This window comes from Oncorhynchus tshawytscha, linkage group LG01, assembly GCF_018296145.1.
Source record: "Oncorhynchus tshawytscha isolate Ot180627B linkage group LG01, Otsh_v2.0, whole genome shotgun sequence".
In the NCBI taxonomy this organism is placed as follows: Eukaryota; Metazoa; Chordata; class Actinopteri; order Salmoniformes; family Salmonidae; genus Oncorhynchus; species Oncorhynchus tshawytscha.
In genome coordinates, this window is record NC_056429.1 from 39,389,645 (window position 1) to 39,533,823 (window position 144,179).

The 144,179-nt window shown below is 44.2% G+C and overlaps 1 protein-coding gene and 1 long non-coding RNA gene across 4 annotated transcripts; both read right to left on the reverse strand.

Moving 5' to 3' along the window:
- Positions 1-13,344: 13,344 nt before the first annotated feature.
- LOC112250607 (cAMP-specific 3',5'-cyclic phosphodiesterase 4B-like) lies at positions 13,345-95,472 on the reverse strand. Of its 3 annotated transcripts, XM_024420897.2 has the most exons (13): positions 95,119-95,472; positions 83,697-83,891; positions 82,817-82,853; positions 82,592-82,662; positions 69,347-69,396; positions 33,764-33,876; positions 22,972-23,065; positions 19,161-19,450; positions 18,842-19,006; positions 18,042-18,141; positions 17,635-17,912; positions 16,718-16,900; positions 13,345-16,620 (listed from the first exon to the last, which is right to left on the reverse strand). In XM_024420897.2, exons 1-13 carry the CDS (start codon positions 95,241-95,243, stop codon positions 16,204-16,206), a joined length of 2,118 nt encoding a protein of 705 aa, XP_024276665.2. In that variant the 5' UTR covers positions 95,244-95,472; the 3' UTR covers positions 13,345-16,203. The 3 variants fall into 3 exon arrangements, with proteins under 3 accessions (XP_024276665.2, XP_042177195.1, XP_042177198.1); XM_042321261.1 differs by lacking the exons at positions 33,764-33,876; positions 69,347-69,396; positions 82,592-82,662; ... (1 more) ...; positions 83,697-83,891; positions 95,119-95,472 and adding an exon at positions 29,249-29,448; XM_042321264.1 differs by lacking the exons at positions 33,764-33,876; positions 69,347-69,396; positions 82,592-82,662; ... (1 more) ...; positions 83,697-83,891; positions 95,119-95,472 and adding an exon at positions 23,773-24,290.
- Positions 95,473-106,383: 10,911 nt separating this feature from the next.
- On the reverse strand, positions 106,384-108,083 carry LOC112250613. The gene is made up of 3 exons (XR_002953547.2): positions 107,629-108,083; positions 107,376-107,460; positions 106,384-106,939 (listed from the first exon to the last, which is right to left on the reverse strand). It is a non-coding gene; the product is annotated as an uncharacterized LOC112250613 (long non-coding RNA).
- Between the last annotated feature and the right edge of the window lie 36,096 nt (positions 108,084-144,179).

Here is a 144,179-nt window from a genome sequence, read left to right on the forward strand (position 1 = left end):
CCTAGAGAGGAACCAGGCTATGTGGGGTGGCCAGTCCTCTTCTGGCTGTGCCGGGTGGAGATTATAACAGAACATGGCCAAGATGTTCAAATGTTCATAAATGACCAGCATGGTCGAATAATAATAAGGCAGAACAGTTGAAACTGGAGCAGCAGCACGGCCAGGTGGACTGGGGACAGCAAGGAGTCATCATGTCAGGTAGTCCTGAGGCATGGTCCTAGGGCTCAGGTCCTCCGAGAGAGAGAAAGAGAGAAAGAGAGAATTAGAGAGAGCACGCTTAAATTCACACAGGACACCGAATAGGACAGGAGAAGTACTCCAGATATAACAAACTGACCCTAGCCCCCCGACACATAAACTACTGCAGCATAAATACTGGAGGCTGAGACAGGAGGGGTCAGGAGACACTGTGGCCCCATCCGAGGACACCCCCAGACAGGGCCAAACAGGAAGGATATAACCCCACCCACTTTGCCAAAGCATAGCCCCCACACCACTAGAGGGATATCTTCAACCACCAACTTACCATCCTGAGACAAGGCTGAGTATAGCCCACAAAGATCTCCGCCACGGCACAACCCAAGGGGGGGGCGCCAACCCAGACAGGATGACCACATCAGTGAATCAACCCACTCAGGTGATGCACCCCCTCCAGGGACGGTATGAGAGAGCCCCAGTAAGCCAGTGACTCAGCCCCTGTAATAGGGTTAGAGGCAGAGAATCCCAGTGGAAAGAGGGGAACCGGCCAGGCAGAGACAGCAAGGGCGGTTCGTTGCTCCAGAGCCTTTCCGTTCACCTTCCCACTCCTGGGCCAGACTACACTCAATCATATGACCCACTGAAGAGATGAGTCTTCAGTAAGGACTTAAAGGTTGAGCCTGAGTTTGCGTCTCTGACATGGGTAGGCAGACCGTTCCATAAAACTGGAGCTCTATAGGAGAAAGCCCTGCCTCCAGCTGTTTGCTTAGAAATTCTAGGGACAATTAGGAGGCCTGCGTCTTGTGACCGTAGTGTATGTGTAGGTATGTACGGCAGGACCAAATCAGAGCGATAGGTAGGCGCAAGCCCATGTAATGCTTTGTAGGTTAGCAGTAAAACCTTGAAATCAGCCCTTGCTTTGACAGGAAGCCAGTGTAGGGAGGCTAGCACTGGAGTAATATGATAAATTCTTTGGGTTCTAGTCAGGATTCTAGCAGCCGTATTTAGCACTAACTGAAGTTTATTTAGTGCTTTATCCGGGTAGCCGGAAAGTAGAGCATTGCAGTAGTCTAACCTAGAAGTGACAAAAGCATGGATAAATTTTTCTGCATCATTTTTGGACATAAAGTCTCTGACTTTTGCAATGTTACGTAGATGGAAAAAAGCGGTCCTTGAAATGGTCTTGATATGTTCTTCAAAAGAGAGATCAGGGTCCAGAGTAACGCCGAGGTCCTTCACAGTTTTATTTGAGACGACTGTACAACAATTAAGATTAATTGTCAGATTCAACAGAAGATCTCTTTATTTCTTGGGACCTAGAACAAGCATCTCTGTTTTGTCCGAGTTTAAAAGTAGAATGTTTGCAGCCATCCACTTCCTTATGTCTGAAACACATGCTTCTAGCGAGGGCAATTTTGGGGCTTCACCATGTTTCATTGAAATGTACAGCTGTGTGTCATCCGCATAGCAGTGAAAGTTAACATTATGTTTTCGAATTACATCCCCAAGAGGTAAAATATATAGTGAAAACAATAGTGGTCCTAAAACGGAACCTTGAGGAACACCGAAATTTACAGTTCATTTGTCAGAGGACAAACCATTCACAGAGTCAAACTGATATCTTTCCGACAGATAAGATCTAAACCAGGCCAGAACTTGTCCGTGTAGACCAATTTGGGTTTCCAATCTCTCCAAAAGAATGGAGTTAAACACTGTTTCCCATGCTTGTGCAATGAACCATAAACAATTAATGAACATGCACCTGTGGAACGGTCGTTAAGACGCTAACAGCTTACAGACGGCAATTAAGGTCACAGTTATGAAAACTTAGGACACTAAAGAGGCCTTTCTACTGACTCTGAAAAACACCAAAAGAAAGATGCCAGGGTCCCTGCTCATCTGCGTGAACGTGCCTTAGGCATGCTGCAAGGAGGCATGAGGACTGCAGATGTGGCCAGGGCAATAAATTGCAATGTCCATACTGTGAGATGCCGAAGACAGCGCTACAGGGAGACAGGACGGACAGCTGATCGTCCTTGCAGTGGCAGACCACATGTAACAACACATGCACAGGATCGGTACATCCGAACATCACACCTGTGGAACAGGTACAGGATGGCAACAACAACTGCCCGAGTTACACCAGGAACGCACAATCCCTCCATCAGTGCTGTCTGTCCGCAATAGGCTGAGAGAGGCTGGACTGAGGGCTCGTAGGCCTGTTGTAAGGCAGGTCCTTACCAGACATCACTGGCAACAACGTCACCTATGGGCACAAACCCACCGTTGCTGGACCAGACAGGACCGGCAAAAAGTGCCCTTCATTGATGAGTCACGGTTTTGTTTCATCAGGGGTGATTCGCATTTATCGTCAAAGGATTGAGCGTTACACAGAGGCCTGCACTCTGGAGCGGGATCGATTTGGAGGTGGAGGGTCTGTCATGGTCTGGGGTGGTGTGTCACAGCATCATCGGACTGAGCTTGTTGTCATTGCAGGAAATCTCAATGCTGTGCATAACAGGGAAGATTTCCTCCTCCCTCATGTGGTACCCTTCCTGCAGGCTCATACTGTCCTGACCCTCCAGCATGACAATGCCACCAGCCATACTGCTTGTTCTGTGCGTGATTTCCTGCAAGACAGGAATGTCAGTGTTCTGCCATGGCCAGCGAAGAGCCCGGATCTCAATCCCATTGAGCACGTCTGGGACCTGTTGGATCGGAGGGTGAGGGCTAGGGTCATTCCCCCCAGAAATGTCCAGGAACTTGCAGGTGGCTTGGTGGAAGAGTGGGGTAACATCTCACAGCAAGAACTGGCTATTCTGGTGCAGTCCATGAGGAGGAGATTCACTGAAGTACTTAATGCAGCTGGTGGCCACCCCAGATACTGACTGTTACTGTTACTTTTGACCCCCCCCCCCCTTTGTTCAGGGACATATTATTACATTTCTGTAAGTCATATGTCTGTGGAACTTGTTTAGTTTATGTCTGTTGTTGAATCTTATGTTCATACAAATATTTACACATGTTAAGTTTGCTGAAAATAAACGCAGTTGACAGTGAGAAGACGTTTTTTGTTGTTGCTGAGTTTATGTATAACTTTATGAGCCGGATTGCCTGTCTTTGCAATTTGTTCATTTTCGTCTAAGCTCGTTAGCATATTTAGCGAGCAGTTTCCATAGAAATTCACTGTTACTTGTGCTAATTTTGTTAGCATTCTGGAAATGGATGCCCAATGGGATTTATTTGTGTTTTTTGGCGCCCCTTTGTGTACTAAGCCGGTAATACCGGGACGAGAGAAGGACAGTATGACGATATGAAAATCTGGATACCGCTCAACCCTAGCTCGCACGTTCAAATATAGAGCTCTGTGAAGGGCTCTGCTTATAACTCCAGAGAGAGTGGGACTTTGGGAGAGGGGTGGGTGTGTGAGAGAGAGAGAGCCCCCTCACTGAGGCAGAAGAATGCTCCCTCTGTGTCGCAGACCTGTTTTATTTCGGAGGGGTGCGTGACACCAGGCAATGATTTCTGAAGTCTGTAGTAAAACAATCAATCCATCCAATGACCTCAACACACACGAAAGGAGAAAAAAAGAAGAAAGGAATGACCATCAAATTGGTCACGCTATGAAGATGAAAAAAATCCCTCAGTACCCCCTTGTCCCCATTCCCAGAATTGGGATTTTTTTTCCCCCCCCCCCACTTTTCCCTACAACGAGTAATCAAGGGAAACAAGTGGTTGTTTATGTCTGTTCGGTTCGCCAAGCCCAAGAAAGGGGCTGTTAATTCAGTGGAGTGGGCCAGAGCAGGCCAGGGAAGCGCTAGACTAGAGCGTTTCACAGCTCTGGGTGATTGGGTTTGAATGCTGTTGCTTTCTGGGGTCTGCTGATCATACTACTCATAGCACGCGAGATGAAAGAGACAATGAGTAATGTAACTGCAATGGACGAGAGAGAGAGAGTGTTGAGGGAGAGAGCGTTGAGGGATTCATTCCTGGTTGAAAGCAGGCTAGTTCTAGCCTGGTCACAGATATCATTGTGCTGTCTTGCCAACACTTAAATGACAGCAATGGAGTTGGCAAGACCGCAGAAACAGATCTGGGACCCGGGTAGGCTAGTTCCAGACACACTGTGCAGTTTTTCTTTGGCCTGTACTGTAGTTAGTCTGGTTTGGTCCAGGCATGGCTGTGTTCCTATGGGCTGCACCCACTTGGCACACACTGGTTGAATCAACGTTGTTTCTAATGTGGAATAGACGTTGAATTGGCGTCTATGTCCAGTGGGTAGCTTTGTCTGGCCGGGCATCCTTCTCCACTCCTCCTGGAAGCCGAGAGAGGTTTCTTTACGGTCACTGAATACCACAGCCACAGCACTCAGACATGACTCAGCTAGCGCTCACGTCCCAGACACACATATGGCCCTTCCATCACATCACACATGCCAGGGCTGGAGACAGTCTCACTGCCTTAGGCCATTCAAGCTAGGGCTCAGGGCAGGCCACCACTCACGAACAGCGTAGGGGCATTCACTGGAGAAATAGGATTCAAATGGATTTTTTTCTACTGTAGCCCAGAGCTATTGATATACAGTACATGGTTCTATATGGCTCTGCTGTTGCCTATACTGTATATTTATACATTTATTACATTACATGTAATGTCTTATAGCAGACATTATTTATATAGCCGGCAAGTAAAGTGTCTCTGACGTAACATATCTTACTGATCTCATAATAAACTTTCATAGCAGACCTTGACTTGCTCAATCTCAGGCCATGGTCACCATTTGAAAGTCTGATGACAGTCACAGATACTCTGAGTGCTTTCCTCCAGTCTTCTGTTGGAGGCTGGGGGTTGGTAGGAGAAGGCAGGAGAAAACTAGTACTCTGTCTCAAATGGCACCCTATCCCCTATTTAGTGCACTACTTTTGTCAAAGGCTCATCTGGAATAGGGTACCATTTGGGAGGCATCCTAGACCCCAGGACCCTCAGGGTCTCCCTCCACCCTGAGACACATACAGTGTTGTGGAAAAGTATTTGCCCCCTTTCTGACTTTCTCTGTTTTTGCATATTTTTGATACTGAATGTTAAAATAATCTTCAACCAAAACCTAATATTAGATAAAGAGAACCTGAATTTACAAATCTAAAAAAAATAGATACTTATTTGATTTATTTAATTGAAGTTATGCAACACTCAATTCCCCTGTGTGAAAAAAATAATTGCCCACTTACACTCAATAACTGTCTGTGCCACTTTTACCTGTAATGACAGAAACCAAATGAATTAAGGCAAGTCATCCATGGACCTGGGGCAGCAAAGCATCCCCAAACCATCACACTACCACCACCATACTTGACCGCTGGTATGATGTTCTTGCTGTGGAATGCAGTGTTTGAATTTCGCCAGACATAATGGGACCCATGTCGTTGACTCAAGTTTGCCAAAAAAATAACCTGGAAGCACCTGGATGATCATCAAGACTCTTGGAAGAATGTTCTATGGACAGATGATTCAAAAGTATAACTTTTTTGGACAACATGGGTCCCATTATGCCTGGCGAAACCCAAACACTGCATTCCACAGCAGGAACCTCATACCAACGGTCAAGCATGGTGGTGGTAGTGTGATGGTTTGGGGATGCTTTGCTGCCTCAGGAACTGGACGACTTGCCTTAATAGAAGGAACCATGAATTCTGCTCTGTATCAGAGAATTCTACAGGAGAATGTAAGGCCATCCGTCTGTGAGCTGAAGCGTATTTGGATCATGCAGAAAAACAATGATCCAAAACACACAAGTCTACATGAAAATGGCTAAAAAGCAACAAGTTAGAAATCCAGACCTAATCCCACTTGAAGGGTTGCGGCAAGACTTTGAAACTAGCAGTTCATGTTTGAAAACCCACAAATGTCGCTGAGTTACAGCAGTTCTACATGGAAAAGTGGGCCAAAATTCCTCCACAGTGATATGAGAGGCTGATCAACAACTGCAGGAAGCGTTTGGTTGGAGTCATTGCAGGTAAAGGTGGCACAACATGTTATTGCGTGTAGGGGGGCAATTACTTTTTCGCACATGGGCATTGGGTGTTGCGTAACTTTGTTTATGAAAATAAATGAAATGAAGTATGCCATTGTTGTGTTATTTGTTCACGGAGATTCCCTTGATCTAATATTAGGTTTTGGTTGAAGATCAAAAGTAGAGAAAATGAGAAAGGGGGCAAATACTTATTCACTGCACTGTACGTCACCTAGCTCTCCTCCTAATTGGCCTCAGGGATACAAATGAATCATCTAGCCACACACACAGATGGATAGTGTCAGCTCAACTGGCTGATTTACAGCCTTCATTTACAAGGTTCATACTCCATCAGGGGTCTAGGAGGCTGGGACGAGGAGGAAGAGGAGGAGGAGGAGGATGAGGAGCATCAGCATCACTTTGCCCTTCACCAGAAAAACAATGTGTGAAAGCAGCATTTGATCCTGGAGGCCCCCGAGCCACACTAATGTCTTTACAACATGGCCATAAAGCTATGATGGAGGGCTCTATTTTTAGCAAATCTAACACGTTGGTCAATCTAAGTGCAGGCGTTAGTCTAATAGGTTCAGTGGTGTGCCAAAAATGTTTTAGCTATTTTCACTATCACAGTTATTGGCGCACTTGTTGGCGTGAAAGGGGTGGGTTCTGATGAATAAACTAGTTGTGGGTGTGTTGAGGCTTGGCCCCTCACTGGCCAATCAGAACATGCCCTATGGTGAAAATATTTGGTTTCTTCAAGTTATGTGTTTACGGTCTTTTATGTATTGCCTTGGAATCAACTCCAATTCCATTGTTAGTCCGTTATAGTTTGTTAAATGGCTTACAGCAACAAAATAACTAAATGTAGACCTATCTTTGCTAAATACGTTAACTTCAAACCATTTGCAGTCCACATTGCTCTACGTAATTGCACGGCTTCAATAGCATTCACACTGATATAGGGTCTAGACCTACTGGAAATTGCATTATGGCTGAGCATGGGCATGCCAAACGTTGTCAATAAGCACAATTCATTATTGATAAGGCCTAAAAAGACAGAAAAATGTGAATTAAATTCTAAACAAAACTTATCTTGTTTTAAATAGGCTATTTCACACTTACAGGCACCATCATTTCTCCCCGTGGGCATATAATGTTAAAACAACGCAGACAGACTATGGAGGGTTTTTGCGCACATCCAAATGTTTCACTGGAACTGGAGAGAGAAAGAGAAAGGGGAGAATATCCACTCATCGTTGTACTGCTCCCAAATAGGCGTATGTTTTATGAACATAATCGCACGACTTGGTTCATGCTTGAAACCATAAAGCCAGGAAGGCGAATCATTCTGATAAGTTTTGTTGTAATAAAAATGTATGAAACCCAAGCAATCTTTGGTTTTTAAATGACAACAACAATAAAGAAATGTAAAAATCTAATGATATCCTAAAACGGCCATGATAAATAAAAAAAAGGCAGGCATCGCAGTTGAACCCAACCTTTGTTCCAGTAGGCCTAAGAGAGGGCTTGGGTTTTGAACAAATGAAACGGAAAACAAGACATTTTTACAGGTTACAGATCACTTCTAAATACGAGGTTCACCGGCATTCACCAAAGGTTTCATGATGGGCATGGACACGTAGCCCACATCATGGAGGGGGATTTATGCACGTCCAAAAAGAGACCTGCGTGGCTAAAACAATGTGGACCTGCCTACAATGCATAGGTGAAAAGTGAATGTCAGTTCACTGTTTTACTCCTCTCAAACTTTGTATTTATATTTGTTGATTTGTCCCAAGTGTACTCAGGAGCCAAACGCTTTATTGACAAATTTGACTACTTTGCGTTTGCATTGGGCAGACAAGAAAATGCCTTAATTGAGAGGTGGGGAGTCTATGCTTGCTTTTTAATCAAATACGAAGACATTTTAGTGTTTCTAAATATGAAGTATACAGGTACCAAAAGCACATTAGGCTACTCTTGTTCCGTGCACATATGGGCAATGTGCGTTACGGCTGGATAGGCTGCGTTTCCAATGTCAAAATTCATGCCATAACCAACTGCATAACTGCTAAATTAGCACTTTGGACATAGCTGCAGGAAGTAGAGGTGCTGAGGGTGCTGCAGCACCACCTGAAAAATACAAATATATATATAATAGAATAATATATATACACTATATATACAAAAGTATGTGGACACCCCTTCAAATCAGTGGAATTGGCTATTTCAGCCACACCCGTTGCTGGTAGATGTATAAAATCGAGCACATACCCATGCGATCTCCATAGACAAATATTGGCATGAGAATGGCCTTACTGAAGAGCTCAGTGACTTTCAACTGTCATAGGATGCCACCTCTCCAACAGGTCAGTTTGTCATATTTCTGCCTTGCTAGAGCTGCCCTGGTCCACTGCAAGTGCTATGCTATTATTGTGAAGTGGAAACGTCTAGGAGAAACAACGGCTCAGCCCCGAAGTGGTAGGCCACACAAGCTCACAGAACGGGAATGCCAAGTGCTGAAGCGCGTACCGTGTAAAAATCATCTGTCCTCGGTTGCAACACTCACGACCACATTCCAAATTGCCTCTGGAGCAACGTCAGCACAAGAACTGTAAATCAGCAGCTTCATGAAATGGGTTTGCATGAACGAGCTGCAGCATACAAGCTTAAGATCACCATGCGCAATGCCAAGAGTTGGCTGGAGTGGTGTATAGCTTGCTGCCATTGGACTCTGGAGCAGGGGAACATGTTTTTTGGAGTGATGAATCGCGGACTAATCTGGATTTGGCGGATGCCAGGAGAACGCTACCTGCCCGAATGCATAGTGCCAACTGTAAAGTTTGGTGGAGGAGTTGTGCTGGAAATGTTTCATGTTTGTGCTTTTCTAATCACTCATTTCTGTGTTCTATTCATGTGCTTTTCTAATAACCGTTTTCTGTGTTCATGCAAATGACTGACAGAACAAATCCTCACTATCAGTCACTGCAATTTGGCAGTACGGCCAGACCTTTGTTTTGATAATGAAAGATATCTCAGTTTCAATGTCTCATCTTAGAGAGAAGAAGCATCATGATGTATTGTTCTGTCACATGTTATGAACCAGCATTGGTCAGTCACATGAATGAAACAAAATGGCAATGATTAATTAATGATGCTAAATCCTGCAAATATAACTTGTCTGTGTATAGCAGTACATAAGACAACTGCTGGGACTGCCCCAGCAGAGCTCCTGATTGAACATATGTACTATGGTGTATTGAGTTGGTTGGGACCTCTCCAGCGCACTGATAATAAAGGATGATTCATTTAAGATTAACTTTGAGTGTACCTGGTGGTAATTTCCACGACGTGGTGATGAATTTCCACGACAGAGGAATATTCGTCTGGGGCTGTTTTTCATGGTTCGGGCTAGGCCCCTTAGTTTCTGTGACGGGAAATCCAAACGCTACAGCATACAGTGGCATTCTAGATGATTCTGTGCTTCCACATTTGTGGCAATAGTTTGGGGAAGGACTTTTCCTGTTTCAGCATGACAATGCCCCCATGCACAAAGCAAGTTCCATACAGAAATGGTTTGTCAAGATCGGTGTGGAAAAACTTGACTGACCTGCACAGAACCCTGACCTCAACCCCATCGAACACATTTAGGATGAATTGGAATGCCGACTGCGAGCCAGACCTAATCGCCCAACATCAGTGCCCGACCTCACTAATGCTCTTGTGGCTGAATGGAAGCAAGTCCCTGCACAAAGTTCCAACATCCAGCGGAAAGCCTTCCCAGAAGAGTGGAGGCTGTTATAGCAGCAAAGGGGGGACCAACTCCATATATTCATGCCCATGATTTTGGAATGAGATGTTAGATGAGCATACTTTTGGCCAAGTAGTGTACTCTTTAGAATATTCTTTCTTCCACCCCCAAACCTCTTCCTGCGGTTATGACTTTGGATCATGTTTTTAAGGACACACCTCAAATATTTCCTACCCACCCATCGGAGCGCAATCGAGCTGATATAAAACAGGTAACTTGCCGAACCTGGCGTTAGGGCTGGAAAATGCCAGTGTGCCAGTTTTTACATTGTGAAATTACAAACTAACTTGTGTTTGATACTAGCGCCGCCTTAACACCAGCCGACAATAGAGCCCTGAGAGTGGAGGAAGAAGGGGATAGAGTGAAATGGCGGGGCAAAGGTTACCTCCTTCCCTGCTGCTTGAGGCGAGCGACCCCCTGACACTTCAGCTGAGGTGTCTCTCTCTCCCCACCTGTTTATGATTTTGCACATGACCCATTACGACAACCAGGTTTAATTTGAGCCTCTCATGGCTGCATTGACGTCAGAGGCCCCGTGGATCAGACACACACACACTCGCAAGTGCGCCGTGCACACACACTGTAAAAAAACGAGGCTAAGTCATTTTCTGCACTCATCATCCACACATTTGTGGAGCTGGCCAGAAAGATCCTCACAGAGAGAAATATCTGTTTCTGTTTGTTTTTGGTTCATAGCCATCTGAAAGAAGGGGAGGGTAAGATACTTTATTTTAATTTCCCCCTGCTCATCAAAATGTGACTCATTATGCTAGCTAGCTATTCCCAGAAGGCAATATTTGTCTTAACAATAAGGATATTTTATAGAATAGAAAATAATAGAATTGTTTATTTTTCTCAGAATTAACTTTTTATGGTTGTAAACTGGCTTTCTGGTAATGCGGAAGAGGATACCACCCGACTCAGCGACAGGCTGAGGAGGATTGAGCCCAGACCAGGGCCAGCCTCCTGGAGCTGGAGAGAATCAGCAGAGGTGGCTGCTCGTTGAGAAAAGGCAGGAGATCGATGCCCCGGAGAAGTCCAGAAGCACAGATCTGAAGGAGTTGTCCCAGTTGACGTTCGAGGTAAAGATACTGTGTGTTCCATGGTTATTTTGGTGAACGACCTGTGTCTCTGTTGAAATCTCTGCTTTGCAGTTTTGATTTAGACACACCAAAGTCATTTATCGGGTAAATAGTTCACCGAATTGTGCGGGAGCCAGTGTGTAATTTTATACTCTCTTTTAGAGAACAAGATCAAGATCTCCTCTTAGTCTCCCCTTCTTATAGGGTCAGTGATGAAAGTTATTTTGCTGTTGAACCATAAAGAAATGGGATGAAGCAATGTGTCGTTAATTTTTTTCAGTCAAGTCTTGGTGACCATAGATATACTTGTGTTCTTAAATTGCAAAAAGTTCAGTAGTAGCTGAATTAGATATGTTCATCTCTGATCAGTTACATCAGAGTCCCTTATTGTTTTATGAGAGAAGAAGATCAAGCCATTGTCAGTTAGGAAATGCTAACCTCTGGGTCATCTAGATCAGTGGTATTCAAAGTCTGGGTCGTGACCCCGAGTGGGATCGCTGGGGAACTGCAGTGGGGTAATATTTTTGGTGGGTATTTTTTCTTACAATAATCTGTAATCGTAATATTTTGTATGAGACAATATACAAACGTTTTCAAGAAAGATAATTAGAAAAACACTATTTTATTGAGTAAATGTATTGGTTTCTTTTCATTTTGATAAGGGATTTAAAAAAGAGATGCAATAAATTGAAGATGATTTGTTTATGTAAAAATAGAAACCGATTTTAGGTTGTGTCAGTAGATATGGGGTGGGGTCGCAAAAAAATCTTTGGAAGAAAATGGGGTTCCCAGAAATTCTGCCAGAAAAAATGAGGTCCCTGCTCAAAAAGTTTGAATACCCCTAATCTAGATTGAACACTGTTGACGTCACCGACTGCAGGACCGTGGTTTCAGATTCTCATTTAGAATTTATCAGTGTGGCTGGCTGGGCTATGTAACGTTGGCCCTTAGATTAGAAGAGATGAATCAAAAACATTTTAAAGGATCAGGAGGATTGCAATAAACTATAATTCTCTCACTCACACACACACACACACACACACACACACACACACACACACACACACACACACACACACACACACACACACACACACACACACACACACACACACACACACACACACACACACACACACACACACACACACACACACACACACACACACACACACACACAGAAAGAGAAAGTGGAGAAATCTTAGCCTGATCCTCTTCATCATGTCCTTGCTGGAAATATCTCACATTTTCTCCCCTGGCCACTGGGGAGAGGCTAATGGTCTCTTATATGTCAATATGCTGCTGGGAATCATACTTATTATTATATAAAACTTAAGGGTTTCAAAAAGGTTCTTTGGCTGTCCCCATAGCAGAACCCTTTTTGGTTCCAGGTAGAACGCTTTTGGTTTCCATGTAGAACCCTTTTTCCAGATACGGTTCTACATGGAAACTAAAGAATTCTACCAGCAACCAAAAAGGGCTATTGAAAGGGTTCTCCTGTGGGGACAGTCAAAGAATCCTTTAAGGTTCTCGATAGCACCTCCCCCCCCCCCCTAAGAGTATAGATAACTTATCACTGTAAACTTCTTCTCTCTCTGTGTGAAGAGAGAAATCTGGCCTTTTATAACAGTCTCACTGTCATCCATGTGCGTAGGTAGCTTTATCTAATGAGTTATCAGTGTCTGTATGTCGGTGTTCTTTGAGGCCATGGTGCAGTGTAAGGGGGCAGGCAAGGCCACGGGAGAGTGAGATGAGAGAATGAGTTGTGTTGTAAAAACACTCCTCTTTGAAGATTCACCCAAAGAGCGAGGTCAGGAGAGGTTGCAAAGTGTGTGTGTGTGTGTGTGTGTGTGTGTGTGCACGCGCACTGAAGTGCTCTGTATGTCCCTGTGTTGTCTATAAGGTCAAACCAAGAGGTGCACATCACAACTTGAGGACAGGCTGAGGCTCATTAGGTGAACCCACAGGTGGATCTTCTGCTTTCAAGGACTGAAACAGCCTCTCCCCCTGAGGCAACCTTTACCAATAACACTCAAAAAGTCTCTGAACCATGGAATATGAAGAGAACTCCTGACTGGTTTCCCACAGCGAGCGTGTCACTGTGGGCCTTATGTCATGTAAGGACCAGACTGTCTGTCAGGAGGAAATGTCGCGGCATGTGCCTGTCTCGCCAAGTTAAAACACATCTCATGTGATGACTGAGCTGGTGTTACTGCTGTGAAATAAGGACAAAGGTAGATATGTCATGCTTTGTTTTTGTTTTTATTAGAAAAAGTATTTCAGATTTTCAGATACTTGAACACAATATACAATATTATACCATACATTGTGTGAAACATTTAATATGTCCGCCTGCAACTGCAACGCAGTAGGTAGGTATTCAACAGACATATAAAAACCACCTCTCATGCAGATAGTGCTAAGTCTGGCTAGTCACTTGGAAACGACCAAAAGCTTGAACATGGATTAACAATGTTATACTGATGACAAGTTTTGGTCGGATAAAACTAGTTCACATTAGCACGCTCAATTACAAGAAGATCACATTTTTGTAACGATTCATCACGCGGGTGCTCAGAGATATTGTAGCATGCCACCAATAATCCCCTTGAACGACTTCACATATAAGTAAGTACGTGCGAGGTGTGAAGACGAAGACACTTGGTTCTATGTGCGTCTGTCTTCCTGTTGTTTCTGTCTGCTGCCGTTGAACCAGTAGATCTGAACCCCAAAATCAGCCATCTGCATTCAAAATGTTATATACAGAGGAGTCTGGTTACTAGCTTCCTACAAGCTGCTCAGAGAGTCTTGGTTTGTAGGTCTGATATTGATACCGAGCCTAAGTGAAAGGCTACAGTATAAAAGCCACAGTGGGCTTGTGTTTTTTTTAAACTCTTCCCAGGTCTCTGTCGTTTAACATATCCTCTATGCATTGTCAACCTACAGGTTGTGTATATGTCTCGTTAGCTGTTGCTCAGGGCACTCAAACATTTGTGTGAATATATTTACTTAGGATATAATATATATATAAAAAAAGGAAACAATATTATAATAAAGAATCTAAAAAAAGACTCCGACGCAGAGCCTTGAACACGCTAGACACCACCAACTTCCAGGTAATGCAAGTGCATATACATTTAAATAGATTTACACTGACTGAAACAGTATTCTTATGTACAGCTGAAAGTAATAAATACACTGTTATAAACAGCAAAGGACCAACTTGAGCTCTAGTGACAAACAGGAATAGGAGTGTGGAGTCCGGTCAGGCCAGGTGGTAAAGGCTACACGGACGCGCACACACTCACTCTCACAAACACACTTTCTGATACTCGTACACGCACACACACACACACTCACTGACACACACGATTGCCATGTAAGTCTGCTGGAGTGAGGGTATAGTCAATAAGGCAGTTGAAGTACCTTTGAGTATGTCAGTAAACCTAAGGGAACAATGTAGGGAGGATTGGTGATATCTGAAAACCAGTCATGGAGACCTATAAGGGAAGATCTACCTAGCAGATTTTCAGGCGTGGATGGTTTTAATGCTGACCCAAAGATACAGTGAATTACACTGTCCGGGGGCCTTTTGGTTTGGTATCTCTGTCACGTAAATCTCTAGATACCCTTCTGTGGGTTATCATCCTATTGTTCTCAAAATAAGCACAAACTCTACAGTTTGTAAGTGCCAAATCTATTCTAAAGATTACATCTAACGGATCAAATCCTGATAAACTCCCCGGGCCGGCCAGGAAATATGATACAGTTAGCGGGAAGGGAAGAGAGAAAAAAAAAGAATGTTTCGATTGACGTCAATGGGCAGACGCAGCACCTCCTTCAGTTATTCCCTTTTTTGGTGGAGGAAGAAATAGCTGACCTGATTGTTTTAGGGGTCAGATTCACAGAGTCAGGAGTTTGTAAAAAAAAAAAAAACGTGAATAATATTCACAGCTAACCAAGGTGTGACTGGGCTTCTACACAGGCAGCCACCTAGCCACCTTTCATCATCTGGCCGGGTCCTTGATTTGTTACAGCATCAGAACCAGGTGGGTTCTGGAATCATTTGGTCGAATATGATTAATACACAATAGCAGGATACCTTGAGATGGAGCTAGAAATATCCTTCTAACTTGAAGTCTGAGTATTATCAGGATTTGATTTGGGGGGTCCTTCAAGGAGAATGAGGGGAAGCAGATTAGATGGGGAGAAATGGGTCTAATTGTTTTTTTTGTTGAGTTATAGTGATCTATCTGCCTACCGTTCATCTACAGTGAGGTCAGACACACAAAGCAACAATCTAGCAACAATGTAACATGTAACGTGAATCGTGATTTCCATAGAGAAACATATATGTTGTGCTCGGATTGAAATGGTATCTTATTATGAGATGTCATGTTTTAAGTATTTGATGAGTTTGTCCAAGAACTGTTTGTCTAAGTTAGTTTGATTTCTTCTATTGCCCAATACTAGTAAGGAAGACTGTTCTCTTTGTCTGAGATATAAAAAGGATTTTGCTCTTGAGCTTTCGGATAACTCTTTAGAAAAAAACAAAACATTTCACGTACATACTAAAGTGTGTTCAATAAATTAAAAAAAGGATTAAAAAGACAATAGTAAAAAAGACACAGAAAAGTATTTTGACAAATGGTACAGGAAAAAAGTAAACAGTTTTCTCTCTCTATACAAACACACGTCCATCCGTCAGTAGTTCAAACGCTACCTCTTGACATCCCATTTTCGTAAAAAAGTCACAAGGTACAAAACTTCTCTCAGTAGTAGTGTCAACATTTCAGATGCCAGTCTGGATGGAAAAACAACCGTTTCCCAGATTGGCCCAAGTCCTTCATTTCCTTGAGGCCTGTCCGTTCCGTCAGGTCCAAAATGTTTGCAGCATTTTTCCTGAGAACTTTGTAGCCGCCCCACTGAAACTGTCCCTCTGTCGCCGGCTCCTAACGCAAGTGCAAGGATAGGGTGGGGTTAAACTGACGCCCCATCCGGGCTCAAACTAAGCCCATCGTGGGCTTGTTAAAAAGCACAGCTGCAGGATTTCTCCTGTTTAAAACATGAAACCAACCACCTTCGCGGTGCAGCAGAGCCCATTATGTGTCTGTGGGTGATGCATCGTGGGTAATGATCTCTATGGACGACGTGGGCACCATGGATTCCTCGGGGTCCTGACAGTCCGAGTAGTCTACCGGAGACCGAGACGCCTCCCCCAGACTATCCTCTTCCTCCTCCTCCTCATCCCCCTGGCTCTGTTCATCTTTCTCTGTACCCTCAGAGTCCTCCTCCTCCAGGGTGAGTTCAAACTGGAACTTGTCTCCCCCCTGGCCCCCTTCGCCTCCCTCCTGATCCCCCTGCTCTGTGGCCCAAGGAGGAGAGGGGCTCTGGGGGATCATGCTCTGGTACCAGTTCCTGTTGTCCTCCAGAGTGTCCAGGATGTCCTGGGCGTCAGGGTGAACCAGGTCAGCCCAAGTCTCCCACAGAGGGTGGACAATGTAATCTATGAAGCCCACCTGGAGAGAGGTGAGTAGGAAAAAAAGGGGTGAGTCAGGAATCAGTGTGTGTGTATGCTTGAATGCTATGTGTGTGTGTGTGTGTCTAATATCATACCTGGCTTTTCTCTACTGAAGCGGTGTGTTTGTCACACATGGGGCTGATTTCCATGCCTCTCTCCCTCTCCCTGTCTCCCTGGTGGAAGAACTCCTCCATGATGCGGTCGGTCCACTGACGGTACAGCTCCAGGGACTTGGTCGGGTTACTCAGGTCAGCACAGTGAACCATGTTCCTCAGCACCTGATGGAGAGATGGACGGAGAGAAGAACCGTTAGAGAGGGAGAAGTAGAAGGAGGGAGTGATATGGGGTGATAGGGGAGAAAGAGAGGGGAAGAAAGATTGAGGCAGTGAACAGGGTTGGAGAGAGGGGAGGAGGCAGAGGAAGATGAAGTGAAGAAACAGAGGTCATCCCAGTGGGAGGCCATCTTTCAAAACAAAAAAATAGATATATCCCTTTTTCCTTCCCAATTTCGTGGTATCCAATTGGTAGTTACAGTCTTTCCTCAAACTCCCGTACGGACTCGGGGGAGGCGAAGGCCGAGGGCCGTGCGTCCTCCGACACACGACCCAGCCAAGCCGCACTGCTTCTTGACACAACGCCCCCTTAACCCGGAAGCCAGCCGCACTAATCTGCCGGAGGAAACATCTTACACTTGGTGTCCTTTTCAGTGTGCATTGAGCCCGGGCCCGCCACAGAAGTCGCTAGTGCGCAATGGGACAAGAACATCCCTGCTGTCAAAACTCTCCCCTAACCCAGACGACACTGGGCCAATTATGCGCCGCCCCATGGGTCTGGACTTGAACCAGGATCTGTAGTGGCACAGCTAGCACTATGATGTAGTGCATTAGACCACCGCGCCACTCGGGAGGCCAGTGGGAGGCCACCTTAATGACACTAATTAGAGCTATTACAATACAAATAGGGAGAGGAGAAGGGTCTGGAAGAGACCGAACGACGACCAGGATAAACCCACCTGTATTCTGTCGGTGTAGTTGTCCAGCAGCAGGACCCCAGAGCTGGTCACCTTCTTGGTCTCCACCATGGTCTTCAGGTCCGCTAACAGACTCATGTGCTTGGACATGTCAGTGGCCAGGACCATGTCGATGACCATCTTCCTCAGGCTCTGCCTCTGCTTCTTGGTCAGGTTCTGGAAGATGTCACAGTTGTCCCCCTGGAGCAGCTTGAAGCCCACAGCCAGGTGGTGGTTCTCTAAGACGGACTCATCGTTGTACATCAGGGCCAGCTCAGAGTCTGGGGAAGACAGAGGAGAGTGAGTCACTTGGTCAGCACTACGTTGATGAATATGGATATGGCTATACATTATCGATATATTATTCCCAGTGGAGGTACGCAGTAAACAGGTGTAGTGGAGAGACTCACTGGTATTGATGAGGAACTGGTTGGACACCCCCGGGTGGTCGACATCGTGGATGGCTGCAGCAAAGATGGCCGCCAAGATCTCCAGATCGCTGAAGACCGCCTGCGTTGAAAGGGAGAGGATCCGGGGTTTAGAATGTCTCAAGCGAAGAAAAAAAACTCAAAGCAACAGGCACAGAGAACAGCTCATCTCAGCGCAGCCCACTCTCATTGATTCCCATGGCCCGGTGTGCGCTATCGCTAACAGCCAACGTCGCAGAAAAAAAAACACTGCGCTGGCCTACATTAGCGAGGTGGCTAGCTTATGTTAACATTGTCCCTGTCTCTCTATAGGCACTCAGCCATAGTGGTTTGACACTGGGTGTGCTGGCTATAAGAGCGGGGCCATAAACAGGATGGATGGAGGGATGGGGTGAATGTATAAAAAGAAGAGAGTGGCTTGTGACGCGTTGAGGGCTGGGTCGTGCTGTTAAGACTGCGTCATGGATGAGGTTCCACTATATTTATAGAACCACGGAGGGAAAGGAGCTGTGAGAACGAACAGATTGTGTGGCGGGAGTGAGAGAGAGAGTGAAGGAGGGGGGGGGGGCAAGGAGAGAGGGAGAAAAGGAGGAAAACGAATGGTTTATGTCTACAGGTTGAGGGAAGATGACTTTGGGAGCATGCTCGGGAAGGTGCTCAAGTTTGAACTTAAAAACCCGGGGAAGATTTACGATAGGACTCATAGGTTGGGGCGGGAGTACGGCGAGCGCACACTAAGGCCGGAGTTCAATGAGCTCAGATGGGTGTGGGATGGTGCTTACGTCGAGGGCAGGGGTGGAGAGCAGGATGTGTGTGGACTGGGCCACGTCTGCCGCGTGGAGGCTGTTGTGGTAGGCCACGTCTCCATGGTAGTGGTCCTCCAGGGTCATCATGTACGCCACAAACGTCTCCGTCGGGATCTTAAACGTCTTCAGCAGGTCTCTCTCCTGCAGGGGACACGAGGATATGAGTCAGTACTGTTTTTCGGTACAAAACGTACAGCTGTAACATATTGTGTGTGTGTGCGTGTGCCCGCCTGCCATGCATATGTGTGCATGTGGGGGTGTGAGTGCGCGTGTGTAGGAGCCAGTTATAACGTACCTGGAAGATGGCGTACATGATACAGGTGAGCGGTCTATGTTCGGAGTACTCGGACACGGTGAAGATGTTCAGCCCCCACTTATTCAGATCCTCCAGCTCCTTGGAGAGCATGTCCTCCTTGTCCGTCTTGACCCCGAAACGTGAGATGGAGGAGCTGGAGAGGGAGGGTCCGTGAGAGACCTTCTTCACTCCACTGATCTGAGTCATCATCAGCTGCTGCTTCTTCTTCTTCTCCCGGCCGGCCTTCTCCTTGGGCGTCACCGACGGCATGTCCATGTCGTTCTGTTTGTCTGGAGAGAAGAGAGAGAGAGAAAACAGGGGGGGGGAGGTTAGGATACTCCGTGTCATTCTGTACATGTTTGTGCGTGCGTGTGTGTGTGTGAGCACAGGGAGAAGGACAAAAGAGGAGAGGAGGGAAAGGGGAGTGAGATGACCCGTTCACTTTCACTTCCCCCGCCCGAGAACATTCGGTTTAGTGAGGTCATTGCAATGAACTCTGCCTGTGAACCGGGTCCCAGGTGCACTGGTCTGGATGCACCTGTACAGTCTAAAAGGAAAGAATAGACTCATTCATCCATCCATCTCGTTCTCCTTCCCCTGCTTGTCCGTCTGGATCTCCTGCTACGTCCCCTCGGTAACGCATTCTCTCTGTGGTCCTTTCTCTCCCCTGCTTGGCTCCTGCTCCCTTGACTCAAAAAGGCCATACGTTGATAATACCACCGAGACAAATCCCATTGAGAAGTAAAGGGGTAAAGAAGGTCCCGAATGTTCCACATGGACATTCGGGACATTCGGGACCACCCAGTGGTCTTAACCCCACATGTTTGAGATATCACAGTGGTGTGGTATATAGCTCTTTACAGTATACTCCTCTGCAGTCGACCCTCTCACAGCTGAACTATCCTGCCCTCCCTCCGCTGAGAGTTATTCAATTACCACTGCTGTAATTCAAATAATCACTGTCACTCGACCCCCCCCCCCTCTCTCTCCCTCTTTCCTCCTTCAGTCATTATAGAGACTGGGCGATTAAGCATTCTGTAAAGTGACGCGTGGGGAAACAGGGGGAAGAGCAACACACTGGGTCCTGTAGTTCATTATCACCGTCATTATCACCAGTGAAGCGATGTCTACGAGCTGCTCAGACACGCCACTGAGCCCACTTTCCTATTCCCATACCCACAGAATGGGCCAGAACTCTGTGAATGGAAGGGGAAGTAGGTTGTTGTCGTAGACATAGAATGTCGTTCTATTTTTCAATGGGTTTTGTATGGACCCTCACATAATGGCCTCTGTCTGTCTGTCTGTCTGTCTGTCTGTCTGTCTGTCTGTCTGTCTGTCTGTCTGTCTGTCGGTCGGAAGTGGTTTTGCTAATTCACCGTTTTCCATGCAGGTGGAGTGTTGACATGACCTCTTTCCTCTGAGGCCCAGACTAGACTGTCACGTCTCTCTCTCCCATCTCTCGCTTCCCCCTCTCTCTCTCTTTCTCACACATTTATTCTTCTTTCTCACACATTTATTCTTCTGAAATGCTGAATCCCCTCCAGCCCGTTCCATATTATGCTCCCATTGAATGTCAGATGCCAGAGAGAGAGAGAGAGAGAGAGAGAGAGCACATGTGTGTGGGTGGATTTGGGCTTTTAAATCCCCTTAATGAGTTCTGCCTGGCTGTTACTGTGGTAGCGAGCTGGACAGAGCCCTGTCCGCCAGGTTGTTACGGGATGAGTGGAGTGGACAGCTGTGGAGGAGAGGAGCCAGTGCACGTGAATGGCCCTACCACACACACCATCATCTCCAACCCACAGTCCCTCAGGGATAAGCTGCCCAATATGATGCACTCACTTAAAGGGATCAACCAGAGGATTAACAAGGTGTCCCGGGATAACTTGACAATATGAACAACAACGTGGGTGGAACATGATGTCTGTGTGTGTTGTAGAGAGGGAGACTTGAATAAGACAGCCGTAAACCATTTTATCCCCTTGCCTTTGTTTTTTCTATAGATTTTTTTACGACCCCCTTTCCCCCCCCAATTACGTGGTGTCCAATTGGTGGTTACAGTCTTGTCTCATCGCTGCAACTCTCGTATGGACTCGGGAGAGGCGAAGGTCGAGAGCCGTGCCTCTCGAAACACAACCAAACCAAGCCGCACTGCTTCTTGACACAATGCCCACTTAACTCGGAAGCCAGCCGCACCAATGTGTCGGAGGGAACACCGTACACCTGGCGATCGTGTCAGTGTGCCCTGCGCCGCCACAGGAGTCACTAGTGCGCCAAGGGACGACGCTTGGCCAATTGTGCGCCGCCCCACGGGTCTCCCGGTACCGACAGAGCCTGGACTCGAACCCAGCATCTCTAGTGGCACAGCTTGCGCTGCGATGCAGTGCCTTAGACCACTGCGCCACTCGGGAGGCCCTGCCTTTGTCTTCTAAAGAAACAATGAACTGTAACATAATTAGAAATATCATCCCAGTCAGTGGTGAGCTCAGGACAAACTACCAGCTGTCTGTCTCCCAGTGCTTTCCTCTGCTTCTCTTTCTCATATTAGCATGGAGCCAACCAGCTCCAGCTGTAACCCACTCCCACTGCTCCGTCCCACAGGGAACTATGGAGTGGTAGAAAGGTAGAAACTCCCATCTCCCATCTGCGTCTGATCTACGCACTCACTTCCTCAGGCATGGAGAGATGGGGGGGAGCGAGGGGGGATGGGGGAAAAGAAAGCGAGAGACACATTAACATGGGGATGAGTCACTGAATGGGCTGCTCAGTTTTCATGAGGGGGTTCCACCGTGCCCCCGCCGCACCTCTACTGCGGAACACCGGTCCCTCCATCTCTCCCCATTTCCCCCCTCCCAATCTCTCCCCCATCTTCTCTCGCTTAAGACGCTGCAGTGGGAGAATCCCATCCACTTTCGACTAAATAGGACTGGATTCGGATGGCGTACATGGTACAGGACATACGCAGATAGCTAGCACGCCACGGACGACCGTATTGTCCTTTCTCTTCAATCACACTGTGTCCCAAAAGGCACCCTATTGCGTATGTAGCGCACTATATAATGAACAGGGTGCATTTTGTGAGGCATCCACAGAGTCACGACTGGAACCTCCAACTACCCCTCTCTCTCTCTCTCTCTCGCAATCTGTCTATCCACCGGCTCTGATGTTGCCTGGAAATCTCAGCTGTCAATCAACCAGCAGCAGAGGCACCTCACTATGAAGTGCGTCGCCAGCGAACCATCTCAAAGCTTCAAGCTTTTCCTCTCTGATTTCGTTTGGATAGGCATTTAGAGGGGCAGGACGTGTCATAAACAGATCAACCAGAGTCGATGCAGTGTTTTGCAGTACACGCCAGCAACAAGCAGACAGCCAGCCTCAGCCAGACAAAATGGAGGGAGAACCCCACAGACACACTGCGGTATACTGCACACATATATGCATCTGTGTGGGTGTATTAAAATGTGTTTTAAGAAGGCTATAAGAAGTGGGTGGGAACAGTCAGGCATCAGAAGCAAATGAATTGACCTAATGCAGCGTTTCACAAACTCGGTCCTTGGGGCTCCCGCTGGGTGCACGTTTTGGTTTTTACCCTAGCACTACACAGCTGATTCAAATAACCAACTCATCATCAAGCGTTGATCATTTGAATCAGCTGTGTAGTGCTAGGGCAAAAACCAAAATGTGCACCCAGCGGGGGCCCAGGACCGAGTTTGTGAAACGCTGACCAAATGAGAGCGTGTGTGTGTGTGTGTGTGTGTGTGTGTGTGTGTGTGTGTGTGTGTGTGTGTGTGTGTGTGTGTGATCAGGGCTTTACCTAGGAAGGTGTTGGAGATGAACTCGGACACCTGGTTGCCGGAGCGACTCATCTCTGATAGGTGTGTCAGCTCCCGATTCAACATTCTCTTGAACTGGGGATAAAAAGAGGGGGAAAAGGTCAGGATCCTGGAAACTACCGGAAAACCTGGAAGAAATGATGGTGCTGGAAGATTCCATGGAAAAAACACTACTGTATGCTCAGTCAAGCTTTATACAAACATTAAACAAAATCTCGAAACAAATCTCGAGACGTTACACAGAATCAGTACAAAAGGGAGTTGGAAAATAACAATTTGATTGTTTTTATATAACAACTAAAACCCCCTGAGCATCGTATTATACAGTGCAGATTCATCTGGTTTCACGTTCATGCTTTATGGTTCATATTGCAAGGGGAGATTCTGCTAATCTGCAATGTATAAAACACTGTATTATTATACAGTCTATGAGGAAAACCGTGCGACACAGGATCTGCATGGGAATGTGGGGAAGCACCCCCACTGCAGCAGCATCTGTCTGTGTGTGTTTTTCAGAGAGAGAGAGATCTCTAGCCCCATCCACAGCAACGCTATTCTGTTCTGAAGAGCTGCAGGCAAGATGGAGACGCAGCCCAGCTAAATAACACCAGTTCTGTTCTATCAGACCGCACGGCCATCACACTGGATAGAACACGACCACAAACCAACTACACAGCTCTAGAACACAGAGACCACCAAAATACTACAACAGCTCAAACACCAAAACAGAGTAATGTCATGTTATCCCAAGCAGCAATGTGAGCTAATGGCACAAAACACACCTTAATGTAACCCCAAGACACAGACAACAGGTAGTTCACTTCAGGCATTTTGGACCCCGTTTTTCCCTCCTACAGGACAGAGAGCCAGCAGCAGCAACGGCAGTAGCAGCACTGTAATCCACCGCGGTAAAATAGAGCGAGGCAGATGAACGGGATTCCTTTAGTGCTAAAAAAAACAAAAAAATCCCCCTCTTCTCTCCTCTCCTCTGCTCCCTTGGTGTTGTGGATCAACGGCTAATAGAACAGCTAGATAAAGATGACTGGTCGCTCTCTCTCTCAGCAGACGTCTCAGTGAGGGTCTCCATGTCTAGGTAAGAAGAGAGGGGAGCAGGCTAGGTGTTGTAGCCAGGGCTCCGTCTTGGGCTAGGAGATCCACAGAGCTGGGCGGCAGCTGGAGCTATGGAGTTATGAGCTAGATCTGAGCTAGGGGGGGGCTCTGAGCACTGCTGAATAATAGACTAGGGGAGGAGGGAAAAAACACTGGGATGGAGAGAGGACTAGGAGAAGAACTGCGATGCTCATCTGACTGGGGGGGGCTTCCTCTGCTGTATTCATCTAACTCCACTCTCACTGCTGCAGCTCTCTCCCTCCCTCCATTTCTCTCTCTCTCGGTCCCCCTGCTTTTAGTCTACCATCCCCAGCAACATGCTGCACACAGCGCACATGATTTGACAGGAAGCGGAGCAAAGCAGAGCGAAGGGGGGGGGGAGCCCCAGCAGCACAGCCCGGCAGTGGGGAGGGGTAGGAATGGGAGCCAGGGATACAGGAGCTCTCTTCTTCTCTATCCTCCTCTCCTCTCTTCCCCCTCCTCTCCTCTGCAGCCCTGCCACTGCAGATAACCCACTTCCCTCCTCCCTGACATAAGCAAGGATGAGGAAAGCCTCTATTTCTTATCTGTCTGCCAGAGGACCACCGACTAGTGCTGCCATTCAGCCATTTTTAATACAGTATTTGAGGGAGGCATGGGGGATTGCATGTATAAATGTACCTTACGCAGTAGTGGGGGAAATGAGAAGGAAGGGCACAGTTTCTCTCTTTCTATTGCCTGACATGTGTCAGCAGGACCACAGTGGCTGTTCATTATCCACAGCCCATAATAACATGAGAGGTTGTCAGGGTATCCATGGCAGGCTATTTTTACACAACCGTGGAGCGAGAGAAAAGCGAGAGAAAACACCAAAGAGAGAGAATGGTAGATAATTGCATCCTTCACCAATTTGGGTTGACATCAGATCAGCCCCCAACTCTCTCTCTCTCTCTCTCCCTCTTTCCTCCACTCTGTCTGTGTACGCCAATTACCAGAACATCCCAACGCCATGGCAACAGTGTCACGTGACCAGAGAGAGTGGTGCGGCTGGCTGCTGTTTCAGCGAGAGGTTTCCCCCTCCGAACACTAGTGAGGCAGCCCCGCCGTCACGAGGACACACCAGTGGTTCAACTGCTGAGTGAAAAGCACTAGTTCCTCCCCTCTTTCATTCCACCTCTCCCTCACTCTCAGCCACTTACATGTCAATTTCTCTCCCTGCTGCCACTTCCCAACAGTGTCATTAATCTTGGTCTCCCTCTCTCCCTCTCTCCCCCTCTCCCTCCCTCCCTCGATCAATGGGGTTGGCTGCCCTTGGAGGAGCAGATGTAAACAAGCAAACAGACAGGCAAAGGCCGGAGGCCATCCGCAAAAAGCTATCATTTCAACTGGCTGTGTAATTGGGATGCGTGTTATTTGAAATGGAACCAGGCGTATTCAGGAAGAGCTCAATATAGTTTCAGTTCTCTTTCCTCCTCGGCAAGGCTTCTCATTGCTTGTTGTGAAACAATCTCCCAGTACGGCGAGAGGGCTATCCACGATTGTGAAACTGAGTGTTCTCATGTAAGTGCTCGTCTGTAGGAAACGGCAGGCAAAACCTTCCCAGGAGTCTCTGATGAGCGAGCGGAGCACTGCGCTGGGAATGACGGGGCGAGAGACCAAAGCGTCCAGATGATCCTCCTGTTGCAGAGATGGGCGAACCAGAGAAAGGGAGGAGGGTGGCGGAAAGGGAGACAAAAAATATATAAAAAATGAGAAGAAGCCCTCGTTATATAACACACTGCATACGACATAATATGAGGACTATAACAGCGGGGGATGTCTCTGCGAGGTGGTGGAGAAAGGAACAACCACAGCTAAAACAACGACACTCCGCTCATCAGGACTCAACAACAGCTCTGCTGAACACACAGCACTTGTCACATCCCTGTACCATGCACACACCCCAGCCCATATACACACCCTAGCCCATATACACACCCCAGCCCATATACACACCCTAGCCCATATACACACCCCAGCCCATATACACACCCCAGCCCATATACACACCCCAGCCCATATACACACCCTAGCCCATATACACACCCCAGCCCATATACACACCCCAGCCCATTTACACACCCCAGCCCATATACACACCCCAGCCCATATACACACCCCAGGCCATATACACACCCCAGCCCATATACACACCCTAGCCCATATACACACCCCAGCCCATATACACACCCCAGCCCATATACACACCCCAGCCCATACAGCCCTCTGTGTGTGCTGCATCTCTACTGCATCTCTCCCCCTCCTCCCCTCTCTCTCAGTGTGGATCTGTTTAGGTATCCACCACCCAAGGTTGTCTCTATGAATCTCTATGAGCTGACTGTAAATGAGAATGAGAGTTGATGTTAATATTTGATGAGCTGAGTGTTGACGCTTCATTCAGATATGCTGTGGCCTCTGACACAGAGAATGGGCTCAGAGAGGTCTGTCGGAAGCTCTCTCTCTCTACTCTAATCTTCGGTCTCTCACCCCCCTGCCTCCCTCCCCTCTAGCCGCAAGGGGTGGGGGAGATCCAGCAGGGAGCTGCTGGGTTTCCCAGAAGCCTTTGCAGCAGAGCCAGTATAGAACTGAATGGTGATGGCATTTCGTTGTGAAAAAAAAGTCCCTCCATTCAGATTTGATCCTATAGGACAGGACACAGTAGATAGCAGTCAGGCATACAGACAGGCAGGCATACAGACAGGCAGGCATACAGGCAGACAGACAGGCAGGCAGACAGACAGACCGACAGGCAGGCAGGCAGACGAGAAGACCGGCAGATAGGGATGTACAGGACAGTGCATGTCTTGTGGCATCTTTTGAAATGACTTGAGTTTATAACACCACTGATGGCCACAGAGGATCTCCAAACTCAAAATGTAATTTCATGTCCTCTTTCTGCCACTAGTGGACACTGTGTCCTCATATTGTCAGCTGAACAGACTAACAGTTAGTCCACTGCTTAACTTCTCAGCTAAGTTAACATTGTTGAATTTGACACTACTTCCATAGAAGTGAAAATATGACTCCTGCTCAAGATGGGGAATTTGCAGAGTAAAATAGCACGGTTTTATCAAACGTCACGCAATAGTATGATTTTAAATCGCACACGACTTCAGTTCCGGGTAATCTTATTAAGTTGCGCTTGATTCCCCCGGCCTTGGCAAACATATGGCGCACAGGGATTACACAGTGGTTATGATGGGGTAACATAGACAGTGACATGTGTTTCCTCAGGGACGAGGGCAGTAAGCTTAGAGACCAACCCCACAGAGCCTCAATCCACACTACCTCTGACGACTCACAAGCGACTGGCTCTGGCTGCGATGGCAACGTGTGTCTGTTTGTGTGTGTGCGCGCGCGTGCGTAAGCGTGTCTGCACGTGTGCACATAGGCATGCCGTCATTAGCCCACAAACAAGATCATCAGAGGAATTGGCGAACTGCATGATACAAGAGAAAGGGGGAAATAGATGATTAAAGAGAAAAAGAGAGGCGGAACAAATAAAGAAACAACAAGGCATATCACTCAAATCTGACACCGGGTTGAATGTCGCATCAGTGCCGGCTGTCAGAGAGCTCCGGGTGGTTTTCACTTGTGTTTGGCAGACCCATCTCAACCTACAGAGAGATCCGGGTGGTTTACACTTGTGTTTGGCAGCCCCATCTCAACCTACAGAGAGATCCGGGTGGTTTACACTTGTGTTTGGCAGCCCCATCTCAACCTACAGAGAGATCCGGGTGGTTTACACTTGTGTTTGGCAGCCCCATCTCAACCTACAGAGAGATCCGGGTGGTTTACACTTGTGTTTGGCAGCCCCATCTCAACCTACAGAGAGATCCGGGTGGTTTACACTTGTGTTTGGCAGCCCCATCTCAACCTACAGAGAGATCCGTTCGATACGCTGCACTAAACCCACTCATCGTGGCCTTTAGACGTAGGAGTTCAACACCGCCGCCTCACCGTATTCAATGGCAGATGTTGACTCTTTCACAAATCTGACAAGAAACCACCTCATGGCTCATGGGGTCATTGGCAGGTGGTATTAGCAAGGGATGGAAGCACCACGTATCGAGCAGGCCACTTTCCTTGTTCACTCAACAACTTGGTTTGGAGACATGCAGATTCTCCGGATAAACGGAATGATGGAGGACATTTCAGAGAACAACAACAATGTCCTTGATGCTAGAATCCATGTTACGTCCATTTTCTTTTTCTAGTTCAAACTGTTGTACCCAATCAGAACCCAAAATAGAAGCCTGTCATACTTCAATTTTTGTATACAAAGTAAATGCAAGCAAACACTGTATAGCCTCAAAACATAGTTCAAACGACCACTTTGATATCATGGATGATCAGTGATTGGTAGCGTAACTCTTGCTTTGAATTATTTGAGAATGGGTACATTCCTCCACAACCATCCCTAATCTTTTTTATTTTAAATTATGTTTTACCTAAACAAAAAGGTGGGGTGACAGCTTTGTTATTCTATCAATTAAGGAATTCTGATTGAAATATATTCCATGAACATTGAAAAGCTGAAGTGAACTTTAAGCATCTCCAGCAAAGAGCTGTCTCACAACTCTCAAAAGGACTCAAAGAGTCTACGTTAATATTTCACTGATAAAAATGTATCAGTGAACACTGAAAGCCATAGCACAGAAACTCAACTGACAGAGCCACAAAGACTCTATCTGCAGGGCACTGGCAGCCCAATTCAGACAAAGCATCCACGACTGCAGCTTTGACCAGTGGTGCGCTCTGCTGTCGTCAGTCCAGTCATGACAAAGGACCAGCATTACATCCATTTATATTGGTGTACTTCTCAAAATCTTACCAAATAGCCCAAGTGTACACAAAATATAATTATAAAGACTTGCAGGCAGAGAAATAACTTTCCCCAAGACTTGGTTAAAAGCAGCATAAAATAAAACTCAACTCGGTATAGGCCTACCATACAGCAATGGCAAAACCCTAAAGCAACCGCATATGATGCGAAAAATAACTTAAGTCTTCAGTATGAATACGCCAATAGATTTCCACCCCAAAATAGATCAGAAAAGTCCATTTAAAAGCTTCAAAATAGGAAAAAGCTTCAACAAGTAAGCAATTCCAAAAGAATTCGAACTTTACCTTTCTCCAACCGTTCAGTTTCCCCAACGTTCTCTCTTTCTTTTCCAGGCAGCAGGCTCCCATCTTGTGTGTATGAGGAGCTTGGTTGGGTTTAGTCCTGCAGAGTGCCGGGGCTCGCGGAAGCAGCGTCTGTATGTACTGAAACTATGAGTAAGGGCCAAGCCTCAGACTCTGACGTGGGGAGGGTGAGGAAACGCGATAGCTCTACTGACTCACTTTGAGTTGGGTGCTCGGGCTTGCCTACTCTTATCGCGAGGGAGCTGGGTGTGTGAGTGCGTGTGTGACTTCTGCTCAACGCACACACACACACACACACACACACACACACACTCGGGTAGTTCTGCCTCTCTCCCCCTGACAGTCTACTGCCTGTTCTCTAACCCAGAGTTGCAGCAGCCAGCATCAGGGTAGCATTGTTTACACTGTCAGTAACACTGCTAACAATATCATGATCATTCTGATATTCCTGTTGTCAGTCCAAACAGTGCGTTTCCTTGAAAAGCAGATTCAAAATAAATAAAATGATAACTTACCTCTCCTGATTTGACCTGTTGAAACTAATAGAGGTGAGAGTTTGAAACCCTGACTCGGGGGGAAGGAACAGTCAAACTTCTAATTGTTCTTGACTCCTACACGGAAGATGCAAGTCTGAGCAAGAGCACATCACTTACAGGCAATCCGATACAGTCATAGAGCCAGACAGACAGACACGGACAAAGTTCGATGCACTTTACCTTGGGTGTTTTACCGGAATCAGTCTAAATGTCATAACTGAAGACTTTCACCGCCCTTTACTTAGGTTTCAAATGCTGTCAGATCTTCAAGAATGTTGTCTCCAACGTCATCTGAAACCGTATTCTAAGACACATTTGTAGTCTCTTCATGAATGCAGCTGGCATCATGCTCAATGCTACTCTGTGAAAGTTGTCTACATTAAAAAATACACTTCAGTGTACAGTACAAGCAAGGCAAAGGAGACGGTCATGATCAAGTGTCTCGACCACGCACTAAGACAGTTCAATGGGGTCAGTGGGGTATCTAACGGTACAGAAACAATGGATTTTAAGATAACCTCTACCCCTACCATGTGTTGGACTACGGGTCTGGCCTATGAGTGTCTTATGTTATCTTATCTCTCATCACAATGGCCCAAATAATGGCCAAAGCAGAACCATGTGTTGGACTATAGGTCTGGCCCTCAGGGCAGCACAGGGAGATTCCTCTGAAGACAGGGAACTGAATCAAGACAGGGAGATTCCTCTGAAGACAGGGAACTGAATCAAGACAGGGAGATTCCTCTGAAGACAGGGAACTGAATCAACACAGGGAGATTCCTCTGAAGACAGGGAACTGAATCAACACAAAGAGATTCCTCTGAAGACAGGGAACTGAATCAACACAGGGAGATTCCTCTGAAGACAGGGAACTGAATCAACACAGGGAGATTCCTATGAAGACAGGGAACTGAATCAACACAGGGAGGTTCCTCTGAAGACAGGGAACTGAATCAACACAAGGAGATTCATCTGAAGACAGGGAACTGAATCAACACAGGGAGATTCCTCTGGAGACAGGGAACTGAATCAACACAAGGAGATTCCTCTGAAGACAGGGAACTGAATCAATACAAGGAGATTCCTCTGAAGACAGGGAATTGAATCAACACAGGAAGATACACTATATGAAAGATTCAGGGATATTCTGAAACAGAATAGTTTGAATCAGCATCCATCAGTGACTCCTCCCTCAGTCTGTCTGGCGCCCAGTCATTCAGTCTGTCCATGTGACTGTTTTAGGCTGGGACGGCTTCTCAGTCTGGCTCGTGTGTTTCTTGTTTTTGGCTTTTTTTCAACCAAGGTGAATGAGTTTGAATCAATAATCTGTCAGTTGTTCAGTGTCTGTTGAGTGACTAAACCTCATTTGCCCAGCGACAATAACTTTCTAAGTCTGTATTGTCTGTCAGTCAGTCAGTCCCTATGAAATGTGTGTGTGTGTGCGCATGCAAGCTCCTCCATTGTCTTTAGTAAAAGTCCCTTCTGTCCTGCGTGTGTCCTGATGACGTCAGCAATGGGCCAAATAAACAGGGCCATTAACCCTGCCCCAAGGCATTCTGGGAGCTCTATTGTAGTCTGGTCTGAGCGGGTACCAGGAAGGAGACAGGAAGACAGTCACACAGTCCAAGGGTCCTAGGCATCTCTTTTATTTTCGGGACATTTCTGGACTTTTTGGGGAGTAAAAATGTTTGACCATAAAAGAAAAATCATAGTTTCTCTAACCCTAAACATAACACTAACCCTACTCCTTAACCTTAACCCCCAAAACCCTAACCCTAACCTTAACCCCAAAACCCTAACCTAACTGCTAGGACATTTGGGTCCTGATAAGGTAGGAAGACAAGTACACACACACACACACACACACACACACACACACACACACACACACACACACACACACACACACACACACACACACACACACACACACACACACACTCTCCATTTACCCAAAGACGCAGTACTCCACAAACACTCTCTTGCTATGAAATTGCAAACATGAAATTGCATTGAATTGAGCAGGACATATTTGTATGGAAATTTGCACATTGTTTCTGTGAGATGCAGTGGTTAACTAACTTGCAAACAAATATGCAGCTGATTTGCACATGAGCATGTAACAATCAAAGGACAGTCTGAAAACAACTTTTACAGCCTCTCTTCTTTCAATGTCCACTTATCTTCTTCCACCTAACAGAAATATCACTAAAACATGCACAGAGCTTTGGTGTTACTGTTGTCACATTACTGTATGCCCTTGAAAAAAAAAACATGAACAAGTGAATTTGGGAACAAGTAATGTCAACTAGGGCTGTCAAACGATTCAAAATGTAAATCGGGTTTATCGCAGGATTTGCTGTGAATAATCGCAAATTCATAATTGGCTCAAATTGAGCTGTCATTTAAGATATTTAACACAAAAAGCGTGACAAGAATATTGCCGTTTTGATTTTGTCCAAAGTAAACCGTGAGCAAAAATCTGGTAAATTGATAAGCACTCTTTTTCTTTAACAAAAAAAGTCAACTTCCTTTTGACGTCACATTGTTGTTTTGATTTAAATAAAAATATGTATTTTGGACGTTTTCAGTGTATTTTGAAAGCTTCCAGACAAATGTGATACAAAAAAGTTGCACCAAACTAACTGACAGCGCTCATTTTTAACGTGTTCAAAAGGATCAATAAGGAGACACGGAGCGCTAGCTACCCTGTTTTTTTCTCTGGGCTTCCTCCAACATTCACTGACCAACGTATGAAGAAGGGAGGCGTGTGCCTGCAGCAGTTACAGCTCAGAAATACAATTTTAAAATCATTATTTTTAACACACTTGAATAATTCTACTCTGTTTGGCTAAGGTACCTTTTCACAGAATGGCATTGCAGAATTTGCAATTCCACACGTGGAAACATTACTACTGATACGTGTTAACCTTTTTCACACGTGAGAAGAACAACATTTCACCACCACATGTGAACTTGCAATTCCACATGTGAAAGTGAGATTTTCACATGTGAAGTTCTCTTACATGTGAAACTGCAAATGTGATTTTTACACGTGTTTGTTTATATTACCTGTGAAAGTGCAACTCCACATGCGAAAGGGAGATTTTCACATGTGAAGTTCTCTGACATGTGAAACTGCAAATGAGATTTTCACGTGATCGATTTTCAAATGTGAAACAGCACATTTCACATGTGCAACTGAGGTGGAAACATGGTTTTTCTTCTCACGTGAAAAAGTGGTGTTAACATGTAAACACTATATTTAAAAACGTGAAAATATGGTTTCACCTGAAATTTGCAGTGTTTTCTTTCGTAAGGCTGCGTACACAACTTGTCCTTTAGCAAAAAAAAACTACATAATATCACATGGTGAACTGCAGACCCAAGTGCACTACAGACATGAAGAGACCTGCAAGTCCATAACACCTACTGTCCACTATTCACAAGCACATACTGTAAAAACACAAGCATGAAAGGGACCATGCAGGGTCCTCGTACGTATTGTAGAAGCACACCGCTGACCTATCCCCCCTGGCTGGCACTGTTGTCAAGAAATAGCAATACACTTTCAAAACCACCCAGCAACTTCATTTCCCGTTCGTGGTTCCAACGGGGGGGGGGAACAAAAACAAGTCACAATCTAAATCCACTGTTTGATTTAGGATCCTGAAGGTACATTATATACGGCATCTAGTTGCCAGCTCCTTCAAGCCAATGCAACAGCGTTTGAAAGCAAGCTTGAAGGTTTATATACTGTAGGTCTACAGGGGGTTTCAAAATGAAGATATCCGTCAAAATGCTCTTGTAAGGTGCAGGGGTGCCCTTGCAAACTAACTTTTTGCAGCACATACAGATTCACAGACGGCTGCTCTTCAAAACCAGCTTAGCAGTGGCTGTCGACTTGAAGGGCAGAGGTACAGAGGCTGTGTATCGTTTATACAGGGAGTTTGAGTCTTACCTTATTGGAGGCCATGTCACTGACAGAGCGGTAGGTCTGGATGGTCTCCAGCTGGTCCAGGCACCAGTCCAGCTCCTCCATGGTCTCCATGGCCAGCTTCTGGTACGACTCATCTGTCAACAGGCACACAGACATAGGGCAGTAGTCAGCAGGGTATGGAGGGGAAGGGCGAGGTGAGAGAGGCTGGCAGAGCGGCTGCTGCGTGGCGGCCGGGCCCGGTGGTGGCAGAGGCAGAGGGGGCACACGGCCACAATGCTCTTTCATCATGAGCAAGGCTAACACTGAGGCTAACAGCTAATGGCCAAAAGGCTAGCGCTAACAGCTAGTGGTGAACTCTAGAGAGAGCAGAGTGGGACGCCACAGTTCCTGCACTCTCTCTCTCTCTCAAACTCTGTTACTGGCTCGCTCACTGGCTGACTGGCTGACTGAGGTTGTTTGTTTCTTTCAGCTACTCTCGCTCAGATGCACTGCACAGTCTCCCCCCCCCACCCCACCCACCCCAACCAACTCATTTACATAAACCATCTTTTAGAGCAGGAAACCGGACCCCTCTCAGGAGAACAGACACCTCCAGACTCATACTCGGTCCCATCATAAACTATCTCGCACTTTGCACACCAAAGGACATGTGATACATCTCCGCATAACAGATACAAATACAACAGAAACGTCAAACACTTTATATAGAGCGCCACACGTTCGTAAAAGCAGAACCACAGATTAATTCAGGGAGTCTCCAAGTTAGACACAGTCAGTGCTGGGAGACATTGGGCCAGAGAGGAGGAGAGGAGGGGGTGTTGGGGTGAGCTGGGGTGGTGGGGGGAGGGTGATGTGTTGCCCTCTCTCAGACACACACAGGGTAGCCTTGTGCTCAGTGCTCGACTGTGTGGTTCGACTGTGTGTTCTGGGTCTCCTAGCTGCCGCGGCACAACATAGCGCACTGCAGCAGACCCGCGGTAGGACCGACCTTAGCGTGGCCGCGTAGAATGTTACCCCCGCTCTGATCTCCCAGCCTTCAAAGGGGAGCGAATGTTTGCTCACCAAAACATGAGAGATACAGGGGCATTATAGCATTCTCCCGGCCTGCTGCAGAGAGAGGAGACGAGAGAGACTGAGGCCGCCGGCTGTTTGCAAACTCAATCAATCCTTTCCTCTGTAAGGCTGGAGGCTTGGCTGGGGTAAACCCTGGAGTGGAGTACTGGAAGGTTGGAGAAGTATGGGGGACTCTGGTACTGTATGTCAATATTATCCCACACAGCACTGCTCTCAATACACGTGATGCACTATGTTAATATACTGGATGCCACTATATTAGATGTCACTATTTTTCTCTCATGGGTCTGTCTAGCTTGCAGTGTGTATACAGGCTACAGTGTCTTGTCCATGTAAGACGTTAGCATACGTAATGTGGCTGTGGATATGACTTTGTACAGTCGTGGTCAGTCCCCCAAATCTGCATCTCCACCCAGTCCCACTTCTTTGCCTTATATAAGACCCCGTTTTGGCCGCAAACCAAGGTCAGGCCAGGTCAGCCTCAATCAGTCAGTTCATCTGTTGTGGGGAAGCCATGATGGGATAAAATGTCACAAATATACACAGAGATTTGATCATTTGTAAACATGCTTACTGTAAATGAGCTCACCAGAAAGCCGACAACTGGGTCAAAAGGTGAGCTATGAAAGTGTACACAGGAGCTTAACACAAACAATAAAGCCTGACGTGTATCCAAAGTCCCTTCTATAACTGACCAGATTTTATTGGTTGCTTTCAGTTGTGTAACTACAAACGGTGACGTCGGTTACTCAAGTACAGTTATGTGTGTTGCTATACTGATAAAACAGCATTTGAGTTGTTTTGCAGTTACATGGGTGACATTTTGATTTGGCCTTCCATATTCCATAAGGTAAATTGGACAGTTCCGTGAGAGTTTGGTGGTATTTTCCCTCCACTGAGGTTAGTGTGATGTTTTTGAGCGCTATAAAATCCTTTCCCTGACTGGCTGGTCTAGTCTGGGCTAGGGATGAGCTGGCACAGCCTATAGGCTGGTCTGGTCTGACATCAGTGGGTCTGGGCTGGGGAAGCAGCTGTGAAAAGGCCCAGTAAGTCTAACTTACCACATACACATAAGAGTTGGGGGTTTTCACCACCTCTCCTCCTCACACACTCTCTCACACAGTCACAAGGAACACTCTGATCACAATCCCAGACACATCTGGCCTGCAGGGGCCAACAGCCAGGAAACACACACACTCGCAGAACCAACTCATACACGCGCGCGCGCACACGCACACACACACACACACACACACACACACACACACACACACACAGTACCAGTCTGTAAGTTTGGACACATCTACTTATTCAAGGGCTTTTCTTTCTTTCTTTTTACAATTTTCCACATTGTATAATGATGTAAAATATATCACTAGCCACTTTAAACAATGCTACCTAATATAATGTTACATACCCTACATTATTCATCTCATATGCATACGTATATACTGTACTCTATATCATCTACTGCATCCTTATGTAATACATGTATCACTAGCCACTTTAACTATGCCACTTTGTTTACATACTCATCTCATATGTATATACTGTACTCGATACCATCTACTGTATCTTGCCTATGCTGCTCTGTACCATCACTCATTCATATATCTTTATGTACATATTCTTTATCCCCTTACACTGTGTATAAGACAGTAGTTTTGAAATTGTTAGTTAGATTACTTGTTGGTTATTACTGCATTGTCGGAACTAGAAGCACAAGCATTTCGCTACACTCGCATTAACATCTGCTAACCATGTGTATGTGACAAATAACATTTGATTTGATTTGATTTATAATAATAGAGAAGACATCAATTCTATGAAATAAGACATATGGAATTATGTAGTCCCCCAAAAAGTGTTAAACACATCAAAATATATTTAAAAAAAAATTGTAGCCAGAAGGCCAGCATCCCGGAGTCGCCTCTTCACTGTTGACGATGAGACTGGTGTTTTGCGGATGCTATTTAATGAAGCTGCCAGTTGAGGACTTGTGAGACGTCTGTTTCTCAAACCAGACACTCTAATGTACTTGTCCTCTTGCTCAGTTGTGCACCGGGGCCTCCCACTCCTCTTTCTATTCTGGTTAGGGACAGTTTGTACTGTTCTGTGAAAGGAGAAGTGCACATTGTTTTACGAGATCTTCAGTTTCTTGGAAATTTCTCACATGGAATAGCCTTCACTTCTCAGAACAAGAATAGACTGACGAGTTTCAGAAGAAAGTTATTTGTTTCTGGCCATTTTGAGCCTGTAATCGAACCCACAAATGCTGATGCTCCAGATACTCAACTAGTGAAAAGAAGGCCAGTTTTATTGCTTCTTTAATCAGAACAACAGTTTTCAGCTGTGCTAACATAATTGCAAAAGGGTTTTCTAATGATCAATTAGCCTTTTAAAATGATAAACTTGGATTAGCTAACACAACGTTCCATTGGAACACAGGAGTGATGGTTGATAATGGGCCTCTGTACACCGAAGTAGATTTTCCATAAAAAATCAGTTTCCAGCTACAATAGTAATTTACAACATTGACAATGTCTACACTGTATTTCTGATCAATTTGATGTTATTTTAATGGACAGAAAATGTGCTTTTCTTTCAAAAACAAGGACATTTTTAAGTGACCCCAAACTTTTGAACGGTAGTATACATACAGAGACACACACTCACCAACAGTTGATTAAGACTCAAATAATGTACATACTGTATATACTTAGGCACAAAAACTTGAGTGCAAACATAAAACCTCGTCCTAACAAGCAGTTGACCATCCAAGCAGACAGAGAGGATAGATCTAGATGTCGGTAAGGAAACTACGTCAGGTGAGCTAGGAAAGATCTCTCGCGCTCATCTTTCCTCTCTCATCATTCTCAAAATGGAACTTCCAGCCACATATCCTGTTCTCCCAGAATCTCTCTCTCTCTGTGTGTGTGTGTGTGTGTATTCAGACCGTTTGACTTCTTCCACATTTTGTTGTGTTACAGACTGGGCTGAAAGTAAAGTGGTAAGGTCTGGTACGCCGTACCGGTAAAACGTGAGCCTAACACAATTAATATATGTCCAAAAACGATAGGCTATTACACCATAATTTAACATTACTGCATGTCAGCCACATGAAAAAAATGAACGAATGGACTGAAAACCGGGTGTTGTATGCTCCAAATTGCGTTATGGTTTGAGGGGAACACTTACATCTTGTTAAGGCGGAGATGAGAGACGCTCAAGGACAAGGCGGAGATGAGTGGACGAGACTGAGGCGCGAGTGGACAACAGTGGATGCCTCAGTTCAGGCTACAAGTGTAAGCTTAATGACACTAGTAGCAGTTCATTACACTACACTTCGGTGTTTGTAACGGATGTCTCTTTCCATTCATCAAATTGCGGTTGCACAGTGCACTGTTGGGGTGTGGATGCTTAAATTATTTTGTGAGTGAACGAATGTAGCCAGCTGGAGCGCCTTTGTTAAGTGATTGTTTGACAATCAGATGAAAACATCATCATGCGCTGCGTTAAAAGTCATAGGCGGCATGTCCATAAGGCTAGAGGAAGCTATACTTTCCCTGAAGTAAATTGAATTTCCAAAATGATATAGCCTAATTAGCTTACTCCCGTCTATACAGAAATAAATACAATTCATTCAAAATAGGTTACTACACCAGAAAGCATGATTTGACCACAGAGGATCATTAGCGGTAGATTATTTGAAATCGCATAGCCAACAGTCGGAAGGGCCCGCAATTTGGGCAGCGTGTGCTGCAAATACCAAATAGATGATTGTTATGTTGCGACTGTCAGTGAAAAACATGGGCCATATCCCAGAGCGTGCATATTCACTGTCTTTATCATTCGGTCAGTGCCAATTCTGTTTTGTTTTTGGACAATCATTTCCTCATCCAGGTTAGATGGACGTCATATTGTATTTGTGTCTCCCCTTTTCGTTGGCCGATTATACGGATCAGACAACATCGTTTTTATGTCGGTGTCGGCAGCGTAGGCTACCCTGTCATTTTCGTAGTATTAAAAAAAACATGTGTGGGCGCACTTCGGTGCCTGTACCAGTAAGAAATTAGATCTATATACTTTCACCGCTGGTTACAGCCTGATTTTAAAATATATATTAAATTGAGGTTTTGTGTCATTGGCTTACACAAAATAAATACCCCATAATGTCAAAGTGGAATTATGTTTTGGGAAATTTTTACAAATTAATTAAAAATGAAAAGCTGAAATGTCTTTAGTCAATAGGTATTCAACCCCTTTGTTATGGCAAGCCTAAATATGTTCATGGGTAAAAATGGGCTTAACAAGTCACATAATAAGTTGCATGGACTCACTCTGTGTGCAATAATAGTGTTTAAAATGATTTTTGAATGACAACCTCATCTCTGTACCCCACACATACAATTATCTGTAAGGTCCCTCAGTCTAGCAGTGAATTTCAAACACAGTCTCAACCATGAAAACCAGGGAGGGTTTCCAATGCCCCGGAAAGAAGGGTGACTATTGAATATCCCTTTGAGCACGATGAAGTTATTTATTACACTTTGGATGATGTATCAACACACCCAGTTACTAAAAGATACAGGTGTCCTTCCTAACTAAGTTACCGGAGAGGAAGGAAACCGCTCCGGGATTTCAACTTGAGGCCAATAGTGACTTTATTTGTATACACGTTTTTGTTGTATTTTACCCACCTTTTCTCCCCAATTTCAATCTTCTCTCACCGCTGCAACTCCCCTAAGGGCTCTGGAGGTGAAGGTCAAGTCCTGCATCATCGGAAACATGACCCGCCAACCCACGCTTCTTAACACTCACCCACTTTACCCGGAAGCCAGCCGCACCAATGTGTCGGAGGAAATACTGTTCAACTGACGACCGAGAGTTGCTTACCAACACGACACTGAATGTTCACTGAATGTTCCTGAGTGTCCTACAGTAGTTACATTTTTGACTTACAGTAAATTGGCTTGAAAATCTATGGCAAGACTTGGCAACCAACTTGACAGAGTTTGAAAATAAAAATAAACTAATATCATGCAAATATTGTAAAATCTAGGTGTGCAAAGCTCTTAGAGACTTACCCAGACTCACAGCTGTAATCACTGCCAAAGGTGTTTCTAACATGTATTGACTCCGGGGTGTGAGTACTTATGTAAATGAGATATTTCTATATTTCATTTAAAATGATTTAGCAAAGATTTATACAAACCTGTTATCACTTTGTCATTATAGGGTATTGTGTGTAGATGGGAGGCAAGTTTTTTTATTTTTAATCCAACAGCAAAATGTGGAAAAAGTCAAGGGGTGTGAACACTTTCTGAAGGCACTGTACTTCTGAAGGCACTGTACTTCTGAAGGCATTGTACTTTCTGAAGACACTGTACTTCTGAAGGCACTGTACTTCTGAAGGCACTGCACTTTCTGAAGACACTGCACTTTCTGAAGACACTACTTCTGAAGGTACTGCACGTTCTGAAGGCACTGCACTTTCTGAAGGCACTGCACTTTCTGAAGGCACTGCACTTTCTGAAGGCACTGCACTTTCTGAAGGCACTGTACTTCTGAAGGCACTGCACTTTCTGAAGACACTGCACTTTCTGAAGACACTACTTCTGAAGGTACTGCACGTTCTGAAGGCACTGCACTTTCTGAAGGCACTGCACTTTCTGAAGGCACTGCACTTTCTGAAGGCACTTTATGAAGGCACTGCACCTTCTGAAGGCACTGTACTTCTGAAGGCACTGTACTTCTGAAGGCACTGTACTTTCTGTCAGGTCGTTTCAGAACAAGTGTGTGTCAGATGCATGGAGTTGGGCTATGGTTTGTGTGTGTGTGTGTGTGTGACAGCTGTGATTGAGACACTCATCACTCAGTTTCCTGTCGAGGATGGGAGGTGAGGGGGCAGGGGGCTGGCTCAGTTTCACTATGAACCATTAAAACTACTGAAGCATCACATCACTAACGTCCAGCTTTCACATCACTGATAACCTAGGCCTACAACACACAGGATGGATGTTGTGGTCACATTTGTTAGAAACCCCCTATACTCCCTGAGGAGAGAGACAGGAACAGGACACTGGTCCTCCAGGGCCCATTGCTCTCTCTCTCTCACACACACACACATGAGCACAGGCACGCATGCGCACGCACTCACACACGCACACACACACACACACACACTTGCATTCTATTCTTTATCACTCTGTTGAACTCTTCCGGCATCTTTCTCTCTCTATTCCCACCAGAGAGATCCTACCACTGCTCTGAGGAACTCTGTTTTTCTCATTAGTACTGCAACAGCACTTTCTCTGCAGCACCATATCGTCTGCAAATAAGGGTACTGTTTACAATGGATCTGATGTTCTACATACCCACATCAAAAGCCCACACAAACAGTGACGTAGGTTGATACACAGCTGTGCCAAGGGGGATCTGACCTGTTTCATGTATAACAGCCATAATAAAACAGAGCTAGTCTTCAGGACCGTGAGGTGTTGAGCAACTCTTCCTGAAAAAGACTAGTGACTGGATGTGAGGAGAGGGAAGGCGCCTGCCTGGCTTCTCTCTGGTTGTGTTCCACATGGCACCCTATTCCCTATTTAGTGCACTACTTTTGACAAGGGACCATCAGCCTCTGGTCAAAAGTAGTGCACTGCATAGGGAATAGGGTGCCATTTCAAATCAAATCAAATTGTAATGGTCACATACATGTGTTAAGCAGATGTTATTGCGGGTGTTTCTAGCTTCATCAGTGCAGTAATATCTAACAAGTAATGTCTAACAATTTCACAACAACACACACAAATCTAAAGTCAAGGAATGGAATTAAGAATATATAAATATTTGGACGAGCAATGTCGGAGCGGCATAGACTTAGATACATTAGAATAGGCTGGAATACAGTATATACATATGAGATGAGTAATGCAAGATATGTAAACATTATTAAAGTGACTAGTTTTCCATTATTAAAGTGGCCAGTGATTTCAAGTCTATGTATATAGGGCAGCAGCCTCTATATGTGCTAGTGTGATGGCTATTTAACAGTCTGATGGTCTTGAGATTGAAGCTGTTTTTCAGCCTCTCGGACCCAGCTTTGAAGCACCTATGCTGACCTTGTCTTCTGGATGATAGCGGGGTGAACAGGCAGTAGCTCGGGTGGTTGTTGTCCTTGATGATCTTTTTGGCCTTCCTGTGACATCGGGTGCTGTAGGTGTCCTGGAAGGCAGGTAGTTTGCCCCAGTGATGTGTTGGGAAGACCGCACCACCCTCTGGAGAGCCCTGCAGTTGTGGGAGGTGCAGTTGCCGTACCAGGTGGTGATACAGCCCGACAGGATGCTCTCATTTGTGCATCTGTAAAGGTTTGTGAGGGTTTTCTGTGCCAAGCCAAATATCTTCAGCCTCCTGAGACTGAAGAGGCGCTGTTGTGCCTTCTTCACCACACTCTGTGTGGGTGGACCATTTCAGTTTGTCAGTGATGTGTACGCTGAGGAACTTGAAGCTTTCCACCTTTCCACTACGGTCCCGGCGATGTGGAGAGGGCGGTGCTCCCTCTGCAGTTTCCTGAAGTCCACGATCAGCACCTTTGTTTTGTTTACATTGGGTGAGAGGTTATTTTCCTGGCACCACACTCCCAGGGCCCTCACCTGCTCCCTGTAGGCTGGCTTGTCATCATTGGTAATCAAGCCTACTACTGTTGTGTCGTCTGCAAACTTGATGATTGAGTTGGAGTCGTGCGTGGCCACACAGTCATGGGTGAACAGGGAGTACAAGAGGGGGCTGAGCACGCATCCTTATGGCACCCCCGTGTTGAGGATCAGCGAAGTGGAGGTGTTGTTTCCTACCTTCACCACCTAGGGGCGGCCCATCAGGAAGTCCAGGACCCAGTTGCACAGGGTGGGGTTGAGACCCAGGGCCTCAAGCTTAATGATGAGCTTGGAGGGTACTATGGTGTTGAATACTGAGATATAGTCCAGATGGGATAGGGCAGTGTGCAGTGCGATGGCGATTGCATCGTCTGTGGATCTATTGGGGCGGCAAGCAAATTAAAGTGGGTCTAGGGTGTCAGGTAAGGTGGAGGTGATATGATCAAAGCACTTCATGATGACAGAGGTGAGTGCTACGGGGTGATAGTCATTAGTTCAGTTACCATTGCTTTCTTGGGTACAGGAACAATGGTGAACATCTTGAAGCATGTGGGGACAGCAGACTGGGATAGGGAGAGATTGAATATGTCCGTAAACACTCCAGCCAGCTGGTCTATGCATGCTCTGAGGACACGGCTAGGGATGCTGTCTGGACCGGCAGCCTTGCAAGGGTTAACACGCTTAAATGTCTTACTCAGTTTGGCCACAGAGAAGGATAGCCCACAGTTCTTGGTAGCAGGCCGCGTCTGTGGCACTGTGTTATCTTCAAAGTGCGCGAAAAAGGTGTTTAGCTTGTCCGGAAGCAAAACATCGGTGTCCGCAACGTGGCTGGTTTTCCCTTTGTGGTCTGTGATTGTCTGTAGACCCTGCCACATACGTCTCATATCTGAGCCGTTGAATTGGGACACAACCTCTGTTTATTTTATTTATCAATGAGATTATGAGTTATGACTTAGTGCACACACTCTGCCCACATTTCCAAATCCCCCAAACCGCACACACCTACATAGATGACCCCTCGCTGAAGCCTGTTGGTAGAGGTCAGCTGGGTTTGCAGTGATATGGTCCTCAGATGTCTACAGGGACACTGATCCACACAGCGTCACAGATCTGAAGGCTTTCAAACGTCCTTCTCACCTTCTCTTCACCCCTTTCCTCATCCCACTCATCATAGCTATGCCCTGCTGGCTCCAAAGGACAACTAACTGAGACTAGGGTTTACCATTAAAGCTTAGCTCACCACATGGCTCTGTGGAGTTTGACTAGAGCCACACTATCAACGTCTAGCGATCAGACCAATGTCTATATCACTCTGATGTTTATTGTGTTAACAGAGTTTGGGGTCATCTTTGGAGGCATCTGACAGTCACCCAACATGACTCCTACTGGTCTGGCTTATAACCAAAAGATGACACAATCTTCACTATCAAAGGACACACAGAGAGAACTCTGAACCAAGCAACCCCAGGTCCCTTCTGGCTCTATGACAGTGATGTTACACGAACGTCATGTAGCATTTGGGAAAAACGACAACAACTGGGTAGAAGTGTGGTAATTGGGTTATGAATCTTTGTGATCCGTGTTAATATGGTGATTTGGAGGGCTTAACTCCAGTCATCGTCCGTCCCACCAGTCACAATGGACCCTATTGAGGTCTGCCAACAGTCTTTCGCGGCTTCACTGCAAGTATATTGTATGTTTTAAACATTCAATAAATAAATAAAATATTTACAGTCTTTCTATCAGTGTGGAAGTTCATGTCAGATGAACAGGCAAAGCTTGGTCTGTGTGTGTGTGTGTGTGTGTGTGTGAGAGAGCATTAAGAGTAAGTCCTTACTGCTGGGTTTAGTTAGATGAGTTTCTTCAACTCATTGTTAACAGTACAAATTGTTCCTAAATGGCTGAAATGTTCTATTTCAACTGCAAGAATTGACACTTGTTGACTAATTGAAACTTTTTGAAGTTTGAAGGAATTTAATTACAGCCCATTCTGCCCAGATATGACTAACAGGGACATAGATAACACAATGGTTCTGATAGTAAATAAAGCAGAACACAGTAATGCATTGACTGATTCAAACAGACTCCGTGTGTGTGTGTGTGTGTATGTGTGTGTGTGTGTGTGTGTGAGCATCCATGATCGCAGCTCCCTGTCTCTGTACATTCGTTTCCAGCCGTTCTGTAACACTGCTCTCCCTGTCCCTCTCTCCCTCCCCTCGGCCCCTGTAGCCCGCCAGACATTTCTGTAAACAGGCCAGGCGAAATGACTAGGGAACACCTCAGACACGGAATGACCAACCGAGGGAAACCAGCAGGGAACGCTGTAAATTGGTCATGCAACCAGGTAATCAAATCAAGAAAATCACCCCACCATGCATGCCCACATCCCTCTCTCTATCTCTCTCTCTCTCTCTCTCTCTCTCTCCGTCGCTCCCCCTTTCAGCCCTCAGGATGGTTGGCCAACCTTGACTCCCCTCTCTTTACACGCTCACTCACCCTTACCCGCATCTCCTAAATCAGAAAGACCCTGGGAAAGATAGACAGTTTGGCACGTGTGAGGTTTGCGTGAGAAGTTGCTTGAGAGTTTTCGGAGCGAATGCTCACCGCTCAAACGCAAGGCTGACATCATTCACTGGGGGCATAGGCATCTGTGTGAGGCGATGAAATGCACACGCACACACACACACACACACGGACAAACACACAGACCGAGCTTTGTCTGTTCACCTGACGTGAACTTTCACACTGATAGGAAGACAGTTGGCAGACCTCAATAGGGCCCATTGTGACTGGTGGGACGGACGATGACTGGAGTTAAGCCCTCCAAGTCACCATATTAACACGGATCACAAAGATTCATAACCCAATTACCACACTTCTACCCAGTTGTTGTCGTTTTTCCCAAATGCTACATGACGTTCGTGTAACATCACTGTCATAGAGCCAGAAGGGACCTGGGGTTGCTTGGTTCAGAGTTCTCTCTGTGTGTCCTTTGATAGTGAAGATTGTGTCATCTGTTGGTTATAAGCCAGACCAGTAGGAGTCATGTTGGGTGACTGTCAGATGCCTCCAAAGATGACCCCAAACTCTGTTAACACAATAAACATCAGAGTGAGTTAGACATTGGTCTGATCGCTAGACGTTGATAGTGTGGCTCTAGTCAAACTCCACAAAGCCCAGTGGTGAGCTAAGCCTTAATGGTTAACCCTAGTCTCAGTTAGTTGTCCTTTGGAGCCAGCAGGGCATAGCTATGATGAGTGGGATGAGGAAAGGGGTGAAGAGAAGGTGAGAAGGACGTTTGGAAGCCTTTATAGATCAGATCTGTGACGCAGTGTGGATCAGTGTCCCTGTAGACATCTGAGGACCATATCACTGCAAACCCAGCTGACCTCTACCAACAGGCTTCAGCGAGGGGTCACCTGTGTGTGTGTGTGTGTGTGTGTGTGTGTGTGTGTGTGTGTGTGTGTATCGTTTGTGTGTGTGCTTTTGTGTTGCTGGGCAGTTAAGGACACTCACAAAGTGGATGCAAAATTTTAACTCTTGATCCTGATCCAATTAGGAGTTGATCAGTTTAGCAAATGTTGAGTTTGGTTTAAATCATTTCCTAGCTGCCTTCACTGACATGAAGACATTAGTTACATAAATTGGACATTCTGATTAAATAAAATGTAAATACTGTTACAATCAAAACAAATAAAACAGGTACTTAACTTCCTTAAGGCTTGCTAGTTTGAGAGGAAGTTATTTTGAAATTTGGAGGAAAAACACACGTTATATGAGTTCACTCCCATGTTTGGTTAGAGCTCCAGAGAAAAATGATATGAAGGTATATCATCATTCATTGTCTTTTTTTTTTAACGAGAGGGAGGAACTGAAAACTCGGAACCTCGCCAAACATTCTTTATCACACCATTGACAAACATCGGAAAAAGGAGATTTCTCTTTTATGCTTTACAAAAGAAAGGGGGCTGATGTATTCTCTCCCAAATTCCCAAAAGAAAAGCATCTGTCTGTGTGGCTGCTTGGTTGACTGTGAGGGTTTGAATGGATCTGTGCCGGGATAAATGTTCCCACTGATCAAAACCATGTCATTTCAACAAAGAAATTCAATGTGATAACGTTGAATCAATGCGGAAAACTGATTGGATCAACATAAAGGATTTTCTTTCGCCAAACGTTTAACCCAAATCCAATGACACGGTGATCCTTTTTTTTTTGTTGTTGTTGATTTTTTTTGGTGAATTCACATTGGTTGATTACTCAACCAAATGTACATCAAAAACTAGATGCTGAAAGTCCGTGCCCAGTGGGATAAGACGGAACCTATGGCTGAACAGGGCTGCTGCTGGCAGGGACTCGAGGGGAAGGGGAGCCATCTACTTTATGACTGTGCTGACGTCAATGGCATAACTCAAATACTTACTGGGTGCATGCTTCCAGCTTTCAGAACCTGTTCTAGGGCAGGGCACACACCAAAACCTGATATGGAGTTGAATGAAAAACTGTAGTGGAGTCAAGTTGTGGTTTTGTTATATTTTATGGTGACACAACTGTGTTTTTCTGGACAGTGGTTTAAGAACACAGTTTACTTTGGCAACAACAACTCAAAAAAACAAATTCAACACTGTAAGAGATGGATGGTTTGTGGGGTGAAGTGTAGATGCCATGGAACAAACATGACTGGATGAGACAACCGTGTGTGTGTGTGTGTGTGTGTGTTCTGAGCAGCTTGACCGCATAGACTTAATGTCATTAAAAGCATTGAAATGAAATATTGGTCTATTACAGTCCTCTGCATATGGTCTCAAAAACAGGCATCATGGTCATATACACTGCATTCGGAAAGTATTCAAACCCCTTGACATTTTTCACATTTTGTTACGTTACAGCCTTATTCTGAAATTGATTAAATTGTTTTTTTCCCCCTCAATCTACACAAAATACCCAATGATAATGATAAGAAAAAACAGGTTGAGAAATGTTTGCAAAAAACTGAAGTATCACATTTACATAAGTATTCAGACCCTTTACTCAGTTGAAACACCTTTGGCAGCAACTACAGCCTCGAGTCTTCTTGGGTATGACGCTACATTTTTAACATTTATTTAACTAGGCAAGTCAGTTAAGAACAAATTCTTATTTTCAATGACTGCCTAGACAGTGGGTTAACTGCCTTGTTCAGGGGCAGGATGACAGATTTTTACCTTATCAGCTAGGGGATTCGATCCTTCTGGTTACTAGTCCAACGCTCTAACCACTAGGCTACCTGCCACCCCATGCTTAGCATACCTGTATTTGGGGAGTTTCTCCCATTCTTCTCTGCAGATCCTCTCAAGCTCTGTCAGGTTGAATGGGGAGTGTCGCTGCTCAGCTATTTTGAGGTCTCTCCAGAGATGTTAGATCGGATTCAAGTCCGGGCTCTGGCTGGGCCACTCAAGGACATTCAGAGACTTGTCCCGATGCTACTCCTGCATTGTCTTGTCTGTGTGCTTCGGGTCATTGTCCTGTTGGAAGGTTGGCCAGCTCTAGGAAGAGTCTTAGTGGTTCAAAACTTCTTCAATTTAAGAATGATAGAGGCCAATGTGCTCTTGGGGACCTTCAATGCTGCATAAATGTTTTTGTACCCTTCCCCAGTTCTGTGTCTTGACACAATCCTGTCTCGGAGCTCTACGGACAATTCCTTTGACCTCATGGCTTGGTTTTTGCTCTGACATGCATTGTCAACTGTGGGACCGTATATAGATCTTCCAAATCATGTCCAGTCAATTGAATTTACCACAGGTGGTCTCCAATCAAGTTGTAAACATCTCAAGGATGATCAATGGAAACAGGATGCACCTGAGCAAAATTTCAAGTTTAATAGCAAAGGGTCTTTTTTTATTTGTAATACATTTGCAAAAAAAATGTTTTCACTTTGTCATTATGGGGTATTGTATGTATACTGATAAGAAAAAAAATCATACATTTTAGAAAAAGGCTGTAACGTAACAAAATGTGGAAAAAGTCAAGGGGTCTGAATACTTTCCGAATGCACAATATGTCCACCGTGTGTGTGTGTTTATTGTCACATCACGGAGTCACACACACTTTTTCCTCTGATGTTCTGAGGAACTGCTGTGACACTCTGTGGTTGTTAAGAACACATGTACCCACAGTCACACTAATACCACTGTCTGATGCAGCGGGCAAAGTCCTCATTCTAGATCTCTCCCCCTGATTCCAAGGCAGTGAGACAGTTTACCAGCTCTTCCACGAGAAGACCACAGTGTAAACCAGCCCTGTCTGAGGTCAGAGCTACAGTAATGTCATGCCATATCTGTTCCAGGCAGGCTAGTGGGTAAAGATAGCCCTTCTGTGAGGAGAGAAGAGTGCAGACACACTGCCTGACCAGTCGACCACCCCCTGACTGGAGGGCTCATGTTGGGGCTTGTTTGTGACACTGGAGACATGGAGGACCAAAGGTTAACGGGGTAAGAGGGTAGCGGTAAGAAGCAAAATATAAACGCTGCACAGCAAAGGCCTCTGAAATAAAAATATACACGCTGCAAAGGCCTCTGAACAGAACTCTACAGGCCAGGCCAGCGCCTGACTGATACCCGACACTCAGCTTAGAGGGAGTGAGAGAAGGCTGGGGGGCTATATGACCCGGATGCTGCATTAGCTAAGGGATTAACACTATACAAGACGAGTAGGTATCTGATGTCATCAGTCCAGCTGGTTTTAGGGGGGTATGTTTTATGAGACTGACTTACATCAAAACCAGCCAACCAACATGTGAGATGAATTGTAACGTATAGAAAGTACAGAACAGCTACATAGAAAACAACAGTAACAACTGGAAAAAAACTGGCATGTCTCCTGTCCTGATCAGATAGAATTGTTCAGGAATCCTGTTCGACGTTATGCACATGATGGTGTTAAAGAGTTCACCTGTTACCCAATCTACTTCACGCACACACACACACACACACACACGTGCGCAGGCACGCACTTGCTCGACACACTCACACGTAGGCACGTACGCACACACACACACACACACACACACACACACAACGGATTGAAGATGTGATACAGAACACAGGTGTTTTCTGTCTAAGAGGCATCCAGTATGGGCTGTATATCCTTGGCACAACCAGGACGAGGCCAAGCGAACGAACGCAGAGTTCAGAGGAGAAAACACTTTCAAAGAAAGCGTTATGCAATATTCTGGACTGTCAGGTGGGTACGTACAGGGTGAGCTACGCCAGTGCTTTAATGTCATAACAAATGGACTGCCGTCGCTTATTGACGAAACCAAATTCAGATGTTCTGCTGGTTTTCCTTGGCCGTTCAGTGGGCTCTCTCCATCACCATCACCAACCAGAGAGAACGTTTTTGAAAAGATCCCTGCAGCCAAAAACAGTTTCTGAAGTATGTGACACAAATAATAGTTTGATTCGGAAGATATTCAGATAACCTCCATAAGAGGACGAACAGGAAATAGATGAAGGTAGGGCTGGGCGATAAATCAATATCAATAATTATCGGAGGTAATTATTTACCCCAATAACGATATAAAAACCTTTAGATTCATTTTCGCTAATGTCGATATAGAATAATTAGGTCCAGCAGTCCATTTCACCTCAGACGCAGCAGGAACGTGCGGAGAAGTGACAATGTGAACGTGGAGAGGTACACACCCGCTAAAACCCACTTAGCACCTCGAGTGATGGAGTCGCCACTATTAACCACAAAACAATGAGTGATGTAGGCGAGAACAGTGGCAGTGATAGCCATGGAGAAGGATCAGCTTCCAATGAAGAAATTATTGATAAAAAGGGTTCTGTTTCAGTAATTTGGAAGTGGTTTGGCTTTTTGAAGTCCGACAAGGAGCAGAGCAATGTTCGGTGCAAATTGTGCCATAGACAGGTGGTTACGAAGTCTAGTAGTACGGCAAACCTTTTTTCAACATCTGAAGCAAAATCACTCTTTGGAACATGCAGGAGGTTTGAGTTTGCGCCACGGTATTTATAAACGCCCCTCAAGCACCAGCCAATCTGGGGATGTTTGCCTGAAGCAGTCAACACTGACAGCGTTTATGTCCTACAAGCAAACATCGAAAAGACAAAAGACATCACAAATGCTATTATGCATTGCATTGCTAAGGACAGGCCAACAATTGGCACAGTCGAAAAGGAAGGTTTCAAGAGGCGTATCAATTGAATGGACCCCAGGTACGTGCTCCCTGGCCGTAAACATGGAACAATTTTCTTTAAAGTATAATTTGATGTGTAGCTCACATAATAATAAAAAATATGTAACCTTTATTTAACTAGGCATGTCATTTAAGAACAAATTCTTACTTACAATGATGGCATAACAGGGAACAGTGGGTTAACTGCATAAATCACGGGAAGAACAGATTTTTACCTTGTCAGCTCGGGGATTCGATCTAGCAACCTTTCGGTTACTGGTCCAATGCTCTAACCACTAGGCTACGGTTTGTTCAGGCATTAGGCATTGTTGAGTCTGAAGCAGATATGCACCTTTTAAACATTATTTGATTAATTTCGTGATAATTATCGTTATCGATTGAAAAAATATATAGATATCGTGATAATTGATTTGCCACATCGCCCAGCCCTAGATGAAGGTAATATCAATCAATGAAATGTATTTATAAAGTCCTTTTTACATCAGCAGATGCCACAAAGTGCTGTACAGAAACCCAGCCTAAAACCCCAAACAGCAAGCGATGCAGATGTAGAAGTACGGTGGCTAGAAAAAACTCCCTAGAAAGGCAAGAACCTAGGAAGAAACCTAGAGAAGAACCAGGCTCTGAGGGGTGGCCAGTTCTATTCTGGCCGTGCCAGGTGGAGATATGAAATAGCTGATACTAACAGAAACATTCTCTAAACTGTGCTGGATGTACAGTATGGTTGCTTACATTCACAAATATCCAAAGGGTCTTGTCCTAACCTTCACACAACCTCACTGACAACTGTCTTTTTTACTAGGCTTTTTAGGGCCTGTTCCCAAGAGTGAAAAAGGACTGTTATGTACTTGTTTGGCCAATGCGACACGCATACACACACACACACACACACACACACACACTTGTCCATTAGCTTGATTTGAATCATGACTCTTCCTAACAGTACACTCCAGTTGGATACCAAGAAAAATATTATTTGTGATGTCATACGGTCTCCAAAAGTTTGAGCAAATAACCAGAGTGTGGATCAAAGATGGAGGCCAGGGGATGGCAGGGCAGAGGGCCGGCGCTGGGGTTTAGGAGCAAGCTGTGGTATTCCGCACCTCGGCTTGGAGTAAACACCACAGGACATCAGTCAGGGAGAAACACACACCGACACAGCTGTCACATACACACACATATACCCACGCTCGAACGCATAGATGTAGGATTTTCATTTGATCCCCCACTTACAGGAGTCCTGTCATCCATTGCAGGGCATTTAAAACCTGTCATGTATTTGAGGTTTTAAAAAACGCTTCTGAAGTGTGTTATTTCCACTTTGAAATTTTAGACGAAAAAACCGAGACAAACATGTCCATTAATTATAATCCACATAATTGTTCACAATCTCTGTTGCTGCAGGACTCTTTTTCCTTCTTTAGAAAACGGGCTCAAATTAAGATCCTACATCTGTACACGCACAGACATACACACACACACACACACACACACACACACATAAACATGCTTGAACGTACAGGGACGCACACACACACGCACATTTGAACACACACACTAGGAGTGCGACGTGCTCTTGTGGCAGTATCCAGGGGAGTACACAGTATACAATGGAAGAAGAGGGAGGTACTGTAGTGTTGTTGGTACAGGGCAGTCAGAGCAGAGAGGGACAGTTAAACACGCAGGGACAACAGAGGTCAGCTCTGTGCCTTTCTGCCGCACACATGACAGTTCCACTAACTAACAGTTCCACTGGTCATGTTTCCAGGGGATTTCTTTAGGCGTGACACTGACATATCATGGAGATGGTAATGTTTGGACAGTCTGGGTGGTTGCCTCGGCAGCCTGGGTTTGGTTGGAACATGAAAGGAAGTCACAGTTGTACAACTGAATGCACTCAACTGAAATGTGTATTCCGCATTTAACCCAACCCCTCTGAGTCAGGTGAGTGGAACTAATGTGATGTTAGGGCTAGTACAACATTGTCACAACATTGTCTCATAGTGGCAGCAAGGCATGTGTGGTGGCCAAGATTGACCAAGCCTGGCCAAGCCTGGCCTGGCATGACAGGGTAGTGCCATTCACTCAGAGAGGTGGGTAGTGAGGATCAACATTGGGGTATGAAACGGGCCTTACTTGAGCTTCATAGATGGCTGCCAGTCTACAAAGAGGGATAATCAAGGTTTAACTAATGCTTATAAAAAATGACACACACATTACCGTAGCTCCATGTAAACTAAAATGTATTTTGAGGGTGTCCCATTTCGGTTTCTGAAATCACTCTTATCAATTTTATCTTAGATCTTATCAATTTTATCTTTTATCTAATGTTTGCTGGTTTTCCAGCACATAAATGGTTATCCAGGATCCCTGCAGAAGCTCTACGTAAATACAGTGGGGTGAAGGTTGTGAGGGAGAGGTGTGTCTGTGAATGCAGACACTGAAACTAACTCTGAGGGTAGCTATGACCTCAGGCCTAGTACCCACATGCCTGAGAGAGTCAGAGAGAGAGGGCATCTCAGTTCAACGCAGGAAGAAAGAAAAAAAAGCACATCCTCTCTCAGCGATGAGAAAACAAACCATAGGTCAATAAACAGTGTGAGGGAAGAAAAACAGCAGCCATTTCGGAAGCAGTCACTGACAGTCACAGTCACGGACTAGCAGAGGTGTTTGAATGATACCGCAGACAAAACAGAGGTCCCATTAATAACAACAGTGAGTGATGTGACTGTGACATAACTCTGGGTTAGGTGCTGGATGTCCATCTAGGTCCTACAGACATCTAGCATACATCCAGTACCAATACAGTACCACACCTCCAGGCCTGATTTGTCATCTTGACACAATTGAGACATGGATTGTATGTCTGCCATTCAGAGGGTGAACGGGCAAGACAAAACACTTAAGTGCCTTTGAACGGGGTGTGGCAGTAGGTGCCAGGCGCATCAGTTTATGTCAAGAACTGCAACGCCGCTGGGTTTGTAACGCTCAACAGTTTCTCGTGTGTATCAAGGATGGCCCAACACCCAAAGAACATCCAGCCAACTTGACACAACTGTGAGAAGCATTGGAGTCTTCATGGGCCAGCATCCCTGTGGAACGCTTTCGACACCCTGTAGAGTCCATGCCCCGACGAATTAGGTAGGTGTTCTTAATGTTTTGTGCACTCAGTGTATATACCAGTGTCAATGACTATTTGTGTGAGTGATCTGGGAAAACATTCTGTGGTTGGTTGTATCTCTCAATGACGTGAGAGTGAGTGAGTGACACACACCCACACAGACATGTGCACACAAGCACACGCACACACACACACACACACACTGTTATGGAGCGCATGTTAACTAACCTCCAGACGAGCTTCTATGCCATAAAACTCTCCTTCCGTGGCCTCCAACTGCTCTTAAACGCAAGTAAAACTAAATGCATGCTTTTCAACCGATCGCTGCCCGCACCTGCTCGCCCGTCCAGCATCACTACTCTGGACGGCTCTGACTTAGAATACGTGGACAACTACAAATACCTGGGTGTCTGGTTAGACTGTAAACTCTCCTTCCAGACTCACATTAAGCATCTCCAATCCACAAACCTCATTTGTACTCACTATATATGGACTTTTGTTTTCTTTTGTTCTACTGTATTATTGACTGTATGTTTTGTTTATTCCATGTGTAACTCTGTGTTGTTGTATGTGTCGAATTGCTACGCTTTATCTTGGCCAGGTCGCAGTTGCAAATGAGAACTTGTTCTCAACTAGCCTACCTGGTTAAATAAAGGTGAATTATTATTTTTTTAAATGTCCATAAAAATGACACAAACAAATGAGACTCTTTATTGTACGTCTTCAAGGTATAGCCAAGAATCCTGACACAAAAGAGAATATGTCGCATTCCTTTTTAAAAATGTTTTACATTTATTTAACCATTATTTAACTAGGCAAGTCAGTTAAGAACATATTCTTATTTACAATGACGGCCTAACTTAAGGAAAAAGGCCTCCTGCGGGAACAGGGCTGGGATTAAAAATATATTTTTTAATAAAATATAAATATAGGACAAAACACACATTACGACAAGAGAGACAACACTACATAAAGAGAGACCTAAGACAACAACATAGCAAGGCAGCAACACATGAGAACACAGCACAGTAGCAGCACAACATGACAACAACATGGTAGCAACACAACACAACATGTAGCAGCACAAAACATGGTACAAACATTATTGGGCACAGACAACAGCGCAAAGGACAAGAAGGTTGAGACAACAATACATCACGCAAAGCAGCCACAACTGTCACTAAGAGTGTTTGAATGAAGAGATTGAGATAAAACTGTCCAGTTTGAGTGTTTGTTGCAGCTCGTTTTAGTCGCTAGCTGCCGCAAACTGAAAAGAGGAGCGACCCAGGGATGTGTGTGCTTTGGGGACCTTTAACAGAATGTGACTGGCAGAACGGGTGTCGTATGTGGAAGATGAGGTCTGCATTAGATATCTAAGATAGGGGGGAGTGAGGCCTAACAGGGTTTTTATAAATAAGCATCAACCAGTGGGTCTTGCGATGGGTATACAGAGATGACCAGTTTACAGAGGAGTATAGAGTGCAGTGATGTGTCCTATAAGGAGCATTGGTGGCAAATCTGATGGCCGAATGGTAAAGAACATCTAGCCGCTCGAGAGCACCCTTACCTGCCACTCTATAAACTATGTCTCCGTAATCTAGCATGGGTAGGATGGTCATCTGAATGACATTGCATGAAAAATGATTTTTTGATGCTTGTGGTTGTATTAATTTAGGATCTATCACATCCCTCAACTGTCCCAGAGTGTCTCGCACAGAACAGGTCGATTTTTGTACTACAGGGGATAGTAGATCGACTTAGGCTAGTGTTTTTGCTGTTCGTTAGGCCTACTCATCTTGTTGGCTGATGAAAAGTAAATGTCTTCAATATGCACCTCAGAATTGGATTAGGACGCACGCAGTTGCGTCCTCGATGTGTCCGTCTTCACTTGTAGCCTGTGAGAAAGACCCGATCAGCACACTCAGGGAGAAGGGCAAAACACAGCACTCTGGCACTCAGCAAAAGGCATGGATTTTTTTTTTAGAGTGCATTCACAATTGGGATGCTGCTGTGAAATTCGAGGGAATATCAAGTGCTTGTCAAATTGTGAATGAGGGAGACCATTGAAGTGTGTACAGCCTGCGCAAAGAACTAAGCAGAGCTCATGCCTTTCAAGCAACTTTTTTTCAAAACAATCAGTAGTCTCATCATGCAGCCTTACAATGTATTACAAATCTAAAATATATAGCCCAACTAAAGCTACATTAATAACTCTAAATTAAGCATGTAGGAGGAGAACCTATTTCTTTGTTAACCGCTCAACACAGAATAGCCGCATGTCCGCACTCCCTCAAAATCGTTTGGAGAAAATATTTAGATTTTATTCAGCTTTGTTCAATTGTATTCTTCATACTATAAAATAATGCCACGGAATCATAAGCTAATCTTGTCTGCTAAATTACCTAGTGTAGCACGCAACTATTTGGCAAAGCCACATCAGGACCTAACATAAGGACAACTCAGAGTATGCTATTCTGTTCTTCTGAAAGAGACTGCATTTTCTTCATATTATGTTTCTTTAGGCCTGTCTAAAACAGCTCATGGATTCATTGTGAAGGTGTAGGCTATCTCACATGGATTTATTAGACTTTTTAAAATGGCTTGCAGATTATGTGTGGAAGCCAGGAGATGCTAAATGTGTTTATGTTAATTAACGGTCAATTACAGTGAGACCAACAACAAAAAAAACAAATTAGTCCATCAGTCATCGGGGAACATTTATTGGTTGACGGGAATAACCAAAGTGATGAATTATCCCGGGGGTGAATTACTTCATGAATGTGTATTGTGTCACTTAAAGAATAAGTTATGGCACAAGTTATTAAAGTGTGTATTTATGTAAAACTGTTGTTTATGATGTTATACAGAATGTCCATGGAAAACGACACATTTATGGTAGGAATGTGTTTTGGGGCAATCATGATGGTACTTTTGTAGCTGAAGGGAGTTCCTGGAAAGAATACACCTACTTAGGTGCCAAATTGGCTTTTGCCTGGGGGAGAGCAGGCTGGGCAAGTAACAGGTTGGCTAGAGTAGAGTTATAGCTGACTTTTGTCATGGGTTGTTGCCCAGAATAGTTTATATTGAGAAGATTTTTGATTTATTCAAGTCTTTGTCAACGTCTCGTATTTGATTTTCTGTACAACGTTTGTCTAATTAGTCCTGCACCTGTTAGTATTGTAAATAAAAGCCTCTAAGAGAGGTGAGCACCAGAACATCACGTCTGTCTCTTCACTATCCGATCCACCGCTTCGGTTTCTCTACCACACACACAGACACAGACACACACACACACACACACACACACACTACTGTAAAAGCAGACAAACACTCCTGTCAACTTTGTCCTTGTCTCAGAGTGTGAAGGTAAATATACGTATCTCTGATTATAAAGTACATCCTCATCCAGCTCCCTGGTGATTTCAAACAAGATATCCTCTCTCTGTTTTTTTCAATGTGAGCACAAGACCCCAAAACACACATCTGTACTTCTGAGAGAAAAAACAACATCTTACCTAACAACTCTAATAAACCCAGAAAATCAGAGAAAGTCTCACTTTCAACCAGTTAAGTGCATTAAGATCGTATAAAACCTAAATTCATCACACACAAAACTCAGCTAAATTCACTGTCAACCCTCGGGCTGTAACGATGACACGCAGTATGTGCTCTATAACAGGCCACGAGAGGGAATAGCAGTGTTATGTCATACTGTGAAAGATAAAAGCAGTGTCCCTGTCAAGAACTCATTCGTGTCAACAGACGATGGACGACTTGTTGAACAGCCTCTCTTTGGGGTTTGAGGTTAGGATACCATACACCTTACTATAGGACTCAATGTGACTTTGCGATAGTAGAAAAGGTCATTCTAGGTTAACCAACAGGCCTTTGCTATAGCGGTAAATGTCCTTCCAGGTTAACCAACAGGATATGCACCTGTGGTGTATACTATAGTGTGAGAGGATCTCGCTTGCCCGCTGTGGTATATACTATGGAGGAAGAGGTCATTCTAGTCTAGTTAAACTAATAGGATATAGTATATACTAGAGTGCATCAACTCGATTCAGCAGCAGGCCAATTTTTTCACGAGCGGATGGTCAGGGAGCCGGAACATAATTAGAAATCATTTGCAGACTGCAAAATGACAGCAAGAAGCCCAAACAAACATAATATTTGTCTAAAACATAATCATTTCAAACCTTGCTCGCATTTGTACACAATAAGATACACAGAGTAGACAAAACATTCACACCTGCTCTTTCCATGACAAAGACTGACCAGGTGAAATCTATGATCCCTTATTGATGTCACCTGTTAAATCCACTTCAATCAGTGCAGCTGAAGGGGAGGAGACCGGTTAAAGAATGATTTCTATACCTAGAGACATGAACTGGGTATGTGCGCCATTCAGAGGGTGAATTGGCAAGACAAAAGATGTAAGTGCACCGGTTTGCGATGCTGCTAGGTTTTTCCATGTTAAACAGTTCTGTGTGTATCAAGAAAGGTCCACCACCCAAAGGACATCCAGACAACTTGACACAACTGCGGGAAGCATTGGAGTCAACACGGGACAGCTGTCACGTTCGTCATATTGATGAGACCAAGGCGCAGCGGAATAAGCATACATTCTTCTTTTAATGAAGGAAAAATACTTAAAGAACCAAAACGAACGTGACGCTATATACCACGAGTGCTGACAGGTAACTACACATAGACAATAACCCACAAAACCAAAATGGCAAATGGCAACCTAAATAGGATCCCCAATCAGAGACAACGATAAACAGCTGTCTCTGATTGGGAACCAATTCAGGCCACCATAGACCTAGATATACCTAGACAATACCAAAACCCCATAGATATTTAAAAAAAAACCTAGACAGGACAAAAACACCTAGACAATACAAAAACTAAACCAACCACCCTTGTCACACTCTGACCTAACCAAAATAATAAAGAAAACAAACTAAGGTCAGGGCGTGACACCAGCATCCCTGTGGAACGCTTTCAATGCCTTGCAGAGTCCACGCCCTGACAAATTGAGGCTGTTCTGAGGGCAAAAGTAGGGTTGCAACTCAATATTAGGAAGGTGTTCCTAAAGCTTGGTATACTCCGTGTGCTGTATGTCTGTATCATCGGAGTTCCCTCCGCTCAAGCTACTGCCACTGACAGCCTTTTTAGAACTGCCAAGACATCTGAAGCTGTGGAAGACCCTCAACCATCAACTGCCAGATCTGTTTTTGTTTTGTTTTCAAATCAACTTTGAGATTCATGTTTGTGATGAATAGCGCAATATAAAATAAATGTATTATGATTATTATTATCCCGAGGAGAGGGGCTGTGATACTGACGCAAGTCCTGGGGCTTTTGTAGGGAGTCCCCATAATGCCCTGTATTGTCTTCCCTAACCCCTACGGAAAAAGTCACATGACAGGCTGTGTCGCACGCTAAGCCTGGGCACGCTAGGAGGACTGACTCCCTGGGAGATTAACATTATACCCACAGGAGCTGGATCACAATCACGGATGAGCGTATTGACCCTCCAATAAAATAACTGAAAGCAATATCATTCAATTACAACTCTGTTTTTGTTTCTTTTTGTGGTTCCTGGGTCTTGTCTATCTACACGGCAGGATTAGTAGGCGGTAAATACTGTACGTCTACTGTACCAAACATACTTGAGAAGTCGATTCTAAGTCCATGTAACTTCTACCACCGAATAGTAACTAATCCATCAGACATGGTTCTTATCTAGTGGAGACCTATGAGTGAGAAGCCTTGTTTGCTACAGATCCAAGGCCCCAGGGGGCCACATGGACACACTGCCCAGTGATCACAAGCCCGCTTCACTTCTCTTCCGGAACCACTCAAGGAAATTCCGTGCTGTTTTTATCCCAGAACAGGAACTCTGGTTCTGGGGAAATGTGTCTGTACTGACACTGCAGAAAACAAACACTCAATGAACAAAGACACTGTACACACATTCACACACGCACACTTTTCATGAGGACACTTTGTCAAAGTTACGGAACACATGCTCGCAAAGCTGTTTCATTGTCATTGTTCCATAGAAACTGAATAGACTATCTGTAATCAGTAAAAACACATGTTCCTTTCAGCTGGAGACCAGATCCAGTTAACAGGCTAAATGACTTGACCACCGTAAACCCTGGGTTTCACACGGCTCCTTTCTGCCTGCCTACCAGAGAACCGGGTCCAGCCTGGCTCAGCGTGTCCCTTCTCTTGCCGTCAGAGAGAGACCAGAGACCAGAGACCGGAGGCCAGAGACCCGGAGGCCAGAGACCCGGAGGCCAGAGACCCGGAGGCCAGAGACCGGAGCCCAGAGACCGGAGCCCAGAGACCGGAGCCCAGAGACCGGAGCCCAGAGACCGGAGGCCAGAGACCGGAGGCCAGAGACCCGGAGGCCAGAGACCCGGAGGCCAGAGACCCGGAGGCCAGAGACCGGAGTACGGAGGCCAGAGACCCGGAGGCCAGAGACCCGGAGGCCAGAGACCCGGAGGCCAGAGACCCGGAGCCCAGAGACCCGGAGGCCAGAGACCCGGAGCCCAGAGACCCGGAGGCCAGAGACCCGGAGGCCAGAGACCCGGAGGCCAGAGACCCGGAGGCCAGAGACCCGGAGGCCAGAGACCCGGAGGCCAGAGACCCGGAGGCCAGAGACCGGAGGCCAGAGACCGGAGGCCAGAGACCGGAGGCCAGAGACCGGAGGCCGAGGCCGGAGACCGGAGACCGGAGACCGGAGACCAGAGACCGGAGGCCAGAGACCGGAGGCCAGAGACCGGAGGCCAGAGTCCGGAGGCCAGAGACCGGAGGCCAGAGACCGGAGGCCAGTTCCAATAAACATTTGAAATAAGTTGACCACCATTAACACCCTCTCATGGGTTTCACTCCTCCCTGCCTGATTACTAGAGAACAGAGAACCACCTGGCCCTGCTACCCTTCTCTTTCCTTCCCAGCTAGACTAGAGGCCTAAATCAGTTGACCGTCATCGGCACTCTCTCTAGGGTTTCACTCTTTCACGCTTACTGGCTACTAGAGAATCCTGCCTGGTTGCCTGCTCCTTCTGGGGCCTGTGAGCAGGAAACAGTAAAGAGTGGCTGACAGGAGGTGACATAGGACAGAAATCCTGTAAAGGACCACAGGGCAGGATAATACTGGGCTGGAGAAAAGTGGGCCCAACACTCTGTCATCTGGGGGTAGGAGTATCTTTTGCCCAATATCATTATTGCAGACTACAGGGAAAATGAATACTGTGTATGTGTGTGCATGTGGGTTGTCCTGACCGGGAACACACACTGTGACTGACCCCCGGCAGGGCAGCAGGGACTAATAATCGCCTTGGCAACAGGCAGCCGTGCGTGGCATGCTGGTATGGTATTTAGTGGACGTGCTGTGTTAGAGAACAGGGAGAGATGGGTGTGGCATTCAGAAAGGCTAGATGTGCCATAGGACCCGGTACCGATGCCAACAGGGATACCATGAGAAGGGCAAATGTCTGATAGTGTCATCCCTTCTTAATTAAGTGTGTAACTGGAAAGGGGGAATGCTTGAGATCAGCTGTCTGAGAGTGTGTGTGTGTGTGTGTGTGTTTATCCCTGAATATGTATAGCTGTGGTCATGAGGGAACCACATCCCAGTCCTTGGCAGATGGCCACCTCTGTGTCAGTGAGGGTAGGTGCACCCGGCGCTGTATCAAGTATTACCCGAGCCCCTGGCTTCTCCTCACCTCCAGTTGGGCCTGTTCGATATAGAGGCAAGTCACCGAGACGGCTAAATAAAGGCAGAGACTACATGTGGATGAGAGCGGATTAGCCGAGTTAGCGCTAGGAGGATGTGTCAGTGCATGTGTACACTCATAACAAAGAGCCCAGGCTGGCAGCACGTAGAGAGAAGGAGCAGGGCAGGTATAGCATGTACCGCCTGGGAACGCAAGGCTAAGGTCGCGATGCATAGTCGCATACTGGGCCACACGTACAAGGCTGGCCACACACACACACACATAAGCACACACACACACACACACAAAGTTAGTTTGACCAGTAAAAAGTACAAGGGTCCTTATCAGTTCACACAGTGACTTTGGCATACTTCACCAGAGGGCAGCCTCCTACCTTCATTACTTTCTTCTCTCATCTTCCTTTCTTACTTTCGCTCTTCTCTTCCTCTTCGCTCCCTGTCTGTCTAACCACACTTTCCTAATACCACTGACCCAACGTTCCCCCCCTCCCCCTTCTCTCTCCACTCTTCCTCTCCTCTCTTCTCTCTGATCTCTAAGGAAGCATTCCTGCAGCTTTGATCTGTTAGCGAGGGACTCCTTATCTCTCTAACCATCTTTTCTCATCTCCCCATCTTTCTGCCCTTCTTTTCTCTCCATCGCCCCTCAGTGACTGGTCTGTTACATTCCTGCACGCCAGCATTGTATTAGCAGCAGGGTCAGACCAGGATGGGCATATTAATTAACACTGATAAACAGGATGATGATGAGTACCTCTTCATTCCCTGCCTGCATGGGCTCAGGTCATTACAGCCTAGGCATTTATTATACTGTAGGACCCCTGGCACAGCTACAGAACAGAGCGAACACACAGGCACACACACACACACACACACACACACACACACACACACAGACAGAGAGAGCACCAGGGCTTAAAGAGAACAGACGTATTAAGTGTTACTTAAAAAGTGCCCAGACTTGATTGAATTCAGAGAAAGAGCTCATGTTTCCACCCTAAGCTATAAAGGGCCTTGACTGCAAACAGGTGGTTGGAATATTAGGAACCAACGATGATAGGACGACACATTCTTATGCCTTAAAAGTACTGAGTGCTGTGGTTGCAATTTACTGGTTAAATCAAGGTTCATATCATCGGGTTTAAAGTTAACCACAAATTAAGCCACGTTCCAAGATGATTCAGTGATTTGCTGGAACTTTGACACAGAGGGGCCCTCACCAAATATGTGCTTATAGCTTAGAGGGTCATCTGGGGATGCTCTTAGACAATGAAGAGCCAAGATAGGGCCCCTTAAGGGGACTACCAAATATAGCAGGGGCTATGTTTATCTTTACCTCTCTCCTGTTTTATAACAGTGCTTACCTTAGCTCCAGACTTCATTTAACTCAACGAGAGGTATAATACGAGTGTTCCTGAGGGTTCCTGTTTGTGTGCGCGAGGAAAGGTTTAGGGAACCTGACAAAAGCAGGCAAAAGCAGGATCTGAGAAGGATCACTTTGTTCTTTGAGAGTTGGCAAAACTTGGCACACCTGGCAAAGTCATCAAACATGCAAGACTCTGGCATGAAAAACTCTGGCTTTCTCTAACGGACAGCCATCATACGCCTTCTCCTGGGAACAGACCTGTAACCTTTGCTGTGTGTGTGTGTGTGTGTGTGTGTGGGCATTATTGCATGCATGCAGGTGTACCTGTGTGTGTATGTGCATGTCCATGTGTCTCTCTCTACGCCCTATTGCAGGATTTCCCAAACTCGGCTCTGGGGCCCCCATGTTGTTGTTTTTTCCCTGGGACTACACAGCTGATTTAAATGACCAACTCATCATCAAGCCTTTAATATTTCAATTAGCTGTGTAGTACTTGAGGGGAAAAAAAACATGGGCATCCATGTTTTATTGGGGGGGTGTTAACCCTGCCCTATTACATAACAGTCTTACATTGTTCATACCACTTTAGCCATACATTTAGACTAGGCTTACCGAATGCCAAAGCAAACACTACTCCTGAGCTTAGCTTGAAATAACACAGGGCCTCTCATTGCGATAATGTCAGGCATCACGGATAAATAGTCTGACAATGGAGCTTCACAATGGGACTTTCACTTAAAAGCCAGACTGTTAACACTTTTCTATACAGCCAAACATACATCGTGTGAAGGAAGCCTGCATGTTCACAGGCCTTTTTACTTACGCACACACGCACACACACCCATCACCACACGCACGCACCCTCAGAGACCTTTTAATGTTGGAAGTGGGATCGATTAGAAAGCCACGTCATGCTTAAAGACAGATCCAAAATTATTGGCACCCTTGATAAAGATGAGAAAAAAAGACTGTATTAAATAAATCATTCAAATAGTGAGCTAGATTGTATGCTCCAAAAAAATTGGGAAACAATATTATTTTAGATGAATACAATTGCTCAGAGAAATAGATTTTGTTTAACAAGTAATACTTTTTCTTCTCAAAAAGATAGGTGTCAAAATAGATGGCATCCCGAAAGATTCTTATCAATTAAATCAAACAAAATTAAATCTGCATAAACATTCTACCTATTTTTTGTTGTTGTTGATCTCAGCCTAAGGAACTGTATGGTGGCCTTCCATGGCTTCCTGTTTCACTCAGGTATAAAAACGAGGTAACACGCATTTAAAATCCCTTTGTCATCCATCACCATTGGAAAAGGCAAAGAACTCACAAGCGAAGAGACAAATGGTTGTTGACCTTCATAAATCATGCAATGGGGTACAAAACTATTGCTACAAAATGAAATATACCACTCAAATCTGAGGGCTAAAGTTAAATATTACTTTTCGATTTTTGATTTATTTAAACAATTTTAAAAAAAATCATTATTGAGACCAGGGAGCCCTGCACATACAATTCATGGACGAATCAAAATCCGATGCAAATCAAATCAGTGCAAAAACAAACTCAAATACAATACAATACAATACCACAAACAATCAAGAACAACAGCCACATGTTTCAGGTAATAGTTCCCCAATCAATAGTTTTAATTGCCCAAGAGGCATCAGGGCGTCCAATTGCAGTGTATTTTGCAGTAAGTTCCAGCAATCAGGTGCATTAAAACTAAAAGCGGATTTACCTAATTACAAAACGAATTATAGAACTTGGTCGCATCTTCAGGTCAAGTCTCCAAAACTACACTCAGATGCCATCTCCATGCCAATGGGCTCTTTGGAAGGGTTGCCAGAAAATATTCTATTGAGAGCAATCGACAAATGTAAAAGCCTGGAGTTTGATAAACAACATTGGCTGGGATTGGAACCGGTGTCAGAAAATAGAGGTCTTTGGCCACGCACACCAGTGGTGGGTTTGGCGTCGAAAGAAGGATGCATGTGCAGAAAAGAACCTCATACCACCTATAAAATATGCTGGTGGAGAGGCTGTTTTTCTTCCACTGGTCAATAGCATCATGAACTCCACCAAGTACCAGGTCATTTTAGCCCAAAACCTGGTTGCCTCTGCCAGGAAACGGAAACTTGGCAGCAAGTGGATTTTTCCAGCAAGACAATAACCCCAAGCACACTTCAACATCCACAAAGAAACGGCTAATTGACCACAAAATCAGTATTTTGCCATGGCCATCTCAGTCTCTGGACCAACTTTGAAAACCTGCGGTTTGAATTGAAGATGGCAGTTCATAAACGCCGACCAAAAGATATCAAGGATCTGGAAAGATTCTGCATGCCCTCGGATCCCTCCCAATATTTCTCAAATCTCATAAAACATTTCAAAAAGGCTCAGTACCATATTCTTTGCAAAGGGAGGTTGCTGAACACAGGGATGAGTACAGAAAACAGGGATGCCAATACTTTTGACGGCTATCTTTTAAAAAAATAGATTGTTTTGTATGATACACGTTAAACAAAATCTCTTTCATAATATAATTAACAAAAATAAAAAATTGGAGCATACAATATAGCTCAGTATTTGTATTATTTTTGCTCATCTTTATCAGGGGTGACAATAATTTTGGACCTGACTGTATGTGTTTCCACTATCCATCGTCCAGTCAACACAGGCAGGGGAAAACATTTCCTCTGTGATTCTAGAACTATGACAGAGTAACAGAGGCCTCTGTTATGCATGACCATCACAGCAACAGAACAGCAACATTCCTCTGGTGAGAAATGCACAGGAATCGAGGAAGCAGGCAGACATCCCCAACCTGTTCTGATAGTCATCTGTGATTAGTGACAATCGCTCTCCTCTATCTCTCTCCTCTATCTGTCCATCATCACGGCCACCGTGAGAAACGGCACTTGGGTTTTTCCAATTCCCTGCATGGCCTGCCGCTGCGGTGTGCGCTACATGGCGCGTGTCACTTAGTGTGCCGGTGGGACGTTATGACAACAGTCCCCGCTGTGCTGGTCCTCACTGTGATAAGAACAATAGGTCCTGATAACCTTATGGAGTCTGTGTGTGGCTATTTCCATTCTCTACTGTACAAGATATAGTATACAGTCTTGTGGATTTTTCCATTCTCTCCCGTGCTGTACAACATACACAACAATAACAGAACAGATGATGAGGCCCTGTCCCTAACTCTTATCACGGCTCGTGCCATGACATTGCGTGAACTGCGAGTGTGCAGATCGCAGACCAGTGTGTGTGTGTGTGTGTGTGTGTTTAATCTTGTGTGTGTGTGTTTCTACCAGCGCCTACGTGTTTGTGCGGTGTGGGCATAGAGACAATGGACCTTTGTCTGACTGCATCCTATTTTTCCCCCAGTCCGCTGAGTGAGCAAACACAGTGGCAACACACACACACACAGCCTCCCTGCCTGCCAGACACAAAAACACCTCCTGGGTTATGTCAGTCCGTCCAGCGCATTCCTTTACGGCAGGGACAACAGGCCAATAACAGGATCAATCTGCTCCCCTCTTCCTGCCCTCCGTTTCCTCTCCTCCGCCAGCCCGTAAAGAGAGGGGGAGCAGACAGAGGGAGGATGGGACAGGAATCACTCTTTCCCTCTGTCTCATTGTCTCCAGGGCGAGACAGAAAAAGCCAGGGGCGGGTGTAGAGTTACATCACCCACTGTCATAGAGGGGATGGGGGGGGTTACAGGTGGAACAGGGAATTCAACCTCTCAGAGCATGGGAAGAAAAGAGGATCTGGAATGGGATAGAGGTGAGGGAGTCAGAGTGCAAATTAAGGGGGGCACAGGGGCTTGTTGTCAGACATGAACCCCCCTAAATGTAACAAAGTCAAACTTTAGTGGGGGTCAACAAATTGTCCTATTTGTTTAAAATGCAATGCAATTTGTGCTGCTACAGTGGTAAATATCAAGATAAAAGCTTATTCCAAATTAAACGAACACCCCCGTCTCTGTTTCCATTTTGTAATTTGTTTTTCATGTGTCTGCACTTGTCATCCTGGGACAGTCCTGTATTTCAGCCCCTTTTCAGGTGTCCCAACTTTTCTTTCTGCAAAAAAGGTAATTTTGTCAGCAAGACGCATCAATGAATTTAATATTTCTTACAAGAGTGTAGACCCAATGACAATCACCCAATTTCATTACATTTTGGGGTGTTTCGCAACAGGTGTTTCTTTCCATTCATCAAATGACTCGAGTGCACAGTGCACTTTTTGGACGATGCCAATTATTCGACGAAAAATGCGCAGGTAGCCTACTGTTTGAAGTGATTTGTTCGACAATAAGATGAAAACATCATGACTGGTTGTATTCATGCCAAATTAAAAAGTAATATATATATATTTTAAATAACATTAAATTACATGTTTTTACTAGGCCCATCCCAAAATGTTGTGCACACATACCGTACTATAGGTCCCGTGGAGAAAAAAAAACAGCACCGTATAATTCGCTCTCGAGGGAGTGATGAATAGAGGGCGGTGTCATGTTCCTGGTGGCTTCATGCAGAGTAGCCATGCAGAAGGTAACCGACAACACAGTCAGAGCATTCAGCTACAATATGTGGATGTCTCATCCACCAGCTTTGTGTCTAGATATGACCTAAGCTAACCTAAGCAAGTGAGGAAAAAGGTATTATTGGAGGATTGGCTGAGTGCAGTCTGTCTATCTGATCATTCACAATGAGCTCAATGAAGGTAAAACATCTCCAATCAAAATGTCCAACCCTTCAGCACTGCAGTCAATTACTCCTGTGCTACTGCCAGCAGCCTGCTAGTGATGGTGCTCTCTGAGGAGACTTTGAACTGAAACTACTGATAGGAAAACGCATCAAGTATCAGACTGACAGCGCACGACCCTGGATGGATTTACTCAATAGGTAGAGTAATCTGCTTATTGGAACCCCCTCCACACACACACACTCAGGACCTGATGAGCCCTCCCTCTCCAGATACTGGAAGTGCTGGTCTGTCCATCTGTGCTGACAGGAAGTCAACAAAAGCCACATGCAGGCGGGCTGACGTCAATCAGGGCCCCGCACCACTGTCACACAGGAACACCTCCCTTCCCACAGCAACACACCCACACCCGCTCATATACACACACCCGCTTGAACACACACACTCTGATACACAAACACACTAGTGCAGGACTCCACTCTAAACACACAAAAACACCTATACACTGTGCATTTGCACATACAGAAATGCAAATGTAGGCCTACTCATATGGACGCACATGCACTCTCTCACACACACATACACACACAACATACACCTACAAAAACACGTACACATTGCGCATTGCACATACAGAAATGCAAATGTAGGCCTACTCATATGGATGCACATGCACTCTCTCTCACATACACACACACACACTGCGCATTGCACATACAGAAATGCAAATGTAGGCCTACTCATATGGACGCACATGCACTCTCACATCATGCACTTGCTCTTCTCTATTTCAATCCGTCTTCTCTTTCTCTGGGAACTAGGCACAGTAGTCAAACCTCTTCAAAATGAGACAGATGCAATAAAAGGGCATACTTCTGTAATACAGGTTAACCAGAATGATGAAGTCAATGTTATTAATCCCGTAAATCAACCGGGCCAACAATAAAGCGGACTCCTCTGTCCCTGCATTCCTTGTATTGTAAGTCCAATGACTGGAAGTGTTTAGGATAACACAGTGAGAGGAATGAGAGGCATGAAAGTAAGCTCCCGGTGTTATGACTGTCTGTAGCAGGAGACTCAATGGCATCCCAGACTCCTTCATTGTGACGCTAACCACTAACGAAATCTCACACTTATCCTGCTATGTTTAATCAACATTTCGGAGAGCTCCTCTATCTCTCTTGTCTCACCATTCAAGTGTGTGTGTGTGTGTGTGTGTGACAAAAAGGCCTTGTTGTTATGGCAGCCTGTGCTACTCACACTATCACCCATATACACAGCTTGATAGCTAGTGACGTAGTGTAGGCTGAGAGCATTAAGCTCAAGGACACAGTAAGGAGTTCCCAATCACGCACACACCATTGTCTCAACTCCCTAATAATGGGTCCAGTACATTTCTAATGAGCAAGATTCACGTTGTTGTATTTTCAGTGAGAAGATAAAGACATTGGGATAGAGTGTGAGAGTAAGAGGTTTTCTGAAACTTCCCATCAGAGCAGTGATAAATACAGACTAAATACAGGCTGGGGGTGGGGAGGGGGATGTATCTGAACCGATGACAGGGAGGGACAGGGTCCGTCTTGACATTGAGACAGTGTTTTAAGACTTAGGCTGATTCAAACAACGGTCAGTGAGTCAGTGGCAAACAGATGGACAGACAAACCAATATCACTTTTTTTGGGACAGAAGACGCATTGTAGGAGAGAGCAGTGCATTGTGGTCTTACCTGGCAAACAGACTCTGGTGATGGGAGGCTGAGTGGCCACAGGCGACCTCCTGAGGAGAGAGAAAAAAAATGCAATAACATTATCAGTATGGACATGAAGTAAATGTTGATAGGCCTACATCAGGATCGTTACATTGTGTAATGGCCAACCACATCTGCTAAGCCAATATCGGTTAAGAGCCTCTACATGAGGAGAAACAGAGGAAGACGGACAGAGGAGCATAAGAATGTCTGTGAGGATTAAAAAAGAAACACTGAAAGAAAGCGATTGTGTGAGAGAGAAAATGATAGAGAGCGAGAGAGATAGAGCGCAAGAGACAGGTGGGGAGAAACAGAGAGAATGAGAGACTGAGAGAGAATGAGATTGAAAAAGGGACCAGGCAAATGAGGAATAAAATGTGAATTGCGTTCAACCTTTTCATTCAACAAGCTGAAAGCCCATCTGCCTGATCCACACTGAGTGTGTGTGTGTGTGTGTGTGCGCCTGCAATTGTGTGTTTACCTATGTGTGTGAAGTGTGTCTGCGAGAGTGTGTGTGAGTGCGCATGTGTGTGAAAAGGAGAGAGCGAGAGAGAGAGAGTGTGAGAGAGAGAGATTAATGTAGGTCATGGAGCCTTTGGGTTTTCAATGAGGCAGGCTATTCAACACAAGCGTTTTAATAGGAGAGCTTGCGTTCCAGTATCTTACAGCGTGCTAGAGACAGACCCGACAATAACAGGGTGATATCTAGGGTGCAGGACGAAGGATGCCCTACACTAAATCTTTCCGACTGAAGCTTTTACACCCCAGTTCCGAGTGGAGTCATTCTAGAGAAGGATGTTACTGTATGTACTCCCTAGTAAGTGACTCACGCATAGCCTGTCATGTGCGCATTACGTTTCAGACGTACCAGACAGACTAACGGCAGATATGACTTAGCACGCACAACCTAATCACTCACATAATGACAGTCCACATCAGGTCAAATGTTGAGGTACATACATTAAGTATAAACGTCCACAAATGAATATGAGTAAATGAGATTTTAGTATTTTGTTTTGAAGCTGATGTTTTGATTAGAACCAATATTCTCTGTGTCGGTGGTAATAGGATTGTTTTTGTACGTTTTTCAAACCATCCCACAGCTAAACCTGCTTGACAAAAGACTGCAAACAGATTGTCCCATTTTTCACGAGGAAAAATAAAAACCTGGCGGTTTACATTCTGCGGTGCAGCGTACCATCTCTTTCCTCTCTCCCCGGCGTTATTATTAAACTTAGTTGAGAAAAACACAAAGGAGAGAAGGAATCCGAGGTCTCATTGAAACCTGGCAGAATAATAAGACATGCTTTCTAAGTTCCGTGTTCTAAGATCATTTGTTCTGCCTGAGGATGAACGACGTCTCGTACTGTGAAAATGTTCCCATGCAGCGAGACGGTTCCAGTGAGACAGGTAGGCGGCAGTGAGATCATGAGTGGGTTGCAGGGCTGCCGAATCGAGTTCAACTGTAGACATCATCTGTCAGACCCTTCATCTCTAAACCCCTCTCCAACACCACAACCCCTCAATATTATGACTATACTGCTACCTACTGTACTGGTGGGATGAGTTTTCGGTGTTGAATGAAAATGGCTGAATGAATGTTAGTATAGGAATACAGCTTGCACTCTTTGTTGCAGGGATCGTAATGCTTGTGTTTATTAACTGACACTTTTAATATTCTGGATAATAAAAGTATTATCAGAGTTTTCGTTGAGGCTATGTCATCATTATAGCATAGTTAATGTGCAATGTTTTAGCTTAACATTTGTGTGGAATCCGTTGATGCGTTGGATACCAGATAACGTTAAAAGAGTTGCGCGAAAACATTGCTAGGTAGGCGGGGGCGAAGGACACTGCGTACAGGTGTCCTAGCCATCTAGCTAGCTACTTCACTCGCCGTAACGTTAACTACAATGTTGCCAACTCCTCAGTAAGGAAAGTAGCTATTGGCTGTCCTAAAAGTCGCTAAATGATGTCATCACCTAATTTGTATAATTGGCCATGTGCATGTAATTGTGATGGACCCTGTAGGAGAGAGGAATAACATCATGGGAGAGACAAAAAGTAAGTAAAAAAGACCCTAAATATGTTTAGAACTACAAATGAGCAAGCTGCAGAGAGTGGAACACACACAGCGATTAAGAACCAGATATTTGAGGGAATACTCTTCCTTCAGCACTTTATGGACCCCATTGTTAACGTAGGAATTGTCAGTCCCTATCCCCAGGAGTTTCTCCTTTTTCTCCTCGAGGAAAGCCACAACAGCACGGGCTATAGATTTGGCATCTCCTCCCTCCAACTCAACAAGGCCCAGAAATGTTGAAACAATTGTCTGCTTGGTGTCGCTAAAGTACCTTATCACAACCCCCAGGTACTTAGAAACACTTACATCTGTGGACTCATCGAGGAGGCTGAAACGCTGGTCACCCACATCTGCAACCAACTTTTTCAGTAACTATGGTGCTAGAACACCATTAACCATTTCTGTGCACTTTGTCCTGTGCATTTTGAAGTGGGTAGCAGCAGTGGAGTCTGAGAAAGCAGCTCTACGTGCTTCTCCAATGTGATCACATGCCGGCACGGAACAGTGTTCAGCGATAGTGTAACCGGTGCTGTACTGCACCGCTGAAACTCTGCGCTGTGTGTGGTTGATTGAGACTGTGGACTTTTGGAGATCAGGTAGTTTTAATCAAGCAGAACTCACTCTCTGCATCCTGCATCTGCATCCAAAAGGAAATAAAACATTTGTAGAGCACATATGTTCTGCAAATCGTCGCCTCTTTCTACAACAGATGCACAATAGGAGGGACTGGGATCATTCGAGGAGCTAGCCATCGTTCACACATACAATAGCCTGCTAATACCTTAGCTAGCTATTAACCACATGTTGAATTCAGAATGTTGATATCATCCTAAAAAGTACAATTACAAGTGCATCTTAACAATACCATCCACTTATGAGTAACCTCTAAATATACAACATTATTCATGAACAAAACACTGTGTGTGTGTGACTTTGTACTTAAAAGAATCCCACTTTTCTGAAGACCACAGAAAAAGCGTGCCAACCTCTCATAGAGCATCAAAATGATTTGAGCAGAAGCACGCAGGGCAGAACGGAAGTACACACTCTCCTACTCCCAGGATGCAGGCATGCATAACAACAAATCAACACGACATATTAATATATGAACCCGGTGAAATTCACATAGTACTTTAACAACTGTTACAATAGCTAATGCCATGGTGGCCTCAGCCTTTTTTTGCAGTCCATTTTTTGAAACCATAAATGGCAGCTTGTTTTGGGTGGAACTGTTATAAGGCTTTGCCTTTTGAGTATGTTTTTTGAGTTGTCGTGTGTTTTTTTTACATCACTAAGTTTGGTGTAGAAATCAGCCTTACAATACAGGCAGTATGTCCGTGTCTCATCTCCAATAGACGGCTTCAACCAGCCTTTGAATTCAGGGTTTGATTCCCACTCCTTTCTGTATTTTTGAATGTACAGTTTAGAATGAGACATGATGAGCTAGCCAGCTAGATGTTTAGTTTATGTCACAGAGAGGAACACACACTGTGGACAAGGTGAGTAAGTGATTGAGGCTGTGTGAGTCAAATGCAGCGATTTATTTTTGTGCAGTCATTTATTTTAGGCAAAGAACATTTTACATTTACATCCCGCCCTGAATGTAAGCCAGGGCGGGATCAGCCAGCGGCGGCTTCCCGCATGCGCAATTAATTTGCAGTTTGGACGGGAGGGGTGAACATCTCCTGCTCTGACTGCAGCTGGGGGACTATTGCGAGAGGACTGGGCCACCTGTGAGTGCTTTGGGACTGGGGTGGGGCCCGCGGCAGCACTCGCTGCTCGTTGAGAAGAGTAAGAACGATACGTGCTTTCACATCAGTCTCCAAAAGTGATCAACAACACAAGAAAAAGTCGCTAGGTTTATCACTAGTCGATTTTTACTGCTTTTATTTGTCTAATTAGTCCATTGTATAGCCGGTGAGTTAGCTTTTCAACTGTGACTCCAAATACCTTTGAAATCGGCGCATCTGCACCTCGATTTTAACATCACGAGCGGAACCTCTATCATTGTCCTGTCCTGCCACAGCACTGTGAACCGAGGCACATTGCATCATATGATTGGTCTAGTTGTTTAAGAGATGTTGGGGATTAGATGCGCGTTTAAAGAAATGCCCCTCAAGATTAGAGGGGAGCCGAAGCGGCTGAATGGAGAGAAAGAACGTACGTCCTCCAATGAGTTTATAAAACTGTAAAAAGAGCAGCACGAGTGCTGTTTTCTTGCACATTACACAATGTTGTCAACAAATTAGGTTGCTGTTACTCCCGTCCCTATTGCAAAATGCTGCCTTAAATCAATGTGGTTATTGGTACCTAATGTAGCAGGTGTGAAAGAAATGCCTGAGCATTGTTTCTTTCTTTCTGGTGCTGATATGGAAAAAAAACTGTCGGGGAAGGTTATCTTGTTCTGTTCAACCAATCCAATAAATGTAGAGGAGTTAAGATGGAGTGTCGCCTTGTTAACGTTCAAAAGCAGAAGTCGCGTCACAGGCTCTCTTTCCAATCCCCCTGAAAAACTGATTCACCCGGTTGTTATCAGCCCTCCGAGGGTTGGTGACAAAGGGCCAGGGTTCTGGTAAAGAAGCACGGTTTGGACTGCTCCTACAAATTTGCTTCGGTACTGCAGTTTAACTGACGCCCAGCCCAGGAAGACAATTTCCATAGATGGCCACAAAGAGAAGTCAAATTTGAACATTCCTAATTAAAACACTTTCGTCATCACCTTTGTGCACAAAACATCCATTTATTATTCAAATAATTGTCGCTGAGGACAATTGTTCCCATCACTCACAGCAGAAGAAATCATTTTTAAAATGTATCCAATGTCTGACATATTTTTGGAACACATGTGTGCACTGAGTGTTAGTTCTCGTGTGAAGTTGGACCGTGTAAATCAGATGCAACCCGGATATACATGGTCCATAAATTGGCATATGAGAACATCAGTAGGTTAAGCTGAATATAACTCTATTCTCTAGTTTCTATACCTTAGCGGTTGGTGATTGGCATTAGTAGGATAAACTATAGACTGGTTGGTTGTTTAGCAACAAAACCGACGTGTGTGCAACTACGGGGCAACACAGACAGGGTTGGCTTAGATTGTTGACAACATGTAAACTACATATACATGAAGTCTCCTATGTATATTGAAAACATAAATGAATTAGCATTTGCTGTCTCTCAAATACATTGTTACAGTTAGTGGTTAGCAACAGTGCCTTCGGAAAGTATTCAGACCCCTTGACTGTGTGTGTGTGTGTGTGTGTGTGTGTGTGTGTGTGTAGATAAGTAAAGAAATAAAACAACAGTAGAAAGACATTTGACAAAAAACAGTAGCAAGGCCATATACAGACACCGGTTAGTCGGGCCAATTGAGGTAGTATGTACATGAATGTATAGTTAAAGTGACTATGCATATAAGATAAACAGAGAGTAGCAGCAGCGTAACAGAGGGGTTGGGGTTGCACACAGTGCAAATAGTCCGGTTACCTGTTCAGGAGTCTTATGGCTTGGGGGTAAAAACTGTTGAGAAGCCTTTTTGTCCTAGACTTGGCACTCCAGTACCGCTTGCCATGCGGTAGTAGAGAGAACAGTCTAAGACTGGGGTGGCTGGGGTCTTAGATAATTTTCAGGGCCTTCCTCTGACACCACCTGGTGTAGAGGTCCTGGATGGCAGGCAGCTTTGCCCCAGTGATGTACTGAGCTGTACGCACTACCCTCTGAAGTGCATTGTGGTTGGAGGCTGAGCAATTGCAGTACCAGGCAGTGATGCAACTGGTCAGGATGTTCTCGATGTTGCAGCTGTAGAACCTTTTGAGGATCTCAGACCCATGCCAAATCTTTTTAGTTTCCTGAGGGGGAATCGGCTTTGTCGTGCCTTCTTCACGACTGTCTTGATGTGTTTGGACCATTCTAGTTTGTTGGTGATGTGGACACCAAGGAATTTGAAGCTCTCAACCTGCTCCACTACAGCCCCAACGATGAGAATGGGGACGTACTCGGTGCTCCTTTTCCTGTAGTCCACAATCATCTCCTTAGTCTTGGTTACGTTGAGGGATAGGTTGTTATTCTGGCACCACCTGGCCAGGTCTCTGACCTCCTCCCTATAGGCCGTCTCGTCGTTGTCGGTGATCAGGCCTACCACTGTTGTGTCGTCAGCAAACTTAATGATGGTTTTGGAGTCGTGCCTGGCCATGCCTGGTGGGTGAACAGGGCGTACAGGAGGGGACTGAACACGCACCCCTGGGGAGCTCCAGTGTTGAGGATCAGCGTGGCAGATGTGTTGCTACCTACCCTCACCACCTGGGGGCGGCCCGTCAGGAAGTCCAGGATCCAGTTGCAGAGTGAGGTGTTTAGTCCCAGGTTCCTTAGCTTGGTGATGAGCTTTGAGGGTACTATGGTGTTGAACGCTAAGCTGTAGTCACTGAATAGCATTCTCACATAGGTGTTCCTTTTATCCAGGTGGGAAAGGGCAGTGTGGAGTGCAATAGAGATTGCATCATCTGTGGATCTGTTTGGGCGGTATGCAAATTGGAGTGGGTCTAGGATTTCTGGGATAATAGTGTCAGCACATGTCCGGAGCACACGTCCTGGTAATCCATCTGGCTCCGCAGCCTTGTGAATGTTGACCTGTTTAAAGGTCTTACTCACGTCGGCTACGGAGAGCGTGATCACACAGTCGTCCAGAACAGCTGATGCTCTCATGCATGCCTCAGTGTTGCTTGCCTCGAAGCGAGTATAGAAGTGATTTAGCTCATCTGGTAGGCTCGTGTCACTGGGCAGCTCGCGGCTGTGCTTCCCTTTGTAGTCTGTAATAGTTTTGCAAGCCCTACCACATCCAACGAGTGTCGGAGCCGGTGTAGTATGATTCAATCTTAGCCCTGACGCTTTGCCTGTTTGATGGTTCGTCGCAGGGCATAGCAGGATTTCTTGTAAGCTTCTGGGTTAGAGTCCCGCATCTTGAAAGCGGCAGTTCTACCCTTTAGCTCAGTGCGAATGTTGCCTGTAATACATGGCTTCTGGTTGGGGTATGTACGTACAGTCACTGTGGGGACGACGTCCTCAATGCACTTATTGATAAAGCCAGTGACTGATGTGGTGTATTCATCAATGTCATCGGAAGAATCCCGGAACATGTTCCAGTCTGTGATAGCAAAACAGTCCTGTAGTTTAGCATCTGCTTCATCTGACCACTTTTTTATAGACCGAGTCACTGGCGCTTCCTGCTTTAATTTCTGCTTGTAAGCAGGAATCGGATGATAGAGTTGTGGTCGGATTTACCAAATTGAGGGCGAGGGAGAGCTTTGTACACGTCTCTGGTTGCACATTTAATATGTTGATAGAGATTTGGTAGAACTGATTTTAGTCTCCGGCCACTAGGAGCGCCGCCTCTGGGTGAGTGGTTACCTGCTTGCTTATTTCCTTATACAGCTGGCTGAGTGTGGTTTAGTGCCGGCATCTGTCTGTGATGGGAAATAAACAGCCACAAAAAGTATAGCTGAGAACTCTCTAGTCAAGTAGTGTGGCCTGCAATTTATCACAATATACTCTACTTCAGGCAAGCAAAATCTAGCGACTTCCTTAGATTTCGTGCACCAGCTGTTTTTTACAAATATGCACAGACCGCCCCCCCGTCTTACCGGAGTGTGCTGTTCTATCCTGCCCGCGCAGTGTGTATCCCACTAGCTGAATATCCATGTCGTCATTCAGCCACGATTCCGTGAAACATAGGATATTACGGTTTTTGATGTCCCGTTGGTAGGATATTCGTGATCATACCTAGTATCTAGTTTATTGTCCAATGATTGCACGTTGGCGAGTAATATTGATGGTAACGGCAGCTTTCCTAGTTGCCTTATGCGGGTCCAGGCGAGGCATCAGGCTCTTCTTCCTCTGCGTAGCTTCCTTTTGCGAATAATTGGGATGTCTGCCCTGTGGGGTGTTTGGAGAATATTGTGTGAGTCCTGCTTGCTGTCGCTGTTGTTGTTGTTGACAAAATCTTTGTCTAATCCGAGGTCAGTGATCGCTGTCCTGAATCTAGAAGCTTTTTTCTGCCATAAGATACGGTTGCAGAAACATTATGTACAAAATAATTTACAAAAAAAAACCCCACATAATAGCACAATTGGGTTAGGAGACCGTAAAACGGTGGCCATCTCCTCTGGCGCCATATTTAGTAATATTCCATTGTTAGTAATATTCCAAACAGGATGTACCCATGACTAGAACCAATCAACACTGGTCTGACCAATCGGAATCCACGCTTCAAGATTGTTTTGATCACACGGACTGGGAAATGTTCCTGGAAGCCTCAGAGAATAACATTTATTTATACGCTGACTGGGTGAGTGAGTTTATAAGGAAGTGCATTGGAAATGTTGTACCCACTGTGACTATTAAAACCTACCCTAAACAGAAATCGTGGATAGATGGAGGCATTCGCGCAAAAATGAAAGCACGAACCACCACATTCAACCATGGCAAGATGTCGGGAATATGGCCAAATATAAACAGTGTAGTTATTCCCTCTACAAGGCAATCAAACAAGCGAAATGTCGGTATAGGGATGAAGTGGAGTCGCAATTCAACGGCTCAGACACGAGACGTATGTGGCAGGGTCTACAGGCAAATATAATCTCTGTGATTATAGTCACAGCCGTGTGAATATTTGCCCGCTTTGAGGATAATACAGTGCCACCGACTCTCCCCCCTCTCCTTCTCTGTGGCCGTTGTGAGTAAGACATTTAAACATGTTAACCCTCACAAGGCTGCTGGCCCAGATGGCATGACTAGCCTAGTCCTCAGAGCATGCACAGACCAGCTGTCTGGTGTGTTTACGGACATATTCAATCGCTCCCTATCCCAGTCTGGTGTCCCTACTTCAAGATGGCAATCATTGTTCCTGTACCAAAGGCGGCAAAGACTGAACTAAATGACTATCGCCCCGTAGCACTCACTTCTGTCATCATGAAGTGCTTTGAGAGACTAGCCAATGATCAAATCACCACCTTACCTGCCACCATAGACCAACATCAGTTTGCATACCACTCCAACATGTAGTTGTTGTGGAATTGTTAAATTACTTGTTGACATTACTGCACTGTCGGAACTAGAAGCACAAGCATTTCGCTACACTTGCATTAAACATCTGCTAACCATGTATTTTTAAATTTTATTTTTTAAATACCCCCTTTTCTCCCCAATTTCGTGGTATCCAATTGTTAGTAGTTACTATCTTGTCTCATCGCTACAACTCCCGTACGGACTCGGAAGAGATGAAGGTCGAAAGCCATGCGTCCCCCGAAACACAACCCAACCAAGCCGCACTGCTTCTTAACACAGCGCGCATCCAACCCGGAAGCCAGCCGCACCCAATGTGTCGGAGGAAACACCGTGCACCTGGCGAGCTGGTTAGCGTGCACTGCGCCCAGCCCGCCACAGGAGTCGCTAGTGCGCGATGAGACAAGGATATCCCTACCGGCCAAACCCTCCTAACCCGGACGACGCTAGGCCAATTGTGCGTCGCCCCACGGACCTCCCGAACAGCTAGCACTATGCTAACCATGTATTTGACCAATACAATTTGATTTAATTTTTGATTTGAATAACAAAGTAAACACTTTTTTTTTTTTTTTTGTGCAAATTTATTAAAAACTAAACTTAAGTATTACATTTGCATAAGTATTCAGACCCTTTACTCAGCACTTTGTTGAAGCACCTTTGCTAGCGATTACATCCTCGAGTCTTCTTGGGCATGACGCTACATCCGTGACCAAGGCCCTTCTCCCCCGATTGCTCAGTTTGGCCAGGCGGCAAGCTCTAGCGGGAGTCTTGGTGATTTCAAACTTCTTTCATTTAAGAATGATGGAGGCCACTGTGTCCTTGGGGACCTTCAATGCTGCAGAAATGTTTTGGTACCTTTCCCTAGAACTGTGCTTCGACACAATCCTGTCTCGGAGCTCTACGGACAATTCCTTTGACCTCATGGCTTGGTTTTTGCTTTGACATGCACTGTCAACTGTGGGACCTTATATAGACAGGTGTGTGCCTTTCCAAATCATGTCTAATTAATAGAATTTACCACAGTTGTAGAATCATCTGAAGGATGATCAATGGAAACAGGATGCACCTGAGCAAGATTTCGAGTCTCATTGCAAACGGTCTGAGTACTTATGTAAATAAGGCATTTGTTTTTAATTTTTAATAGATTTGCTAAAATAAATAAAAAACAGTTTTTGCTTTCTCATTACTCTATGTAGATTGCTGAGGATTTGTATTTATTTAATCAATTTTAGAATAAGGCTGTAATGTAACAAAATGTGGAAAAAGTCAAGGGGTCTGAATATTTTTCGAATAGCACCGTAGCTAGCTAATTTTATATATATTAGTATCAGTCAAAACAAGACATGGTATCAAGAACCAAATAAAACTAGCTGAAATGAGCCACCTACGATTCCCCACATTGCAGCTTCTTGTCATTACATATCTGATATGCCTACTTGTGTCTTAGAAAATGAATTGAAATGAGGCTATGTATGTTTGCAGCCATTCATGGACAGTGTTGAATAAGTCATACAAATAAGCATTGGATAGTAAATACTTCAGGCATCAAATATCATGTTTTGACATTTCTGTACTGTGAACATGCTAGGCAAAGGTGGTAGGGTGACTCACAACTCATAAACACATCATATTTTGTCTATGTAGAGTAAGATGATGGCGAGGACCTTCAACTAGTAGGCCTCAACTACCTGAAGATTGATCATTAGATGTATCTTGAAGGTTGGGTGATTTGGAGAAATGAATAATTATAACAAAACATTTTCAAACACAGAGCAAACTCTGGTTTCTTTTCCACTGAGACGCTCACACCAGTTGGTCACCGGTGTTTTAGGTTAACGTGAGCTCTAGTGTAATTGTTTTTCCATCAGGAGTCTGACACGAAAGACTTGGTGTGAGCATAATCAACAGCGTCTGCATCAATCAAGACAATTGCTTTGTGAGAAGGTGCTAAAGTTCACAGTTGGCCATTGTTATGTAAATGAGAGCTGAAAAGTACCCAGGGGCTTGGCCCCAAGTCAGGGCAGGTCTGCCAGAGCCATGGCCCAGTGAGACACAGGTGCCAGTCTACGTAGATGGAAAGTCTGAGTCTTTTGGGTAAAACGCCAGGGTAAATCCTCAATTGGAACTCCGAATATATGAGGGGTGGCCAGCCCTTATGGAGGGCAAGCAGGATTTTCCTCCAGACCTATTTTAAAGAGTTTGCCCAAATTACAAATGTACATCCTTACCTTGAAAGCAGCCTATGGACAAGGATAGACTGCAATCTATGCTTTGGTTACCTACTGCCATCAACCACTAATATGAATATTTTCTGTGCAAAGCATTGGTGTAGTGTTAACATGCCACATAACTCCCCACCTAACTCCCCACTCCCCACCTAACTTCCCACCTAACTCCCCACTCCCCACCTAAGAACAGGGATCAATCCCTACGTCCAACCTTCCCACTGTCTCCCCATCTAATTTCCTTACTGTTTAAATAAAGTGTAAAAACATATATATTAAAAAACGTATAATAAATATTATTTTTTTAAATTAGCATACTTTAAATGTAATCTTGTCCAGGGGTTGTGCCAGGGGGCAATAAAATTCACAATAGCAAATCTCACACCACGCGGTCTTCAAAAATTGCCAGCAGCTGGGTTGAATAGTTGGATACTGTCCTCTTGTGGATGAAGATACAAGCTACAGCACATGTACATTCTTTTCTGTTATTTATTATTTGACCCTGCTGGTCATCTATGAATGTTTGAACATCTTGAAGAACAATCTGGCCTTAATGGCCATGTACTCTTATAATCTCCACCCGACACAGCCAGAAGAGGACTGGCCTCTCTCTTGGTTTCTTCCTAGGCTCCTGCCTTTTTAAGGAGTTTTTCCTAGCCACAGTGCTTCTACATCTGCATTGCTTGCTGTTTTGGGTTTTATGCTATGATTCACATCTGCAGATGTTAAAAGAGCTTTATAAATAGATTTGATTGATTGATATTTCCTCCCAGATCTATGGAAGCCCGTTCCTGCCACCAAAATAAAGAAATCTGATTAGGAGGTATGAGATAGTAAGGCGGTATTATGAGATAGTAAGTCATAATTATGAGATAGTCAGTCTTTATTTGGTAAACAGCTGAGGAATGGGACAGGAGAAATGTAACCACTCTCAAATACATAGATGCAAGGACTGACTATCCATTATATCAAAATGATAGTTTTAACCAGGTTTTGAAGCTATACAGGGTTTGTTTACAATTACATTGTTTACAAACAATGAAATAAAAAAAGCGTGTATTTTGGGTTCTGATGGGGTAAGACCGTTGATCATGAGGCATTTCTAAGTTACATTTTTTAAGAATCAATGGCTTCATATGAATCATTTAAAAGTACAAAAATGGATGCACTTTTAATGGATTTAATTATATCAATGAATTCATTAAATCTGATGTCATCCAGATGTCATCAAACAGGCACCAACCCACATCAACAAAACTCTCCAATCCATTAATATGGAACAATATCCCCACAATACAGAGCCTTCAGAAAGTATTCACCCCCCTTGACTTTTTCCACATTTTGTTGTGTCACAGCCTGAATATAAAATGGATTAAACTGAGATTGTGTGTCACTGGCCTACACACAATACCCCGTGATGTCAATGTGAAATTATGTTTTTAGAAATGTTTGCAAATGAATCAAAAATGAAAAGCTGAAATGTCTTGAGTCAATAAGTAGCTGGCAAGTCTGTTTGTTTGGTTACCTCCACAACTACTGTAGCTATCTGGTAAACTTGCTAGCTACTTCAGTGGATGTTGAACACATATCTTACCGGCAATTGAACACGTCTAGTAGCAAACGTGTAAAATTATAGCAGTGGGATAAGCGAGATAATCAACTCTATGCGTTCTCTGGAAATAATGCAACTCCGTGGAAGGGTGAGCGCCGCGCTGATAGGTTAGCACCACGTCATGCATTATTGTCCATAGAACGCATAGCCCCTCATTGATTATCCCTTATATATACCAGTTGATATTGTGGTTATATTGTGGTCTAAATGAATCAGTCAGATCACCAATAAGGCCAGAAGCTTACTTGTTGGAAGCACATTGGACATTGGTCAGGACTGTGAAGTTGTTTCTTACACTTCGAAGGCTTGCGAGGACCTGGAGCGAAAGAGAACACATTCATCCATTTTGAATAGCACACAGGACAGTACCGAGTCACTGGGCTGGGTTTCTCAAAGTGGTCTGAATGTAGCTGTGCTACAGTACAGAATTGAGGAAAAGGACAGATGTGGTGGGATTAGAATATAATTACCTGAGCAAAAGGCGTTACTATCAAGTCATCACCATGTCTGTAAACACAAACAAAAACATGTCAGCAACACATCGTAAACATAATTAAGAAAGCATTTATAACTGTACCATGAACACATATCAGGGTGAATGGGCTCCATCAGTCCATTGGTTCAACACCAGGGGCAGGAATGTTACTTTAAACCACATCTAATGAGGTAGTCATTATGAAAGTATGTGTCAAGTTAGTTACTGGGCCAAGTCTGGGCGAGTGACGAAAGTCCCAATTCCCTAAACTGTGCCTGTAGTTCAGCCATGGAGACCAAATAGGCATCTTGCGACCGACCGACTCCACAGGCAAATCACAATCAGATCAGAGCTCAAATGGCCTTTTGCATGATAGGCCCATTGGCACATCAGTGCCAAAATAGGACTTCGTCACATAAAGACGTTAAGCAATAAGAACCAGTTACACTCTGACGTGACTAAATATCCCCAGAATTCATTTAGGTAACAGAGGAAGTAAGTAACACTTGTTCTACTGGAATGTAATGTTGTTAGGTCAAACACTGGATGTTCCTTGTTAAAGGACTTTCCACTTCTTTCAACTGCTCTGTTTCTGGAGTAATACGGTCTTTAAGATTTTTCTATCATCGGCTGAATCTGTCATTACATTTGGTCATTTCGGGTTACAAATTAGCCTCTTTTGGAGCACTTTTTCCACTCATCACTATTAGTGGTAGTAGTTTCCATAGAAACGGGTGTCATGTGATGTACCTCTGTACCAGGGGACATGGATCAAACACAATGGAACACATATTCAGATCACTTCATGGTGTCTGTGTGTGTATCTGTATGTGTGTGTGTGTACATGTATGTGTGGTGCGTGCGTGAAAACATACAGTTCAGATGCAATGGATGAGTTGCGGGACATGGACTTGGGCGAGAGGTCGTAGTCGCTGTCTGAGCGGTACAGGAAGGACTCTCTGCGTTGGTTGTGTCCGGGGAAATTGGTGTGTAGAACCAGGCCTGACCCGGGAGAGGCCGAGGGGTCCAACGGACTACAGCTGGCTGAAGGGCCATTCTCCACATCAAAGCTGCAACACAACACAGAGACAACAATGTTAGTAACACAATTACTACATGTTTTCTACTGGTCCTTTGTGGCTCAGTCGGTAGAATAGGGCGCTTGCAACACCAAGGGTTGAGGGTTCGATCCTGCAAGTTGCTTTGGATAAAAGTGTCTCCTAAATAGGATTTATTATCTTTAATACTTTGCACCTACAGGCCAGGTACAGAACAGAAGCCTGAGCGCCTGCCTGTCCTTGTATGTGCAACTCACTGACACCACAAATTAATATGTTCCTTTGTGAAATAAAAGTTTATCTAAATCTAAAAGTTTCAAGGTCTTGACAAAAGTCTAGACTACAATACGTAGATGGCCTAACCCATGACAAAGAGCACGAGCATGGATGACAATCAGGATTATATTGCACTGACACTTTTTTTACGGAATGCCAATCATTGGTTTCATCAGTCATGGACAGGATAGTGACACATCGTGAAACTATAGGCCTAACTGATACAAACTGGAAAAAAGAAAGAAATTATGACAGACGTTGCTAATCCAATCAGGGTATGAGGTCAGTGGTGTAAAGTACCTACATAAAAATACTTTAAAGCAATACTTAAGTCGTTTTTGGGGTTATCTTTACTTTACTATTTATATTTTTGACAACTTTTACTTTTACTTCACTACATTCCTAAAGAAAATAATGTACTTTTTACTCCATACATTTTCCAGAACACCCAAAAGTACTCCGTTACATTTTGAATGCTTAACAGGACAGGAAAATGGTTCAATTCACACACTTATCAAGAGAACATCCCTGGTCATCCCTACTGCCTCTTATCTGGCAGATTCACTAACCACACATGCTTAATTTGTAAATTATGTCAGTGTTGGAGTGTGCCCTTGACTATCTGTAAACTAAAAAAAACAATACAATTCTGCCGTTTGGACTGCCTAATAGAAGTAATTTGAAATTATTTATACTTTTACTTTTGCAATTACATCTACTTTTGATACAAGTATATTTAAAATTGAATACTTTTTACAGAAGTAAAATTCACTTGGTGACTTTCACTTTTACTAGTAATCTTATATTAATGTATCTTTACTTTTACTCAAGTATGACAATTGAGTACTTTTTCCGCCACTGATAGGGGTTTGAGGAAAAGAGAGAGGGATCTTGACAAACATTCCCGGGAGAGATATCTTCTAAAAAGTCTCAAGGTTTTCCCAGGCAGCAAGTGGGAGACGACGGGGAAGAGGGGGAAACGAGTGGTGACCTCTGTTACTCCTCGCTGCAGGAGGCTCAGCAGAGAGGAGGGCAGAGGTCTTCTGAAACTCTCACAAACACACGCACACACATGAAAGACCGCCAATCAGAGTTAAGAGAAGATAAATAATTAAAACACACCACCTGATTGAGGAAACCAGCCTGGGGCCACTGATGCATGTGATCTGGATAGGGCCTGAGGAGGACACCGTAATGTGTGAATATGTGTGTGCGCGCGCGTGTGTGTGTCAGAAGGCCTGTCCTCTATGGCAGGGTAATGTTTAGGACATTGCCAGCAGTAAAATTGGAGCTCAATTTCCAAAAAGACAAGCCCTTTAACTTTGAAATTGTACTGTATGACCGAAATTGACAGAGTGGGTAACACTTCCTCTCTGCGGACCCGGTACAGGGACCAAAACAACCTCTCAGAGATTAACAGAAGATCAAAACACACCTCAGGGCTGACCTCTGATGAAAACAACAGGACACACACAGCAGGCTGTGCTGGGCCCAGTGTTTGCGGTATTAGTGATAAGTAATCTTATGAAAGAATTACATAAGGTTACTGAGGCTAAGGCACTATACTGTAGGGCATCTGAAACACATGGCTTTCACTACCACTACCCCCTTATTAAGTAAACAGTAAGCAAAATGTCAACTCTGTTTGGACAGTACGGGGCAATGTGATCACCTACACTAATCAAAGTGAGAACATATAGAATTAAGCCTGCCCTATTACCCCAAAATATCAGTCCAAGATGGACATCAGACTGACTGAGCCATAAGGCTGCCTGAACACAACAAAGTGTGGAGAGTCTTTCACAGAAGCGAGAGAGAGAGAGCGAGAGAGAGAGAGAATGTTTTGTACCATTTCCTCCATCCATCATTCCCACTAGCTCCAACGATTCCTGTTTTCTGACTAGAGAGATAGAAGAAGGAACTATTTAACAAACTCGTTGGCTGATATACACAAGCAAAAGCAAAATCCCTTACTGCAGGGATTAAATGATGAGCTTTGAGGGGTCAGGATTACACCACAACCAGGAAGCCTGGCTATGATTGGTAGAGTCCGATGTGTGAGCCTCTGCTGAAAGGCTCAGAATGGTCATGGAGTACATTGACGTGGATGTGACGGAAACATGAAACATCCATGGTTAAATCAGCTCTGGGAGCCTGAGTAGGGAACAACAGTTCAATTGCCACTGGAATGTATACATTAATGCAAAATGGTGGATGCCAACCTGACAGTGAAAGGGGGGGGGTTGACAGTTTTAGCTTAATATGTGACCTGACCAGGAAAAACTCTGGACCAGAATTATAGCTCAACCTATGCTCTCATTTCAGAGAAGTGAGGATGAGGAGAAACGGTGTACAGTAGAAACCATCATTTCCAGTAAGTATTAAGTACTGTATTGTCTCTGTTCTGCAAAAACAACCAGGAAGTGATCCCAATTACCTCTGTGTGACTTATACAGTACATCCTTCCCCCATGATGCAGCTGAATCATCCCGCCTTAACAACAGTCTTGATGGGGGGATATACCATGGAAATGGGGAGCGATATAGAGGGAGCAAGTGTGAGAATAGTAGAGAGTCAGGAAGTGAGTGAAGAGTCAAGAAGTAGGAGGGAGATCATTCGGGGACCTGAATTGACTGAAAGACAGTAACAAGAGAGACTAAGAAAAATGACATTGAGAGAGTGCCAGGAGAGAGCAAACAAGACTCTTTCCCTAGCACTGAGCAAAGACAGTGGGCAATGTCAGGTTAAGTCTGTTTAGCTCATGAAACATGGGGATTGGGGAATGACTGAAGGGCTATGGACTTCCCCTTACAGATAAAACACATGATTTCACATGTGAAGTCATGTGAAAATGTGTTTTAGGGACACTTCACGTGATCACGTTTTCACATGTGTAGTTTCATATTATCACATGTTGCTTTACATGTCACATGTTATCACATTAACTTCACATAACATCACGCAATCACATAAAACGTGTTTTGATCAAGCTGGACATCTTAGTTACTTCCTGGTCTCATTCATGCTGGCATAAAAAATGTTTTTTTAAAGTATTAATAGGAGACCGAATGCGATCAGACCATCTAATTGGCCTCCATATAACTCTTACAGAATTTACTTAGAAATTGAATCAAAACCTATTGGATGACAATTTGTTCTTAACTAAGACAAAATAATTCATAATGTACTTTTTTTCTGCACAACATAGGTACAGCAGATCCCCTTATTGTATGGGACACTTTTAAATGTACTTTTAAAGGCCATCCAATACTATACACATTAAAACAAAAGTGGTTGTGGTCAAAAGAGATTAGACTAATAATGGAAATAGAGTAAGTAACAGCGCAGGTAGATGGTAATGACAACTGTCCTGTAAAGGTACAAAATAGGTTAGAGGAAAAACAAAAAGAATGGGAGGTACTTATTCAAGAAGATCAATAAAGCGAATTGGATGGATTTTTAAAATTTAAATGCACTACATTGAATCTTCAACGTAGAAATGCTACCAAAAATAATTTACGGAAACTCGTTACAAATGATCGGAGTCATCCATGATTCACCAAATTCTATGTTGAAAGAGGAAGCAAAATATTTTAAGCATATGTTTTCTTTTCAATCTCCTCCATTTCCACTGAATGATGTCAACTGTAAGGACTTCTTTCCTAATAATAATAATAATACATGTAAAATTAACAAATTTACAGAAAGACCTGTGTGAAGGCCAACTTACAGAGGAACTTTTTGAAGCAATAAAATGTGGCTCCTCTCCCTGTTCGGGCGGCGCTCGGCGTTCGTCGTCGCCTGTCTACTAGCTGCCACCGATCCTTTTTCCTTTTCATTTGGTTTTGTCTGTCTTGTCGTTCACCTGTGTCCCATTTTGGTTCATTAGTTGGGTATTTTAATCTCGCCCTACCCTCTTGGTTTTGTGCGGGATTGTTTCGTTTACTGTCATTTCTTTGGGTTGCGGTTTCGTGTGTTCTGTTGAACAGGTTATTTGTGGTCCTGTTCTTTGGGCTTGTAAAATGAATGCCCTTCCTTTACTCTCTCCTGCGCCTGACTCCACACCCACCTCTCATTGGGGACAACCTGAGATTGACGGTATACCAGTAGAGGTATATCAGACCTTTTTTTGATGTACTCAAAGATCCATTATTAGCATGTTTTAATTACTCTTATACAAATGGTAGACTTTCAGGTACTCAACAAGAAGGTCTGATTTCATTACTACTGTAACAGGACTCAGGTGGTAAGTATAAAGATCCAGTCCATTTAAAAAAAAAACAGGAGGCCTCTTAAATGTTCAATGTTGTGATGCGAAAATCCTGGTCGAAATGCATAGTACATGGACTAAAAAAGGTTTTACCAGATATTGTTCATCCTGATCAGACAGGTTTTTTTACGTGGACGATATATTGGAGATAATATATGACAATTACTTGAAACAATTTAACATTATGAAACATCAAAGATACCAGACCTGATCTTCATAGCAGATTTTGAAAAGGCGTTTGATAAAGTGCGACTATAATTTAAATATAAATGCCTGGATTACTTTAATTTAGGTGATTCTCTTATACAACGGGTTAAAGTTACGTACAGCAAACTCAGGTGTAAATAATGGTTACTTCTCAAAGTATTGAGCTTTTTCTATTTATTATGGGCATTGAAATGCTAGCTATAAAAATGAAATCCAACATGAACATCAATGTTCCCCTAGAAATCCAGGGAATAAAAACAAAAGTGTCAATCTTAAACCCGCAATCTGGACCCCTGCAGAGTCTCATTGAAGATCTTGATCACTTTTCTTGCCTCTTTGGATTAAAACCTAATTATGACAAGTTTACTATATTACATATTGGGTCGTTAAAGTGTCTACGCTACTTTGTAGTTTACCAATAAAATGGGCGGATGGTGAAGTAGGCATACTTGGTATTCCTACCTCCCAAAATATTAATGAACTTACCACAAATTTCAATAGGAAGTTTGCAAAAATAGACAAGATTCTGCAAACATGGAGAGGTAAATACTTGTCTATGTAAAAATCACATTGATTAACTCGTTGGTCCTATCACAGTTTACTGACTTACTAATGGCGCTGCCTACTCCAGATGACTCGTTTTTTAAATCGTATGAGCAAAAGATATTTCATTTTATTTGGAATGTTAAACCACACAAAGTTAAACGTGCCTATTTATATAACGAATATGAGTTTGGGGGGGGGGGATATAATGATGAAATATTAAAGCTTTAAACCTCTCACTAAAAGCTTCACTCACACAGAAGTTATACTTAAACCCAAAATGGTTCTCCAGTAGATTATTAATTAAGGCTCATCTTTTGTTCAAACACGGCCTTCATACAGATTACAACTTCTCATTTACGACCAATTGAAAATGTAATTTTGTTTAAAGTATCGCCCTTTAACAATCCATACAAAGCTGGTTACAATTTCAGTTTAATCCTCGAGAGAAGAATAAATGTTATTGTTAAACTCAAATATACTGATGAATAACAAAATTATTCTTTACGGAATAAAACAGTGTAATGATATTATGAATTGAAACAATGGAGTTATGTCACATAGCAGCTATTGAAAATATATGGTAATGTCTGCTCAATCCAAATTTATAACCAACCGACTGCAACGTTACCACAAAAATGAGGAAGAAAGTGGAAGAGGGAGAAGGTAGGGAACTTGGTTGTCTGCCATATATTAAAGATACAAATTGGCTGAAAATATTTGGGATAAATAGGAAAATATACCACATTAATTTGAGGACAAAAATGAAACTGCGAAATAAATGGGAAGACATTTTGGATGTACCGATTCCAGAGCACATGGTTTATGAACTGATAATAAAAACACTTGATTCAACACTGAGTTTTTCAATTTAAATGATTCTGAACATTTTTTGCCACCAACAGAATGCTATATACAGTACCAGTCAAAAGTTTGGACACACCTATTCATTCCAGGGTTTCTTTATTTTTTACGATTTTCTACATTATAGAATAATAGTGAAGACAAACTATGAAATAACACATATGGAATCATGTAGTAACCAAAAAAAGTGTTAAATCAAAATATTTGAGATTCTTCAAATAGCCACCCTTTGCCTTGATGACAGCTTTGCACACTATTAGCATTCTCTCAACCAGCTTCCCCTGGAATGCTTTTCCAACAGTCTTGAAGGAGTTCCCACATGCTGAGCACTTGTTGGCTGCTTTTACTTCACTCTGCGGTCCAATTTATCCCAAACCATCTCAATTGGGTTGCGGTCAGGTGATTGTGGAGGCCAGGTAATCTGATGCAGTACTCCAACACTATCCTTCTTGGTCAAAACAAAAGATAGTGGGACTAAGCACAAACAAGATGGGATTGCGTATCACTGCAGAATGCTATGGTAGCCATGCTGGTTAAGTGTGCCTTGGTTTTCTAAATAAATCACTGACAGTGTCATCAGCAAAGCACCCACACCATCACATCACCTCCTCCATGCTTCATGGTGGGAACCACACATGTGGAGATCATCCGTTCACCTACTCTGCATCTCACAGACACGGTGGTTGGAACCAAAAATCTAAAATTTGGACTTATCAGACCAAAAGGACAGATTTCCATCGGTCTAATATCTGTTGCTCGTGTTTCTTGCCCCAAGCAAATCTCTTCTTCTTATTGGTGTCCTTTAGTAGTGGTTTCTTTGCAGCAATTCTACCATTAAGGCCTGATTCACAGTCTCCTCTGAACAGTTGATGTTGAGATGTGTATGTTACTTGAAATGTGAAGCATTTATTTGGGCTGCAATTTCTGAGGCTGTTAACTCTAATGAACTTCTCATCTGCAGCAGAGGTAACTCTGGGTCTTCCTTTTCCTGTGGCGGTCCTCATGAGAGCCAGTTTCATCATAGCTCTTGATGGTTTTTGCGACTGCACATGAAAAAACTTTCAAAGTTCTTTATGTTCCACATTGACTGACCTTCGTGTCTTAAAGTAATGATGGACTGTTGTTTCTCTTTGATAATTTGAGCTATTCTTGCCATAATCTGGATTTGGTCTTTTACCAAATACAAATCTTCTGTATACCACCCCTACCTTGTCACAACACAACTGATTGGCTCAAACACACTAAGAAGGAAAGAAATTCCACAATTAACTTTTAAAAAGGCACACCTGTTAATTGAAATGGATTCCAGGTGACTACATGAAGCTGTTTGAGAGAATGCCAAGAGTGTGCAAAGCTGTCATCAAGGCAAAGGGTGGCTACTTTGAAGAATCTCAAATATAAAACTATATTTTGTTTTGTTTAACACGTTTTTGGTTACTACAAGATTCCATGTGTTATTTCATAGTGTCAATGTCTTCTCTCTTATTCTACAACGTAGAAAACAGTAAAAATAAAGGAAAACCCTTGAATGAGTAGGTGTGTCCAAACGTTTGACTGGTACTGTATATCCAACTCATGCAGCCTCATCCTTGTTGCTGTAAAAAGCCTCCTATTATCCACCAGCTCCTTGGTCTACTACGTACTGTATACGTAGTAGAAGAGCTGTAATCTGAAGAGGGGAGGTGGTGGATGGGGTAATAGAAATAATAATATGAAGTGTTTTTGGAACACTCCACGTGTTTACATGTGAAATCCATGTGGTTTTTCTGTAAGGGTCATCATGATATGCAGAGAAATCCCACCAACACACACATTATTTTAAATCAAAAATGTTCTCAGTAAAGCAGTGGACAGTAATGTAGACAGTAAATGCGCACATGCAGTAATTAGTACACATTCTCAGCCAGGTACAGTAAGATGGGAGTCAGAAAACACTGAGGGAATCATTGAGAAGGCCTATTTACTGAGACTTCCTGTTGTGGAATTACTACTAGAGCTGCATGGATAAACAGGACGGGTCTGTCTCCATGGTACCACAGTCTACACGGCCAGACTGAGACGGCAGTTTTATAACACAGAGAGGAAAACAGCCACAGAGGTGTCAGACACGACAAAATGCACACAGCATGCACACACACACAGCAGACATACACAGTTCAACATGTTGAGTGTTCTGAAAAGCCAGAGACAACATAAGCACCAATCACTTCTGGTGTAGTGACTGCATTTCATCACTCAACTCTTTTTGGTGGTAAACTTTGCCAAATCCTTCAGGCTACTTCCTGGGACCGGAGGCAAAAAAGGGCGAATTCCTCGGAATTCCCAATCAGTGTGTTTTTCCAAAGCTTAGTCTGGCCTGCATGGTTCTGGTGGTGGGAAGGAAGAACATTGAGCGTTCAGTTCCCAAACTCAGTCCAGCCCACACTCTGCACACGTGACCGAGTCAGAGAATAGAGACTACACACGTCTGCTACAATACAACCACCATAGCTCTGCATCAGTTTGATGGACATGGCCTTGATGATGGAAGAATAAAGGGCTCGACCTTTGACATGATAAGAGATGCAGTGTAGTAAGCAGAAACATATTCAGTTGATGAATTAGAAATGAGGTGGAAGTATCTGGAGATGGCACACTGAAAATGCTCAAGAATGAAAATTCGGTTGAAGTAATTTCACACTGGCAATCTACTCCGATTTCAGAGCACTCTGGTTTGAGAGTGCCAGAGCGCCCAAAAAATGGAGGAATTTACAAACATCCTAAACTCAGTTGTTATGACAGGTGTGGGTAAACATTGGCTGAAAAACTAAATGAAATTGTTGCCAGTTACACAGTTAATAACTAACCAAGATATTTACTCTGCTAGGGCAAGTAAAATGTTTAGAGTGACGTGTTCTCTCATTTGTGCCTGGAAGAAGCTAGCAAGCTAGCCAACTTTAGCCTGTTAGCTTGGGTGCTTGGCTGCCATTGTCAGAACGGTCAGAACGCTCGTATCAGCTGTACTCCTCGGCCAGTGTTCAGTGTACACTCTGAACACTCAATTTACAAACAAACAATATGACAACGCTCAGAATTTGTGAATGCCCAGAGTGCACTTTGACACTTTAGAGTGAATTTACAAATGCACACTTAAGCGGCCAACAAACCGAATCTAGAATGCAGAAACTATGACGTTGCAAAGCCGTCATGCTAGGATATGCAAATAAGAGGACGCTTTTGAATAAACAACAACAAACAAAGCATTCTTATTTACATTTTTTTTTTCTCTCTTTCAGACGTCCTCATTGTGAGAGACTTACGGTTAGTCGTGTCAGATCATAATTCACTATGTCACATGATTTGGGGAGAGAGAGAGAGAGAGAGAGAGCAGGGAGCAAGTGGGAGAGCAGGTGAGAGAGTGTGTTCCATGGCTTGGCTGCGTAACTAAACAGAACTTGATTTAAATAGCATTCATTCTATGGGCTGTGTACAAAGTCAAGTTACCCTAGGTTAAACTCTGCTCTGAGTTAGCCTTCACTCCTCTCCCTCCCTCCCTCCCTCTCTGTCTGTCTGTCTGTCTGCGTAATCGTGCGTACGTGTGTGAAGGGAAAACCTCTCTAGGTGGTCCGAAACAGGATTTGTTCCCTAGTCTCCTGGTAGTAATTCAACAACCACTTCCCACTATGTTGTTCACTCTTGTGTTGTCATAATCACCATCATCACCAGCACACAGCTTCCTACAGGATGTATGCAAAAGCAAACTCAGATAGACCACAGTATCACAACACACACAAACTCCTCACAGATACGTGCTCACATGAACAGACAAGCACAAGTGTATACTAACTATCCCTGTCACGTGTCAGACACACACACACACGCACGCACACGCACACACACATCTGACTGTGTGGTTCTTTCCACTTCCACATGCACTGACTGACTGTACAGTACTTTCCACAGGAAACCTTGGTTCTTAAAAGGTGGGTTCTGGTCTGGCTGGAGTCTCAACAGGTCAGTACTGCTGCTGTGGCTATGGAGAAACTCCTTAACCATGAGACCTGCAGCCAGAACCCAATGCTGCTGCTGTGGTTGAACCTGTACTACCCCAGAGCCCAGTGGCCCTACATCCATAGATATCTGCAGCCAGAGGCCTGAGGGACCACAGAACCAGTCTCAGCCAAGGCTGCCTGCTACTGAACTGGCTGGGTTGGACCCATGCACGTCTTGCCTGCTGCCCCCTCTCTCTCTGCTTCCCCACAACAACAATCTACAATTTCACCATGACTCCTGGTCAGAGTCACGTGAAAGAGTCATGTGTGTATCCCTGCAATGCAAATCCATTCAAAACAGAAATAACTCTTCATAAGCAATATTGGCTTTGTAGAGCATACTGTGTTTGCGCCATGTAAACATAAGCAGTTGCAAAGCGGTGTTGGAGAGAATAACTGTCACGCGCTTGGATAGACAAGAAGGGTGACATGAAACATTTGCGAGGCACAGTGGAACAGTGGAGCGCTAGTCCACATCCTGCTGGGAGTGTTTAGTTGCGTTATCAGCGGGCTACGTTAAGGAAATTGCATTACATCAGGGACAGTACTGGAGGTGAGCTTTAGGTAACAGTAGCACAGCTGAATCTGGATAGACCAGTAGTCCAGAACGGCCTACTATATAGACTCACACCACAACAGTGTGTGTAAACAAACCAAATGCCACACACTCAAGCTATATTATTCACTCACTCCCTCCCTCACACACAAACTCATATTCCTAATCCACTTCAGAGATATAGCTAGAGACTGTATCGGGGGGGATCTGTCCATGCAGAGCAAGAGGGAGAGGCACATAGAGGGGAGAGTGAGGACTGAAAAGCAAGCATAACAAGCACTGTAAAGATGAAATGAGCATACTGACAACACATCACACACGAATCGGAACATGAGAATAGCAGAGAACCATGAGAGAAAGATCTGAGAGAGAGACAGGGTGAAGGACAGAAAGGCAGGTAAATGATGAGGGAGAACGAGAGATGCAGAGACAGAGAGAGAGAGAGAGAGAGAGATGGGAAGGCAGAGAGGTACAGTATATCATCGGTCTGACCTGTGAGTGTGGCTGGAGGCATGGAGTCCCTTGACGACGTCCTCGCTAAAGTCAAAGTGGGCCCTGCTTCTGTGACAGGGGGACCGCCGATACATAGCCCCAACAGCCCAGTTACCCAGCACCATCAAACACACGCCTCACATACAACACACAACTCACGTATCAACACACACACACACCAAATCACCATCATACACACATCAATCACACAACACCGACTGTATAAAGTAACCAACTTCCACTGTCACAAATGCAACATTCAAGCATACACCATAAACAACCAAAAAGAATCATCAACTAACCCATCAACTACCACCAAACACACTGCAGCAGTGAGGTCAATGTCAAAATCCAACACTTAGTCGTGACTCTCCTCTCTTGTTCTCTCTCTCTCTCTCTCTCTCTCTCTCTCTCTCTCTCTCTCTCTCTCTCTCTCTCTCTCTCTCTCTCTCTCTCTCTCTCTCTCTCTCTCTCTCTCACACACTCTCTCACACACTCTCTCTCTCTCTCTCTCTCTCTCTCTCTCTCTCTCTCACACTCTGTGAGTCCAGCTAGCACTTCCTCCCCCTGGTGAGTGAGGAGCTGTGCTCTCTCTGACAACAGAGGGCAAACACTATGACCTGGAGCGGATTCTCTGGAAAGGACTCACTACTATCACCCTGACACATAGGACAGAGGGGGGAATAGAGTTGTGTATCCCACTGTGTTTCTGTGTAATACATGTCCACCCTGCCACACATGTCTAGAGAATAATATCCATTTACTAGCCATTATCTGCCATGCTCCACTAGATACATAGGCAAACTGTTTCTAGTGTACATAGCAATAGCATATATACTGCACTGCACATATCGGAAGAGCACATGTCTAGACCTGTAATCCACGCATCTAGCTTGCTACACGTAATTAATGCACTAGCACGTGCTGTGTCGTGCCTTTTAGTACGAGCTTAAACTGCATGAGCTATGCCATCCATGCATGCACCAGGACATGCCTTTCACTGTATATTCACCAGCCATCAGTACTACCTTAAAAGCTCTAGTGTGCATTTCATGACATGCTTATGCACATGCTATGCCACCAATATATGTACCGTATTCATAAGCTATGCCACCAATATATGCACCGTATTCATAAGCTATGCCACCAATATATGTACCGTATTCATAAGCTATGCCACCAATATATGTACCGTATTCATAAGCTATGCCACCAATATATGTACCGTATTCATAAGCTATGCCACCAATATATGTACCGTATTCATAAGCTATGCCACCAATATATGCACCGTATTCATAAGCTATGCCACCAGTATATGCACCGTATTCATAAGCTATGCCACCAATATATGTACCGTATTCATAAGCTATGCCACCAATATATGTACCGTATTCATAAGCTATGCCACCAATATATGTACCGTATTCATAAGCTATGCCACCAATATATGTACCGTATTCATAAGCTATGCCACCAATATATGCACCGTATTCATAAGCTATGCCACCAGTATACCTTGACTGTCCCCGTGTGTATCTGTGTATGTCAGTGTGACAGAGGAAGGGGCAGCTGGGGCATTTTTCCTGGCGCATTGGAGGGGATGCCCAAGAGTATGGCCCCAGCCCCTGCTAATACCAGGCTCTTTCAGCCAAACTGAGAGCTAGGAAGGCAACTGAAACAAGACTGAAAATCCATGTTCATAGAGGCGATTACGCACTGTTAGAAACTGTGTGGATTTGTTGTAATATCAATCATCCACTGGGTGTTCTCTAGAGTGGCAATAAAACGCATTGATTAGCCAAACTAGACATGGAATAGAACCGTGAAAGACAGACAGACAGAGAGAGAGAGTGTACTGAACTGGACTGGACTTGATCAGAGAGAGAGAGTGTTTTGAACTGGACTGGACTTGATCAGAGAGAGAGAGTGTACTGAACTGTACTGGACTTGACTGGACTGGATTGAATTTGTACAAGATTGTTGTGAGAGAGAAGTCAATAGGAAAGTAACAAGTGGTTATGGGGTGTTAAGGGGCATACCCCACATCCGTCACTTTAATGTCACCGCCTGTCAATACTCATGCTGGATGGACGGCCTGCTAATGGCAGGGTAAGGTCAAGGGTCACGGAACTCTGAGCTCCTCTGACTCATCAATCAACAGAAGACTGACATGTGTTCTCTCTCATCATCCTCTTCTCTCTCTCTCTTTCCCTCCCTCTCCTCACAGAAAGCACTGAGACGTTCTGAACTGGTGAATCACAAGGGGACCACACTGTGTGAGAGAGACACTGCCTCAATTCTGAGAATCCACTGAGAATTGGAAGGTTCTCACACTCAATTTAACATGAATGGCATTTCTTAGAATGACAAGGGACATGTCGTGAATGATGATGACTGAGAGTTTTTCATTATGACAGTGAAGCTCATCGTGGTTCACTACATCCTTGTGCAGTCAAGTGGATTGATTATACGTGGGTTGATTATGTGGTCCTGTACCCTGCTTTCTAAGAAATGATCATGAATTATCATGAGATGGACGGAGGGAAGAGGACAAGAGGTTAGAGTGCACATGAAGTGAGAGAAAGAGCAGGTTTCCTGGATATTAGGAAAGGTGTCCAGCAGGGGTCGATTCTGAGTCCTGTACTTTTTATTGTTCACATGAACGATATTGACTTGTCTGTCAAAATAAATGTAACCTACACTTGTATGCCGATGATACTGTTGTGTATGCTATTGCCCCCACAGCTGACCAGGCCCTATCTGAACTACAATCTGCCTTTATTGTATTACATAAACACTTTACTGACCTGCAATTAATATCGAATGCAGGTAAAACAAAGTATTTGTTGTTCTATAGAGCGCATACAAATAACTGATGATTTATGCATGTGTACCTTGGATGGTGTTCATATTGATCGTGTCCCTGCTTACAAATATATGGGCATCTGGAAAGATGAAAAGCTGCCTTTTTAAAATCATATTGATGAGTTAGTTTAAGAAGCTGAGAATGAAAGTGTGCCTCTTCGATATAAATAGTTCCTGCCTCTCGCTAAATAGTGGAACTCAGATTCAGTCAACGTTCCCATCAGGCCTAGACTATGGCGACATCCTCTATCCGAACGCAGCTGCTACTTCATGAAAGCCGGTAGATGCAGGTGATCATAGCGCACTGCGCTTTATTACAGGCGACCATTTTAGCGGTCATCACTGCATTCTCTACCAGAAAGTTGGTTGGCCCTCTTTGATGACACATAGGTTGATTCATTTATAAAGCCCTTTTACAAAAAAAGTTCCACTGTCCCTAACATACTTACTCAACTTTAGCCATACTAGTTACCACACCCGGTCTCTATGGGGTTAAGTAAATCAGCTTTAAGTGTTTCTTGCACTTTATTTGTGGAACAATCTTCAACATGTTCTTAAAGGTGATGTTTTGGTGCCTTTAGGGGCGATTCAAGAAGCTGACTGAGGACCTGACTTCCGATAAATGTTTTTGATTTTTTATGACCCTGTTTTTCTTTCTGCTGGCATTTTGCATTTATATTTTGATGTGTGGATTTCTTTGTAATTCATCTCATTCAGGGCTCATCTGTATAAGAGACTTTGGTCTCAGTATGACTCCCTGATAAAAGAGAGAGAAGGAGAACGGGGTGCTACAGTGAGAACGAGAGAGAGAGAGGGGGATGATGTAGTTGTTTATAGGTAGAGAGAGACAGAGGACACAAGGTGGGGGAGAGAGAGGAGAGCGAGAGAGACCGAAAACGAGAGACAGAGAAAGAGAAGGTGGATCTGCAGTCATGTGGAAGTGGAAACGGAGGAAGGTGTCACCTGCAGGGAGTGAGAGGTTGTGTTGACGATGGTTACGGTTCAGTCACATTGTGGTTGACAATGGGGACATTCCTCCCTTAATAACCCCCTGAGGGGAACACACAGATGATACACAGCTAGATTCACAGACATTTTCTCCCAGAGAGATGGATAGAGAGGGAGAGGTGGGGTCAGTTAAAGGTCTGTATTTTATAGAATATCCCTATTCATTTCAGTGATCCAACAGGAATAGTGAAGCACACAATTAGAGAAGTATCAGAATATATTCTCAAATTCCTTATATCTTCATCATATCTTAAATTACATAACAGTTCTGTTGAAGTGACACGATTATGGGCAATATATTTCAGTGGTGTGATAATATGGCAAGTATGAACAGGAGATTTAAGTAGAACAAATGGATAGAGGAGGTCAAAAGAGCCACGCTCTCCACCTCAGCAAAAAAATATAGTGAAGGGGGACGCATTACCTAACTGTGAACACTAGAGGGCACCAATTTAGTACCAGAGAAAATGGAAGTCTTGTCGAACTGTGTCCACTAGATTTACATTGTTATTTAGTCATTTAGCAAACACTCTTATCCAGAGTGACTTACAGTTAGTGCATTCAGGTAGGTGAGATAACCACATGTCACAGTCATAGTAGGCTAGTCTAGTGGTTAGAGTGTTAGACTAGTAACCGCAAGTTCAAGCCCCTGAGCTGACAAGGTACAAATCTGTCATTCTACCCCTGAACAGGCAGTTAACCCACTGTTCCTAGGCTGTCCTTGAAAATAACAATTTGTTCTTAACTGACTTGCCTAGTTAAATAAAGGTAAAATACTAAGTCCATTTCTCCTCAATAAAGTAGCTATTAGCATAGTCAGAGCTAGTTAGGAGGAAAAGAGGCAAGCGCAAGTGTAAGTTCACGGGGGTGAGGCGAGTGAATGTGAGCTCTGACTTGAAGCTAGTGGAGTGTGCGGAAGAGCGGGGTGGGAGAATTTGGGATTGTGTTCTGCAGCCAGGCGGGCTGCAGTTTTCTGGATAAGTTGCAGGGGTTTGTGGCACAAGCGGGGAGCCCAGCCAACAGTGAGTTGCAGTAGTCCAGACAACAGTGAGTTGCAGTAGTCCAGACGGGAGATGACTGGATTAGGACCTGCACCGCTTCCTGTGTGAGGTAGGGTTTTACTCTACGGATATTGCAGAGCATGAACCTGCAGGAGCGTGTCACAGCTTTGATATTTGCAGAGAACGACAAGGTGTGGTCAAGGGTCACACCAAGGTTCTTTGCACTCTGGGAGGGGTGCACCACGGAGTTGTCAACTGTGATGGAGAGGTCTTGGATCAGGCAGGCCTTCCCCGGGAGGAAGAGACGCTCTGTTTTGTTGATGTTGAGCTTGAGGTGGTGGGCCAACATCCAAGCTGAGATATCTGCCAGGCACGCAGAGATGCGCGTCTCTACCTGGGTGTCAGAAGGGGGAAGGGGAAAAGTAGTTGAGTGTCATCCGCATAGCAATGATAGGAGAGACCATGGAGGATATGGAGGATATGACGGAGCCGAGTGACTTGGTGTATAGAGAGAAGTGGCCTAGAACTGAGCCCTGGGGGATGCCAGTAGTGAGAGTACATTGTGCAGACACCGATCTTCCCCACGTCACCTGGCAGGAGTGGCCTGCCAGGTAGGATGCAATTCAAGAGTGTGTAGAGCCTGAGACGCCCAGCCCTGAGAGGGTGGAGAGGAGGATCTGATGGTTCACGTTGTCGAAGGCAGCGGATAGATCTAGGAGGATGAGAACAGAGGAGAGAGAGTCAGCTGTGGCAGTGTGTAGAGCCTGAGACGCCCAGCCCTGAGAGGGTGGAGAGGAGGATCTGATGGTTCACGGTGTCGAAGGCAGTGGATAGATCTAGGAGGATGAGAACAGGAGCGAGAGGAGCTTCAGTTACACAGAGAAGAGCAGCCTCGGTTGAGTGACCAATCTTGAAGCTTAAGTGGTTAGGGTGAAGAAGATCGTTCTGAGAGAGATAGCGCGAGAGTAAATCAGAGACAGCACACTCCAGTTTAGTCATTTAGCGCTCTATTTTAGTCATTTAGCAGACGCTCGTATCCAAAGCGACTTACAATTAGAAAGATGGCCCTCCAGGTGGCCCTCTAACACCACAGTATGTTAGAGTTCTCATTTCCAGACAACTGACAGGCAATGACTCACAGGTAAATTGGGGCTATGGAAATTGGGGGCTGTTGACTGTTTAATACCGCATGCAGATGCAGCATATGCCTGCTGCGTTCTCCTATAACAATTAGGTATTATGTGTCCAATATATAGAACTGGCACAAAACTCCACTATAAGCCACTATCCACAGTCATCAAAAGCAAACAGTCTCTTCCATAATCCAGTCTACCTATTCCTTTTATCTGTGCCAAAGCTCATTTACTAAAATGCCATGATACGTCTTAGTGAGAGTCATAGAATGCAGTGACATTCTGTATACATCAGGCGGGGCTTGGGGGATGTCAGGGGATTTCAGAATTAAAGCCCCTCTGTGGCTGCGTCTGATTCTGACACCTGCATGCCAGGCGCAAGCACTCTCCCTCCTGACATAGGCATCAATGGTACACACGGCATGCCACACGCCATGACATGCAATCATCAAATCACTGCTCTCTCTCTCTCTCTCTCTCTCTCTCTCTCTCTCTCTCTCTCTTTAAGCTCTCAAGATCAAACACTACCAGGAGTCAGTCCTTGAAAGCTACATTCACACGCAGGAGAGAGAAAGAGTGAAGTGGAGGGGTATAGAAAGAGTGATATAGAAAGTCGAGTGAAGGACAATTGTGGAGAGAGAAACAAGAGAGACGAGGTGGGCAATTTGGTGAGCGAGAATTCGAATGAGAGGTAGGGGGACGAGGGTCGAGGGAAGCAAAGGAAAAGACAAGAAAGATAACAGATATACATGTTGATTGATAGAGAGTGACAGAGATATAGAGATAGAGAACGATTAGTCATGCTCTGAGGGAGGGTTCAGAGAGTTCCTCTTCGGGGCTGTTGCAAGAGCTTCTGACTCCTGTATTTACCGGTTCAATGATGTAACCTCTGACCCGCGCCCACCCAATGAAACATGTCACATGGTGCTGACTGCTGAGTACAGAGATGGAGTGTGTGAGAGAGCAATAGAACGGGAGGACAGGAGAAAGCTATAGGTCCATACTGTACATATGCATGCATGGCTAAACATAGGGTTGGTGAATTCCTAAAGAAGGTTTCAAGTGTCACATGCACAGGATACAGCAGGTGTAAAACCGTAGGGTGTTGAGCAATTTTTTTTGTTGTTCAATGACATTCAGCAAGGGAAATATAGTATTCTTTCTAACAAATATATCTGCGTGTATTTCAGGATGTTGTGTATCCCTGGAAATGGTTAGAATTCATGTAAACATAACAGTTCTGAAAACATAGCTTGTCCAAAAAAAGTGGTATTGGGTGAGTTGAGCTGCGGGACAGGGTAAGTTAAGCTTCCTACAAACGTCTGTACTGAAGGAAATCTTACAGCTACCTTTTTAAAACCATCTCTAACTTTATTTCTCAAACACAGTTCAACAATATCATAATCACTTTTAGTCTTCTAATCATTTTAATAATCTTTTAACACAAGCTTAATACCTAACAAACACTTTGTACTTTAAAAAAAACTTTGTTGTTACCTCATATCCCAGTGATAATGCCTTGCATTCCACCTGGGAAGAAACCACTTACATTTGCTCAACTTGCCATTGCCTCAACCGTTCGCTCAACTTACCCCATGGCCAATGGATTAACTAACCCCATGGCCAATGGATCAAGTTACCCCACGGCCAATGGATCAACTTACCCCATGGCCAATGGATCAACTAACCCCATGGCCAATGGATCAACTTACCCCATGGCCAATGGATCAACTAACCCCATGGCCAATGGATCAACTAACCCCATGGCCAATGGATCAACTTACCCCATGGCCAATGGATCAACTAACCCCATGGCCAATGGATCAACTAACCCCATGGCCAATGGATCAACTAACCCCATGGCCAATGGATCAACTTATGGATCAACTTTGTTCAAATACAAGCATCATGAAACCTTTAACACAATACAACAATTTGACTTGGTGAAGATCTGTTTTTTTGGGACCTAACTTGCTTACCACTTTTTCAATGTGTTTTTTTTCCTTCACAGACTCCATGAAATGCTGACCTCTTCCTAAATATTTGGTCAACTGATATATTCTGTGTATGGTTTCCTAGAAACAAAGTTGAGCAACTTACTCATTTGTCTCTCTTTACCCCTCTCTCCTCTATAGTGAAATGCTAACAGGGTTAAAAGTGACTGGAGGCAAGATAAATACATTGGTCAAGTTGATGTTCTCACTCTGAGAGTGAGAGGGGAGGGAGGAGGGGAAAGGGGTCAGTTGATCTTAGTTGCACTGACATGCAGGCACAGTGACTGTGGGGGCAGTGGAGAGCGGGAAAGAGAGAACGAGGTGAAAGGAGAGGGCAATGAGTGTACGAGACAGAGATAGATGAATCTGAGAGAAAGACAGAGAGTGTTATTCCATGTCTTCACAGGTCCGTTGTGTAACTGGTATGGTGTGAGCTCAGTAGGGATGGGCGGTTGGATCTTGAGGGCTCTGTGTTTGACCCACAATGGAGCTTGAGCCCTGCAGACTACTCAGTTGCACTGGATAACAACTCAGTCCACTAACACACTCAGTTCTCCACTAACACACTGAGGGATCACTAGCCTGGATGCTAATGCAAGTTAGAAGTGGATGTTTGGTAAACCAATTGGCATAGCATGGACAAGTTCAAGAGAGTTCAGGGACCTCACCGCAGTTGGTTTTTAGATCTGTACATCATGTCGATAGGAAGCATTTTAAATGTGGACTTATTAGCTTTTGGATATAAGAGCAATTGTAGGTAGTTATTGCATAGTATGCCTATTGAAGATAGTTGTCTTTGGGTCACTAAGTCTCCAAATCTACAATTAGATGGCACCAAATCTACAATTAGATGCCAGAAAAAATCTTTATTGAGAGCAATCAACAAATGTAAAAACCTGGAGTTTTCTAAACGACATTGGCTCTTGGATTGGAACCGGGTGCTATGGTCAGATCACACGAAAATAGAGCTCTTTGGCCATGCAAACCAGTGGTAGGTTTGGCATCGAAAGAAGGATGCATATGCAGAAAATAACCACATACTGACTGTAAAATGTGGTGGTGGATCTTTGATGCTATGGGGCTGTTTTGCTTCCAGTGGTCCTGGGGCTCTTGTTAAGGTCAACAGCAGCTTGAACTCTCCCAAGTACCACAACATTTTAGCCCAAAACCTGTCTGCCTCTGCCAGGAAGCAGAAGCTTGGCCACAAGTGGATCTTACAGCAAGACAATAACCCCAAGTACACATCAAAATACACACAAAAAATGTGTTAATTGGCCACAGAATTAACATTTTGCAATGGTCATCTCCGTCTACAGAGTTGAAAACCATTGAAAACCTGTGGTTTGAATTGAAGAGGGCAGTCCATAAGCGCAGACCGAAGCATATCAAGCATCTGGAAAGATTCTGTATGGAGGGATGGTCTATATGACCCCTCTCTATGTGTTCTCCAATCTCATAAAACATTTGAGAAAACGGCTCAGTGCGGTTATCCTTGCAAGGGGAGGGTGCTGAAAACGGGCGAGTATTTAATAACACCTGTTTTTTATAACTTGCTAAATAAAATCTCTCTGAGCAATTTTATTAGTATAAAATAATAGCATTTCCTTTTTTTTGCATACAATATAGCTCAGTATTTGTATTATTTACAGTACTTTATACAGTCTTTTTTTCTCATCTTTATCAAGGGTGACAATACATCTGGATCTGACTAACTCAATTTACATTATGTTAACAGTCAGTCACAAGAGATTAGTGCAACTATAACATTTGGGGGGGGGTGAAAGGGACAGATGGACACAGAAAGAAGAGTGAAGGACAATGTTTATGTGTGTGTCAACGAGAGTATGGCTTCTTGTACTGCATGTGTTTGCATATGAGAGAAGACCAGAGATTGTCTCAGTCTGAGTAGGCTATGTGTGACTCACACTTCCATATTTCCTTTTCCTCTCCACACACAGGAGTGCTTTTCCAGGCTAAATAGGTGTTTGTTATAGCAGCCAACAGACAGCAGCACTGCTAATTAAATAGATAGCAACACTAGCCACAAAGCATTGCCATCTAAGAGCATCGGCCAAAGCTAACGAGCATTTACCCACAGAAATCATAACGTAGGGTTTCCACCACTTCCAGACAAAGCTCCGACCCCATTCATTTTCAACGGGAGCGCGTGGAGCAATGAGCAGGGGTTTGTGGGAAGGTGAGAGGTGTGAACCCTGCTAGCGGTGCGATAGAAAAAGTTCAGCTTTGCTCTACTTTCTGCAAATTGCAGGCGGCCACCACTGCCATTAACCAATCAGGTGAGGAACAGATATTTGCCTGAAAATCTTCCGTTCATAAAACATAGTTCCGCGTGTCGTCATTAGTTCCGCGTGTCATTAGTTCCACGTGTCATTAGTTCAGGGCAAGCACAAACAAAATAGATGGAGGAAAGCCAATCATCGCTGGGTCTAGTTTTCCAATTCTATATTATTTTGCTAGTATACAGAGACACAATCATAAGGTCAGTGGCATGGAGGAGGATTGTAGAGATTGTTGGTGTTGATGGTAGGTGAAGAGAGATTGGCACAACAATGTTTACTTGCGCTGCTAGCGAGCTATGAACATCAAGGAACCTAAACCTCAAAACTGTGATCAAAGGCACCATTTGTGAATTTGTTGAGTAAATTAAATTGTGAAATTTGCCCACCAAAGGATAGAATTCACCAGTAACACTAATTATAACGTAAATGATACACTAAGCATGCCTTTCCCATGTAATATGCTACCAATTGGATGATGGTAGCTTAACATTATGATTTTCATATATTATAGCTTATGGCTCTTTCATTATACCGGTGTCATGACATTGATGATTATAGCTCACTCCCTGCAAAATACATAGGCCTACATGCACATGAACGGGTAAAGGAATTGTGGCTTTGACTTCATTTGAAATTGAGAACATATAGCTAGCTCATCAATATACAAATGATGTGTGAGTTTAGCTATTTTCTGCTGCAGATGTACAATGACAAGGGGCATATTGATTGCACATGCCCATCAGGCCAGTTGCACCATCATACTGTAGGACTATGGCCGCATTGGTGATGCATACCATTATGATAAGCTGCTAAATGGGTCCACATGGCTGATACCCTGAGACAGAGTGACAATCAAATAAAACCGATTGGAGAGCTCACAACTGGACAAAAATGTAATGTTCACTTGAGGAAGCAACACAGAAACCACAGACAAATTAGAGACAGATTCCCATTCGCGTCTTTTTATTGCAGGGTTGTGATCTGTGGTGAATGAACATTGACCCGAGTTCATCTTGAATAATGTTTTTATGTTGAAACAATTCAATGAACCAACATGAATTAAAATATAACTTCAAAATGTACAAATAATTAACTTGTTTGTGAATGTTAGACATCTTAGTAAGAAGGCTATTATTACTAAATAATAATTTTGGGTGAACAAAAAAGTCCATACCAGAGGTGACCAACCTTGCTCCCCTCCCTGATCTACTTGGTGAGCACACTTCTATTCCAGACCAGCAATAATACACAGTATTATCAACTCATTAGGTTTGATAAGTTGAATCAGGTGTGTTAGTGCTGGGCTGGAACAGAAGCCTGCACACCCAGCATCCCTCCAGGAGAAGGATTGGCATGATACAGTAGTAATACGTTTGTAGCCTACATTGTGTACAACATTTGCTAACATACAGTAAGTACACATACAACCCATGGCATACAAGCATGTGCCAGCAGTCTCTTGGGACATTTACTGGGACCTCTTCATCTGCAGACAGGCGTTTCGCAGCTCTCCATATCTGAGGACAGACATCACAAAGAAACAGGCTTCATTTGATTAGTTAGACAGCCCTGACTATTATCTCTGTCTGTCTTCATAGTGTTTCTCTCTAGGGACTGAAACTGGAGAATATTTTCCCATCTTAACTAGTACACCTACTCTCTTTTCTGCTGTCTCTTTTCTGACAGCTGGAGCTGAACATTATTTCACCCACTCCCATTGCTGTTTTCTACAAAGGCATTTGGAGCACGAGTTTTTCATTTGCAATGACAAATAGGCCCACATCAAGGTAACAAGCTGCTATGAAGCTAACTAGCTGATATTTCAATTACCTATAGTATGTAATGTTGCCTAGCTAGCTAGCTAGCTAGCTAGCTAACAAGCAGCTCATTAGCCTGCACACAGCTAGCTAATAATACATTGTTTTTTAACATTTAAAAAATGTATTTACTTACTGACTTGAATAGGTTCACGCCTACGCCCAAGAAGCAGCCAATCTTTAGGAGTGGAGAGTTGTCAGACAGAGAAACCGCTTTTAGACTGTAGTTGAGACATACAATGTGAAGAGGATAATGCTTTGGTGGCAGGCAGAGCAAACAAGAAAGACGGCTCTCCGACAAAGAGCACAAGACTAATGCACATTGTGTACCAACACATTCATTCCCACTCCTGAAGTAAGAGGCACCTGCCCAGCCCAGCCCTACATACCCGATCCAGGAGTGGCAGAGGTAGCAGGGAGAGATTGGCCTGGAGGGCAGTGCCAGGCTGGACATCATCACACTATAGCTGATTGGCTGTTGGAAAGGAATGTCTTCCTCTGTCCAAGGAAGAGCAGGTTTGATCTCAGAGCACCTAGTGCCAAAAACTTTTATACGGAGTGCTCAGGTTATAGCATCTATAGTAGTCTATAGTAGTACAGTACGGCCCAATGGTGAGTAGATATTCACTGTAAAGAGATTCAGTGCTGTAAGATATTCTCCTTTAGAAGGACTTTTCCACCTGAGGTATGACGATCTGTCTCCTGTCCAATGCGTGCTACTTGTAAGCTAGTATCTCTGTTTCTTCTCTCTCCTTCTCCTGTTTGTCTGGCTGGGTGTGTGTTTGTATATATTTGTATTCAGGACCGGCTCTAGCCTTTTGGGGGCCCTAAGCGGGATTTGGTTGTGGGGCCCCCACATCGTTGCAAAATATTTTAATAATCCCCCTCTCGACGAAGAGAAAATAAGATGTACATTTTAAAGTTCATTTCCTGCACTTCTATTTTGCCATGGGAGGAGAGAACATTTTGCAATTTTGGACATTTTAAATGTTGAAAAATTCATGTAAAATCTTGTGAGATGAAAATGGACAAACTAAAGGGTGTGCAATATAGAAAAGGAGGAGGTCAGAAGGGGGGTGAGTGTAACGGATGTGAAACGGCTAGCTAGTTAGCGGTGGTGCACACTAAATAGCGTTTCAATAGGTGACGTCACTTTTCTCTGAGACCTTGAAGTAGTGGTTCCCCTTGCTCTGCAAGGGCCGCGGCTTTTGTGGAGCGATGGGTAACGATGCTTTGTGGGTAACTGTTGTTGATGTGTGCAGAGGGTCCCTGGTTCGCGCCCGGGTATGGGCGAGGGGACGGTCTAAAGTTATACTGTTACACTAGCTAGCTGGCTAACGGGAGTGTTTTTCTAGGAGTTCTGTTTGTTGAGGTCTACTAAGCTAACTAGTAGTTAACAACCCCATCTAGCTAGTGTGAGGGTTAAAAAATATGCTTGGCCTATCATGAGGGTGTCTGTGTGTGTTGCAAGTAACATTTTGCAACATATGGTGTGACTTGCGGAAAGGCTATGGCTAACCTTGGGTGTAGGCTGTTATCATGAGTTATGGGGGACACATACAGAGCATAGTGTTTGAGAAAACAAACGGTCTTTTATTAGACATTAACAAGAACCAGATGTGTGATAACGGTATCTAGGGTATGAGCGCATAGATATTCTGCCCAGCAACAGCTACACCTACACCTACCAACTGGAGTGCCTGGGGGGCTGGGACCAGCCTGTGCGCCAACGATAGGCTCAGTGAGTTTAAACCACGCTCAGCCTCTACTCTGACAGGCCAGCTCAGAAGCAGGAACTACTTCTGTCAGAGTATTTAAGAAGAAACTATTAGGGTGTTGGCTAGTTCTCTGTTCTGCCCTGCGTGGTGTTACAGCGAACCCGTATATACAAAAATTGCATTTTCCATTTATTGCTTAGCTAATAAAAGTACATAGTATACAATCGGTGACTCAGTGTCATAACTTGTTCTGATACCAGATTCGAATTGACGACGTGATCTGTTAACGGGACTTCGCTGGAAATTGTCCGGCCGATTGGCCATTGCTGTCGTCGGACGGTGTGCCTCACAAATCCTGACCGGTCAACTAAAAAGGTAAGCAGACACCTATTGTGAATAACTAAAGTTCTGCACATTGGCATTATCCAAATTTTTGTGAGACACCTGTTTGGCGTAAGTTATCAAATTCATATAAGTGTTATAATTAACTATAACAAAGTATTGATGTGGTGAATGCAATTTTAAAATTGATCGATCACTCTTATGGTATAACAACGAATGTAATGTACTAAATGGGTCGGTTGGTGTAACGCGTACCCAGTTGTTTGAATGACGGTGATTCAGATTGGTTAGAAGAATTCACTAGTATGTGAGTGAGCAGGATCGCAATGTAACAATAAATGCGGTGTACTGGTGTGCATGAGGAAATGTTTGTAGTATAAATGGATATTTACTTTGGATAAATTTGGAGTGAGTGCAGTACACTGGGATATAAGTGGGCGCGCTGTATCAGAGTGAATGATCTACAGAATTTACAGGCCAACAAATTAAAAAGACCTGTGTTACATTGGATGGTTGCTGTATGTAGTACATTAGATATTTCAGTTGGAGCTGGTATCAAGTTTGAATTAAAGGTTTATAGATCATTATAGGGGTTATAGTACCTGATTACATAGCATAAGAGTAAGGGAGGATAAATAACTGCGCACTTTAATTACTTCATTTGAGGATTCCAACTTTTGCTGATACATAACTAAGGTAATTGATAAATAAATACTTTATAGGGTTGAACAGAATACAATAAAATAACGGCAGGCCAGGAGGTAGAGAAGGTATTAAAAACACTTAAGTCAACATTAGAAGTTAACGGGGGTAAAAATGGGAAAGATTGGAAGATACGGGGAGAAAAACTATACAAGGAGTGGATGGAAGAGGGCAGCATTGCCTCACACCAGTCGACGGGGAGCCTGGTAGCATCTGAAACGGAAAACATATAAATCCAAAGGGACACGCTGGATTTGTATCCGCCCCTCCCTTTTGCCTGGAAAGATACGGTCGCTAGTGTTTGTATAAGATATAAACTGAACGTTTGTTTGGTTTGGTTGTTTGGTTCAAATTGATAGAAGGGATAAATGTAACTTTTTTAATAGATTGTTTAGGTTAAATTGAAAGACCCATCCATTCTAAATAATAGCGGTACGATGTCGATGGAATACGTTGTCTTGCCTAAATGGTCTGCTCGAATAACGTATTGGGAATGGAGTCGTATTTAAAATGCTGAATCATAGATGAGACAGTTACCTAAATCTGATGAATTCTAAAGAATAACGGAGAGATACGATAAAGTTGTGCCCATCAGGATGTTTTTATTTTTTATGGATTGACTGACATGCGATATACATTTAGCGAAGTACATGGTACGTTTAAATGTTTGGGTAGAGAAAGTTGGAAAGTTTGGTTGGTTTTACTTTTACGATAGAATTAAAGCAGAACTCAATCTGAGTAAGGGGTATATTTTTTGCCTAGAGGCAGGTTGATTTGCTGCGTGATAACGTAAAACTGTGTCGTTACATTAAATACACAATAATGCTCCTCAGATTGTGACAGAGAAAATTGGTTGTGTCATTTAGAGGGAAAATGCGTGCATTATAGCTTTGAGTCACTTTTCAAAAGTTGCTAAAAGTTCCTAATACATTTTTTAAAGTAATTGAATATCGTCAGGGTAGTCTGAAAAATATGTTAAAACTAGCAACAAAATTGCTAGGTGGCCATCACTGATTGGTGGCGTACACTGGGCTATATTCGGCTATAAGAGAGGGAGGTCTGAATAGTTGTATCGTAAAAGTTTTGTAATAGTTCACGGTTATTGATTTTGGTTTGATTGTTCAGATTACACCAGTGAAATTAAACAGGAGGTTAAGGTATTCTAACATTAGAATCTGATTTCATTAAGGGGAACAATGAAAGGTCCACAAAGTGGATTGCAGTCTGAGTTTATTTTATGTTAAAGGAAAGGTGTACGTTTATCACAGTTGTGTGGGTCTAATGGAAGGGTATTCCTATCAAGCATTTTGGGGAGACTGTTTGAAGAGACTGAATGGGTTTTAGATATAACCATTAAGGAAATTTAAAACTAATGATTTGAGGCAGTACAATATAATTATTATAATTATTAGATTTGTTTGTAGTAAACGTTTGGGTTTGAGGGGATTTCATTGGTACAGCCCAGCGACAAGATATCTTAAAGGGATACACTCACATATGGAATATTAGAAGTTTTGTTTTCTGAGTTTTTCACTAAACACTTTTAGATAAAGGGTTCTTTAACCTTTTACGTGTAGGGGGCATTATTTTCGTTTTTGGCTAAAAAAACGTACCCAGCCCCAGAAACTAGAATATGCATATAATTGTCAGATTAGGATAGAAAACACTCTAAAGTTTCCAAAACTGTAACAATATTGTCTGTGAGTATAACATAACTAATATTGCAGGCGAAAACCTGAGGAAAATCCAATCAGGAAGTGCCTCTTATTTTGAAACCTCTCTGTTCCTATGCATGCCTATCCTCCATTTAAAGGGATATCAACCAGATTCCTTTTTCTATGGCTTCCCTAATGTGTCAACAGTCTTTAGACATAGTTTCAGGTTTTTATTTTGAAAAATGAGCGTGAAAGATCACATTGCGTAAGTGGATAGGTGGGTGCTCTCAGAGTGAGTTTTGCGCTACAGAGTAAAGCGGCCATTGCTTCTCCCGGTGTTTTTGAAAAACCTACACACCCGGTTGATATATTATCGAATACACATTTTAAAAACAACCTGAGGATTGATTATAAAAAAATGTTTGACATGTTTCTGTGGACATTATGGATATTATTTGGAATATGTGTCTGCGTTGTCGTCACCGCTCTTTCCTGTGGATTTCTGAACATAACGTGACAAACAAACGGAGGTATTTCCGGTATTAAAATAATCTTTTTGGAACAAAAGGAACATTTGTTGTGTAACTGGGAGTTTCATGAGTGAAAACATCCGAAGATCACCAAAGGTAAACGATTAATTTGATTGCTTTTCTGATTTTCGTGACCTAGCTACTTAATGCATAGTGTACATAATGTTATGTTATGCTATCGATAAACTTACACAAACGCTTGGATTGCTTTTGCTGTAAAGCATAATTTCAAAATCCGAGACGACAGGTGGATTAACAAAAGGCTAAACTGTGTTTTGCAATATTGCACTTGTGATTTCACTTGTGATTTCATGAATATGAATATTTTTTTGTAATATCATTTGACTGTGGCGCTATGCTATTCAGCGGTTGCTGACAAAAATGATCCCGCTAACGGGATGTGTAGCGTCAAGAAGTTAATATGTCTAATATAGTATGGAACACGACTGTAAAAGGTTGGTATAACCTTTGACCTCTATCATGGCTTTCCCTTGTGGTCTGATCAGCCTCAGGGGAGGGCCATTTGGATAATGAATTTGTGGTCATTTGTGATACTTGTTTTTAAAGGTAAATTAATTGTAATGGAGTTTATAGCTCTTGGACATAATGATAGTTTGAACCACAGAGGAGAAAGTGGAATTGAGGCAGGATAAATTATGGGGAGCGGGGGAATAAACTCTAGTGAGGAAGATGTTCAGGATTCTGTTTTAAACATTGGCTGTGAAGGTTTCGAATTGGCTACTATTGATTTAGTATTACAACAGGAACAGAAATCATATTTATCATCGATAATAAATGGGGGAGGATATGGTCCTTTGAGGTTTGGACAGGACATAGTTTAAGCCAAAAGGGGAGGAAAATTCAAGATAGAAAAAGTGATTTTATAAGCATTCAAATTATTTATGAAAATAAATAGGTTGCAGTTCTTAGGGATGGTAAATTACTGTAGATAAGGTATCCCAGCCTATGCAACATATATTAAATTATTGACTTATTTTTAAGGTTAACCCATGTTAATGTTAGATAAAATACAGTGGACTCCCGAAGGAGAGATTTCATTAGCACAGAAAAGAGATATGATATGGTTAGCATTCGTTTTGGCTTTATTTGACCATTAGAATATTTTTATTTAAATAGTATATAGTGGACAGGGATATATGACATCTGTGGTGATTTGGGATTATGGATAGGGTCGAGATAACCTTAATTAACCTATATAAGGACTTTAGAAATTGCCACCATAGACATGTTTTTCTAAAATCCAGGATTTTAGATCAAGCCAAACAGTGAGACACTTAACAGAGAATTGGTACATGTGGAGAATTAAAGGGGCACTCCTACATGATAATGTCAGACATAAGGATAATTGACTAATCTTACCTAAGTCATTGTTTAGAGTAGGCAAGGTTGTTACCTGGGCAGAGCCAGGTATCAAAGGGGGGATGGGTAAATTGTGGTCTAGGATAGGATGTGGCCTATTGGATAATAAACTAATATAAAAAAAATCTAGACAATTCTAGCTAACAAGTAGGCATAGAAGTTAAATATATAATCAGATAGAACAAATTAGAAACTGTATGTCCAAGATTTTATGCACTACAGGTGAATTACAGGAGAAGGTGATTCACTCAACCAGTCCCCGAGGAGAATAGACGGGAAGCAGCCCGTTGGGTGGGGCCATACCAAGGACTCCTGGTGACAGCCTTCACTGTGAGAATAGCTGAAAGAGCTACCTGGGTGCATATCACACATTGTAAGAGGGTAAGACACACTGACACTGGCGAACAATCACAGGGGTAGGAGCAGAACCGATACCAACAGGGTACAGGGGTTAAACTCCTACTGAAGATTCCCTTATACCCGACCTTTCACCGCTGTGAGCGTTCATAGAAGTGAAAGTATGGCTTGGCCTCTGGCTGCTGATATGTTTTCCGGGAAAGGGCGAGGCTTTACAGGTGTGCTGGCCGTCCTGAGCTGTCTGATCGTAGGAGCCATATTCCTGATACACCATGAACCCCGAGAAGGCCAAAGAGGGTAACTTGACTCATGTGCTAGACGAGGGGAATTTATATTACCATAGCATCTCAAAAGGTCACTGGAACTGAATAGTAAGGAAGGGAGACTGAGATTGGGAAGGATGTCTCAGTGGAGTTCAAATGGGGACCAAATGGGGTCTCTGACTCCTTGGCAGTCTAGGACTATGAGCCATTATAGAATATATCTGTACAAGTCCCTGTGAAGTTCATGGAAACAGGTTATAGCTCACACAGAGAGAGAGGGCAACATAAATCCACATACCCAGCATGGAAGAAGATGGAGTGTAGTGAAAAGTAAGGATTTCAGTTGATAACCTAGTGCCATTCCAGGAAGAAGAAGTTAGGGCAGATGATAGCTCTATAGTCAGCCAGAATACAAGCAGAGCCCCTGACAAAGCAGATACTGACCGTGGAGTTGTCCAGAGCCAAGGGCCGGTGAGGATAGTGCAGACGAAAGATCTTAAGGAAGAGATTGAGGTGGAAACTGGTTATGGCGATTCTAACCTATGGTTAGAATGGATTCAGTAAAAAGCCAGATCAGTAGCGAAAGAAGAATGTTAGGCCTGCGCCTCAGCAAAACCTCAGTTTATAACCATTCCCTTTCCATTTGATGGAATTGTTCACCTAGGGGAATGGCCTGTATGGTAAAGCTGATCAAGAGGGCAGGGAGCTGAACAATGACAGTTGCATTGATCTGTGATATCTGTGTCCCCAGGTGCCGATTACATCTAGACTTCCCCCTTTCACAGTTACAGGAGGATATTATTATTGTTTGGCTCGCTACATAACACACGGGTGGGACGTAGGGAAAGTAAGAACATAGAACTTGCCATAGGAAAGAGAATCTTTACCGACAAGACAATGAGGGACCTGACTGACAGATGAAAATGCTTAGAGTGTGGAGGTATGAAGCTGTGACCTAACCTGCAGTTAGGCATGCTCTTTACCCTTACCCAGAGTCAGGTAGAAGAGTGAGAAGGAGTGCTCCGTCAGGATCTTTTGACAATAGAGTTTACATTGATAGCATTGGTGTTCCAAGGGGGTTACCTGTTGAGTTCTGGATAGGAATCAAGCATCTTCTGGTGATAACAGCTGCAACTAGGTTGATGGGATGACAGAGTAGAATAGCCTTGGATATGTTACTGGCAGAAAAGGGTGGGCGGGTGTATGAGGTTCTGAGCAGAATGTTGTAATTTCATCCCCGATGACACAGCTCCGGATGGATCAGTGACCAAGGCCCTGGCTGGTTTAACCACCCTAGCTCACGAGTTGGCAGAAAATTCTGGGGTGGATACTTCTCTAACTAATTGGATTGACAGTATGTTTGGAAAATGGAAAAATGTCATGATCACTGTATTGGGCTACCTTCACCTGTGTGACTGTGTTAGTTTTGTGCGGATGATTCCGGTGTAAAAGGTTCTCATTTCCAGGACTCTGGAGAAATCAATGAGACAACAGATGGTGAGATACGGAACGATTCCAAGCTCTGACCAGTGGAATGATGAATACACGCCTCAGACCTAGTAGATGAATGAATCCGTATCCTTCACATAGAGGAGCCTATGTTTGATGAAACCATTTTGATGTTTAGAGATTCTAGGTTGTATCTTGTTTTGATGCTAGACTGTTTCTTTGATGAAGATGGTAACGAAAATCCTGATAAGAAGAGTTATGATTCTGATGTAGGCCTACAGCAGCCAGTGTAAATGCATGTATTGGTTTCTATTAGGTTGTATTTGGATAACAAAAGATATTTCTAATGAAAATAGATGTGTGCTTTTTAATATTCTAATAAAAATAGAGGTGTGATTGGATGTATAAGATTTAGTTATAGGGTGGATATATTAAGGGATTTTGATGATTAATGACTAAATTATGTATACATTTAGCTTAAAACTATAACTAAATAGAATACTACTATGTTACTGTATGGATGTATGAATCCTATTATAATCATAATAATGAATATAATGTTTATAATCATTAGAACAAGGACTGCCTGTTACTTGTTAGAAACTAATGGAGTTGTCGTTAGACCGGCTGGAATACTGTGTTCCTTACAGGACATCCTGTCTCTACCCAAGGAGGGGAGAGACCTTGGGCTAGTAGTAGATTGTCTAACACCTGTTAAATAATGTGGGAAGGCTTGTGAACTATACTGCCATTGTATCTGAGAGGAGGAGTTTAACATTTAATCTGGGTTTTTTTACATAGTTTTTTCCCCTGTGTGCATTGTTTGTCCTTCCTTATGTGAGGGTTTGAAGTTCCTGGGTGGCTGGTAGCCAACCCAGTACCAGTTAGGTGTAGCAAGAGGGTTTTTATTCTTTATACAATAAATGTGTGTTTCTTTTAACCTTTGTATTCTGAGTATGACACCCTTGGGACCCTTGTGAATCACATTTCTCTACACTTATTTGGCATATAGCTCCTGTATTTTGTCCCAGTGTAGCTAACAACGTTTGGATTTCATACATAGCTTGTTAGCTAGCGATGGAATTCATGTATGACTTCATGTTTAGCTCATTTGCTCCTGTTGAACTTGATTTACATTAATGTGTGTTAAGTGACATCTTGTGGTTGGGTGACAGTATTGCACCCCTTGGCTTTAGCCATTCAATAGTTGCATTTTCTCAGACTGTTTTGTGGGGTGTGAGAGTCCTAACAACTAATTCCCTTCTCTCATTCCCTTCCTCATGTTTCCTCATGTCTTATGTTCCCTTTCTTTTGTTCAGTAACATAAGGTAAGTTACTCAACTGATAATAGCGTTGACTAAGCACAGGTTAGGTAAGTTTTGACATGAACTTGTATTGTATTCTTTTCGGTAATTTTATTTAGTCAGATTTAGATAAATGCTGATTACAGTGTTATAAATGTGTTTTTATGTCACGCCTGCTCCCTCCCTCCAGCGCTCAACGTCGCCGGTCTAGGAAACCCACATTTTGCACACCTGGCAAACATCATTGCGCACACCTGCTCCCCATCGTTAAGCACACCTGGACCTTATCACCACCCTGATTAATCTCCCATCATATAGCCCAGTCATTAGGCAGTATTGATTTTGATTAGGTTCAGCATGCTGCTCCTGTTTAGTATTTTTGTCATGTTTATTATTATTAAACTAACCATCTGCACCTGCTTCCTGTCTACGTTACAGAAAACTGCCTCTGAAATTGAGGAAGCAGCAGAAGATTACACCATCTTCCAGACGATCGAGGAACAGGGTCATCAGGCCACCAACACCACGACCAGCTAGCTCTACTGGGTACGACCATGAAGGAGGTTGTCTGTGTCCTCCACCGCCTCGACACCACTAGCGAGGATCTCCATACCTCTGACAGAGGGCCTCCTACCACGGGTCGTCACAGTGAGCCAGTCCCCCAGCCATCCGCCCAGGTCATCGATGTCTGACTGTCCATTCTGGAGAAGACGGCACTCCATCGAAATGCCGTGGCTTCCTACTCCAGTGCTCCCTCTATTTTCTCTATCAGACGGGAGCCGAGTACGCCCTCACCTTTCGGACTGTGGCAGCCTCCAGCGGATGGAATGAGCCAGCGCTCCGCACTCTATTCGGTAGTGGACTGTGTGAAGAGGTCCAGATGGAGCTGGCATGTCGGGATGACAACGGGATGGCAACATAACCTTGGACTCTCTCATTGCGATGGCCATCCGTCTGGATAAACTTCTTCGGGAGAGCTGGTGTCCACCACCCCACTGAAAAATGGCGGTAGGGGCCACACCGGCAGAGCTGGAGACAGCTGAGGCTCTGTCCCTATTGCGGCCAGGAGGTACACCAGCTTCTGTGTGTCCCAACCCGGGGTCCACTAGAGCAGAGGGGCAGCCCCGTGACCTTCTGTCTCCCAGTGTTGGTGTGACTATTCCATTATTCCATTATCATTGTTCTCCGCCAAACCCTTTCTGGTTCCCATTTCACTGGCTGGCTGTCCCTGAAGTGTTGTTTCCATAGCTCTAGTGGACTATGGTGCCATGGGGAACTTTATCGATCACGCCCTCTCCTCCTCCCTGAACTTAACTTCATACCTGCTCTCCTCTCCTTTTCCTGTACAAGCCCTGGATATGCAAACATTGGGATCTGGCACCGTTACGCACGTCACAGCACCCTCACGTGGGACCCAAGCACCAGGAAAGCCTTCCCTTCCTCATCACCACATCCGTACACACTGCACCCATACACACCCACCTGGGGACCAGAATGCTGGAGGATCTACTTTCCAACATCCTGTGGTTCCACATCGGTGGTGGGCCCTGTGAGTGTCCTCCAGCCCTTCAATCTGTCCTCCCGTGTCATTGGTCCTGTGTGGTGAGACGTACATGTGTACATCCACCAAGATCTGGAGAGGAAACGTGCCCCTGCCGTCCAGAGCGCATCTATGTCGCCACGGTGGGGAGAGATTGGCTGTTGACTTGGGTACATACATCCCTCACTGCTGGACACCCAGGTATCACCTGCACCATCCAATCCCTTTCCGATAAATACTGGTGGCCCACTTTGGCGCAGGACTATGTCAACTCATGTTCGGTATGTACTCAATCCAAATCTCCCAGGCATGCTCCAGCAGGGAAACTACTTCCCCTTCCCGTGCCTCAGCGGCCTTGGTCACATCTGTCCATAGACTTTGTAATGGGGCTCCCCCTTTCTGATGGTTTCACCACTTTTTTGGTTGTTGTTGACAGATTCTTTAAATCCTGCCGTTTTATCCCTCTCTCTGGTCTACCTACCGCTCTCCATCTGACTGAGGCACTATTCCAGCAGGTCTTCCGGCACTATGGCCTTACGTGGGACATCGTTTCCAACCGTGGTACCCAATTCATGTTGCGGTTCTGGAAAGCCTTTATGGAGAAATGGGGGGGGGAACTGTCAGTCTCACATCCTGGTACCGGCCTCAGTCTAATGGGCAGTTGGAGAAGACCAACAAGGAGCTGGGGAGGTTCCTAAGGAGTCACTGCCAGGCCAGGCAGGTAGAATGGGCCTGGTTCCTTCCCTGAGTGTAATACACCCAGAACTCTCTTTGTCACTCCTCCACCGGGAAGACTCTCTTCGTGTGTCCGGGGATATCAGCCGGCCCTGGCTCCGTAGACTCGGAGGCAGACCGAAGTTCCTGCAGTGGACGAGTGATTCCGTCCTCCGTCAGAAGGATCAGGCGGACTGCCATCACAGTGAAGCTCCTGTGTTTCATCCTTGTGATCACGTTTGGCTCTCCACCAGGAACCATCCGCTCCGCCTGTCCTGCCGGAAGCTGAGTCCCCATTTTGTGGGGCCATTCAAGGTCCTCCGGAGGGTCAAAAGGAGTAACCTATAGTTTAGAACTCCCTACAAACTACCGGAGCTCACCCTCCTTTCATGTTTCCCTCAGGCCAGTGGTGGGTCGGCTGTTAGGTCCCTCCTGGACTCCTGTCGTCGAGGTGGTCGGCTCCAGTACCTGATGGACTGGGAGGGGTATGGTCCTGAGGAGTGCTCTTGGGTCCCGGTGGCGGACATCCTGGACCCCTACATCATCCAGTATTTACACCTCCGCTGTCCGGACCGGCCCGCACTTTGATCTCGGGGCCGTCCTTCTGGCCAGCGTCGTCCTGCGGCTGGAGCCGCGGTGGCATTAGGGGTACTCATGCCTACTCCTGCTTTCCCCTAAATTAAATTGTATTGGTCACATACACATGGTTAGCAGATGTAGCGAAATGCTTGTACTTCTAGTTTCGACAGTGCAGTAATATCTAACAAGTAATCTAAAAATGTCCTCACAACTACCTAATACACACAAGCTTCCTGCCATCCAGGACCTCTATACTAGGCAGTGTCAGAGGAAGGCCCTAAAAATTGTCAAAGACTCCAGCCACTCTAGTTATAGACTGTTCTCTCTGCTACCGCACAGCAAGCCGTACCGGAGCACCAAGTCTAGGTCCATGAGGCTTCTAAACAGCTTCTACCCCCAAGCCATAAGACTCCTGAACACCAATTTAAAAGGCTACCCAGACTATTTGCATTGCCCTGCCCCCCTCTTTTACACGCTGCTACTCTGTTATCTATGTATAGTCACTTTAATAACTCTACCTACATGTACATATTGCCTCAACTGACCGGTGCCCCCGCACATTGACTCTGTACCGGTAACCCCTTGTATATAGACACGCTATTGTTATTTTACTGCTGCTCTTTAGTTACTTGTTACTTATTTCTTATCTGTATTTTTTCTAACTGCATTGTTGGTTAGGGGCTCGTAATTAAGCATTTCACTGTAAGGTCTACACACCTGTTGTATTCGGCGCATGTGACTAATACAATTTGATTTGAAATCTAAAGGGGTGAATGAGAATATGTACATATAAATATATGGATGAGCGATGGCCCAACGGCATAGGATGGGTGCAAAAGATGGTATGAGTTTTTATATTTTACCTTTATTTAACTAGACAAGTCAGTTAAGAACAAATTCTTACTTTCAATGACGGCCTGGGAACTGTTTTTTTGGTTGTTGTTGACAGATGCCTGTTCAGGGGCAGAACGATAGATTTGTACCTTGTCAGCTCAGGGGTTTGAACTTGCAACCTTCCGGTTACTATTACTATTGCTGTTTAGCAGTCTGATGGCCTTGAGATGGAAGCTGTTTTTCAGTCTCTCGGTCCCAGCTTCGATGCACCTGTACTGACCTCGCCTTCTGGATGGTAGCTGTGTGAACAGGCAGTGGCTCGGGTGGTGGGTCTTCTTGATCTTTTTGGCCTTCCTGTGACATTGGGTGCTGTAGCTGTCATGGCGGGCAGGTAGGTTGCCCCCGGTAATGCGTTGTGCAGACTGCACCACCCTCTGGAGAGCATTGCAGTTGCTGTACAAAGCTACTGTGTGCACGCTTTTGCTCCAGCCCATCACTAACACATTCAAAGGTCTTTAGTCTGGTCTATGATTTGCTGAATCAAGTGTGTTACTGCAGGGCTGGAACGAAAAACCTACACATCGAGTTGCTTTCCAAGATCAGAGTTGGATACCCCAGAGATGGTCAAAGCATTTGACACACATTGAGACTGACACAAGGTGGTCCGTTTCCTGGTGTGTCCAACTGTGTGGAAGTGTTGATGTGGTCCGTATTGGACCTGGGCACGATTGGATACTCATGCTGTGTTGTAATGTGTGTCAAGACTTGTCCAATCTTGATACAGGGGTCCTTAACAAGGACCCCATGACTAGTGGAAGCAAAATAGTCCCATAACATCAAAGATCCACCACCATATTTTACAGTAGGGATGAGGTATTTCTGCATATGCATTGTTCTTTCAAAGGCCAAACCGACCGCTAGTGTGCATGGCCGAGGACCTCTATTTTTGTGTCATACTGCAATTGCACCGGTTACAAGTGCCAATACCGTTTAGCAAACTCCCGGTGGTGCTATGGTCAGATACCATGAAAATAGAGGTCTTTAGCCACGCACAACAATGGTGGGTTTGGCCTTTCGAAAGAACCATGCATATGCAACAAATACCTAATAACAATTGGACCAAATGATCAGGAAATTCACCAGATCAGGAAATTCACCCCGGAACCCATTGACCCTGACCCCCCGAAACATGCAACACAAATTAACGCCCTTGAGCAGGTCCATGCTAGCTTTACACTTCAGGGAGTCACAGTAAAATTACATCACCATAATCTCTCTCCCTGCCCAGAGAGAGAGAGAAAGGGAGAGAGGGGGAGATGGAGGGAGGGAGAGAAAAGGGGGAGAAAGATTCAGGGAGAAATGGGGTTTCCATGACAACCAAGTACAGGTTTAGTGACACCGAGCGCATTGGTGATCTGGGTGTTAACAGAGGAAGCAGCAGGCATCGAGGCTCAGAGACACACCACATTGGTCTGCGGACCTTAAAAAGCCGGACCTTAAAAAGGGGGGTCTGCTGCCCGCCAGTTGCCCATCCCTGGTCTAGTTAATAACAGCCTGACTCCAGCTGAAGCATGCCGTATGAAGAGTGGGTGTATTTGGGGTAGCTATGCGTCACTGGCCTCATCTCCCTGCCAATTTAGCCTGTCCCCTTTATCCTGCCAATTAGTAAGACATTCTGGAGCCAATCAACGGACAACAACTTAGACCACACGTCAACTGAATTGAACTCATCCTTTAGTGAGAAACAACTAATTTAAACAACACCTCAACTCAACTTCATATTATACTGAGACAACAATTTAGACTACACTTCCATTCAATTAATTTATTTTTATTTTTATTGAGGAACAACAATTTAGACTACAACTAAATGCAACTCAGCCACAGAGTAGGCCTATGCACTCCAGTTTTACTGCCACACACTTGCCACTGAGGACACTTAGTAGCCTCCATGGGTTTTTGCCTCTCACCTCCGGCATGCAGTGTCTCATGAGGTGTGGTCTGAGTGAGGCACATGGGTAACAACAAACAAAGGCCCCCTCCTTTGCCATAGTTCTGATGACATGGTTCTCTAAGTTCCCGAGACACCTGGTCTCTAAAGCATGAAACACACCCAGAATCTCACTGCTGATGGACTGACGAAATGTACTTATCACAGTGGGAAACCACTCCTTCTCTTGCTAGAACAAAAGCGGTACCTGCTGCATGCTGATCCGGTAGCGACGAACCTACAAAAATACTTCTCAGTGGCTAACAACTTGACTTTGAGCCGATCAGAGAGCACAAACCCCAAATTATTTATTTTTTAAAATAGAGAATTTTCTCCGTACATCCACGCATGAGCCAGTCACACTTCATATGCAATGTAGGCTATGGGATAGTAGCTACTGTTATGGAGTCTAGTTGATAGGTATTCGACTAGTCGGACTGTTCCCCGGACTCCACGTGTAGGGATTTGTACAATGCACAAACAAGGCAATTAAACTTAACATTAGTGTCTGTCTTTATTCCTTTATCCAACATATCATACAGAAACAGCTACTTCCTCCAAGCTAGCTAACAACTGTAACTAGTATTGAAATTATAATTAAATCACAACGGATTAGTTAAATTCCATGAAACAGCTGAGTTAGTGCAGTGTCCTTAGCTAGCTAACTAGCTTGCTATTTTGTGCTAGCTAATATGCTAACATTAGCTAGCTAAACATTTTGCTATGGGCTGTCACTGGCAGAATGGAATTAGGGAGAGTGAATTCAATTGTTTCTTCGTCATCTTGCTAGGTAGTTATCTAGATGTTGCCATCTGGGTAGTATCAACAAGGGCTTTCTACAAAATAGCAACATTATCCCAGACCATAAGCAATACGGACAGATATGCGTTGAAAAACACTGCCACCTTCTGGTTTGTAGTATTTTAGCAAGGCTGAGTGGCTGACAACTTCCAAGGTCTTTGCTGTGTGACTGCCGACACTGTTCAGAGGTTCTAAGTACTGTAGGCAGGCAAACATTTGACATCCAACCGGTGTGTCTGAGCTTTCTCCCTCTATCTTACTCACTCTATTTCTCTCTCTCCTTTCCTTCCCCTTCATTCTTCCTACCTTTAACCCTCTCCTTATGTGGTTCTTTATTTCTTTTTCACTCTCCATGGGAGGATATGATTATCCTTCGTTCTACCTTTTACTTTGAACTTTTACTCAAGTATGACAATTGAGTACTTTACCCACCACTGTACTTAAGTACATTTAAAACCAGATACTTTTAGACTTTTTCTCAAGTATTATTTTACCGGGTGACATTTACTTTTCCTGGAGTCATTTTCTATTAAGGTATCTTTACTTTATTTAACTCAAGTATGACAATTGAGTACTTTTTCCACCACTGACCATACGTAGACATATTTCTGAAAATGTGGGCACAATCAGAATGTGGACAACATCAGGACAAAGGACGCATGTTAGCGGCAGGTATACTGTAAATGAAGCTAAAGTCACAGTGTTCTTTGATATTGTACCTGAGACAGGCAGGCAGAGAACTAGAGAAATACTGCTAGGCACAGTTAATGAGAGCCACAAAGTTAGAATATGCAAAGCTTTCTTTGGTTATCTCTCTCTGTAGCTATAGAGATCATGTATACAAGCCCCAAAAGGCAGAGAGGACAGACATTTGTAAAGGATTTTAATATAGCCTACAGCCAAAATCCGACCATAGAAATAAAAGCAAAGATTTCCTGATATGCCATTGAAACCAGCATTTCCTCTTCTACTGTTGAATCTTTCTATGTTTCTTGCCATTGGGCTGTATATCCATCGTGCTTGAGAATGGTGTTCCCCTGTAATAGCATTTTGGAACATTGACGCGTGAAGACATTGCTGTACTTGTTATGTGAATTATTCATAGTTGATCAACTTCTAAGCTGAATGTTGTGATCTATTTCATCAGCCTCGTCTTTTTGTTTACATTTTTTAGTTTGGAACCACTGCATTTTATATTTTTTTCGCCTATCATCACGCAACTGTCCCAGACATATTTTTTTATCGGCCCCAGGATGACAGGACGCCCTTAATTTCGAGCCCTGGGTCTGACACTGAGTCACATGACCTACATAGAGCCAATAAGCAGAGGTCTTGAGGGTGTCATGTAATGGGAATGACATTATTAGTGACTCCAGGACTTCGGGGGGGGTGGTGGTGTGTTATTGTTATTGTGTGTGTGTGTGTGTGTGTGCTAGCGTCTTTCTGGGCTCCTCTTTCCCAGGTCCCATTGTGTCAAGGTCATCCAGCAAGACCCACAGGGGTAAACTAAACAACACCTGTCACCCTCTCTAACACTCTCCTGTCTACAATCTGAGTGCCTGGATCAAATCACTGTCCCACTTAAATGGACCTGACCTCACAGTGGGACTGAGAACCCTGACAGTTGGCTGGCTGATGTGAATCACCATGATTTATATGGCACTGTGTGTTGCTAGTAGGGAGCAAGGTACACTACATTAAAAGCTTCTGTTACAAAGTTATATGACTGAAAGAGGGAGGCCAAACCAACTCAGAGCATCTGCAACACTCTGGGGTACATGTCTTTTTCTCTCTCGCTCTCTGTCTCTCTCTTGTTCTCTCTGTCTACTCCTCATCTCTCTCCTTTACATTACCCTTCAGGATTTCTCCCTTCTAATTCATTATTAAAGAGGGGAGAGTGCTCTGCTGCAAATGGGACTCCAAACGTTTAAGTGAGGACTGGGGAGGGTGAGGGTCACAAAAAGAAAACAATGTGTGTCCTACCCAGAAAATCACACATTAAAGTGTGCCTTGCCTTAGAAGGTGAGGGAGAGTTGTGCGTGTTGTGATCTGATTAAGGAGTTCTGTATACTTTAGAGTCTAGCTTTGATCCTGTCCGTCTTTATGAGGCTGCACTTCATACAGTATCTCTACAGACAGCTCCTTAGTCATCAAAGAGCTGTGTGACTGACGACACCTGATGGACCACAGATCTGAGAGGGAAAGACGGACTCTCATTCTGATACGGCTCATTCTGATATTTCTTGATTTCTTTCTTTTGACTTTTTGGATTATGTGTGTGTATTGTTTTGTATTGCTAGGTATTACTGCACTGTTGGAGCTAGAAATACAAGCATTTCTCCGCACCTGCTATAACATCAGCAAATCGCTGTACGCGCCCAATTTTTTAAATTTTATTTCACCTTTATTTAACCAGGTAGGCTAGTTGAGAACAAGTTCTCATTTGCAACTGCGACCTGGCCAAGATAAAGCATAGCAGTGTGAACAGACAACACAGAGTTACACATGGAGTAAACAATTAACAAGTCAATACCACAGTAGAAAAAAAGGGGGAGTCTATATACATTGTGTGCAAAAGGCATGAGGAGGTAGGCAAATAATTACAATTTTGCAGATTAACACTGGAGTGATAAATGATCAGATGGTCATGTACAGGTAGAGATATTGGTGTGCAAAAGAGCAGAAAAGTAAATAAATAAAAACAGTATGGGGATGAGGTAGGTAAAAATGGGTGGGCTATTTACCGATAGACTATGTACAGCTGCAGCGATCGGTTAGCTGCTCATATAGCAGATGTTTGAAGTTGGTGAGGGAGATAAAAGTCTTCAACTTCAGCGATTTTTGCAATTCGTTACAGTCACAGGCAGCAGAGAACTGGAACGAAAGGCGGCCAAATGAGGTGTAGGCTTTAGGGATGATCAGTGTGATACACCTGCTGGAGCGCGTGCTACGGATGGGTGTTGCCATCGTGACCAGTGAACTGAGATAAGGCGGAGCTTTACCTAGCATGGACTTGTAGATGACCTGGAGCCAGTGGGTCTGGCGACGAATATGCCGAATATGCCGACTAGAGCATACAAGTCGCAGTGGTGGGTGGTATAAGGTGCTTTAGTGACAAAACGGATGGCACTGTGATAAACTGCATCCAGTTTGCTGAGTAGAGTGTTGGAAGCAATTTTGTAGATGACATCGCCGAAGTCGAGGATCGGTAGGATAGTCAGTTTTACTAGGGTAAGTTTGGCGGCGTGAGTGAAGGAGGCTTTGTTGCGGAATAGAAAGCTGACTCTTGACTTGATTTTCGATTGGAGATGTTTGATATGAGTCTGGAAGGAGAGTTTACAGTCTAGCCAGACACCTAGGTACTTATAGATGTCCACATATTCAAGGTCGGAACCACCCAGGGTGGTGATGCTGGTCAGGCATGCGGGTGCAGGCAGTGAACGGTTGAAAAGCAAGCATTTGGTTTTACTAGCGTTTAAGAGCAGTTGGAGGCCACGGAAGGAGTGTTGTATGGCAGTGAAGCTCGTTTGGAGGTTAGATAGCACAGTGTCCAAGGAGGGGCCGGAAGTATATAGAATGGTGTCGTCTGCGTAGAGGTGGATCAGGGAATCGCCCGCAGCAAGAGCAACATCATTGACATATACAGAGAAAAGAGTCGGCCCGAGGATTGAACCCTGTGGCACCTCCATAGAGACTGCCAGAGGACCGGACAGCATGCCCTCCGATTTGACACACTGAACTCTGTCTGCAAAGTAATTGGTGAACCAGGCAAGGCAGTAATCCGAAAAACCGATAATAATATGGTGATTGACAGAGTCAAAAGCCTTGGCAAGGTCGATGAAGACGGCTGCACAGTACTGTCTTTTATCGATGGCGGTTATGATATCGTTTAGTACCTTGAGCGTGGCTGAGGTGCACCCGTGACCGGCTCGGAAACCAGATTGCACAGAGGAGAAGGTACGGTGGGATTCGAGATGTTCAGTGACCTGTTTGTTGACTTGGCTTTCGAAGACCTTAGATATGCAGGGCAGGATGGATATAGGTCTGTAACAGTTTGGGTCCAGGGTGTCTCCCCCTTTGAAGAGGGGGATGACTGCGGCAGCTTTCCAATCCTTGGGGATCTCAGACGATATGAAAGAGAGGTTGAACAGGCTGGTAATAGGGGTTGAGACAATGGCGGCGGATAGTTTCAGAAATAGAGGGTCCAGATTGTCAAGCCCAGCTGATTTGTACGGGTCCAGGTTTTGCAGCTCTTTCAGAACATCTGCTATCTGGATTTGGGTAAAGGAGAACCTGGAGAGGCTTGGGCGATTAGCTGCGGGGGGGCGGAGCTGTTGGCTGAGGTTGGAGAAGCCAGGCGGAAGGCATGGCCAGCCGTTGAGAAATGCTTGTTGAAGTTTTCGATAATCATGGATTTATCGGTGGTGACCGTGTTACCTAGCCTCTGCAGTGGGCAGCTGGGAGGAGGTGCTCTTGTTCTCCATGGACTTCACAGTGTCCCAGAACTTTTTGGAGTTGGAGCTACAGGATGCAAATTTCTGCCTGAAGAAGCTGGCCTTAGCTTTCCTGACTGACTGCGTGTATTGGTTCCTGACTTCCCTGAACAGTTGCATATCGCGGGGACTATTTGATGCTATTGCAGTCCGCCACAGGATGTTTTTATGCTGGTCGAGGGCAGTCAGGTCTGGAGTGAACCAAGGGCTATATCTGTTCTTAGTTCTGCATTTTTTGAACGGAGCATGCTTATCTAAAATGGTGAGGAAGTTACTTTTAAAGAATGACCAGGCATCCTCAACTGACGGGATGAGGTCAATGTCCTTCCAGGATACCCGGGCCAGGTCGATTAGAAAAGCCTGCTCACAGAAGTGTTTTAGGGAGCGTTTGACAGTGATGAGGGGTGGTCGTTTAACTGCGGCTCCGTAGCGGATACAGGCAATGAGGCAGTGATCGCTGAGATCCTGGGTGAAGACAGCGGAGGTGTATTTGGAGGGCCAGTTGGTCAGGATGACGTCTATGAGGGTGCCCTTGTTTACAGATTTAGGGTTGTACCTGGTGGGTTCCTTGATGATTTGTGTGAGATTGAGGGCATCTAGCTTAGATTGTAGGACTGCCGGGGTGTTAAGCATATCCCAGTTTAGGTCACCTAACAGAACAAACTCTGAAGCTAGATGGGGGGCGATCAATTCACAAATGGTGTCCAGGGATCAGCTGGGAGCTGAGGGGGGTCGGTAGCAGGCGGCAACAGTGAGAGACTTATTTCTGGAGAGAGTAATTTTCAAAATTAGTAGTTCGAACTGTTTGGGTATGGACCTGGAAAGTATGACATTACTTTGAAGGCTATCTCTGCAGTAGACTGCAACTCCTCCCCCTTTGGCAGTTCTATCTTGACGGAAAATGTTATAGTTGGGTATGGAAATCACAGAATTTTTGGTGGCCTTCCTGAGCCAGGATTCAGACACGGCAAGGACATCAGGGTTAGCAGTGTGCTAAAGCAGTGAGTAAAACAAACTTAGGGAGGAGGCTTCTGATGTTGACATGCATGAAACCAAGGCTTTTTCGATTACAGAAGTCAACAAATGAGGGTGCCTGGGGACATGCAGGGCCTGGGTTTACCTCCACATCACCCGCGGAACAGAGGAGGAGTAGAATGAGGGTGCGGCTAAAGGCTATCAAAACTGGTCGCCTAGAGCGTTGGGGACAGAGAATAAAAGGAGCAGATTTCTGGGCATGGTAGAATATATTCAGGGCATAATGCGCAGACAGGGGTATGGTGGGGTGCGGGTACAGCGGGGGTAAGCCCAGGCACTGGGTGATGATGAGAGAGGTTGTATCACTGGACATACTGGTTGTAAATGGGTGAGGTCACCTCATGTGTGGGAGGTGGGACAAAGGAGGTATCAGGGGTATGAAGGGTGGAACTAGGGGCTCCATTATAAACTAAAACAATGATAACTAACCTGAACAACAGTATACAAGGCATGTTGACATTTGAAAGAGACATACAGCGAGGCATACAGTAATCACAGGTGTTGAATTGGGAGAGCTAGCTATACACTTTGATTTGGAGAGAGAGAAAAGGAAAAAGAGAGAGCATGGGCCAGCACAGCTCTTTTATGAAAGCTAAGCCAGTTGTAACTCAAATTCCCGGTATGGGACCTGAGTGGGCCCATGATTGTCACAATTCTCTTTGAGCTGAATGGCAAATAACATCACAACATCTCATATTGGTGGGTGTAGGTCCCACTCAATAGGGCTGTAATGACATTGGGAGAGAGGTAAACCTGATTTGCTTAAACGGCCGTCTCTGAACCTGTTGGATAACCATTCATATGTCAAGCACCTTCTAACAGCTCTCCTTTTCTCCCTCTCTCTCTCTCTGTGCCACTCTGTGGAGATGGAGGGGTAATGGTGATTGGCTGGATTCATGGCTGTGTCAAGGCCACTGTGGGGGCGTTAGATTAGATTATTAGCTACATCTGTGCCTCTGACACTTTGCCTTTTGTACCAGGGCACAGAGGAAAACAGCATTGGTAAATTGGGTTAATGGCAGCAAATGAAATGGACAGAAGGCATAAGTGTGTTAGGATCTAAGGCTTCATCACATCAGCCTGAGAACAGAGGAGACAGAAGGCAGTTGAGGAAATAACTGTCACAAGCGCTGCTAGGAAATATCCCTTGCTACTAAAAATAACAACGAATAGAAGCTATTTTTCCCATGGTTGGTTCTATAATAAGAAATCATTTGTATGTACGCAAGTACAATGCAGAGAAAGAGAGAGAGAGAGTACAATGCAGGTCAAAAAATTGGAAGTTGACAGACTGACTAGAGAGAGAGAGAGAGAGAGAGAGAGAGCACATTGCCCCTGTGAGACTCATCTAGGTGGTGAGATGAGGACCATTTCCAGGAGTCAGGCCACTGAGCCCAAGGAGGGAGTCTGTAATTAAAACATAATCCGCTGGTTGGCTACCAGCGAGGTACATTTTTATAGGGCAGTATTAGTGCTCAGCTAATAGGTGTGCCTATTTATTTTTTTATTACGTTAGCGATAGTGTTCGGCTCCAGCTATTTTAATGGGTTTGCGGTTAATTTAATGGTAGTGCTTGTCTAAGTCTATTTTAACGGATGTGAGGAAGGTATTTGCTTCCTATTACATCACATTGGATACAATACCATTCTCTTCATATCGAAGCTATACTGATCAGCTCTCTCACTGAGATGGGGTTACAAAGGAAATATCTTGGCCTGCAGTGTATCTGCTGTAACCACAGTTGTAGCACGGTGATGGGTTGATGTTTGTGTGATGAGTCAGTGTGTGTGTGTGTGTGTGTGTGTGTTGGTACATGTGTGTGAGAAGGGCCTGTTGTTGCCCGTCTGTCCCGCCCCCGCTCTGTGCCTCGTATGGAACGTTGTGAGCTACGTGTATTACTCCCAGATGGCAGCCGTTGGCAGGGGGCTCTGTTCTTGTGCCACACACACACACACAGCCACAAGCAGGCTGTCTGGCACACGGGCTGGCACACACCTCGCCAACATGAACGTAATGCAAATTGCGGCACAAATGGGTCACAGCTCTCTCACATTCTAACAGGTCCAAAACTCCTAGAAACCTGTTTGCACCCGGCCTGTTTCGTACAGGACTCAATGTGAGCATTCTGGAACAGAACCAAGAACCTATTGGGATCATTCTCTGTAGTTCTGTTCTTTTGGACCATTCTCTGTTGTCTCTTCTGTTCTCTAAGCTGACTTCAAGTCCAATCTATGTAACTGTTGCTCTGGAAACTGTATCTAGGGAGTACGGACAGACCTTCTGTCTGGACAAGACACCAGCCAAATTGCATGGTGGGAGACTATTCAATTCCCTTCACCGAGAGAGGAGAAAATGTATCTTGCACAAGGACAGGGGAGACTAAATTTAAGCAACATATGTGTTTAAAGAGAATTGTATTTGGTGCTTTTTGTTACAAATATGTGTTAACAATCTATTTGAAATGTGTATACACTGAGTGTACAAAACATTAGGAACACCTGCTCTTTCCATGACATAGATTGGCAAGGTGAATCCAGATGAACGCTATGATCCCTTATTGATGTTAAATCGACTTCAATCGGTGTAGATGAAGGGGAGGAGGCAGGTAAAAAAATATATTTTCAATTGAGACATGTATGTGTGCCTTTCAAAGGGTGCCAAAATATTTAAGTGTCTTCGAACGGGGTACGGTAGTAGGTGCCAGATGCACCGATTTGAGTGTGTCAAGAACTGCAGCGCTGCTGGGTTTTTCACACCCAACAGTTTCCCTTGTGTATCAAGAATGGTCCACCACCCAAAGGACATCCAGCCAACTTGACACAACTGTGGGAAGCATTGGAGTCCACATGGGCCTGCATCCCTGTGGAATGCCTTCGACACCTTGCAGAGTCCATGCCCCGACAAATTGAGGCTGTTCTGAGGGCAAAGGGGGGTGAAACTCAATATGAGGAAGGTGTTCCTAATGTTCAGTACATTCACTGTCCTTTGTGAAATAGTGTGTGGTGATGGTTTTATGAAAATGTATTTGAGCACAGTTTTCAGTGGGAATATTACAGAGAGGCATGTTGTTTGTGTGAAATTGTCTGTTGAGTACTGATTTTTCCCTGGAGTGGTTGCCAAGCCTCTGAACCTGCTGGATAACCATTCCCATGTCAAGCACCCTCTAACAGCTCTCCTTTTCTCCCTCTCTTTGACTTTCTCTCTCTCTCTCTCTCTCTTTCTCTGAATCCCTCTTTCTTTTTCTCACTTTCTTTTTCTCTCTCTTTCTCGTTCTCTCTTTCTCCCCTTACAGAAAAAAACATATGATTTCACATGTGGAAAATCACATGATTTCACATAAGACACTTAATGTGAAATTGTGTGAAAACGTGGTTTTGGAACACTTCGCATTTTATATTTATTCTATTTCACCTTTATTTAACCAGGTAGGCTAGTTGGGTGCAAGTTCTCATTTACAACTGCGACCTGGCCTAGATAAAGCAAAGCAGTTTGACACATATAACAACACAGAGTTACACATGGAATAAACAAACATACAGTCAATAATACAGTAGAAAAGTCTATATACAGTGTGTGCAAATGAGGTAGGATAAGGGAGGTAAGGCAACAAATAGGCCATGGTGGCGAAGTAATTACAATATAGCAATTAAACACTGGGATGGTAGATGTGCAGAAGATGAATGTGCAAGTAGAGATACTGGCGTGCAAAGGAGCAAGATAAATAAATACAGTATGGGGATGAGGTATTTGGATGGGCTATTTACAGATGGCCTATGTACAGGTGCAGTGATCTGTGAGCTGCTCTGATAGCTGATGATTAAAGCTAGTGAGGGAGATATGAGTCTCCAGCTTCAGTGATTTTTGCAGTTCGTTCTAGTCATTGGCAGCAGAGACCTGGAAGGAAAGGCAGCCAAAGGAAGAATTGGCTTTGGGGGAGACCAGTGAGATATACCTGCTGGAGCACGTGCTACGGGTGGGTGCTGCTATGGTGACCAGTGAACTGAGATAAGGCGGGGCTTTACCTAGCAGAGATTTGTAGATGACCTGGAGCCATTGGGTTTGGCGATGAGTATGAAGCGAGGGCCAGCCAACGAGAGAGTACAGGTCGCAGTGGTGGGTAGTACAGTGGGGCAAAAAAGTATTTAGTCAGCCACCAATTGTGCAAGATCTCCCACTTGAAAAAATGAGAGAGGCCTGTTATTTTCATCATAGGTACACTTCAACTATGACAGACAAAATTAGAAAAAAAATCCAGAAAATCACATTGTAGGAGTTTTTTATGAATTTTATTGCAAATTATGGTGGAAAATAAGTATTTGGTCAATAACAAAAGTTTACCTCAATACTTTGTTATATACACTTTGTTGGCAATGACAGAGGTCAAACGTTTTCTGCAAGTCTTCACAAGGTTTTCACATACTGTTGCTGGTATTTTGGCCCATTCCTCCATGCAGATCTCCTCTAGAGCAGTGATGTTTGGGGCTGTTGCTGGGCAATACAGACTTTCAACTCCCTCCAAAGATTTTCTATGGGGTTGAGATCTGGAGACTGGCTAGGCCACTCCAGGACCTTGAAATGCTTCTTACGAAGCCACTCCTTCGTTGCCCGGGCGGTGTGTTTGGGATCATTGTCATGCTGAAAGACCCAGCCACGTTTCATCTTCAATGCCCTTGCTGATGGTAGGCTTTGTTACTTTGGTCCCAGCTCTCTGTAGGTCATTCACTAGGTCCCCCCGTGTGGTTCTGGGATTTTTGCTCACCGTTCTTTGACCCCACGGGGTGAGATCTTGCGTGGAGCCCCAGATCGAGGGAGACTATCAGTGGTCTTGTATGTCTTCCATTTCCTAATAATTGCTCCCACAGTTGATTTCTTCAAACCAAGCTGCTTACCTATTGCAGATTCAGTCTTCCCAGTCTGGTGCAGGTCTACAATTTTGTTTCTGGTGTCCTTTGACAGCTCTTTGGTCTTGGCCATAGTGGAGTTTGGAGTGTGACTGTTTGAGGTTGTGGACAGGTGTCTTTTATACACAACAGGTGCCATTAATACAGGTAACGAGTGGAGGACAGAGGAGCCTCTTAAAGAAGGTCTGTGAGAGTCAGAAATCTTGCTTGTTTGTAGGTGACCGAATACTTATTTTCCACCATAATTTGAAAATTAATTAATTAAAAATCCTACAATGTGATTTTCAGGATTTTTTTTCTCATTTTGTCTGTCATAGTTGAAGTGTACCTATGATGAAAATTACAGGCCTCTCTCGTCTTTTTAAGTGGGAGAACTTGCACAATTGGTGGCTGACTAAATACTTTTTTGCCCCACTGTATATGGGGCTTTGTTGACAAAACAGATGGCACTGTGATAGACTGCATCCAATTTGTTAAGTAGAGTGTTGGAGGATATTTTGTAAATGACATCGCCGAAGTCGAGGATTGTAAGGATGGTCAGTTTTACGAGGGTATGTTTGGCAGCATGAGTGAAGGATGCTTTGTTGGAAGCCGATTCTAGATTTAATTTTGGATTGGAGATGCTTAATGTGAGTCTGGAAGGAGAGTTTACAGTCTAACCAGACACCTAGGTATTTGTAGTTGTCCACATATTCTAAATCAGAACCGTCCAGAGTAGTAGTATGACGTGACATTTTCATGTAAAAATGTGGTTTTGAAACGGAATAATATGCCCAATCAATATTAGACAACAATACAGAAAATTCTCAAATTGCTGGAATAAGTCAATTAAATCAATAATGAGAGAATAGTCAGATTAATTGATAACTGAAATAGCAGTGAGGATGGCACTCTTTTACCAAGTGCAGAGATAGGTGAATGGGAATGCTACAGACTTTGTGTTGCAGCAGAAAGATTAGTGCACATCAAATCCAGAGGTTGTGAGTTCAAATCCCAGATAGGGTCATACTTTAGCTGAACAGCGTACCAGCAGAATATCCCACTGCTGGCTTTCCTCTGAAATTAAGCAGGGTCGGTCCGGGTCGTTCCCTGGATGAGAGACCAGATGCTGCTAGAGGTAGTGTTGGACGGCCAGTCTTCCCTCAGGTGTTAAGATCAGTGCCCCAGGGCAGCGACGAGGACATTTCCCTGTGCAGGGTGCTGTCTTTTGGTTGGGATGTTAAACAGGTGTCCTTACTCTCCGTGGTAATAAAAAATACCATGGCACAAATGGTTGTTGTGCATCAACCAGGTGGGTGCCACACATTGGTGGTGGATGAGGTGAGTTTTCCCCTTACTATGTAAAGTGTTTTGAGTACCTCCGTTGGTAGAAAGGTGCTATATAAACCCATTACTAACGTCAAAACCACCATTACTTGACTTATAATTGTTTATAAGCATCTTGACTGGCTGCATCAATATGGTAAATGCTTGGCAACCAAGCACAAGACGCTACAGAAGGTGGTGTATACAGCCCAACATCACTGGGGCCGAGCTACTGCCATCCAGGACCTCTATACCAGGCAGTGTCCAAGGAAGGTCCTAAAAATGGTCAAACACTCCAGACACCCAAACACTCCAGTTCTCTCTGCTACCGCACAGCAAGTGGTACCGATGCACCAAGTCTGGAACCAACAGAACCCTGAATAGCTTCTACCCCCAAGCCCTAATACTGCTAAAAACAGTTAACCAAATAGCTACCCGGGACTATTTGCATTGACTTCCCATTGCACCAACTCCTTTGACTCATCACATACGCCTCTGCTACTGCTTATTATCTGTCCTGTTGCCTAGTCACTTTACCCCTACCTACATGTACATACAGACCCCTAGACTTTTTCCACATTTTGTTACGCTACAGCCTTATTCTGAAATGGATTATATTCATTTGTTTCCTCATCAATCTACACAAAATACCCCATAATGATGAAGCAAAAACGTGGTTTTTGGACATTTTTGCAAATGTATTAAAAACAAGACCCTTTGCTATGAGACTCGATATTGAGCTGAGGTGACTCCTGCTTCCATTGATCATCGTTAAGGGGTGTTTCTACAACTTGATTGGAGTCCAACTGTAGTAAATTCAATTGATTGGACATGATTTGGAAAGGCATACACCTGTCTAAATAAGCTCCCACAGTTGTCAGAGCAAAAACCAAGCCACTAGGTCGAAGGAATAGTCCTTAAAGCGCTGAGACAGGGCTGTGTCAAGGCACAGATCTGGGAAATAATTTCTGCAGCATTGAAGGTCCCCAAGAACACAGTGCCCTCCATCATTCTTAAATGGAAGAAGTTTGGAACCACCAAGACTCATCCTAGAGCTGGCCACCCGGCCAAACTGAGCAATCGGGGGAGAAGGCCCTTGATCAGGGAGGTGACCAAGAACACGATGGTCACTCTGACAGAGCTCCAGAGTTTCTCTGTGTTGATGGGAGAACCTTCCAGAAGGACAACCATCTCTGCAGAACTCCACCAATCAGGCCTTTATGGTAAATTGGCCAAACAGATGCCACTCCTCAGTAAAAGGCACATGGCAACCCACTTGGTAGTTTGCTAAAAGGCACCTAAAGGACTCTCAGGCCATGAGAAACAAGATTCTCTGATCTGATGAAACCAAGATTGAACTCTTTGGACTGAATGCCAAGTGTCACGTCTGAAGGAAACCTGGCACCATCCCTACGGTGAAGCATGGTGGTGGCAGCATCAAGCTGTGGGGATGTTTTTCAGCAGCAGGGAGTGGGAGACTAGTCAGGATTGAGGGAAAGATGAACGGGGAAAAGTACAGGGTGATCCTTGATGAAAACCTGCACCAGAGCAACTCAGAACAGACTGGGGCGAAGGTTCACATTCCAACAGGACAACGACCCTAAGCACACAGTCAAGACAACTCAGGAGTGGCTTCGGGACAAGTCTCTGAATGTCCTTGAGTGGCCCAGCCAGAGCCCAGCCAGAGCCCAGACAGATCCCAGCCAGAGCCCAGACAGAGCCCAGCCAGAGCCCAGACAGAGCCCAGACAGAGCCCAGCCAGAGCCCAGACAGAGCCAAGACAGAGCCCAGCCAGAGCACAGCCAGAGCCCAGCCAGAGCCCAGCCAGAGCCCAGACAGAGCCCAGCAAATAGCTGTGTTGCGACGCTCCCAATCCAACCCGACAGAGCTTGAGAGGATATGCAAAGAGAAAGCTTGAAGTGTCATACCCAAGAAGACTCAAGGGTATAATCACTGCCAAATATTTGGGAAAAAATTAACGTTTTTGCTTTGTAATTATAGGGTATTGTGTGTAGATTGATAATCCATTGTTTTTTAATTAAAATAAATTCATAAAGCTGTAACGTAACAAAATGTGGAAAAGGTCAAGGGATCTGAATATTTTCTGGATGCACTGTATCTACCTCAATTACCTTGTTACCCCTGCACATTGACTCGGTACTGCTACCCCGTGTATATAGCCAAGTTATCATTTCTCATTGCATATTTATTCCTCATGTTATTTTTTATAATTGTTCTATTTTTCTCTCTGCTTTGTTGGGAAGGGCCCTTAAGAAAGCATTTCAAAATCAGATTTGATGGTTTGAAAAATCTTACAGTCAGAAAACGTCCTGATGACTGGTAAAACAAATGTACTGACATTCTTACATGGTCCTCACCTTTACGGTCAAACCACAGGAATTTATCGTGATCACGTTTTCACATGTGAAATGTCACATTTGAAATGTTCCAAAAACAGATGTTTTCACGTGTGAAATGCAGTGTTTTTTCTGAATGGGGATGCCAGCAATCTGAATTTCCTGCTACGCCACCAGGTCTGTGACCATGACAGAGATCAGCCACAGATTTATTGGCAAGAATACATTTCTGACCTGCTAAAAGCTGCCCAGAATCAAGTCAATAATTGTGCGATTACACCAACGAAAGAGAATCAGTGCTCAGTGACACAAATTAATGCAAGCTTAAAGGGGAAGTTCACACATTTTTACATCTGGCTTCAATCTCACTTTTTCTGTGATTTTTGTTGATCCCCTAAACTGTTTTTTTTATAAATATTTTTTGTTTTGTTAGAGAGACAATTGTTTGTCATACTTTGCTGAGTCATCACTTGCCATAGACTACAATGCATTATGAAAATGTGTCTAAGCATGTTATAAAATGCTCCAAAACACTCCAAACCAACACCTCTTAAATCAGAATCTCATTCTGGATAATGTCTCTGCTCTCCATTTATTTTATTGTTGTTGTAAACCGCATCATTCAAACATGGATTTATGGCGCAGTGGGGGGAAAAATAAAATATAAATATATACTGTATATATCTAAGCTGATGGATTTTGATGGGGATTTTTGTATTATGTTAGTTAGACTGATGCAAAGGTGTGTCAATAGACTCTTAATTAAAAGAGAACTCTAATGTGACTGTAGGCTATCGGCCAGTGAGTGAGCTCCACATCTTGTACAATATGCATCTCCACACACCTAGACCTAGACTACTGATGGATTCAAGACAAGGTCATTTTTATTGATTTTAGATTCTCAATTTGTCAGTGTCAAAGTAGCCTGTCATTTCAAACATTTGTGCAGTATTAAAAAATGATCTGCTAAAGTTGAAATGTGTTTATATGCCTGTAGAATTCGCGCTTCAAAAACTCTCGACCATTGTTACGCTCCCTTCTGGGGTGGTTACAAGGCTCTCCCCCTCCCTCCCTTCAGTAAATCATATCACGACTCCATTCTGTTCCTCCCTTCCTATAGGCAGAAACTCAAACAGGACGTACCCGTGCTGAGGTCTATTTAACACTGAATTCCAATCGATAATTCCACTAGATTCCAATCGGAATCTATGCTCCAAGATTGTTTTGATCGCGCGGACTGGGATATGTTCTGGGTTGCCTCTGAGAATAACATTAACGTATACACTGACACAGGCACGTGGAGGCCACACACACTACTGAGCCTCATTTTGACTTGTTTTTAAGGACATTACATCAAAGTTGAATCAGCCTGTAGTGTGGTTTTCCACTTTAATTTTGAGTGTGACTCCACCACAGTCAACTATGTAAAGAAAAAAATATTTAATAAAAATATTTCATTCATTCAGATCTATGATGTGTTATTTTAGTCTTCCCTTTAATTTTTTGAGAAGTGTGTGTGTGTATATATATATATATATATATATACCTAATTTTAAAAAAATTGGACGGGGGGGGGCTTGCATGTTATTCTGCCATTAATGCGGGTCACATATCAGTTTGCAAACAATGTAAAAGTATATATATATATACACTGCTCAAAAAAATAAAGGGAACACTTAAACAACACAATGTAACTCCAAGTCAATCGCACTTCTGTGAAATCAAACTGTCCACTTAGGACGCAACACTGATTGACAATACATTTCACATGCTGTTGTGCAAATGGAATAGACAACAGGTGGAAATTATAGGCAATTAGCAAGACACCCCCAATAAAGGAGTGGTTCTGCAGGTGGTGATCACAGACCACTTCTCAGTTCCTATGCTTCCTGGCTGATGTTTTGGTCACTTTTGAATGCTGGCGGTGCTTTCACTCTAGTGGTAGCATGAGACGGAGTCTACAACCCACACAAGTGGCTCAGGTAGTGCAGCTCATCCAGGATGGCACATCAATGCGAAGGTTTGCAAGAAGGTTTGCTGTGTCTGTCAGCGTAGTGTCCAGAGCATGGAGGCGCTACCAGGAGACAGGCCAGTACATCAGGAGACGTGGAGGAGGCCGTAGGAGGGCAACAACCCAGCATCAGGACCGCTACCTCCGCAATTGTGCAAGGAGGAGCAGGAGGAGCACTGCCAGATGACTTCCAGCAGGCCACAAATGTGCATGTGTCTGCTCAAACGGTCAGAAACAGACTCCATGAGGGTGGTATGAGGGCCCGACGTCCACAGGTGAGGGTTGTGCTTACAGCCCAACACCGTGCAGGACATTTGGCATTTGCCAGAGAACACCAAGATTGGCAAATTCGCCACTGGCGCCCTGTGCTCTTCACAGATGAAAGCAGGTTCACACTGAGCACATGTGACAGGCGTGACAGAGTCTGGAGACGCCATGGAGAACGTTCTGCTGCCTGCAACATCCTCCAGCATGACCGGTTTGGCGGTGGGTCAGTCATGGTGTGGGTTGGCATTTCTTTGGGGGGCCCCACAGCCCTCCATGTGCTCGCCAGAGGTAGCCTGACTGGCATTAGGTACCGAGATGAGATCCTCAGACCCCTTGTGAGACCATATGCTGGTGCATTAGGTTCCTCCTAATGCAAGACAATGCTAGACCTCATGTGGCTGGAGTGTGTCAGCAGTTCCTGCAAGAGGAAGGCATTGATGCTATGGACTGGCCCGCCTGTTCCCCAGACCTGAATCCAATTGAGCACATCTAGGACATCATGTCTCGCTCCATCCACCAACGCCACATACTGTTGCACCACATACTGTCCAGGAGTTTAGTCCAGGTCTGGAAGGAGATCCCTCAGGAGACCATCCGCCACCTCATCAGGAGCATGTCCAGGAGTTGTAGGGAGGTTATACAGGCACGTGGAGGCCACACACACTACTGAGCCTCATTTTGACTTGTTTTAAGGACATTACATCAAAGTTGGATCAGCCTGTAGTGTGGTTTTCCACTTTAATTTTGAGTGTGACTCCAAATCCAGACCTCCATGGGTTGATAAATTTGATTTCCATTGATAATTGTTGTGTGATTTTGTTGTCAGCACATTCAACTATGTAAAGAAAAAGTATTTAATAAGAATATTTCATTCATTCAGATCTAGGATGTGTTATTTTAGTGTTCCCTTTATTTTTTTGAGCAATGTAATTGAGTTAATAACGCTGCATACATCCATGGTCTCTTTTTTGTTTTCTTGAGTAAGGCAACTCCAAAATGCAGGTGTTTCAGCCTACCTCAGTGCTTTCTGTGGTGGTGGGACGGGCCAGCAGAAAATTGAAGCATTGCGCTGTGATTGGTTCAGTATTCTGTCACTCATGGGGATATTGCGCAATCGTCTAGCTTCGGTCTTTTACTAAGGTTAGACATCCACAATTTCAGCCCTTTGGGTCCTACCATAGAGTTATATTACAAGTGCCCTTCCAAGAAGGCTCAAGGTCATTGGCCACAGAAATTACGTCAAATCCCGTTATATGTACAGTAGCTTTGATTGGACTGATCATGTCAACAACTTACTTTCACAATCTTAACTAGCACTCATCATCGTGAATCAAGTCTATTGGCACATCCTTTTTAATCCTTGTCCTATGAAGAGAAATAATGAAGAGAAAATTTAGATAAAACGTATCGGTGCTCATCGGCCATTGGACATAAACATTGCACAACAAGTTGGAAATCGCAAATTCAATAATGAGTTGTTTGGAAGGAATCGGTGACAGTGGCTAACCGTAAGCATTGCAACTGGGAAGTCAGACGTGGAAAATACGTCTAAAAAAAAGTTTTTTGAGTTTGCCCCACCAAGATTTACATGCTAAAATCGCCACTGCTTGATACACGTGAGAAACTGAAAGTGAAAAGCCTGCAGCATTGCAGTTCTTGACACACTCAAACCTGGCACCTACTAGCATTCAAAGACACTGAAATACACCGAACAAAAATATAAACACAACATGTAAAGTGTTGGTCCCGTGTTTCATGAGCTGAAATAAAAGATCCCAGAAATGTTCCATAATCACAAGAAGCTTATTTCTCCCAAATCTGTGCACAAATATGTTTACATCCCTGTTAGTGAGCATTTCTCCTTTGTCAAGATAATCCATCCACCTGACAGGTGTGGTATATCAAGAAGCTGATTCAACAGCATGCTGACTGCAGGAATATCCACCAGAGCTGTTGCAAGATAATTGATTGTTAATTTCTCTACCGTAAGCCACCTCCAATGTTGTTTTAGAGAATTTGGCAGTACATCCAACCGGCCTCACAACCGCAGACCACATGTACGGCCGCAGACCACATGTACGGCCGCAGACCACGTGGCAATTTTGGCATGTAAATCTTGGTGGGACAAACTCAAGAAAACATTTTTTTAGATGCATGCCAGAACGGAATTCAGCTGGTCTGTCTGTCAATCCTAATGTTTTGTACACTCAGTGTACTGTGTAGCCACACAATAAAAAAAGAGTATGGTTGCGGTACAGTGTTGTTCCCTGTTTTACACAAATGTTCAAAGGTACACATACTGTAAGGTACCTTCAGAGGTACATGGTACTGGTCAGTACCTTTTAGGGTACATGTGCGGATAATCTAGTATAATGGAGAAAAAAATTCTACACATTATTCAATATAAGGTATAATCATTACTGCACTTTGAAATGTAGGCGTAGCAATGTGCTGTCTCGGGCTCATTAACATATTTGGGGGCTTGCTGTAAAATGTGTTGTATTTGAGACATTATGGTGTGGCAGGGAAGTGAATATTACAATGATATGGTGGTGACTAGCTATGAATGAAATATTGCATGTCTCATGCACTTATATCAGTCTTTAACAAGGCAGGAGAACTGACAGTGTGTAACCTTAGTGTTTATGAATAGAATAAAACAGAGCACATTTACTGGGATGGCATTCCCTCTCATGGGAGACCAAAAAGAGCAAGCTGAAAGACACACCTGCAATATGCTAATAGGGTACCGCTGCTACAGTATGCTGCCAAATAGCAAGTCATCTTTGTCAACATAAGAGTCAGTGAAGGCACAGTAGGTTACGAGCATGTATTGCTAATGGCAGCCATTCGCCTGTAAGTTATTGCGAATTTTAAAATAGCTTGTGAAAAAATGGTTTCCAGTTAAAAGAAAATACAAATTCAAAGCTACCTTCTAGCAACAAGTTGCAGTTAAATGACAGGAAAATGCTATTTTTACAGTGTAGCTCATTGGTGACACATGCTCTTACAAAGTTTGCAGAACAGACCGTGTCAAAGAAGTGCTGAACTTGCATAGGCATAACCATCAAACACTTAAACTGCTATAAACAATTCCTCTGACTGTTGGCCCAAATACTCATATTTTCGACCACATCATTAAATATGCTAATGAGCCCCACCAGTATTCCCTCTCAATGATGAGCGTACCCTATATTCTAAATATTGGGTAGGAAAGTGACCCATTATACCTACAAGGTACCAAACTGTACCATGTGTACCTGTGAAGTGTACCTTTTACTTTTTTGTACTCCAGGGAACAACACTGGACTCTAACCATATTCTCAATGACATTTGACACTGGGATTTTTACATGTGCTCAAATGTTGTCACGTGTAATTTCATGGTATCAAATGTTGAAATTTGGCATACCCATATTGTCGCATTTATTTCACAAGATCGCATGTGATCACAAGTTAAATTCATGTGGTTTTTCCTTAAGAGTCATAGGCAGGGTAGGCAGTGTTTACCCTGTGAAAATAAAACAAAAAAAACTCTTATGAAAAGCCAAATAAAAAATACAATTATATAATGCTTTTTTCTCAATGATTCTGGTGGTTTTAAATCCATGTGCTAAAACTGCATCAAAACCTCAGGAAAGGCGGCAGGGTATTCATGTCTTCCTTTTCATCCATTCAAATCCATTCAAATCGTTGACGGGGCGGGGCTCCTGACTACAGTCACTGTTAATGAACAGGGTCAGCACAGGCATCACTGCTTTGCCTACTTTGAAGTATCTTCATTCATTGCATTGAGACCATTTTCATGTTGTGTGCATGCATATTGCCTAAACATGCTGTGTGGGTAAACCTGTGGTAAGCTCTGCACATTTGGACGTCTACATAATTTGGAGCTCAAATCCCTTGATCTGAACGAAGTTGGCTAACTAGCAAAAAATAACCTGACAAATGGACACCGAACTGCACCTCAAACAATTTTCCAAGTCGGGATAAGGTAACACACTGTTTGGAGGGTTCAAAGAGTGGAATATCAACTCGAATGAAAGTTAAGACTAGACAGAGGCAGCGTACAGGAGCTCTACAAAACGTGACTTTATTCATGACAGACAACCACAATCTCGCTCACTGCTAGCTGTTGGGCAGCAGAACAGTACTGGACTGTCCACTTGTCTGAAACGTCATTACCAATTAATACTTTTTACCAAGACTTTTACACATCTTGGACATTTACTTTTGCTTTGTGGACGTAATGGGAACGGGGCTGCTCCCGCCACTCAATGCGAGCCCCACTGCCTTGGCTTCTACAAGATGCATGTGACTAACTACATCAGTTCTACATGCGTGGCTGCATGGGGATGGACTCGCGTGGGAGGATTCTTCTCTCCGACCGGCTGGATGCCCTAATGGATGGAGC

Excerpts from the sequence above, each read along its gene's own strand:
- LOC112250607 (XM_024420897.2), bottom strand. The coding sequence starts at position 95,243 with ATGGTGCTGGGTAACTGGGCTGTTGGGGCTATGTATCGGCGGTCCCCC. Across the intron at positions 83,892-95,118 it reads GCCTCCAGCCACACTCACAG|CTTTGATGTGGAGAATGGCC; the intron begins GTCAGACCGATG and ends GTTGTGTTGCAG. Across the intron at positions 69,397-82,591 it reads GTCCAATGTGCTTCCAACAA|GAGGTCGCCTGTGGCCACTC; the intron begins GTAAGCTTCTGG and ends CTCTCTCCTCAG.